The 121,896-nt window shown below is 32.1% G+C and overlaps 2 protein-coding genes across 11 annotated transcripts; one reads left to right on the top strand and one right to left on the bottom strand.

The window, feature by feature from the left end:
* Positions 1-1,163: 1,163 nt before the first annotated feature.
* On the top strand, positions 1,164-60,713 carry sigmar (Tumor necrosis factor alpha-induced protein 8-like protein sigmar). Of its 6 annotated transcripts, none has more exons than XM_040709746.2 (4): positions 1,179-1,417; positions 49,601-49,742; positions 59,698-59,890; positions 59,955-60,713. In XM_040709746.2, coding segments are annotated over exons 2-4 (618 nt in total). In that variant the 5' UTR covers positions 1,179-1,417; positions 49,601-49,740; the 3' UTR covers positions 60,378-60,713. The 6 variants fall into 6 exon arrangements, 5 of the variants coding, with proteins under 5 accessions (XP_040565682.1, XP_040565680.1, XP_040565681.1 ...); XM_040709747.2 differs by lacking the exon at positions 1,179-1,417 and adding an exon at positions 28,576-28,735; XM_040709748.2 differs by lacking the exon at positions 49,601-49,742 and having other exon boundaries at positions 1,164-1,417.
* A 15,147-nt stretch (positions 60,714-75,860) lies between these two features.
* Positions 75,861-109,618, bottom strand: LOC121115655 (uncharacterized). 5 transcript variants are annotated; one of them, XM_071887730.1, is made up of 14 exons: positions 109,359-109,556; positions 107,836-109,233; positions 104,047-104,127; positions 103,781-103,931; positions 77,819-78,096; positions 77,601-77,702; positions 77,500-77,531; positions 77,383-77,429; positions 77,257-77,327; positions 77,064-77,197; positions 76,532-77,010; positions 76,397-76,463; positions 76,164-76,333; positions 75,861-76,096 (listed from the first exon to the last, which is right to left on the bottom strand). In XM_071887730.1, exons 5-14 carry the CDS (start codon positions 77,829-77,831, stop codon positions 76,006-76,008), a joined length of 1,206 nt encoding a protein of 401 aa, XP_071743831.1. In that variant the 5' UTR covers positions 77,832-78,096; positions 103,781-103,931; positions 104,047-104,127; positions 107,836-109,233; positions 109,359-109,556; the 3' UTR covers positions 75,861-76,005. The 5 variants fall into 5 exon arrangements, with proteins under 5 accessions (XP_071743831.1, XP_071743830.1, XP_071743829.1 ...); XM_071887729.1 differs by lacking the exons at positions 103,781-103,931; positions 104,047-104,127 and adding exons at positions 81,121-81,245; positions 81,312-81,423; XM_071887728.1 differs by lacking the exons at positions 103,781-103,931; positions 104,047-104,127 and having other exon boundaries at positions 107,836-108,570; positions 108,631-109,233; positions 109,359-109,561.
* Positions 109,619-121,896: the final 12,278 nt, after the last annotated feature.

Raw genomic sequence — 121,896 nt, 5'->3', positions numbered from 1 at the left:
TCTCATCTCTTGGATTACGTATAAAATCTGGGGCAAATATTGCTTATAATCACCTAAACTGTCTGGTTTCCCTATTTTAACAATAATCAAATGGTTTTTATTTACAACATTGCGTCTTCAATGAATCCACTTGTCAGTTTTTCATGAAATAACTCAAAGTCTCGGTACTATAAATCTCTAATTAGACGATTTTATTGACAAATTTAAATGAAATGAATCAATTACCAGAGTATTCTCTTTAATAAATCTTCAAGGTTCCTCCTTGAAGCTTGGTTTCAAGCTGATAGTACAGGCCTTAAGATATGAATGAGTAATGATCAATGCATCATTGACTTATATCACCTGTGGAGCTAAGTGAGCGTGTAATAAAGAATATGCTTCTAGTGGGATTGTTCTTGAACTCCCTGACAGATTGTACAATCTGCAAATATTTATCAATCTATTTTAAGTAAGAAAAAACGAAAATCTCTATAAGTATCTGATCGATACTCAACTTGTGCCCTGTTGATGGGAATTATCAACGTGTCTAGCCACTAAGAGCTATTTGGTTATCATATTATAATCATAGTGCAGGGTAAGATAGACTCTTGGCATTTTTTGAAGGGACTTACACAAGGAAACCATCTCGTAGTTAAGGAATTCACTTTTTATCCCATTTGAAAACGTGCCCTCCAAACAATGCTACGCATAATACGAAGTTTCACTGTTGTTGAATAATAATAATAAGTTGATCGATTTTAAGATGAATGAAATCCTTAGTTGGTTTTTTTAACTAATAAATAAATCAATAAACACTGGTAAGTTCTATTCCGTAATGCCTGGTAGTTTTTAGACATAAATCCTTCTTCAAAGGGTCTTATTAGAAAGAGAATATACTGACACTTACTTATAATTGCATATTAATTTATAGGCAAATTAGTATATACCCATCCAGGAACCAAAGTGTCAATATACAGCTCTTGTGGACGCACAAACTCCTTCATATTTATTATTAGTAGTAGCCGTTCATATAGGACGTGAAAAAAAGAAAGAAATAGGAGGGTAAAGAGAGAGAGAGAGAGGAAGAAACCAATCAACCTAAGCTGCTTTGAAAGCGGCTGCGCTGGCCCAAGAGGAAGAATAATTTTTTCGCGCGTTCCATTCTTTTTTCTTTGCTTCTTGAGTTTTTTTTTTGTTAGATAGTAGAACGAACGACATACTCTCAGTTCAGTAGCTTCCTCTGTTTCGCCTCTACTGTTGTTGCCTCTCTGTTCATATCATATTTTCCATCTCCCTGTATTAGGTTCCTTGAACTACTAATCCATTATTTTACATGAAGCATAATTAATAAATAAGTCATTTGTGAGTTTGTGTTCTTTGTGTTTTATTCTTGTTTTTGGTAGTGATCAAAATACCCGGGATTTTACGTGTATTCGAGGTAAGAAGTATTTCTCTTTTTCAACGATTTCCCAATTACGCCTTTTATATTTAATTTGTTGTACTAGTTTGAGTGACATAAAAATATTCCTGATAAGAATAAGAGGAAGAAGTGATGCATTTATTTCCAAGAAAATATTAATTTTTTGTCACTTATTATCAGTCACTCACTAGATTCGGTAATCAAGAAATATAAACATAGTCGTGGTTAGTGGAAGGTAAAAACATTCATTATTCACATATTCCATGTTTTGCTTCCTCAATTTCTTACAAATAACCTAGAACGAATTGTGGCGCGGCAAAACAAAAGTAATGTTGTAAAAATAAAGTTAACATTCTCAATTTGGAATTTCTTAAAGGACTCTATTTTTGGTCAATTATGGACAAAGATTCAATATTGAGAAGGCCAAGAATGTTTATTAGTGTCTAGAGCAGCTGTTTCCAGCTGGGTATTCTCGGAGCCCTTGTGCTTCGGAATCCATCGTCAAAGGGTTCTATGAGAGATTATATAAATAATTAATAAAACCTTTGGTTAAGCTGTTTATAAAACAATAACTTACTTAAAAAATAATCTAGGGCTCGGCAGTGATGAAAAGGTTTAGAATCTCTGGTCTTTATTTGATTTATAAGACTTTACTTGGCTCTAATATAGACTTCTAAATATGATCCATAATTTTCAATTATTGTAACTGAGAATGATGTGATATTTAAGAGCAATTTGCGGCCCTTAATCCAAATTACATAAGGAATACTATTATATCATTTTTGACATTGTTATAACAAACGACAATCGTCCAAAGTGCTTATTTTTAGTAATATATCCCGGGGGTTAGCTTATTAAATTAATTTGACACACAACAAGTCCTGTATTCCTCAACATGAAAGTATCGACTAGAAACATAGATGTTCTGCCATTAAAGGATTAATTACTATATGCATTATCTTATAAATGCATATATGGGGAACATATCTTTTAAATACTGAAAATCCAGTAGCAAATATCATATTCAACACTGTCCTCTTCATTGAAGAATCTCTTTTTGTAAGTTATAATATATTTAATTCTTTGCTTAGTTCGTAAAATAGTCGTAACAACAATTTTAAATCGGGTAAGAAACTACATATTGTAAAGAAATATTTCTTTATTTAAGGGACATCTTTTGTTAACCTATGAGAGGAGGGAAGTCTTAACGACGATGACTCTATGCTCCTATAGTTGCTTATTGTGAAATATTCTTCCATGTTTGTTTCCCCAACACACACAAAAAAAAAAAATACAACTGGGTTAATTAAATTATAATTTTACTTACTTTCACGGTTTGAAACTATGGATTAAAATCTTTACTAGATGCCATGTAGCTAATGACATATCTCACGATAAAATATTGTATTAGGAAAAAGTAGAGAAATTTACATCATTTTACACGCGTGATACCTATGTTTAATTGGTACCCATGTTGGATTTTTTAAAGAAACTCCTTGAAAAGCACATTTCATTAAGTAGGACCTAATACATCTGAACTTTGTAGAAGTAATTAATTATTTAGATTGTTAAAAAGTATGAGACTATTATCTGCTTTTAGATATATTTATGAATTACTTGATTTTTTTAAAATTTTGATCAATTTATTAAACTTTATGGCCCGTCTTGAGGTCATAAAAGGCCTTAAATCAAATATTGACAGAAATCAACATGATTTGATGGTGTTTTTTTGTTTATGATATTTTGACGGTCTTTCTGGGGTTATTCTGATCTCCTATTTGCTATAAGGGATTTTTTATATTTTATTTAATAAATTATTTGATTCCTCAGAGAAAAAATGACGTCATAGATCAATCTTCTCCAATATTTATAACAATAAATACTCAATAGTTTAATTAAAGCCTAATTTAGGAATAAAAATAAACTATTCTTGTGCTTGAGATATAGTTGAACTAATTCAACTGGTAAAATGAGATACTTTACTATCCAAAATTTCTAAAAATTATACATTTTAGAGGGCGTTTCTTAATTTGGGGTGTATTTCAAGGACCAATAAAACCCTTTAAATTAATTAATTATGACATAATGCGTCTAATATCCATGGCATATATGATCCTTGCAAGCATTCTTCAAAAGGTTTCACAACTTGTTTTTTCACAAGACTTCGACCTAAAACATACATCCAAGCTCTTGAAAAACTTATGGAAAAGAAAGAAGCCTCCTCTCACAATCTCTTGCTCAATCTCCTGCCCCTTACAAGTAAGAATGAGTTGTGGAACATTTTGAAGAATGCTTGAAATGATTTCAAACCTGCCTATCTTGAAAAACCAACAGCAAGAATACCTAAAGTATGTAAATCAGTGGAAATGGTTATGGGAGGATTTTTTGATGAAGCTAAAATTTTTACAAATCAATGCTTATACCCATATTTAACATTCATTTTAATAGCTTAATTACTGTGTTACCTGATGATATAGTCATAGATAGTTAGAAAAATAAGTGAAATTCAATTTTTTCTAAAAAATTTCCTACCAGTGTATATTTTAAACAAATAAAGTCATCAATTGATAATATCAGAGGTTCAAGTCTTGATATTGATACTAATTAATTGTAATGTAGCTCTTCAAAAATAAATGATTAAGCTTTATAAATAATGAGAAAAGTATCAATAGAGCTTTTTCACAAGGATCTCACAAATTTGGTATCCCTTTTTGGGTTCTAGGCAACCAAGTTTTAAAACAATAAAAACCCCTTTTATCATGAATATTAAAGAAAATAGTGAAGTATTGAATGCAAAAATGGAACGAACAAATGAAAGAACTTAAATTGAACTGTTAATAAAAAAATTGAAGCTCATTTTCCTTGTTTTATTGTATACATACATGACCCTAAAATCTATTATAAAAAAGTAATTATATCGTTTAATAATCATATTTCCGTATTGTAGATAGAAATTACCTATTATAATGGAAATGATATTTTATTTTTCTTTATATATCCTATTGTTCTTGCCCTATATCGACCAACAAAATAAAATTGTACAAATCTTGATATTTTTGGAAATTTGCATTATATATTACTTTGAGTTAATTCAAATACCACTGTTTATACTGGGCATCAAGCAGGGTTCGCAAATTTTACCCATGACCCGGATTTAACCAATGCAGTATAAAATACATTTTTGCCCAAGATTTTACCATGTTTGGGTAAAATATATTTCCACTATTTAAATACAATACATTTGATATTGAACTATTTACAACCCAATTTATTTTTGATTATATATTTAAAGTTACAAAAGTTAATTATGAATGATGTATTTCTTGCGGTCCTCGATCATTCGATTGTAATATGCAAGTGTGCCTGCTTTAACATTACCTAATTGGTTGTGGTGTTTGAGATGTACCAGTCCGTAAGTACTGAATACTCTTTCAATGGAGCTGGAGGAAGTAACATCAGTGTGCAATTGTTCCATCAGTTCAATGAACCTGTTATGCAAGAAGCATCTTTTATTCAGAGCTTTCCACCAGCTTAGGGGAGGATTAGCACCAAAAAAGGTTGATGATAGGGGTGCAACTTGTACTTCAAATAGTTTACGGCCAATCATAGTCTATGACGTCACTATTTTCGATTTGATATATAGTACCGACTGCTGGGGAAGAAAACAGATTTTGACCAAACACGCTACCACTCATCTACTATGACGTCAATATTAAAAGAGTGGTGGAAGTCACACATAAGTCGTACACGCGTAATGGTATAACCTTGGTTTTACTTAGAGTTTTTGTGAACCCTGGATCAAGTAATATTCAAGTCTTTTTTTTATTCATATAGCCAGGTTTATTAGAAATTTGTCCATACTACGTGGTAACAATATCAACTTTGAGCCCCGAAGATGGCGTCTTCTTCAAGTATGATGCAATTTATGACGTCAGTGAAAAATTATAGTCTTCTTTTAAAAAAATATATAAATTTACATAAACAAAAAAAAAGTACATTTCCATTTTTTTAATGTTATATTTCCGTGCAAGTTAAAATAAATGCAATGTAAATTGATACCAAACTATAAATGTTCCTTTGTGCAACAGCTCTACTTAATCAAATAGGTATTTTATGCATTAAATTATTTGTACATAGTACATATTGTGTATGTCTAAAGTTTTTCGAGTGGGCTACTCTTATTATTGCCGCATTAGATTAGTCGTGCATTGTATATCCATATATTTTCTTTTCCTCCATCCATTTGATATCAAGCGGATGCAATCAACATTATATTATGAAACAATGCAGAAATATTTCTTAACAAGAAGTCTGTTAATATGTGCCTATTAGAGTTGAAACACGCTCCAAAATCTAATTGTTACTACAGGTTCGGTTTTAAGAGAATTTTTCTAGAGCAAGTTGTACCGATGATATTTTGGTTCAGACCGCGATGTCAGGCCGAAATTTAATAGTTTTCAAATCCTGGACCAATTTTGTGTTCAAATATAATTTATGCAACAAATTAACTTCATATAACGTTTTTTTGGTCCAATTTTTTTATAAGACCGGTTCATACCGAACTTCTTTAATGGGCCGAATTGGTTCGGTCCATTAAAAATCATAACTGTCTCAAATTGATCTAGGATTTTTATACCAAAGTCCAATACTAGTGTCTATAGTAACTGTTTCCTTACATTTCTGTACGATCATGTAGCCTAATTTAATCTATACTATTTATTTTATAAATAGTATATATCTCTATCTCTCCAAGATAAGAAAACTAGTTTTATTATTGTTCAAAGATTGAATGACAATACGTCGATTATATTGAATATTTGAACTGATGAATTCTTCTTGCATTCATTTGTATTTTTGTAAACCTTACAATCCATATAGAATTTTGTTTTTTGTCATACATACAAGATAAAAGGACTTTCCTTTAATTTATCTTGAATGTTTGTCCACCATGTAATATAATAATGACACTAGGTGTCTCATTGCTATTTATGTAGTTAGGTTATTTAATAGAAACCCCAACTTTCTATTAGAGGGGACCCACACAAACTTCATTACCTTTTTTTTAGTCCACCTTACGTCTGTATTATATCTATATCAGTTAAAAACTTGAATCCAGGGTGTATAAGAAATTATATGTATTTCGATTATATTCGATTTTTATATTGTTTAATTTATTTAAAACGGCCTTAGATCACCAACACCAAAAATCACTCTGTATTTGGTTGTCAGATTTCTATGTTTATCAAGTTGTTACGCTTAGTGCCGAGCGGAATATTTTCTTCAAAAAGAAACAGAAAAAAAGGTACAACTCCGGCAAATAAATCAATTATACCAAATACTATTTATCTCTTCAAGTACTCATAGACTGTAATTGTTATATTATTCCTCCACAATTTTTAAGATGAATGACATTTATGAGGTGTGTCAGAAAAGTTTCCGACCTCAACGTCAAAATTGTAGAACTCATAAATAAAAGGTAGTCATATCTATCCAGTACCTGTTGACAATTACTCACTAAAGTTTTAGCCATTTTGTAAGAGCAGTTAGTAAGTATCATTTGATTAATTTGATGTGAGTGTTTTTATGAAAACGGACAAAATTGAGAGTATTAAGCTGTCATTAAATATTTGTTTTTGAAAGTGCAACTTTCAAATAGATTCAAACAATAGCAGACATATAATTGCTCGTTATCCCATAATTTGACGCGTCCTGGTCAATCTAACTCAGAGTAATTGAGCCAAAAACAAAAAGTGTTACGTGAATAATTATTTTTGCATAGAAAAACGCCCAGTACTATTTGGACGGGATACAGAGATGGGAGCTTCGCTACGAGAAATGTGTAGAGTTCCAAGGAGACTATGTTGAAAAATAAAATAAAAAATTCAGAAAAAATGTCTTGTATCCTTGTTAGGCTGGAAACTTTTCAGACTACCTTCATATATTACATAGTTTTTTATTCGATACTGTATTATAAAATTGCTTAGTAATATTTTATTAAATATAACTATTATTAATAACTAATAAAATGGCCAATATATACAACGAGGGATCAACAAGAAATTGTATTCCTGTGTTTTTGGAAACGGAGCCTAAGTATGCAATGATTCATAATTTATTACTTAGTTTATTTAACACAAAAAAAATTAAATTATGAAGTAACCCTTACGTATCAAACAAGGCAAGGGAATCCACAGCCAAATACATGGGGTATTTTTTTTGTTTAATGTTCTGAAATTTAACATTAAGGAGCAATTATGTTCTTACTTCAAATGATACATTTAGTTATTTTTGATCGTTATTTAAACCATGCCTATCCAGCGTCTATTAAACCTGAAGGCACTCTGAAGAAAAATTATTAAAAAAAACTTGTCTGGTCGATTATATTATCAAATATATTTTAATTTTATTACTATTATATTTTATAACTACAGCCTTATCATAGTAAAAACCATAAAAATACTAATAAAGTAACACACCTGTCCATGTTGGAAGATAATATGAATTTCTGAGAGTGAAAGACACACTGAATGAGTGAAGGTATAATAAATTATGAGTAAACTACCTTTTAATTATAACATTCAAAAGAGGGACGTTAATTTTTTTTAGAGCATGCCCCCTTTCTTATAGCACTGAGTTCAAAACATTAAGTAAGTTGATATCTATTATTATGGAAAACTTACGGATTACCAACATCAAATAAGTGCAATCAACCTAGATCAATTCCCCTGACCAATTTAGAACATAATCAGTGGACCCGGATGTCAACATTAGGCCACCAATTGAGTCCCAAATAGTTACATGTATCAGAGTCGTTTGAAAGTCAGTGCAAAGTCCGAGAGGTGGCACTACTGGCACGGTTCGAGGTTATGTTTAGTTTATAGCAGACACCAACTTTTAGCCAAATCGGTCTATTTCTTTCTGTTTCGCATTCGTTGGACTCGAGGAAGTGGAGTGGGCTTCTAAAAAAAGACGAAAAATAATTTCGTGTCTTAATAAACATTACTTTATGAAAGGCAAAACGGCTCAGGAAACTAAAACAAAGCTTGATAAACATTATGGGGACTCTTCATCGTCAATTAGAACAGTTTATAAGTGGTTTCAAAATTTTTGTAGTTACCACATGTGTACAAGTGACGCTGAACGTTGAGGTTACAACTCCAGAAATCATTGATGAAATCCATGATATGGTGATGGATGAAGGAAGAGTGATGGTGCGTGTGATTACTAGTGCTGTGGTTCTCTAGAGTTGGAAACCTATTTTAATTAATTTTTTGATCACAACTGCTGAGGTGTGAGCTGGTGCATTGTCGTGATGGAAAAGGACTTTTTTGTGGGCCAATTATGTGCATTTTTCAAGCAGCTCGGTTTTCAAACGGTCCAATAACGATGAATAACATGCACTTGTAATAGTTTTACCATTTTCCAGATAGTCGATGAGGATTATTCCTTGCAAATCCAAGACAGTCGCCATAATTTTTCCGGCCGATTCCTCAATTTAAACGAATACCATACAGAAAGAAATAGACCGACCTGTCTTAAAGTTGGTTTGCATTCTTCCAAGAGATACTATTAACTAAACATAACCTCGATACACGCCAGTAGTGTAATCGCTCAGACTTTACATGGCTTTTCAAACTACCCTCGCATTTACTTGATTTCAACTAATAAGTTCAATTATTATATAGAATATTCAATTTTGCATTGTCTTCTCCACGTATTCTGTAAATTATTCATGTTATTTTTTTGTAGTAACTTGCAGAATTTTCTTATACTAGCTACAACTATAAAGTTCAAAGCTTGATATGACTTGTTTTGTTTGTATATATGATGGTGTGTACATGCTGTGATTTTATACAAGCAGTTGCTATAAATTACAGATTATGAAGAACTTAAAAAGATTAATAATTCATTTTTGATTTGAGGTATAATTGGTGATGATTGAATTTCCATTTGATTTTTGGTATATTAATTGGTTAATTAATTCATTTCTGTCAAAAATTATTAATGGATCATTATTCCGTCGTACATTGACTAATTCAAATTACGCTCTAAGAAATTTATACATACGACAGTGGACTGAAAAGTATTCGACCTAGCAAAGATACAAGACATTTTTCCTGTTTTATTTCAACATAGTCTCCATGTAACTTTACACACTTTTCCCGAGGGGTGCTCCCATCTCTGTAACCCCTCTAAATATTACTCGGCGTTTTTCTCATAAAAATGATTAATCATACAGGTGATTGATTGCTTATTCATTTGACAAAAATCTTTGCAGTCCCCTGTGTTATCATGGTGTATCCACGTTTCATCAACGGTGATACATCGGGGCCTAAACTGCGCCACTAGAGCGATACTCCATTTTCCCAAAAAGATTGGCATCAACTCACTCAAACTACTGTTACGTATTAACTTCGAGTCCAAAATGGCTGAAACTTTCCTAAGTAACTCTCAATAAATACTAGATGGATATGACTAGCTTTTATTTACGAGTGCTTCACACTTTCTCTTTGAGGCCAGAAACTTTTTATAGCAAACCTTGTACAATACATAAAACATATTAATTGTCAAAATGAAATGATAGTATCCATCAATAGCTTGTAAATTGAATGGAATTTGTTCTAACCGATTATGAGTGGGTCTGCATATGTAGTGGAGTAAATAGCAGCACGCTAAAATTAAGTACTTATTCGAGTCTTTGAAATTCACAATACTTTGAGTCAATTTCACTACAACTCTTCCCTATTTTTAATGTTTCCTATGTTTAAATGCAAAAATTATACTCTAACCACTCAGACGTTGCGTCTGTGACGTCACATGTATATACATGAGTAAATAATGTAATTAGTACATGAGTAAATGTTTCTTGAGGGGAAATGTTTTTTAACAATTTCTCACAAGTAAATGCACTTTTATGAATAATCACCCAGTCACTGTGTCTTGAAACATTCATGATAGCATACACGCTTAATGTTGTGATTACTATAAACAAACTTGATTTGGGATTTCCATCTGATAGATTTGTGCCTTGTTTGGAATGAAATTTGAAGAATGAGAGAGTAATTATGAAAAATAGTTATTTATATACTAAGCTATACTATACTATTTATAAACATATTCACAAGTTTAAAGTTATAGTTAAATTTGTAGAGATGTTAAGAAGGTAGAAATCCCGGTGAACGTATAATGTCAAAGGAGAATCTACATATCTGATGCAAACCTATAAAACAACGTTAGATTGAGGATATTTTCTGGACTACTTGAAAAAAATGTAACTTTTGAGATACTCCAGATGACCATATTTCTTTATCATTTTTCCTCGTGACGTTAGCATTTTTTTCTTCCCTTTGCAAAATTAACCTTATTAATTCAATTATAGTGGTTAGTTCGTGGAGGTTGAGGAGTGTAGTAATATTTAAGTAAACTCAATTCTCCTAGCCAATAAAAAAGTGCAAATATTGCTGATGTGGTCTTTCCTACGCAATTGAGCTTGTGATGCAGAGTCTGTTCGAGTAAATCCTGGACCACATTTATGTACAGGAACAGATAAGTGCAGATTGAGCAAGAATTAATTGTTGAAGATCAGCGAGAATTTATTAGACCAATATACATGGAATATAAAATATAAAGTTGTTAAGTTAGTTATAAAGTGATATTCAATATTTGTTATGAAAATCCAGTGTAGAATGGGCATGTTTAAAAAAATAAATTGATAACCAACTTGGTAACCCTGACAATTTCAAGAATGTTATGGAGTAGAGAAAGAATAATGCTAATGACGTTTCATTGGATCAGCTATAATCAGCTGTGACAAGGTAGGAAAGAGAAAATTACATAAACAAGGACATTTGCCAGAATTACTCCGATGTGCATCCTCGATTCTACTCTGAGTCCAACAAGGACTTTCAATTATAACTCGGCAAGAAATCTTCAGTGTTATGCTCTGTCTTTTATGAGAACACACGAATGTTCAATCAGTTTTCGAAAATAATTGAATTTCTCTAGGAAAGGATGTTCACTACTCGGGAATTACATAATAATGACAACTGCTAGGGGGAAAAAATCATTCTTCAGATTACGGATTAAAAAAAAAAACAGGTTGGCTAAAAAATTCACAGGATTTACATCACTGTTCATTATACCTTGAAGTGGAGTCCTGGACAGTGGGTGCAAAATGTTATTGGATAATTGTGTTAATGTTGTATTTATGTGGGGATCCAAAACTTGAAGTAAAATCTAATTACTATTGTATCCCGTTATTTTTAATTAAGATGCTTCATTGCGCAACCAAACGACAGATGAAACAAAATAAAACAAGATTTGTGCTTGTTTTATGTCTTTAAGCGGTGTCAGTGTCAAGAAGACTACAGAGACCATCGGAATCTCCATCCCTACAAAGTCAAAAATACTGCAGCAGCAATATGGCTAACTTCTGGGGAGCTCCACTTGGCCCTTCTCCAATCCTGACATCAGCCCTCTGGACTTTGCAGTTTAGAGCATCTTGGAGAATAAGGTCTGCCACACCTCTATTCCAATATTTGGATTCACTCCGAGCTGCCATCATGACGGCGCGATACGCCATGGACTCGGCCTTCATCGTCAAGAGCTCTCAATCTGTTCACCGGCAAGTTGAGACTGTTATTGTTTCTCAAGGCGGACATATTGAATTAATAATATAGCTAAATATGGTATTTAAACAATTTACATAATGGATTTAGTATTTTCTTTTCTCGAATCCATAAAAAAATCCTGTTTCTCGTAACTCAGTCATGCGATTGTAGTATGTTTTGGGTCCCAACTCTGTTAGTGGGATAAATCATCATCCATGGATTTAATAAATGTAAATATATTTAAGGGAAATCCTGGTGTTTACATTATGATACATATTTAGTTATTTACTGAGTAATCTCTCTGTCTTTTATCGATTCCATTGAAGATGAATGTATATAATATATATTTTAATATAGGATGTATAGCTAATCAATCAAAATTTTGTTTATTCGAAAGAAAAATTTCCAGAGAGGCAAATGTAAAGAAAAAAAAAAAAAAGAGGTAATATTATCATTTACTTAATCTTTTAAATCATAAGTGCTTCAGTGAGGGAGAATGTTGTATTTTTTTTTATTCTCATTGGAAATCAGTTATTTGTGAAATTCAATACAAATAACATCATATTACACATCTTAAATAAATAATAAGATATTGTTTACACACGTTTTCTTTATTCCTCTTCTTCTTCTCTTATGGGATTTGGCATTCCTATTATAAGGTAAGACGTGGACTACACGTTGAAGCTTTTGTTGTTCATCGCGGTACCTATTGAGTAGTTATTTAGCTAGTTATGGGTAATCAAACTATTGTAGGCATGCATATTAGGCCGTCTCGTTTTTGGGCTCATATTTTTCTCCCCTTGTACAAATAATTATTCTGTTAGGGACAATCTAAAGACGTACTCGCAAAGTTTGAAGCCTCTCAGACCTTTTTTGGGGGTTTATTTTTAACGGATTTTTTTCATGAATGTTTATCTACTTGGCAATCAAAATCGTGGTTTAATAACGGTTGGACTCGACGACGATTCTCTTCCCAAGCGGTGTGCATCTTTGGTATCAAAATGACTGAAACGGAATCGACGGAACAAGCCTCAAATGTTCCCATAATTATTTTTTTAATTTTCCCCAGAAGATAAAATCTATCTACAGGCGGACGAAAATATTAATCTGGATAATCAGGGTAAGGTACAATGTTTATACCAGCAGCTTCTTCATACGAGTGGAAGAAGATTTTTTCTTCTTTTTTATGTTGAAGATATACATACATATTATAGCAGTTCAATTTCTCTGTTGCTGTGTATACATATTTATGTGACCAAAAAGGTATGAACTTCATAAGCTGTATTAAGCGGTCCGGCAAGAAGAGCGTCAGCAGGAGGATTATATAGAGGGAGGGGGGCTTAATTTGGGTGGGGGGGATCAAATATTTTTTTAAAGAAAAAAACAAAACAATTCCTTAATTTGGAGGGGCTACATCCCCTTCAGTCCCCTCCCCCTATGGACCCCATGGAGTAAATCTCTTAAACCAAGTTTCCTATTTCGTAACATTTCTAAATTTGAAAATTGCCACTTAGTGGGCTGACACACTTAAAAAAGGTGACTGTTAGAACATGTTTAACTGTATATATGTGAAGTTACTTGACTCAACGTATATATTTACACTGTATTTTTTCCTAGCTGTTGATGTTTTTTCTTCATTCCCTTCTTATCGGGGCTCTAATTGTTGATAGGTTAATAATTTATTATGGCTCTCTTTAAGCTGTGAACAATTATTGAATTATAATTCAATAGTTGGGAAGAATTAGCTAATGACTAGTGTTGTGTCGGTCCTTATTTAGGACTCCGGTCCAGTCCCACTTGTCGGTCCGTAAAGAAGATACAATCTATCCCACGTTACATCAATGAGAATGTTTTTCCTCTTTTTAATTATACCGTTTTATTATAAAATAAATTATCTGACTAAGTAACAATATAATGTTTGTATTATACGGTATTCTCGTCAAAAGCATAATTTTTTTTTTTGCAAGATATGTGCAATAATCTTAATACATATTTCATATATCTTATTTGCCTTTAAAAAACGTTGATGTTTTTATGAAAAATTCCATGAACTGACAGATAAGGACCGGTCCGAAGACTGGACTGTACTGAATAAATAGTACCACTTTTTTTTTTTTTTTTTTTTTTTTTTTTGAAGTAGTAGTTTTTGAGGTATATAAATGTGACGTTGCGACTGATTTTTTTGTTTTTAATTTGGTTTTAAGTTGTTTTTTCTTTTTCTAGACCTGCCAAAAACCATAAAGCAGAAAGGAAAAAAATATATTTGAAATTCCTTTTATGTAATATTTTTTTAAATACCGTTTTTTTTTTTTGTGTGCCAAATTTCAACACAAATTCGATCTAGACCGAACCTATATCGAATTAATTTCCCTTGTTCATAAATTATAACGATCTCAAATCGGCCTCGGATTTTCAGACCGAATACCAACACTAATGACACATGGGGCGAAGAGTCCCGGACGGAAATTTTGAGAGCTGTCTTTTGAAGGGTGTTACTAACTGAAAATGAGATGAATAATAATATTTAAAAAGATAGCGCCATCCATGTATGACACCCAGTACTTTCCAGCCATTACATTGTGGTACTCAGATGAGGGTTGGATTCGATTCAACATTTTCGAATTCGGTCGAAGTTCAAGTAATACTAGAATCCAGCACTATTAATTTTTTATATTTATTTATATTATATAATATGCAAGACTCAAATTGATTTTTATAAATAATAAGTCCATCTTGTAATAATCTTATTTTAGAAACATTGGGTACTACATGATTATTGCTTAATTGAGACGTTTACATTTACTAGTTTATTCATATGTACATATATATTATTAGATTAAGCTTCAGTTAACTACTTATATTAATTGGTTTAATTAACTCCAACCATTATGTTGCAATATTTATGAAATATTGTAAAAGTCGAATATTATTCAAAATTTCCTAACATACTTCTGTCAAGTCTAATCATCGTTCCTTCTCCATAATAGTAAACTATCTTCACTAGACTTGAAATATTCAAATAACCCCAATGTAGAGTTAAAAATTGTCTATATAAAGGAATGTTTGAATGTAAAACAGACGTTTTTGATTTAAGAAATAATATGTAGTAGTATTTATGAAATCATTAAGTAATTATGGATGTGGTAGCATCGAGTGTGTATAGAAGGTGGACATTTTGCACTCTGATGTATATAATACAACAATGCCTTACACAATGCAGTTTAAATTTAATATTTGAAATGTTATTTACTAAAAAATTATATTTGAAATTTTTTGTCAAAAAATTAATTTTTTGAGAATAGCTATGGACTTTTCAAATTTATATCAAAAAAATTTAATTTTTGAAATTGTTTTTCCAAAAAAAATAATTTTTCGTGAATAGCTTTGGACTTTTGAAATTTTTTTCCAAATTTTTAATATTTGAACTTTTTTAACCTGCAACAACTAGGTTAACTCAGTTCGACTCGAAGTCAATCAACTCCAGTCTACACAGCACATGTCACATTGCAATTAAATTAAATTACCGTTAAACAAGCTGCAAATTCCATCATTATAATTAATTTAAAATCATGACTAAATACATTTCAATATGCTTCAATTTGTTAATCTTTATCGTAAAATGCAGAATGAATCTGCTTTTTTCGAATAAAAGCCTCTATTTTTTGTAGAATTATTGTGATATTCCTTTGATGTTTACAGCCACAATTGTCTATGATTTGTTGAAAGAGCAAACATGAGTAGTACATACATAAATAATCAGTAGATATCACTTCCGTATTAATCCTAAAGGCCTCTTTACCAGCATCTATGTATTACGCAATAATATTAGGCACTTTGAATAACTTATGATGAAACATTCATATTTTTACTAATAGTACGCATAATGTAATTTTTTGAAGGTGAAATGATCAAAAAATTAAATTAGACCCTTTAAAAATTTTGGGATGGTGAATCTAATCTTCTTTCATAAGTAAATTATATACAATTACATATATGGATTTTTTTGTTAAGGGAAGATGAGGTCAAAAATATTTCGAATCTGAAGCAACTTTGACCTTTTGCATTAACAACAAAATCCACATTCTATTTAGTAGAATATTCCGTGTTAGTGGTTCTCAAAATGTGATATGTGAGCTTCTTCATGGGGTACGTGAAGACAGGGCCCGCGTAAGGGTTTTTTTTTGGGGGGGGGCGAATTGAAAATAACCAATTTTATGAGTGATATTGCATATTTCTTTCCATTTTAAAAAGCTTTCCCATTTGGTTTTATTTCTTTCGAATCAAATATGAAATAACAGTTTTTTAAGTAGCAATTTTTTTTTCTTTCAAGTCATTACATAAATAATCTATTTGACTTGGCAGCACCCTGCGTAGAGGGCCACCAATAATGGTTTAAGTCTACCTTCTGAGATATTCAATTTGATTATATTGGTGATACTTGGGATATTCTACATATGGTACAATTTGTATAAAGTTTGAGTACCATTGTTTAGCATATTCAGGTATTTCATTTCAAGTGCTCGTAGTATATTTATTGTATATCTTTCAATAAATAATTATCCCAGTTATAAATCTTTATATAAAAGGATGTAAGATGTAATAATCATTAATCCATATTTAGACTCGTCTCCATATCCATAATAAGCATAGGGTCGTAAGTTTTTGGAACTATTCGAGAGATATAAATTTAATAATTCTTTATATTTTCATTTATAATTTCTTTCAAAGTATCAACTGATTCTATAGGATGTCCATTAGTCTTAAGACAGCAAATTCAACTGAATATTTCTTCCAGAGCTGTATATTTTTAAATTCTGTTTGTTGCAAATTCTTAACGCAGCCTCCATTTTTGTTTGTTGTTGTGCTTACAACAGCTGCAACAACCAAGGATATTCCCCTGAACGAGTGCAGTGTTTTCATAGGCCAAAAGTTGGCCTCAGAGACAGTATGGGTAGGCGTCACCTCCTGTGAGATGAAGACGCAATTGATCTTCTTTTCGTGGGGTGTAAAGGTAAAATTCAATGTGTCTATCTGAACATTTTAACAGTCCCAAGTGCTTCCTTAGATATAGGAACATCACTAGGAAGGGTCTCACTGCTTCCAGCAAGACGGAACACCTTCACATATTACATGGTCTGTGCAAGAGTGGTGCCAAACCATTTTGGAGCAAGGACATGTGGCCCCTTCTTCCCCATATCTTTTTAGTCATTCTGAAGAGGGAGGGACTAGAAGCCCGTTATAGTGTCTCCATGGGACAACTTGTCGGAGGAGACTATCCGCTCAGTGTATAAAACAGTGCCGAAGTGTCTGAGAGCTACAATTCGTGGCCATGTGGAATGAACCGGCACTCATTTTGAAGGAAATTTTAGGCTGATTGCTATGCTTTGAGAAATAAATATTTGTGTACTTTCTTGGCTGTTGGAGTTGACTTTAGACTTATGGGTATCCCTATGAAATGTATTTATTTATAATTATTGATGAAAGTTTGATATATACATATAATAAAGATCCAGTCATGTATTATGCAGAACTCATTTTCTATGATCAGTTAATTTTAAGCGAGGCTCTCACTTTATATGGGGTTGTAGGTAACTATTGTTACATTTTAATTACCAACTATTAATGGATGCTATCATTTCATTTTGATGGATTAAAATAAATAGCTATTCTCTATTTATGAGTTACATAACTGTAGTTATTTGCCCTTTATCTTGTGCCAAAGAATATTTTTTATTAATTTTGTAATTATCTTCAAAATAGTAAAACATTACACCATAAATATAGTATCCAACTTAAAAAGGTTCAATCATTGCAATATTTTCATCACATTCACAAGGACTGTTCATTTTTTATTACTTTTACAAAATTCCACCTTGTACTCAACATAACTGGATTTTAAAAAGTGTTTGACCACCTATATGACGACGATTTAAGATGTTTTGTAAAGTTCAATCAGATTTTTCCAATTATATCAGCTGAAGTAGGATTTATTAGCGAGAGAAAAAGTTGTGTAACATGGTTGAATATTAATTATTACTACAGCACCTCTGACATGGTTAAGAGATTGAAGGTTAACCATCATACAGTGTACAAGATCAGAACGCTTATGGAGGATGGATAGAGCCTAAATTTGCCTAGAAGTGTTTACCAATAATAATAAAAATGAATTTATGGCCCAAAGTCTTTCGGCCTCCCAAGTGCCCTGATTTAAATCCTTTAGAATTTTCAATATTGTGGCATATTGATTAATAATAATATTCATAATGTCTAAATAAGAAAGTATTTTTAAGATTTTCCTGTACAACCTCATTCTGATCTATTGTGCATCTATTTGTAGCACAATATATATGGTCAAATCCTTTCCGAACACCCGGTATTCAGGCTTTATCATTAACAAATATAATAAAACCGTATCTTTGCTGAATGGATATCCTTTGACTGTGAGTTCTTTTAATAGTGTATATAGGGATTGATGAGATTTTATCATAGACTTTGCAATGGCAAATTTTTTGCACTTTTCTCAGCTTTTCAGGCTTTCCTAGTCGAACTTTGTTTTCAAGGCTCCGTCTTTGTTTGTGGCTGTTCTATGATCGGGAAACGGAACGTCTAGATAACTCCAACTACGTTTTTGCTGTGATCAGACTAATTCCTGCTTGAAGATGGCAGCCAACAGCACGTTCCCGCCTACCTTGCCTAGGATTCATGACATGATTTAGCAGAATGCACATTACATAAATTGAGGTTGTGAGTAGATATGTTAATTTTCAAGTTTTCAAGTTTTTTGAACGATAACCGAATAATTTCGAATAACAAGGGTTTTTTTCTCAAATAAACTTTATTCTTAAGAAGCATAAAATTTTTTTTTTTGCAAGTAACTTAAATTTAGGAAACTTCATATTCGATGGCTTTTTTAAAGAGAATAATTTTTAGTTTTTAATAAATTACCTTTTTTTTGGGGGGGGGGGGAGGGAAATATTTGGTTGTACTTGTAAATAAACAAAATATTCGATGGCATTTTTTAGAAAATACTTTTTTTTTTACAAATGAACTTTTTTTTAGAAAACATAAGGTTTGATGACATTATTTGTATTTTTTTTTTTTTTTTAAATAATTTTTAGTTAGAAAACATAAAATTCGATGGCCTTTTTGTAGAAGATACTTTTTATTATTTAACGAATAATAGTTATTATTTTTAATCATTTCTTTAAGAGTTCTTTTTGGAAAAATTAATATTTGAGGACGTTCTTCAATGGGAATATTTGAAAAGAATACATTTAGAAAGACCACTATTTAAATATTCTGTATTTGATTATCATCTCTAGTTGTAAGTATCTAACAAAGTATCATTTGCACTGAACGTGCTTCAAGTGGTGTCAATAGGTGAATGATAAGAAAAGAATTTGTTTATATGTACATAGTGACCATCTGCTCCTTCCAACTGGTTTGTGTCTGGCATTTTTTTATTTCTTTGTTAGTCAGTTATTTTTTAACGGACATTCCATAAGATAAACTTCAAAAAATAGCACGTGATATTTAATTATTGCTATTTCTGATGATCTTCTTCAATGGATCAATGAATGAACGGATTCTATATCCAGTGTTTTTTTAAATATATACTTTAGAAAATAATTATTATTATAATCATTAAAACAGTATATTGGTATATTTTAAATATCATTAATTTATTCATGGTTGTAGTGGAGTTGTGATAAATATTGTATTATTATAAAGAAAACTCGTTTTGATGTGTTATTGTGGAATCATTGTAGTTTGTTCTTCCTGTTATATTATTACACAATCTTTTTTGGGAATATACTGATATCACGATGTGACCTTTCAAGGGCGTCCGCAGAATAGTATATATCACAATTTTTTAATATTTTTTTAAATAAAAATATCAATAATTCATACCTATAAAAAATTTCGAATTAAATTTTTTGGCAAAAAATTTGAACACATAAATTTATTGGGGAAAAAAATCAAAAATGAAATTTCAAATTTTTAAAAAGGCCATCGCTATTCACAATGATTTTTTTAGAAAAAATTTCAAATGTTTCATTTTTGGAAAAAGAAAGAAATTCAAAAATCCATAGCTATTCACAAAAAATTTCAAATACTATATTTTTTGCTTTGCTGCATAATTAATTTACGGGCAATTCGTCAGTTATGTGACCCTTTCAAGTTGTTGGTGAATTCTTTATTGTAAGGATATTCACGGTTATACAAGTTATAAATTAAGTTCAACATATTAACGATCCATACAATAATAAGAAACAAGCTAAAAATAGATCAACAGCTGTCCAAAAATATATATAAATGATAAATGTTGGAAGATTCCATTGTGACGAGTTACCCTCATCTATATTGAGTTTTTTTTTGTTTTTTTTAAATATATATATTGTGTCAACTACATTTCAAAATTACTCTACGGGCGAGTTCTTATTGAGTTCTTGATATATTAGGTCTAATAGATAAATCTGGACAAAGTTTGACTTCATCATGATGAATAAGGACGGCATTGCGGTTAAATTAAAGGCTATATATGAGAGGTTGTTAGTCTTGGAAACCATTTGGTTTCTATTTTGGCTCTAAAATATCAACAAACCCCATGGAAGCAACTCGGAAGCGTAACTATTGATGAACTAGCTCGAATACTAATAGTTGCTCTTTGCGTCGATTCCATGGTTGTTATTGATATTTTCACTGCATAATTGGAATTAAATGGTTGCTAAGTAGTGTTGTGTCGGTCCTTAGTTAGGACTGGGGTCCAGTCCAGTGTGCTCCATCCAGTACCACTTGTCGTTCCTTAAGCAAGGTAAAATCGATCCCTCATGACATTCTTGAGGGCGTTTTCCCCCCTAAGGACGAACAGTCCTAAGGGACTCCCCTAAGCACCGATTCTAAGACTGGACTGGGTCGAATAAATAAGGGCCTACACAACACTATTGCAAAGACTCTCAACCTCTCATATATAACACATGGGCTGAAAAGACACGGGCTTAACAAAAAGACACGGTTTTTTTATTTTTTTAAATTGGCTATTTTTAAATTATTATTATTGAATCCCTTTAGGGAGCGTAGTCCCCAGAACACCTTGCAAGCCATTTCTTAGCTTGAACGGCATTTTTTGTTAGACCCAGTCAGTTTTCTCCATTAAAAAAGAAATAAGAAATGATGACAATTGATTTGAGATACAAAAAAATTAGACTCATAATATCTTAAAGCGTGATATTGTACACCCATGTATGTATTAGTGATATTGCTTGATTTATTACATAAAAAAAGAATGTGTGTGTCTTTTTTTACGCCACTCCCATATTGAAAATGTTCTAAAACGTGACGACCTCTTATTGACTTTCATAATTATGTAGGACTTAAATCCTCATTTTTGACTCATGAACATGGACTGGCGTACATTATGTATACCAAGTGGGGGAGTTGCTCAAGTTGTAGTGATGTAAATCGTGTGTATATTTTAGCTGGCCCCCCTCTTTGGATTTTTCTAATCTGCGTAAATAATTTTGTTTTCCTCTGCTGTTGTCATTGTTATTTAATATTATTCAGTTATAATAGCACAGCTGATTGTAGCTGATATAATGAAACGTCATGAGCTTAATTAGTTCTCTCCTCCAAAACATTCTTCAAATTGTCAGGGGTTCTATGTTGATTTGTGGATTCTTTTTTTTAATATGCCCAAAATACACACGATTTTCATCACTATCAAATTGTGTGAATGCAGATGTAAAAAATGAGCTCTCAAGTCAGCTATCGGTTGTTGTGTAATATTTGTATACATATCCACACATTTTTTAATAGTTATAATTGAATTTAAATGCAAAATTAATCATAGTACTCCTCAAACCAAAATCAACATGGCCACCATGACAATTTAACACTTTTTTGATGTTGACTATTATTACGAGAAGATATAATTGGTAATTCTCAAAGTAAAATATTAAATTTTTATTTTACTCATCCATCCGACCAATTAAAGGAACACTTAAAAATGGTTTTAGTCCTAAAATGATTTTTTTTTTGAAAAATCGAGAGCGTTACACGGTGAGTTTCTTCCGCGGGTTAACCTCTAGCTGCTTATCAATGTCTGAGGTGAATCAAAGTGTAATCTCCAACCTTTGTGCCCAGAATTTGTTTGCAATATCTTGTTTGATAGATAGCAACAGTTTTTCATCAATATGCTCAACATTATGATTGAAACTTTTGGCATCTCTCACAAATATATATTCACTACCGGGAATGTTAAATATGTACCTCACCTTTGTAGTTGTACTAAGTTGGCTATAAATTGTTCCTCAAAGTGGATTTTTTGTGCATATATGACTTCATTACATTACTCTAGACATTTACAAACCATGATTAATGCTTCTAATAACAAATCAGTATATGCAGCTATGTAATATTTTAAATTATGTTCATGCATTTATACATATAAAATAGTCATGCAAAAAAGACTTCAGGCTCGAATCAGATTTGAACTTCGAAGGTTTAAATAAAACTCATAAAAATCACTTAATTCAAATTATTATCCTTGTATCGGTCCTTAATATGGGTCTAAAATGGATTCTGTTTTTGGTCCTTCATAAACGTATTACATTTTAAAATCCCTATACTAGAGGTTCTCAACCAGTATGCTATGGAGGCAGTGGTATTTAATTATTATTCGTGATGTCTCTGTCCTTATATAAGACTGAAGACTGCAGTCCTAATAACGTATAAAGTTAGGTCCTTGATGACGTCACTCATATTCTTTTTTTTTTAATCAGTTCTGGTGCTGTCTGTCCATGGATCGAGTATATAATAGGTTGGTGAAAAAGTAACTTCGTATTTCTACCCTTTTCTTAACTAAGTATATCTTGTTCATTATTGGCCTCATCTGATCATACGATGAGGTGTTATAATGGTGTGGAACGTATTGCACTTGCTTGTTCAGTCGTGAATTATCGTTTGTCGAGTATGAGTGTATCAAAGGAAGAAATTCACCCTATTTTACATTTTTACGACCTGAAAGAGAAAAATGCGTCCAAAACGACGAAGAAAATTTGCAATTTATACGGGGCCAATACTTTTTCGATTTGTGTTGCGCAACAGTGGTTCAAGCAATTTCGTTCTATTTTAGGGGAGATGAATAATGCGCGACACACTGGTACAATGATTTGGACACGTCCTTAAGATTGAGTAGTTCGACACTATTTTGGGTAGAATATGTACCTAAAAATTATTCAAGTCTCATATTTAAATGTTGGTGATGACATAATCAGAGCTTTGAAGGACTTGAACTCACGACTTGAGCTCGCGAATTGCACTCAAGTCTCATTAAATAGACACGACTCGTGACTCGACTTGTTATAAGACTCGATACATGCAAAAAAAACCATGAAGTACGCTTGAAAAAAATATGTTATCATATTGTGTTTTTAAGTGGCATTGACATTTTTTTATAGTGCAGAATTCATTTTTGTTATGGTTTTTTTAGATTGACATCATTATTTTCTTCTGACTGAAGAGTCTCGTTTCTTTTTGAATCAACCATAGAAACGTACTTATTTTAAAACATGTTCATCAAATGACGTAAACGTTATCTAATTATAGCTTGCATAATGTTGGCAAAATGGAATAATTTATTATTACATGATCAAGCTATGTTGATGTAGGTATATTATGAAGCCAAATAAAGGGTCGTATTGTGGTGTTATTTTGTACATTACATGAAAAAAATACAAATGGAATTGTTAGCTTTTTGTAATATCATACTCTGAATATAATGTCGTGTCGTACAAATATAGATGTTTTATTAAGTCAAATACGGTAAATCAATATAAGATCAATCTTGTTTCCAGAACTGGTCTAGAATTCATAAAAAAAATATAATGGACTGGTACATAATTCCGGATTTCAAACGGAAATTCATTGTATTACAGCAGAAGTTCAGAGCATCTTATGCAAATTCATATCCTAAAGAACGAAATTACCTAATAATTACCGGGAGGTCCATTGAAATCTGAACACTTACTAATTCAATAATAAATGAAGGCTGAATTCATTTCACATTTCGATTTAATAACACATAATCAATTAGTTACGGAACAAAACAAGCTCTCGGACATTTTTTTATTATAAGATTTTAATAGTAGATTGATATCTTAAAAAAACGTTCAAAATACAGTGATTTAAAGATTAAGTATGTACTGTTAAGGCCAAAACTTCAGAAACCTCTAAATCCTGAACCGGAGGACAGAAAAGGCTGAAGTTTTGGATTTATGAATTTTTAACTAATATTAAATTATGTAATAAATGTGATTGATTTTTTCTTGTAATGACCCTGTTAAAAGTTTGTTTTGAGTTGTCTTTTCTTGATTCCATGAAAATCCTTTTTTGTAATTTAGTCATGCTTCTGCAAGTTTTGTGTCCCCTTACTATGATACTCTTTCTTTGTTTATGATCACTAATATGTTTTTTTGATTTGGTTTCCCAGAAGCTGATTTTATTAAGGTTTTTCCCTCTGGCGAATTAACCTCTTTTTATGTTTATTTGAAATGTATGTTTAATCAAGTTTTAAGTGCAGAGAAATAATTAATCCAGATTTTAATGCTTAATATTACCACAAAAGCAGAGTGGTTAAAGGGTTCTTCTTGATTCAATAACTTTTAGATGAGTACTTCTTATATTTAACACTTTACTTTTGATGCGTTTTCCACTCATAGAAGGTCTACCTATTTCAGCCTTTTTTGGCTATCTTACCTTACTCTTATTTTCACGGGCTCTCTGAATCAAACATCTTTCAAACTGTTATATAAATGATAAATTGACAAAAAATAGGAGAACTAACTTTAATTAGACAATTATCTACTTACGTCAGTGGCTCTCAAACTTTTTACTTTGATTACCACTTGAGAAAATATCAAGATCTTGGAGACGCGCCATTATGAATAAACTGATTATGTGCTATAACGGAGGCTTAAGCTGTTTATGACGTTTCCTCCACACACCACTAGGAGAATTCGTGTACTACCAGTGGTACATGTGTACCACAGTTTAAAAACCACTGATTTACATCATTATCCAGTAGGGATTAAGTGTGCATTTGATTCATGTTAAATAAATAAGCGTTCAGAACATTGATAAGGAAAAAGAATAGAGAGATCCACAGTTATCCAAAACTCCATGGAAATAATTGATTTCTTGCTTTGGTATTGAGACTATGTTTCCAACCAATAATAGTTTTCTTTTTTATTAGAAATATCGAATTTCTAAGCTTCAAATTACCTCTATGAAAACTATGTTACCCCTGATGAAAAAGTTATATGTAATTTTGAACCCAGATTAATGGGAAAAATGAAACTAGAAATGCTTCATTCTTTATTCACTTGTTTTTGTTTTTTGCAAGATGTTTGACATCTCTGTCTACAATCAACAAACCGTAAAATGAGGGGGGAGGGAATCTTAAACAAAGACTCTTCATGCAAAAATGCACGGGAGTACTACATATTTAGTATTCTACAAATAAAGTTTTCCGCCAGAGATTACTGAGTGGGGACCCAAACCTTACAACACCATGACTCAATTACGAAAATCCTGACTTATGGAATCAGGTAAGGACAACTCAAACCGGTTTATGATATATTTAAATATTATCATTGGCTATATTTTTTATTGAATATGTCCTAGACTAGCCATAAATGCCTCGACATGCCAGCAAACAGATTAACAGCACTTGACGATGAAGGCTGTATCGATAACGAACAACACTGTGATGATGGCAGCTTGGAGGAATCCCAATTTGAATGAGAGATGCGAGAGACGCTCATTTTCCAATACACCCAAACTGCGAATTCTAGGGTGTTGAGGTAAATAGTGGAAGAGGACCACATCGATGCTGGCCAAAAGTCAGTTTTGGTTCTTCTTGGCTGTATGGGAGGGAGATCCCTCATCCTTCCTGATGTTGGACCCAATCCAATGGGAGATGCCGATGGTTTTTGTTTCAGCTGTCGGTTGGTTGTGTAATGAAACCTTGTAGTTAAAAATGACGGGGATCATCACTCTGTAAGTCTTTGCCTATATGATATATAAGGGATAATTTAAAACATGATAACAAATTAGCTCACGTAGAAATCGAGAAGATGCCACTTGAACGTAATTGACGAATTTCCATTCGCGCACTCTAAGCAATTGGGTGTCTCCAGGACCACCGTCTACGCCGTCAGCAAGTCCAAAATGTTGGACTTGATAGAAGGGATCTATCAAAAAGGGTAAACTGGACTCGGATGAGTTAAAGAAAAAAAAGCCCAGACCAAACCCCTCAAGTCCATGAGGGTCCATGTAAGAGATTTTGAGGTTTCACATCAGACTTTAAAGAGAGTTATCTAAAAGTGAGTGGTATGAACCTTGTGTGGGTGGAGAGACCACTTTTAACACCAGTAATTAAAGAAACCCATCTCCTTCGTTTGAAGACTCTATTGAACGAGTCTTTGCTGTTGAATTGAAATCTTTTCTGACACTTTTGGTCCCCCTACAGCCCTGAGGCCAACATCCTCTACTACACTTGCCTTGTTTGTCATCCAAACACTAACACCGAGGCTCTCAAAGCAATTGTCAGCCAGGACTGGGAATCCATGATAGAAGACTACATTTGCAGTGGGTGCCATGCTTTCTACCGCCGCCTGGAAGCCATCATTGCCGTTAAGGTCGGCTACATTTATGAATGAGAGATCTGCCACATATTTATAATATTATTTTGTTGAAATTCTGTTGTTATTTAATAAATTATATCTTGTGCAAGTTTAAAATTCAAAGTGTTAAGATTTTAATGGACCACTCGGTAAATGATAACATGCTATTGAGATTCAAATAATGGTCTTTAAAGTAAATATGAAAATGTTCCTTAAAGTATCAAATTACTAAAAAAAAAGTACTTAATTGTAATGATAGATTTAACTACAAATAGCGACGATTTTAAATGTATTTTTAGAAGGAATTTCAGAAATATTTTAGTTACTTAGTCTTCGTTATTTGCAACTCTAGCCCTTAGTATAAATTATTTATATCAAACTAACTTAACCTTGGTTCATAATGATAATTATTATTACTCAATCAATTCTTGTCGAGTTTTTTTTTTTAATAATATCATCCTTGACGTTTCTTACTAACATTTTTGTTGAATATTATTCTGTGTAACTACGTTTATTTATTTTGAAAATATGTTGACATGATTATCTTTGCATGATTTAATCCTATAGATATATATTTCGATGATATTTAACTTCCTATTAAAATTTTAGGTAGTTATCTAAATTCCTTTTAATAAGCAGCTTTTTATTTCTTCCATTTCGAATTAATAGCAACAACAGGCAGGACCTGGAGGTTGGCGAAGTGCCGTTCCTTACCCCCATGCACCACGTCATCATTCCTAGCACCGAGAGACTCCGCCAGATAAAATCCGGTATCGTTGGCTACCATCTCCCCTAGGCTGGAGGGCGTCTCATCACTGAACAAAACGACGACATCGGCTGGCTTTTTCTTAAACTTGTTGAGAAGAATCTTCGACCTTGCGAGGCGTTTTTCCTTGTCTACTGGCTTGAGGGCTTCACGAGGGGTTCTCTTGTAGACCTTAAGGCCAAGATCTTTCTCAACTAGCCGGTCCATGGTCCTTTTACTGACGTTGAACTGCCTAGAGAGGCCGCTGAGTGAGCTTGCCTCTCTTGTCATCGGCAGACTTTTTCAGGGTAGCAACCATTTCGTCCGACCGTCGGGGCCTTGACTTAGATCTTGTGGTCGCCTCAGGAGTCCCTTTGGCTACGACGCTGTAGCGGTGGATCGGCTGCAGTTATGAACCTTGGCAATTTCAGTGGGAGTTTTTCACCGCGTGGAAAGTTCCAAAATTGCTACTTTACGTCTCTCGATATTATCGGCTGTTGTTTCACTTTTGCTATTTAGATTTTGCTGGAGTTTTGTTTATAATTAGTCAAGACCCTTGCCTCCAAGTATAAACTGGTTTCTAAAAAACACTCCGGATTTACATGTATGACAATAAATAAATCACAAGGTCAAAAATTTGAAAAGTTTGCTTTACATTTACCAAAATCAGTGTTTTCACATTTTCAATTATGTGTCAGATTTGATTATATTTACAACAAATGAATAGACACAACAAAAAATGTTGTTTACAAGGACGTTTTACTGTAGAAGTTTACCCATTATATAATTAAGGTTTATAGTAAATCGTTTTAGTTTAGAGTTTTAACATAACCAAGCTAAATATAAATGAAATCATTTTAATTATGCATTGACTATCTTTAAGATAGTGTCTTAGCGCTAGTGTTTGCATAACAAACTTAATCCACTAAAAGAAAATTTAAAAAACCTTTTAAAAAAAAGTTAATTATCATAAACATGGGTTATATGTATATTATTGAACTGTTTTAAAGTCAATTATACTATATTTTTATACAGTTGGAAGTTTTATAAATAGACCGTTCCATAGCAGCAGTATAACTTTCTACTTCCAAAATTCCTTAAAAAATATTTATTACACTATTTTATTTTTCAGGTAAGAATTACTTGAGTAATTATAGAATGAATGTCTTGTATTTTTCCTTTTCCATATCACTTTGTTTCTCTTTGCCACGAGGACTCATTGCAACTCCTCTAGAACAAATCACCTAAAGCTATCATATAATTATTGTTGTGTATTAAAACGTCCGACCACCGTTAGGTAAGGTCATTCAAAAATGAAATACCTAGGTTATTTAATATTTTTTCTATATATGTGTATGTTAGACTGTATTAAAATGTAAAAAGTTTAGAATTTGGTATCCCAGAATATTTTTTATTTTGCACTTTATTCCTCTAAGCAAGAAAATAAGCATCAAACGTCCGAAAAAAAGGTCCTTCATGGACGTGTTTTGATTTGAAAATCTGTCAAATCAAATTTTGATGTTATTTCTTTTAAATTATGGATTTGAATCAAGTTACAGGATTTTTATCTCATTAATTATTATAGACGCAACATGTATTTTTCAACAATATTAAAACAACTTGTCTCTAAATTGCCCTATGGTATGAGTATTTTACTACCAAGCATGCATCCAATAAATAAACATTCCCTTTTTATACCGCGTATAACGCGCAATTATTTTGATATTTACCTTCATTTTTACTGATCAAATCTCGGTTTTTGATACCAAGTGTCTAATATATTATTATCAAATATCCTTTCATTGTTTATTTATGCAAAATAAGATCCCCTATTTTACTAATTTTTAATTTTAGACGACGGAAACTGTCTTATGAAACTCTTACTTTGATGGCATTGTACAGGTAATGGATTTCTTGAGGGCCTCCACAGAGGATGATACTTGGCAAAGGCCTCATGCTCGACCCTCCCCATGAGATATAAATTGCATGGGTTCAGGTCAGAGATTTTTGCAGGCCAAAAAAAAAAAACAAAAAAACGGGCTCCTAAAACGACGATATTTTGTGGCCAAGACATCCTACACTTTTTGGCCTTGCGGACAGGTGCACTGTCTTGTTGAAAGTTGTAATTTTTTCCTTGGGAATACTGTATCATCTAACGAATGTAAATTAAAAATGTAAAACCATTAAAATGGCAATGCTGGATACGCACCAAGTTGCCCGCGCTTGCCAAACCTTCCCGTGCCGTGTTCATGAGGTTATCAAGAAAAGTGAATTTCATTATTAAAGATTTTCCCAATTCATCTGTACATAACTAGTACAGGGGGGAACGATCAAATTGTCGCCATACAAAAGACGACATAATTCCTGTCTCGTTTGATGAAACCTGTTTTTTTTTTTTTTTTTTTGTATCAGACCAAGTACTAGTTGGCCAGTTGTGTAGGACTCCTAAGAGTGATAAGAGCCCGCTATCATTTCTGAAAGTGACATAATATTCAACGAGCGTGATCAGAGATATGCCATTGTTCAAATCATACTCTCAACCGATTCAAGTTATGGCAACAGGACCCTCCAAATGCAAATCCGTACGATTCAACACTTGAGTGCACAGCTCAGAGTGATGAAAATAAAGTATCTGGAAACGTTTAAGGTCTTTTGTGTGATTTCAAGTGAGGACCACATCATACCACCTCACATCTTCAAAATTGGATTGGGAATCAACACCAAAGTGTACCTGAACGTGCTGCGAAGTATGGTGATCTCCTGGAGCAATCAGTTGGTAGCTGGCAAAACTCTGCATCGGCCCTCAAGTCCAAAGAGTCCCAAGCCTCGCTTCAGAAGAAGTGCTACGAGTTTTTAACCTTCTCTCAGTTCCCCTCCCCCTCCTGAATCTGTTGGACTACTTCAGGGGGTATAAGCCCAAAACATCACCAACATTACCTCCACAACAACAAAGCCAGCATGATCGCTTCTATCAGCTGTGTATTCGCTGAGCTGTCACCCACCCTTTTGGATAGACATGATCCCTGTTTCCAACCTATATCCAAGGCGGTGATTGAGGCTGAAGTCAAAAAAATATTGAATAGATGTCAGCACTTCTACATAATCAATGAACATGAATTGATTTTTTCAATAAAAGTTTAAAAATAAAGCTGTATTGATGTGTTTTTTAGGTTGACAATTTTATCGTTTCACCCTGTAATAGGTATCCACGTAATTTGTTGTATTTAGAGCACATAGGCAGAATCAAATGAGATTCATTTTCCTTATAGGTATTTTTAGCTTTTATTTTGAGATAAATGAAAAAAAAAAAAAAACTTTCTCAACATCTTTCGGTTGATGAGGAGGTGATAAGATCAGTTACCGTTTCTTTTTCATTATAATTATCCAACTTTTTTATTTTAATTATTCCTTAAAGCTCATCAATTATACTCTTTTTTTTATTATTATTATTATATCATCTGTTTGACCATTTTATTAATTCGAGTTTTGTGTAACTTTCTAGGAGGTGAAATTTTCTATTAATTAGGGAAATCGGTATTTTTTTAAAAGTGCCCTTATTTAGGAAAGCTTTTAAAACGTTTACAAAATATTTAAAACAAATATGTTTGGACCCTTTTAGTGCATCAATATACATTTGTCAACTTGGATTTGGAGTTCCTTCAGTTAATTAGATTCATAATAGTAGGTTTAAATTATGGACATATAGGATACGAAATGATAATGAATTTCTGACTTCTCTATATTAATAATATCTATTATTTTAAATTATCGTTCTTTTGAATAATATTTGGAGCACCGAATATCTTAAAATATCCAGAAACTTAATAAATTATATAAAATTACGTTAACTTGAACAATAAAAAAAACAGAGGATATGAATATAAACAAATACTTTTATTTTTGCGTGCCCTCATGCGCCCTTGCCTTTAAGATAAATAAAATGCACCCAAAAAAAGATACAAACATATTTATGTAAATATGTTATTTTGGAACTCCCCATTTCGAGGCTACCCGTATTTGATTAGATCCTGTTTTTGATAGATCATACATGATTTTTTGCACATCTTTCAGCAAAAGTTTATATATATATATATATTTACCCGTATTGATTAAAAATCAACATATAGAACAAAAAAGTTGGTGGCCAGCTCACGATCTCTACCTATAACAAGTATAAAACCTCTTGGGAATTCTTTATTCTACTGAATTCCTATGAAGTTGATAGCCAAGAAAGGAAGCTGACTTTTTGCGAATTTTTTACTCCGTGTTTCATCTATGCGAAATGTATTTTATGATGTAAAAAAATCAGTATCATAGAGGACCTTGACTTTAAGAAATTTGTTTTGTTATACCTGGAGTTGACCGTATTTACTACAAAATTGTCTAAATATTTAGCGTATAGGCGAAACAATTTACATATGTCCTCCTCCCGAATGTCGTGCCTTTCTACCACTGATCAGATTGGATCGAAGGTAGATGGATTTTAGTATATGAAAAACGGTAAGGGGTCAGCCTTAACCATTGTTCTTATTATTTTGTCTTCTGATGATACTTAAAAAAGAATCTGTCATGTCAGATTGTAAATAATATATTCCCTAATATTGAGACTCTTTCTTTGATATAATAGTTTTTCCGGTTGTATCTTTAGTTAACTTTCTTAGGCCGAAATGTCCTTTAAAAAAAAAGAAGGGCCCCCTCAAAAGACGTGGGGCTTTTTCAATTCGAAGTTGGACCAAATTAGTTAAAGGTAGTACTAAAACAGTATTTGATTACCATCACTAATATCCACGTTGGCAAACTACATTTGAGAATGAAATTACTTCTTTCAATAGTACCTACACATATGGGAATGCATATCTTGCAGGTATCGCCAATATTTCTATATAATCTGTGAAAGTTAATGTTTTTATATGTAGTTTGTATTCCCATTCAAATAAGTCAATTCGGTAGAGAAAGTTGAGTAATTTTTTAATATTTACAATATTAATTTGTCTTCAAAGTTGTAGTTATTACAATACCTGATCTACTAAAAAGTTTTTGAAATCCATGTGGAATAATACGCTTGAAAACAATTAAAAACATATGTTGTTGCCATTTAATTAATTTTTATAGCTTCTTAGTAGTGCAAAATTCCCGTAGATATATATTATTACCATGAAGGATTTTAAACTCATTATTTATGGTACAAAATAAACTATTAATATTTATTTGAATTTAAAAATATATAAATATTCTCAATATTCCTTATTCCTATTCTTGGTTTAGCTAGGAGTTTTCAAAGTGTGCTAGAGCGTGTACATGTATATTAATAAAACAAAGTTTTTCTGTATAATAGGGGTTGCTATCTTCGATATTATTAAAGCAAGTTTGTCTGTTCGTCGGCGTGAGACGAATGGTACTACTGAGGTAGGAACATTGTTAATATCACCTGTCAGTTATATGATTTGGGTGGAAAAAATTGAATTATTGGTATAAATAGGAGAATCTTATACATTTAAAACAGCATTAGTTTAGAAGAAATGTCCCAATTATATATAGTAATTCATATATTTATTTAATTATGCATTTAAAAAATAATTTTAGGCAAGAATGCGCATACTTTAGAGAGAGAAGTTAACACAACAACAACCTGTTAAATAGTGTTCGTAAAAAAGAGCTCACGCAACATCTTTTTTCTGATTTCTAAACCTAGCTTTTTCATTACAAACATGTCGTCAACTCTGTATAGACGACGAAACAAGGGATCATTGTTTCCTCACTTTTTGAAATACAACAATTAAAAATTACGTGATTAATGGTTCATCAATCTATGACTTCATAACTATGAAATCCCGCTCCCCTATAACACAGACTTTTCAGTTGGTTTTGGTGCTTCTGTTCCATCTTTTCACATTTTTTGTACGACCCCTAATTTATATTATTAACTATTGTTTAAACTACCCACGACTTATAAATATATTTTTTTTTTTTTCACGTTTGGAACGAAATTTACTCGTCCAATAATCTTTAATTTATTCGTCTTCTACTATACAAATATGATGCTTAAGATGCAAATGTTAAATATTATAAATACACTTTTTTTAATAACTGTACATAAATTAATTATGCATTCTCGATATTTTAATAATTATATACCATCAATATTTTTTTTTTTTAAACGGTGTTTTTTTTTTCTCGATAACAGTTTGTTTCCATATTTAATTTTACCTTGATATCATATATGCCATTATCCGATATATCAACGAGTTTTGTGTGAATTAAAAATAAATAAAAGGTGGAAATTCAACGAGAATAATTAATTTGATTGGTTTCAGAACGAATCATACAGCCACTGTATAACTCAACTGAAGAATCATGTATAATTGAATTGAGAGCTACATTTAACTCTCATATTTTATACTTGGTACTCGACCATAATTTTGGTCAGGAATCGATTTGTTCAATGGCTAATAGTAATCCCTCTTTTTATTGGGTAGAATTTATTCTAACATAATTTGTTACAAATTCCTTAATGATGATTGACTTAGAAGAGAGATTGAACAAGAATTGAGTTTGTATTTTTTACACTAAATTCTGAATAGTTTGACATTGTAGTAACATTTATTGTGAAATAACGAGTGCCTATTGTAGTTATAAATGAAATTTGACTTATAAGTTTTTTTATATAAAGAAAACCCCACCGCAGACTGTCGGAAAAATACCTGTACGAAGTCATTTCCCGTCCCCTAACCTTTGACCTTTAATATTGGTCTGGATATTCGGTTGTGATGTAGCAGCAGTTCCGCTAATTCACAGTGGCATCAAGGGTGAAAAATTTTTACATCTTAATAGAGCAAAAATTTCCCCGAATTTAGAATCTTTTTTGATCCTAGCAACTGTCTGAGCTTGCTTTGTTCAGAAATAATGTCTTGTTGTCTTCCTCCTTAATTTTCCATCAACGTCATTCCGAACTGAAACTAATAAAATGTGTAGCACTAGATAAGATCCACCCTAAATATACATATACTCAAAACATTTTGTCAAAAATTGTCGAATTTTAAATGAATACTTAAAGATCTGAATAGTTTTTATTTTTTATTTTTCTCAAATATTATCTGGATTCCCAAATGTTATATTCTGTAACAACAAAGATATATTCATATATTAATCTGTTGAAATCCATTACTAGAATATGAACTTACCTTAAATCTGGTTTCCTCCTGTTAGATGCAAAAAAACAAAAAACAATCTTAATGATAGTATTTGTTTAGATCTTTTCAGTTTTTGACGTAGGTAAATGAAATATTATACCTTTGTACAATTTGCAATAAAATCTCTTCCGCCTCCATTCCTTTATTCAATATGTTATTGCAAAAAAAAAAAAAATTGCAGTCATTAATACTGAAGTCGTAGTTAAGGTCTCAAATAACAAGGGAAAATAATATATTAATTTATAAAAAATGTATGTTGGCACTTTAAGCTCAGCATGAGGCGTCTTTGATACGGTAGTTGAATAATTGCACACTAGTTTCATCTTCTTCTACTGAAATTTAGGCACTGTCAGGATTGACTGTAGGCGTCGAGTCAAATGTGAATTAGAGCAACTTTTTCCCTGAATTACGTCAATACCACCATACCGAGTGGTCCATTATAATCTGACCAATTATAATTTTGAGCTTCAATAAGATATAATTTATTAATTAGAAATAGAACTTCAACAAAAATTAATACTATAAATAGATGTCTGTCTGAACTCTCTTAATCATTAGTGTAACCGCCTATAGTGGTAATCAAGGCTTCCAGGCGCAGCAGAAGGCCTGCCACCCGCTGTGGATTGTCTCCCTCTGTTGGCTGACAGTGGCTTTGAATACATCTATATTTGGATGACAGCCACTACAGACCTTCCCCTCGGTGTGCACCCAATGATAGTTCAAAAGAGTCTTGCAATGGAGGAGAGATAGGTTTCTTTCATTATTGATGTCAAATGTAGCCTCAGAAGGTTCTCTCCAACCACTATTTTTGATATCCCTTAGATAGTCTGGTGTGAAACCAACTTGGACTTGAGATGATGAGCCGGATCTGTTTTCTTTAACTCCTCCGTCTCCAGTTTGGACTTTTTGATAGAACCTTTCTTCCTCTCGAACGTTTCGGGCTTACTGACGGCGTAGACGGTGGTCTTGGAGACACCCAACTGTTAGGAGTGCGAAAATAGAAATTCATCGATCACGTTCAAGTGTTACTTTCTCGACTTGCACGTAAGCTCCAGAGCTCAGGTTTGTTTTTGTTTTGTAACTAATTGTTACTTTCAATCACTCAACCTTCATGCTCACATTTCAATGAATAACCCGGTATACCGGGTAGTGCAAAAGTTTTGAAATATTTTTTAAAGCTTCATACCTCAACGTTGTATATACTACAACAATTGGATTATTTTACCCTTCTAAAGCGTGGCCAGAGTTTTTTTTTTTTTGTTTACGTTAAATTCAAAACATCACCTCCGGAATGCCTCGAAAAACAGTGATTGTGGCCAAATATCGCTCAAATACAACCGTCTACCTCGTCAAGAATAAAGATGGGACGTATCCACATTGTTCGGAAGCGGGTCAGTTCGGATCCTTTGCTGTAAATACCGTAAAATTTCGAGTATCCCAAGCTGTTTTGGGTCTCAAACATCGGATCTTTTCGGATAATACAATTTCACTTTAGTGTACCCGGGTACTTCAGGTGCCCGTCTTAGCTTTACTCAAGGAGTACCTGGATAAGTATGAGGATCTTGAAGAATCCGGCAGGAGTTGTTATCATAGAAAATTGATTACTGAAGCTTCAGTCAAAGCCTTTAAAGAGCAGCCGGATCTCTCCATTTAGGAGATGGAACTTGACGCTAATATTTCAAGGTGTATCAATATTAATAAAAGCTCCGGGTTTTTTTTTACGTGGATATAGAAAAATCCCTTAAGAAAATGAACCTTATGTGGCTTTTATTACCTTCTTTTTTTTTTTTTTTTTACTAAATTAATTTATTACATGATATTCATGCATTTAAGCCGAAATAATTTGTAATTTATGTGTTTAAATGTATTTATAGAATGGATATTTCCAATTTAATTCCCCTTCCTAGTCCGGCATTAATTGAGCCTTACATTCATGCAATGCTTCTTAAATAAATATGCTCTGCATATATAATTAGCCCTCAATTATTTTTATTTTTGAGGAATTTTTTTTAGATAAATAACCTTTAATAACCTTAATTATTACTCAAGGTCAAATATGGAGCAGATTTGACTTATGTTATAAACGTATTCGTATAAGTTCCTCTTCCTAGAAATTGAGTTTAAAGTAGTGATGAGACGGTTAATCATAATTTGACTATCTTATGTTGTTTCTGATATCAGCATCGGGAAAATAATGTTTAATTTGCGATTATGTATTATTACTTATTAGTGATTTTTAACTATTTATTTCTTTTTAAGTTATGGAGAGAAAGAAAAAATGAAGTATTTTCCATTTTTTTTTTTTTGTTAGAAATGCATTTTTTTTAAATCCCAAAAACTATTTTTTTGAGAACGCTTAGGGGTTTTTGATAAAAATACTTTTTTTTTTTTTTTTTTGAGAATGGCCATGTGTTCTTGAAATTTTTTTCAAATAATTTTTTGTGAATTTTTGGAAACAAATTAATATCAAATTGTATATTTGATTTTTTTTATTTCAAATTTAATTTTTGGATTTTTGTTGAATCACATCTGAATTGGCATTGGGATTTTATTTTTTTGAATTGTGCCATCACTAGTTTAAAAACGACTTTTAATGTAACTTGAAATAAATATACAGAAAATTATTCTAAGTCAATTTGTTGTACAGGGGGGAGTCGGGCCTTATTTATGTGCATATTATGTAGCTAGTACCTATGAACAAAGAGGCCAAGGTAACATCATTTATGTGTTTCTATTATCGTCTTGGTATCATATTCATATCTCTATATGTGTATACTATATATTTATATTGATACAATAATTTTCTTTTTTTCCATTCGAATAAATCATTCAGTTTCCACTTCCTCATGCAATTACTCCATTGGGGATTAATCTTTATGATATGTTACAGAGTGTTCCATTCAAATCAGAGCACTTTTAATTTTAAACTTCAACAAGAAAATAGTTTATTAATTAAGAAGAGAATTTGAAAAAGAAAAAATAATACTATAAATAGATGTGTTTCTGAGCTCCCTTAATGATTAATGTACCATAATGCATAATATCATTAATATAGGCAGCCTTAGTGGCAATAACGGCTTCCAGGTGGCGGCGGAAGACCTGGCGCCCGCTGTGGATGTGGTCCTCTGTCATGGTATCTCTGTGGTTCTGGCTATCAACAATTTTGCTTTTATTACAACCTTTTAATATACATCACACGTCCCATTAACAAATTATGTTATATTGATATTTAGAAACATTTCAACCTTTACTTAGAAGTTATGTTATCTTGATATTTAGAGACATTGTAACCTTTATCTGCTTGGAAATAGAGTAGTAGTCTCTTTACTATGTGATTATTACGTCAAAAGAAGGTATATTACATATACATACATTAGATTATGTCATTGAATTAAAGGAAATCAAATATCAAGAGGATATGAAGTGTTGAAAAAAGTATCGCATTGTGTTTCCTTGATATATGTATCTTCATAATCTTAAAATACTAAAATATACATATATTTTAATTATGTATATATATCTTATTTAGTATGTTCTATATTATTTTATATTTACACTTTGGAGGAGACTGGGAGAAGGTGGGGGCGGGCCTTTTACTGTAGTAAGTAGGAAGAAGGTACAATATTGAATATATATAATCTTCTTGCTTTGAAATATGTTATTAATAGGCAGTAGGCGGATATACTTGTATGAGAAAATATTTAACTTATGCTGCTATTTATGGCATCTATATGGTTTTTACAAATGGTTTATCAAATGATTCGTCATTCCTGAGTGATTGAATCATTCCCAAGTTCTTCATTTGGTTCCAGACTTTGTGCAAATGCAATATTTGCACAAATAGTAGCAATTTGACTTACTATATTTAAGGAAGATTTGAGACTTACCGAGTGGTTCATCAAAATCTGAACACTTTGAATTTTAAACTTCAAGCAAATACTGTTAATGTTTTTAACGATAGAACTTCAACAAAACTACATGCAACAGAAAGGTGAAGTCGAGTGGGTTAGTGTCAAGACTGTAAGGGGCCAATAGTGTCAAAAAAAAAAAGACTAAATTACTCATTTATTTCATTGATGGTGTCAAAAGTGGACTCTACACCCTCAAAAGGATCATTCCATCCGTATTTTAAATAACTCTCTGGGCAGTCCGGTGTAGTTATCTTGCATGGGCCCTCGTAGACTTGAGGGAATTGGGCTGAACTATTTCTGTAACTCCTCTGTCTCCATTTTGGCCTTTTTGACAGTTCCCTTCTTTCTCTCCAACGTCGGAGTAATGCTTGGCAATGCCCTTGCTGACTACCTTTTCCCCCTCCTCCCGTATTAAAGCTGCTTATAGACGATCTAATGTAACGTCATGTTGCTCTCATTCAAAACATTCTTCAAATTGTCTGCGTTCCCATGTTAATTCTTCTTTTTTAACATACCCAAATACACTCGATTTTCATCACTACATATCTTGCATATTATTAAAGCAGAGTGTGACTGTTAGTCGACGTCAATTAACTCCAGGGACTACCGCTAGTAAATAAATCTGAGTTTATTTTGAAATCTCGACATCATGGAAAAAACACTATAGCTGAACAAAATTAATGACGTAACTGACTGGATACCATATAAATAATTTCCAAACCTTTTTGAGAAGAAGTTACAAGATCACACATTCTATGAGTGAGCCTAAATTTATAAATTAGTAAAAAGTAAATTGGTCTCACCTATTTTACAATAAAAATACATAAATATTCGTGCAATTAAAACATAATGAAATATGATTCAAACTAATTATTTTGTAATTCATTTCCGTTGTTGACCAACTGTGTGTCTAAATAAATAGAAAATTTTGTTTCATTTAACTTCAATAATATTAAATAAAAACAAAAAACAATTAATTTTAATCTTTCTGACTACTGATGTAAAACTGTAAAAAAGAAACAATTTAATTTGTTGGTTTTTGTGTGTGGTATATGCGATCTGGAAAAGGAAGGAAAAAAAAAGTAATTAATATTGAAATAGAAATCACATAGTATTTATTTTATTTAGAGTCTCATTAAGAAATTCTTCTCCCTTGTGTTATGTTATTTTCACTTTGGAAAAACTTTTCACGTGTTGGTTTCTACTCATTTGATTCTTAATACATACTTAAGGATAATTAATTTTTGAATGATGTTACCACAAGGACGGGGAGTATTCATTAGCATAACAAAGGCAGGTCCGGTTTAACTAGGAGCGGTAACTATGGTTACTGGGCTGGGCCATTTCCTTTCTTTAAAAAAATAAATTGAATAAAATTTCTAATTTTGATTTTTTAGAAAACAAAAATTGAGTATTTTTTAAAGAAGATTACAGGGTGCGTTGTTGAAATGTGGACACTTATGAAAGAGAAAAATAAAAAAACACACGAAGATCATTAATAATTCCTACCATCATCTCACTAACTGTCACAAGCAATCAAAAAAGGTCTCACAAAGAGACAAAATAATTAAGCAAACAGGCAGAATAATTACAACGCCTAGAAGGGCAGTAATGACGTTATTGCCATTGAGACAGTTTTAACAAGAAGGTGCATTGTGTGCCACACAACAAGGGTTACACAGTTATTTATGGAGATCAACAATCGCTTCTACCCGACAAAAATATGGTCAATATACTCTGCAGATGTCAACCCTTTCAACTATTCCTTCTGGCCGTATGCCGAGGCCAGGGCCTGATACACAAATGCACTGAATCCATCAAAATCACAATTTTTTATGCCCTGGCCCCCCATACCCCCTCCGCATATGGTCATTGGAACTACAGGAGCTGCAATTACATTACGTCTTGGAGATTAATTTGGACCAAGTTTAAGGCCACCAAGATCCATAATGATGCGTTCTGGAGAATAACTATTATACAATATTTTTTAATCTATATTCCCTCCTCCTGCTTCAAGGATAGCCTCCACACGAGACCTAAAAGCTTAACTGACTTTGAGATCTCCGTAGTGTCTATGGAGCTGGTCATGGATCTGATGGAGGATTTCAGGGGCTCTACAGAGCTATGGTAGGTTGCACAGGCCTCCCCCTCCAACTTTCCCTTCTGATAATAATCACAAGGATTAAGATCAGGAGAGTTGGAGGCCAAGGTCTTGGAGTCCCAACAATGAGGTACATTGTCCTTCAGCCATTCTTGCACAATCTTGGCCTTATGGACGAGGGGGAAGTCCTGCTATAAGGTGTACCTTCTGCCTCCATCCACTCTGTCCATCCAGGGCTTAAGTACTTTTTCTTTACATATCCATCTGTATTTATGACTATTTATCTTCTTCTCAACTGAGAATAATCGCAAATGTACTCCATTGTTCCTCAAAGAAAAACAGGAGCTTCTTGTACCTAGCCTCTCTGTTGAGCTTCATTGAATCTTTTAACAGATGTCTCACACTTAGGACGTAGCTCTTATACCCTAAATTATCGTTGATGGCCCTGTAGATGGTACTGCGGTGCAGAGAACGGTTTTTGGAAAGAATAGACATGGATTTGCCTGTGTCAGCTTTAGAGGACCTCCTTATCCCAGCCAGGAACATGAGGGCCCTCTTTCTGTTACTCTCCTTCTGGACGTACCGGTGTGTTTGTAGCTCATGATTATGGCTTAGACGGTGCTTTTTGAGTACATCTGGTATCTGATCTAGTTAGGGACAGAGTGTCCTGCGCAATGGAGTTCGATCATAGCTGGCCTTTTTTGTTGTTCCATCCTCATGAAGTGGATTTTTTTTTTCTTGGAAAATTATAAATACACCCTAGAGTACCTCTCTAGATAAAAAAAAATCTTTTAGATTAAGCTGTTGTTGCTCTAGACAGCCATAAACTTGGTCCAAATTTATCTGTGCGGATCTGTAGACTGTTATGCAATGCGGACTTTTAGGAAATGAATGTTAGCTGTTTCAAAACTATTATTTTTCTATAATATTATTCGTTAAAATGCACCAGTGCTATTGAAAATATATTTGTTATGACAATAGTAATTAAATGATGTGTTAATTATATAAATGTGTATACTGTTGAGAAACGCTTATGACCTCGATTGAAATAAGTTAGGGTAGTTTTAAGTTGATCTGTTCAGCATAAATTACGGAAGGGGGGATTTTAATGACAGTTTTCCAATATTTTTTTTACAAGATTGATTATTTGACTGACGTGTTTGTTAGAGGAGCAAAATTCAGCTTGTGCCACATCACTAGATTTGTTTATATTAACTTTTATATTTACTCAACCAAGAAGTAATGCAATTAAACGTAATTGATCCACACTCATTGGCTGTTGCATTTTAAATTATCTAATTCAATGTTTTCTATTATTTTCCTTCATTCCTATGCACACAAGTTCATCTAGAGGGGGATTGGAGAAAGCTAAAACGCTTTTTTTAGGAGATATTATAAATCCCTACCAAATTTTTACAGAAATACATCAATACCCAATATAAGTTTGTACTCGAGTATGGAATATTATAGTTATCCTTTGAGACAGCTGAATGTGGATTACATTTGTACTCATCGACGAATAATGATTGTCAATTTCTATCAACAAATTATTCATATTCCTAATCTCTGAAAAGCCTCCTAACTTCCACTTAAATTAACAAAAAGTCATCATTACAAAAATGTAAATAAAAACTGATGGGTTTTATTTAAAAAGGTTATATTGGGGCAAATGAATTATCATCAAATCAAATAAACTATACTTCGGATACTTGGGTATTATTACTCGTCCCGAAAATTTGAATACACAGCCTACAGGATTGATATTATCTAGTGGTACAAATTTTATTATTTTTAATCTGGAATGACATTTGTGCAAAATTCCGTAGGAGGAAAAAAGACGTCATTTCTTTGAACAGAGCAAGCTGAGACGGTTGGTAAGAGCAAGGAAGATTCTAAATTTTCTGTAGGGCATCAAAAATTCGATTCAAGTTTTGCTCTTTTCTGAGGAAAAAATTTTCACGGTTGATGCCACTGTGGATTAGCAGAAGAGCCGCTACATCATAACTGAACATCGAAACAATGCCTCAGCTTCAGTATGACATGTTTTTAGAACTAAAATTCCAGCCAGTTTACCCTTCCATTTTTGTGGAGAGGAAGAAGCAGCTCAATGCTTACATCGAACTTCCGGAAAAGAAAGTTCTAATTTGGGCCAGAAAGAAGTTAGGGGACAATTCTGTTTTCCCTCAAGATTGAGCGCCGTGTCATTGCGCCGCTAAGACCCAGGAATTCCTTATAGACAACTTTTTGGGATCTCAACATTTGGCTTCTGTCCCTCTTTTACTACTCTATCTAGACGCACCTGTATGAAAAGGTGTGTGTTACTTCTCACAGGAATGTGCAGTCTCTAGAAGCTTCCATAAAGAAGGAGTGGACCAAGTTCGAGTCTGACTACATAGTCAAGGTTTGCAAGGGATTTAGGCCTCGTATTGAGGTAATTATTAGAGCTGTGGTCTCACATATTGAACAAAAGTTGTGCAAAGCAGTATTTTCAGATGATTATGTTAAATAAATATTCTCACAAAACCTCTCGTTTTAATTTTACTCTTGAAAAATTGAAAATTAAAAAAATGTGTGCCACTAGATCAGATCAACTCTGTAAAGTATAACAAAATCAATTTCAGTACTGAAAGTCCACAGGACTGGCCGTAAGACTAGACTATATCCCATGAATAAGGTCTGACACAATATTTCGATTGCAATATTATAAAACGCATTATTAGTTGTCGATTGTTAAGGAAAATATTGTCCTAGTCTCCACCATGAGCGCACAGTACGAGAAGAGGATTGAGATTGCAGCGCTCCTCTGCGTGGGATTGTCCTAAAAGGTCATCTGGTAGTAAACTGGGGTCTCAAGGCAGACGATTTACAATGTCTCCATATGGTTAAAGGTCGGAGAAGACCTCAGACACTCTCCAGGAGGAAGTAGGAAACCTTCTGTGTCCGTCAACAGGCTGAAGTAGGCCTTCAAGAAAAGCCGAAATCCTCATTTACTGAAATGGCCAGGATGATGAACAAGTCTCTATCGGCGGTGTCCAGGGCTCTAAAAATGGCAAAAGGAAAGTATCTGCGGCGTATTACAGGCATCTCTTGACATAACACCAGGGAAAAGTCTTATCTGATGAGAAGATCTTTACCGTTGACCCTGTCTTCAATAGGCAGAATGATTGATTACTGACATTTGGGGATGCAGAAGCACCGATAAGTCTCCACCACCAAACACCCTGCTTCAGTCATGATGTTATGTCTGGTTGCATCCAACGGGAAGGCCATGAATTATGTTTGGCTCCCTTTAGGATATAGGCTGAAGACTGATGAGTGCATCAAAATTCAGGGACACCAGTTGTCCCATGGATTAGTTCCATCATTGGCAAATTATCCCTGGGTGTTCCATCAAGATGGTGCACCTGTCCACGTCGCAATGAAAACACGAGTTGGTTCAGACCACAACATGCACTTCTAGCCAAATGACTTCTGGCGGGCGCAGAGCCCAAACCTCAACAACAACAACTCCTTGAAGATCTCTATCAACTAGGGCCGGCCTCCAGAGGGTCTTCAGGAGCTTCTGCCACGGCTTGAGGCTCACCATAAATTTTGAGGGCGGATACATTAACTAAAACATATTCTTAAGGTTTCAAATAATAATTAATAAACTTGTTTACTAATTCACCCCAGGATCCTACCATGAACTTCAATACTTTGTGTGCAAAAATCACTCAATAATAAAGGTTGGCCCCGTATATGATGTAAAAAAATTAATTAGACATATCCCATCTTCTTGATTTTTGTCCAAGACTGTCGTTTTTGTGTTCACACCCCACATTTATAAATCATATTGTAAATAATAAATTTCAATGTGAATATCATCATAATAGTAGTAAATAAATCAAGCATCTGTCTAACTTGATATTTAAAATTAAACTTTCCTACAAAATAACTTTTATAAAAGCTATAAATCTATATAACTTCATGACTGTTGTTAATTATGTGTTACAAAACTATAAGCCAAAATGATGAAACAAAGACTAATTTTTTGCCCGCTAGAAGCATTGAATATACTCAAATATTACTTATTATATGTCTCTATCAATTCACTTTTTTAAGTGAATTGACAAGGTGAATTCTGAGAAGAAGATAAAATTTCACTTGATGTTATTTTGGTAAAATAAAAAGTAGTGATGGGATTAATCCGGAAAAAAAAAATGATAATAAATTTTATTTTTTACTAAAAAATTTAATGTTAGAAATATTCAAAAAAAAATTACACTTTCAGTTTTTTTTTCTAAAAAATTTTATTTTCTCTAAATAAAATTGTATTTTTTTCATAAGTCATAAAGTGAGATTTTAATAAGACAAGGACTCTAGCAAGTAGGTTCTTTACTTTGTTTTATAGTTTTGGTCTGTTATATTGACATACAAATTGTCACGGGTACCTTTTTTACAAACACAATATACTTATGAAGCATGATTCCCTTGCGTCACATACTTTTTATGGACTTTTATTGTTCCGTGGGGAGCAAAGTTCAAAAGTTATTATTCTGAAGGTTCAAATTAACAATTCCTTTGGCTACAACTTTTTAAAAACTTCGTTAAAGCATACCCCTTTATTTGATAGTATAATTATCAGTTTCTATTTTGTAATGTAGGAGGCTACGCTTCCAATAAACGGTGGATATATCCTACCATATTTGGTCAAGTATGAATTTTCAAAATAAAAGATTAAAGAAGAGGGCGGAATGAGATACTTTAAGGACCATTTTCTCTGTGTTGTACATATCATACAGGGTCGTTCAGATAAATCCGGACCACCTTTAATGCATCCTGATCAAATAAGAAAGCAAGTAGAGGTTTGAAATTTTATTTTACAAGTTCTGATAATACAAAAAAATATAAAAATCATTAAATGTGTCTGCCATCTTCCCCAAGGGGCATGATGCTGCCAGGAAACTTGTTTTTAAAGACGTGAGAGACATTTGCTCTCTCTGTGACCAACCATTCTTCGTTCTGGATGTTGTGCTATCTGTCGACAGTCCATTGATTCTCATCTGAATATGATTCAGTTACTGTGGAACTTCAAATGGTTCAGTCATTTTCTTCTCTGAGCTGCCTGGGTAGCCTTCATTTTGTCTCTAAGGATATCTTTTGTAGAGGCTGTATGATTCCATCATCAGGTCAGTGTTTATGGCCTGGACACTGTTGCGCGGCTTATTTGGCGCTGTTTTGCAAGAGTGTTAACCCTTTACCGCCTAGATGTACTTCCATGTGTCACTTCAATGTCCATGTATTTTTTAAAAGTGGATTTCAAAATCCACTTGGGCTTCAAGCAGCGTGATCAACAGTGGACTTGGAAGTACATATGTGCGCTAACCCATGTGAGTGTAACCTCAATAATTATATATTAGCTTTTTTTAGAGAGCAACAGCAGTTAACATGCTAATACACTTAGGATTGTAATATTAATTATATTTCGTGAAATTTATATAGTTATAGTAGGCTAAAGTTAATCATTACTTGATTTTTTTTCAATTGTCGCATATTGTGATTTTGTCACCTAAGTAATCATATTCAGGTATTTCCAACGTGATTGCACCTCAAAGATTTTATTGATAGAGGAAACGACCAAGTAAAATTAAGCAGATGGTTTTTATGAGGATATTTTATCTGATGACAACTATGTATATTGAAGATCTTGACTATTGTCCTCTACTTATTAGATGATGAGGAAGAAAACATTTCAGAGAAGGGAAAACCCTTTTTATATGTTTTTGAATGATAATATATTTATATTTTTCTATTATAATATTTTTATTATTTTTTATGAATTTCTAGTGTTACTATTTCTAGTCATTCGCCCAAATGTACTTTCAAAGCTATGGTACATAAATATGCCATGTGGCTAAGGGGGTTTCTTCTTCTTAAAAAATATTTTTAATGTTTTTTCATCTATATTATATCCTTATGTCTATAAAAGTTTATAGAAAGGAAATTTTTCTTTTTAATTCATTAAATAAAATTCAGGCGGTAAAGGGTTAATCGGAGTGCCAGGAGATTACTTCAAGGAATGCTTCAGGCCTACGAGGAATCTAGGAGTGTGTTTTTCATCACTCCGGGACTTGTGGGCTTTTCTCTTATATGCCCTCTCCTTCCAGCGGTTGTAGACGTCGTAGACTGTACTATTTGATATCTGATCATCTTAGGGCTGTGTGCCACGCAAGCCATTTCGATGAGGGTCTTCCTCTGGGTCTCCTCCATCGTAAATACTTGTTTTCAATTAAAAGCTGTGCAATTAACTTTAAGTTAAGGTTCAACCTCTCACGTTAAAATAAAAATACTCGAGTTATATGCTTTCCCTATTGTTCAAGATGTAGTTAAAGATGGTCCGGATTTATCTGAATTACCCTGTAGAATTATTTATTCAATAACCATTATTGGTAATTACTTACAGCTTAATAATTAAACAAATTTGAATTCAACCAATCAACGTTCAAAACACTAATATGGGGATAAAACAGAAAAATCAACAGCTGAGAACCAAATACTTTTTAATTATTATATAGTTATGAGTAGTTGCGTTGCTAGCCTTTTCTTTGGGGAGGGGTCAACCCCCATAGAATTTTCTGAACTTCCAACCTTGGAAATAGATCTGTATTGGAAATTAACATTACTTGGTGTCCTAAAAAATATCTAAACCCAAGTGTTTTGCAATCTGAAATGAATTTACTAGGATACATATTATATTCTACATATTTTTAATAAATTTTTGAAACCGTGTCCACTCATTCGGGCGTTTTTTTTTATTTTTTGAATTACATCTTTTGAGCAAGCCTCTTTTCGGCGCGGATAATTTCAGCTGCTTCTATTTGGCGTAACATATACATGTATATTATATTAGAATTACATGCAATTAAATGTAAGGATCGTATCATCACTAAATATTCGAATAACAACAATAAATATAAACGTGTTGATGCTAAGCAGTAAGCACTTCTTAATTTATATTCTTGAAGGGATATGGGAAGTGTTCTGTTTACTTCGTGTAAGCAATATGTCTACCTTGAGCCTTGAAATTTACTCTCATGTTATCCCGGAGGAGTCTGACTCCTCAAGCAACACAACGGCCAATGTGGAATTATCTCTTAGTGGTTCGAAGTAAAATGTTGGGAACTACTCATCACTGGTCCTAATTAACGTGTTGGAAAAGAGGAAGAAGCTCTTGCTCTTCCAATGTGTCGAGACTGAAGTTTACATTCCCCTAACGACTTAAGAAGAGAAACGGATTGCGAGGTAAGATGATGAAAAGTTATGGGATCGAGGGGCAAATCCTTTTCTAGAGTTTGGAAACTGGTGAGGAAGAGTATTTCGATCATTATTTGGCAGGACTATGGATGCAAGCTGATGATTTCGAAGATCAGTCCCTACTTAATATGAAAATAAGGGGGAGGGGGAGGCAATGCTTTATTTGGTTCTGTATTACCCTCAGTCGAATGCCCTAGCGAATAACAAAGAATTCTAACTCATCAATTAAACAATGTTATATGTTTATGGTTTCTATATCGAGCTTCCACGTTTGAATGTGGTAAATCGCCTAGTGAGGTGTTAAAGGGATGAGAGATGTAGATAAGGGGTGATTGTTAACTCTGTGGATAAGAAGCTACTTAGAAAAAGATTCCCGACTCAATATGTTTGGGAATTGCTACGACATTCAGATATTCCAATTAAAGTATGTGTAAGTTGAGAGGTGACTTCTATCTAAAACACATAATCACTTAAAAGTTCCTAATAACAATTTATATGTAATAACATAACATAACAGCATATACTTTCTAAACAAAACGTTCGAGAAAAATATTATCTTTAAGAGTATATAATTATGTTTCACTTGTTTTCCAATGACAAAATAGACTCAAAAGTAATAAAGAAATCAAGGAATAGCTTGAATGGTGCAGGTTTATCCATGTAGATTGCATATCACAGACTCTATCCTATAAATGAAATTATATCAATGTGATTGATCAGGACACTGAAGGAATTCTTATCAATGATTTTTTTCTTAGAGTAGGAGACGAATCAGAGTTGACTTAAGGAGGAATTTACTCAATAATTTCATTGAATGAGCTGTGAATAGAGGATGATAAATCTGTGTCTATTCCTCACTAGGTCTTTCAGTCGATTATTCTGTCTTTTTATGAAACTCCTTAGTTCTTATAGAAGTATACGACGATTTTTTACAAGATCTGGAGGAATTGTTGTATTCTTGAGTATAGAGGTGATTATTCACAAGATCAGAAGTCACTGTTTATTATCCTTTAAAGAGAACATAAAGTTGAAGCAAGGATCAGAAGACATCTGACTTGGATATCCATAAAGAAAAGTATTCTTAGGAATGGAAACAGGGGGGATGGAGGTCCAGTATAAACGAATGCTTCGTAGGAAAGATCCATCTTGCTTCTAACTTCGTTTGTTTATATTTGTTTCGATGTTGGGAATACAACGGCAATTTTGATCAATTCAAATATATTGACATTTTCTAGTTACAATTGGAACAAAATGTAGAATATTTTGTTTGTATTAAGTAACGTGAAATAAATATAACTATAGTTTAGGTTATCAATGTATTCATTTATGCATGAAATATGGAAAATTTTGATGGCGTTCAAAATACCTTTGCGGAAAAGAAGCTGTGCTGTAAAATGTGCGCCCTAAAGAGCCCTGCTGAAAAAATCCACGCTGAAATGTATGATCACCGTTGCAACATTAGAAATCGTGGTTTAAGACTAGAATTATGTTTTTGTTAAAAAACTTTGATCAATAATAAATAAATATATAGGTCGAACTCATTTTATAATATTTATTTATTTACTCGGTATTGAGGCCTAATCACTTATCATAGTTTATAAATTGTAACAAGAGCCTAAATTCAATATATATATGTTAACCTAATTATTTTATTCCTATCCTTTCAGGTGTGTTATCTCTTCATCTCTGGGCGTTTAGGACGGATTCAAAGTATCACATTCTCTCAAACTAACCTCTTTTTCTCACTCTAATCTTAGCCTGCAAGGTTTTGTGCTTAGAAGACGCTTGTCCCAACAAATTAATTCAAATGTAATATAATATGGTTGTTAATCAATAATTTTAATTTCCTTTTCACATAGTTGTTATTATCGATCCTTAGGGTGGGAACAGTTGCAGCATGTATTTTTTCCCTTCTAACATAGAAAAAGCTACTGCCACACAATTTACATTGTATGCAACAATATATGCAATATACGTTGTATGCAATTGTACTTTCAAATATAACATTTTTTCAATTTTTTTTTTTTTTTTTTTTTCAAAAATAACTATTCACAAAAGATTTCAAACATTCATAGTTTAAAAAAAAAAAAAAAAAAGTTCATAGCCAAATCCACAACTGTTCAAAAAAAAATTAAATTTTTTGCAAAAAAAAAAAATCAATAAATAAATTTAATTTTTTGAAAACAAAAATCAAGAATTAATTTCAAGTATTCTATTTAAAAGCAAAATTCCTTAATTGGAAAGGGCGCTACAGTCCCTCTAGGCCACCACCTGGGATCACACCTCTTATTTAATAATAATTCTTTTATTGTGAGGATCAATTTGAAAAGAATTATTGATTTAGAGAAATTGACGATACTTCGTTGAAGAATAGAAATCTAATCAACACTTAATTTTGAGAAACAGCATTCCAGTTTGTTTTTGTGTCGATACATTGTCTTAAATTTTCGCGTCTCTAAGTAATTGAAACAACGAGTCAAATCAATAGGTGTTGTAACCCTGTCCGGTCTATCCTCCATATTTTTTTCATATATTCCATATTTCACTAATTCAATATATATTAATTTTAATCACGTGTGTGTGTTTGTCTTTAAAATACTAATGTATGTAAATTTATGGGGATGTGGTTTTTTGGTGGCTTGTGCATGATCAGGGGCGTACGCAGGGGGAGAGTTGGAGGGACTGTATCCCCCTCCTCCCAAATAAAGGAATTTTTCTTTTTAACAGAAAATTTAATTTTTGAATTTTTTTTTTGTTTATAGTTTAATATTTTAAATTTAATATATTTTTTTAAATTTATATTTCCGAAAAAAATTAATTTATGTGAATAAATATCAATATTTCAAATTTAATTTTTAAATTTTTTCCCGAAAAATTAAAGTGTCCGTGAATAGCTATGGATTTAAAAAAAAAAATAATTTTCAATTTTCCAAAAAAATTCCAAATATTTAATTTTCTTTGAATAGGATTTTTTTAAATACAAAAATCAAAGCCAACACCTCCGGATGCCCCAGATCATGGTTCTTCCTGAGTTCTTATTCTTATTGAGTTATTTATTATTTTTATTTCTTAAATATAAGAGGCGTTTCAAAAAATTGAGACTAGGGATGGGTGTGATTAATCTATAATTGATAGCTATGATTATTTTTTTGATTTAAAAAAATGTATTTAAGTATGTTGCAGGTTAGATTAGAACTTATAAAATAATGAATTTCTCTTTTTTGAAAATGTTTTCAACTGTTCATCATCAATAAATAAAATATGATATTGAATAGAGAGTTTTCACGTTACATTTGCATTGCTGATGTCGAACATTGTGGGGGCCTAAACAACAAAGTTATATCAGAATAAAACTCCTTTTTTTAAGGTTTGTGAAGGAAATTTTTTTCTGTATTTGACATGGTTGGGTTATTTTATCGACTGACTTTTCAAAGGCCATATAATACAATATTGATGAAATATTACACACTTGCTCATATCTTACTAGGATTGTAATTTGATTATGGTTTTTATAGGGCTTGATCTTTACCTTTCCTCTTTGGCCTTAATGAGCTGTTCCCTGGTAGGGGGTTATTTAAAAAGAAAAGTTACATACACTATGAGTAGGTGTACATAATATATCGTGACGTTGTCCTCGTCACTTTGAATTATTAAATGAGTTTGTATAAATATGTGGATGAAGACGCTATGAAGGAGATTTAGTATTCTTGAGAATTCTATGTTTTTCTATTCTTACGAACAATTTTTTTAAGGAGTGTAGTGTGCTTCAAGGATGAATAGGAAATTTAAGTGTTATGAAATGTATTTTTTCCTTTTGGTTTTTAAAAAATCCCTTAATTTACTCCGTCCAATGATGTGTTATTATATTGCAAATAAAGTGTTTTATTTATTGATGTGGAAATCCATTCTTTATTCTTGTATAAAACACCTTAAGCCGTACAATGTAGTAGTGTTGACATATAAAATGATAATTATATATTTAAGTACCTCATTCACACAAAAATATTTAGTGTATTGTCAGCTGTATATGTTTTTTCTTTTTCTTTCCCTAATCATTCTTCCTGTCGTTGATAGGTTGAACTAAACAACTCTAGGGAAAGAGTGGTCAAGGAAGAAATAAACAATTCAATCTAAAAACAAGGAAGACATATCCTAACGTAGGTGCCCTTATTCTTCTCTTTTCACTAGGGGGTGGACACTCTCTTCCCCCCCCCTGGCTGCGTGCCTAGCTGAAAGAACATGTAGCAGCGTCTAATTTTAAGACAATCAGAATTGAAAACTACTAACCCCTTCCTTCCTTGCCTTGAGTGGCCACTCTTTACCTAGAGTCCTTTAGGTTGAACTTGAATTAGCTCTTGTTAAGCTATGAACACTGCTCGCTTTTTTAAATAACACAGATGTACTGTATTTTCTTTTCAGCTGTTTTAATACATTTTCATAAATTGACTCTTCCATTATTTAAAACAGTTAACTCTACGTATTATGAACTCATAAGATGTTACAGAGGGTTTTGTCCGGTTCAGGTTTAGCGGTTCTATTTGTACCGGTCTCAGTTCTTTCAGTACAACGATTTCAGTCTCGGTTCTTTTTTATACAGGCTCAGTTTGGTAACAGGCACTTCAAGCAAGAGGTGTCTCTAGAATATCCGGCCCCAGGAAATGATATTAGATACAAATAGGGATGCAGCTACCTAATACGCAGAGTCCGTAGTACCCCAAGTTCCAGCAGATCCCCGAAAACTGAGATTACTTTACACAATGGTTCATGGTTTTCAATGTGGGGCCGTAAGGGAAGCCTTGGATGGGAGGCAGGAAGATGGAGAATTGAGGATTGCTTTCATTCTTCGTAGAATGAGGGGCTTTAGCTAAAAATGTATTGTTGTAGGGACTAAGGGGCCTTGGCTTAAGAAATATTATAGTTATAGGTCCCCACAAGCTTGGACCTGAATGCATAATCTACCCCACCCCTTTTTTTTATTATTGAACTTTCTTATCGTATGTTAGGACAACAATTGTAAACCAATTTGTCAAAGGTTTTCCTACAATCATGGAAAATGATCATACATTGACCACAAAGACTATACTGAAGCTTCAAATATTTACAAAAGTCTTAAAGGTTCAACGTAGAAGGTCATTTTTTTTTCTTTTTTTAAGACGCTTCAGGAAAGTATCTGAGGTCAATGCATGATCCCACGGCAAATTTATGTTGTTCAATGGACAACTCACTTGGGAGAAATATTATCAATATTTTGTTGTTCCTAGAGAAGGAAATATACTTAATGTATATGGACTTCAAAGATTATTCTTAGGTCAATGGAGTGCAATACTATAATTTTTTACTTAAACTTGGTCAGATAATCGAATCCAGTCGAACAACTTGCGTGTTTATTAATTTTTCTCCTTATCTTAATATATATTATTATATTGGGGATAGGTATTACATCAATTTAAAATAATTTTCCCTCTTTTTCTTTCCTGGTTTTTTCCTGATAACACTTTTTGTAGTTACAGCTTGAACATGTTTTTTATCTTCCAAAGTTGCTTTGATTTTCCTTTAATTCTTGAAGGTGAAACATTAAGTATAAAGTAATGACTAGTATGGACCTCATGAATAACTAAAAGAAAGGATTTGTTGGATAGTTATTATTGTAAGTCCCTGTTGGACTCAGAGTTAATTCCTGCCTATATCCTTGAAAAGTACGGAGTGGGATTTACAGGGTAACCCAAAAGTCTTAGGATAACTTCAACAGTCAAGAAAGTACTCAAATATCAATTTCTCCAAACTTCTTATGGCACTATTGAATTCAGTGTAAAATGTTCTTCAAAATGATTACTAGTATATTCCACATGGCTCTCAGAGGCTTCAGAACTGCTTTACACGCTTCAAGGATGGTCTCCTTCAACAAGTTGTCCCATGTGGACAGATAAAGAGTGTTTTCATCCCGAAGACGCCCCCCAGACCATCACTGAGGCTGGCTGTTGTCCCCTGAGCACACTGCGGTTTTTCAGGAGAATGTCATCGATGCTCCGAAGCAGTACTCGGTCGTTTTGGCTGTTATAAGCCAGCAGCTCCACACAGTAGATCTTCCCATCAGTAAAAATGATTGAAACGTGCGTACAAGAATGGAATAATTCCAGAAGCACTTTTGCCCGGCTCAGCCTCTTGGTCATTGTGGACGGTACCGCTTCATACTCAAGTCCTACCTGACCACCCTAGGCATGTTTTCTCGAGGCACGCCAGCCTCATGGAATACTTCTTTTTGCTGTTGATCTCCAGATCTCGTTGCCTCAATCAACATGGGTGTCCTCATTGGCCTCGGGAGACCACTCTTGGGCCTGTCATCGACACTTCCAGTCTCTTTGTGCAGCTTGATTGTGTAGTGGACTGACGACTTGGACACATTGAGGTCTTTCAGGGCCTTGCAAATTGCCCTTACAGCTTTTCTTTTCCGAATGAAGTAAAAAGATGGTGTGCTTGGGACTCATGATGTCGTCTTTAGAGGCTCAAGAACACGTTTTAGAAAAAGATTTGTTATGTAACACACAAAGATAGAGATTGCATGAATCATATGCAACAAACATATTTAAAAAATATTCAACTGTCTAGGAGAACTATTAAGTTAAAGTTGCTTGTCCTAAGGCTTTTGGGTCACCCTGCCTTCATCCTATTTTTGAAGTTTCATGACAACTAAGCGACTCTCCTCCCTATCATTCTTATAACTGTCAGAGTTAGGTAACGTTAATGTTTGGTTTCTTTTATTTTAACATATTTTAATTATCGCCGTCATTTTTTTTGCATCTATGAACATAATTCATTATTATTAATGCATGGTTGAATTCCTTTTCTTGGTATGTTTTGTATTGTGATATTGTAATAAGTAGTTAGAACCTCACAGGAAGTTTGTTAATTTTCTACCTCGTTCCTTTGAATAAAATAAATATTTATTTTGTGTTCCTCCTTTTTAATTAGTGATTTCCTTTTCAATACTAAGTAAGCAATTCATTGGTATTTCATGCTCCAAGATTCCTTTTTAAAGATTATCCATCAACAAACCACAATATTGTATAATTAACTGTTTTTTGTTGCAAGGAATCGTGCGTGCTAAATGCTAAATCATGGAATTTAATGTTTATTTTTCTTTAAAACTTTTGTCAGAGGGAGAAGGGAAAAGCCTTTTTACAAATTGTTTAAAGTTATTAGCGTACAACTCTTTATCGTGCATTATAATGCAATTATCCTCATTAGCTTCCATAGAGTACTTTATAACTAATAGATTTACATAATATGTTTATTACATTCAATGCATCTCAAAGCTTCTTGTATAAGAATTAATTAATATATTTGTTCCATAGTTTATTTTACATATGTGAATTGTCAAAATATAAACAATCTTGAACAAAAGTTAAAAAGGGAGAAGATCCCAATATATATTTTTATTTCCTATATACACCGTTCTTTAACAAAATACTTAGAACGCTTACGGAGGAAGGACGCTGTGTGTTTTTTTAGCAGCTTGTCGGAAGTCTTTGCCGATATTTCTAGAAAAAAAGCATTGATGAACAAAGTATTTATTCCACTATCGAGGAAAAGGGAGAGTGTCCTTGTTGCGAGCCGCGCCGGACGAGATAATGTCGAGATTACAAACTTTTTAAACCTGTGCAGGTCCTCTCTCCGAAGAATTAGTAAGGAACTGGAAAAGTGTGAGGGTGATTATGACTCACTTTCATGCTACAATCTAAAGAAAACTTTAACCTTTTTGTCAGAATTTTTTTTTTTTTTTGGACCCAGCCTCCAAGCTCGCCTGGTCTTAACTCAATAGACTTCTTTGTGTAGGGGGATGTTGAACGACACAACAACAAATCATCCTGCAACACAAAACCCTAGTTGAAGTTCAGGATCTGGTAGGAATTCTAGAATCTGCCACAGGTGACTTGCATCAAGACGTGCTCCCGTTTTCGTGGTAGATTCGAGGCCGTTATTTGACAACAAAGGCGAATATTTTAAATAATAAAAAATAATGTTTGATTCTCCTTTTCATTTGGCGTTGTTTTATTAAAATCTGATGATTAGTTTAAAAGAAAATCCATTCAAATTTTTTTTATCGGTTATTAAATAAAGGCTGAACATATTCACTGCATTATTTCATTGACATATTTGAGTCAATTTTAAGGATTGTGTTCAAATTTCTGTGATTATTAAAAATATCCGATAATTTAAACTATAGGTTAGAACCTTTATTTGATTTAAAAAAACTTATATTGGCCCCGATATGATATGGTATTTTCAATCAAATCTATCAATTTTTCATTTTTTTATTATAGGAAGCAATTTACAATACTTAGAATACAATTTGCGGGACACGCAATGAGTTAATAAGAATAATTTGATCATAGAAAGTGACAATAATTCGTACAAAAAAAGTATATATAATCCACAATATGACTAATTTACTTTAGGAAAACTTTTTTCGACTAGAAAAATTGCACATAACTTAAAGTTTGAATTGACAGGTTTTTGTTATTGTTCCTACTTTACAACAAAACGTATTTATGAAGGTATACTAAGCATTGTATACCTAAAGATTTAAATGTTATATATCCTTTATTCATGTACTAGTAAAAAAACATTTTTTCATCTTAGTCTTACTCATTTTGAGGACCAAAAAGTATTTTAATTGAGCTGAGCCATGTGCGTGAATAAAACGACAATTTTAAGTAAAATATTAGACCTCTCGATCAGAGTCTTAACACAAACTCATATTCTTTACTGAAAAGAGATGTTTGACTCTGTTGATCAAAAAGAATATGATTTTTTTATATATAGAGTAAGGAATATGGGGGGGGGGAATACCTTATAAATATATGTTTTCATGGTTTTCAAGCATGAACCTTAACACTCTTTTTTTTTTTTTTTCTAAAACTTAACATTATTAACCTTTCATGACTTTTTGGAAATGAAAAAAAAACTAAGGGAGTAGAATGAATATTTAAATCAGATTACTTTAATAGTTGTTGTTTTTTTCCTTGAGAAAACCCCCTCATTTTGTTACAGACCTTCTCAAGTATAAAAATTGTGGTACGTCATCACAGAAACAATCTTGAACAAAAATCAAAAAAATGGAAAATTATAAATTCAATAATATGTACGCCCTGCGATTTCATTGAGTGTTTTTATTCGATTTTATGGGATGATTTGAGATATCTTACCTATAGTCAGTGATGAAAATCCTGTGAATTTTTTAGTAGGCCGGTTTTTTTTTACTCAGAGTAGAATTGGGGAACAACATCGAAGTAATTTTAGCAAATGTACTTTCTCTCTTGTCACAGCTGATTGTAGCTGATCTAATGAAACGTCATGAGCTTAATTAGTTCTCTCCTCCTAAACATTCCACAAATTGTCAGGGTTACCATGTTGGTATTCAGTTTCTTTTTTAACATGCCCATTCTATACTGGATTTTCATCATCGCCTAAAGTCTTGAGCAGTGACAGGCTGACTGGGCCAAGGGACTGTGTTCCTTGATAGTAATATTTTTGGGGCGGCATTATATATTGGTTGGCAAATTGAAAAATTATATAATATAAAATTGTATACTTTTATCTGAAAAAATACAAAAAACAGACAAACAGAAGAAATTTGTTTTTGGTAGGTAATATTTACATCTCGAACATTTGATAAGACTTCATTTGGCTTCGCTATATTCTTTCAAATAGGATTTACTCTATTTATTTATCATTTTTTTTTAAATTATGACCTGTAATTTTTGGTACCTTTTAGTGTAATTAGTTGCCCTTTTGAAGGATTAATCAGAGTTATTGGTCAAATAATACAAACATTATTGAGAAAAATCATCTTGGGGGCTTTTGTGTTGACGAGCCACAAATTAAGTTTTCCCTCTAAATTGTCTTCAATTTTTTTTCAAATTTGCCACATATATTAATATTAGTTAAAAACTCAAAAATCCAAGATTTCAGCTTTTTTTGTCCCCTGGTACAGGATTTAAAGGTTTCTAAAGTTTTTGCCTCGACGCCACCAACCCTAGTTTTAAATCGTTTTATTTTGAATGTTTTTGAAGATATCGATCTACTTTAAAAACTATTTAATAGATAATTTTTTTGTATTTTATTGTATAAGTCAAAAAAAAAAAAGAAGATTTTTACTCATAATATCACGAGATCAATATTTCGACCTCAAAGGAATAAAACATACCCATTTTCAATTTCAATTAATTTTTTATATGTTAATTTGTAATATCTCTCAAACATATAAAATAAGTTTTTAGAAATGCATTCGATTCCACTTAAAAAAATACATGCTAAAAAACAAGTATACATCTTGCAAAAACTGGAGTATAATATTTAGTTTATATATTCAGAAATTTGCTCTACCTTCGCAAACATTTTCATTATCATTATGTGTGCCAATAAGGTAGTTGGCGTCGAGGCAGAAACTTAGAAGTCTCTAAATCCTGAACCGGAGGACGAAAAAAGCTGAACTTTTCAATTTATGAGTATTAAACTACTTTTAAAATATGGCAAAATTTGAAGGAAAAAAATAAAAAAAGTACTGTTTTTGAGTGATTTATTTGGCTTGGAATGACACATATACTAGTAGTGGGTTCAGTCTAAAAATCTTGGACCGTTCTAATTTGTGTAAGATCGAACTTATTTGGTCTAGATTAGTTTGATTGTATTTGTCGGTTATGCTCGGTCCTACTAAAATAAATGATTGAGTTTTATATAATTTTTTATAAGGAACTTTGTTATGCATTACTTCCTTTATGAAACTGCGGTCCAATTATTATTATTATTATTATTAGTGATATGTCAGGAGAAAAACTCGTAAATTGGTATTAGAGTTTTATGAAGTAAACTATAAAAAAAAAAGACACCAAAAAACTCGGTTTGTTTGCTTAAAATGCAAGTATTTACTCGTGACTCGTCAAAAAATATATTTCTCCCTTTCACTTTCTTTGAGAATATTAAAGCTTGTAAATTCTTGAACCGTATTTTTCTTTTTTTTATTCGGATTCTAATAGTTTCGAGTCCACAAGAGGAAGAAAGCAGCTTCATCCAAGTTGGTTAAGAATGTGAATCTTATTTTTACCAATTAGGGAAGGGAAAAACAATTTTTGAATCACTAATTTTCAATAATCCTATATAAAATATGATTTTTTTAACCAAAGAATTTTTTAGCGCGTAAAAAGTGTTAGGCAGTGTCAGAGGCGTCTGCAGTGATGGGGGGGGGATAGAGAGGCTGTAGTCTCTCTAAATCAATGTATTTATGTCTTTATAATCCTTAAATTATCAGTAAGGCAAAAATTGTAAGTTTAATTCCAGCGACTAACGAGTATAGCTCGAGTGGTTTTTTTATTAACTCGAAAATACGTTAGCAGCAATTTAGTTCCCGACACATCACTAATTATCATTATTACTTGTGAGGGAAGGAAGAAGATGATAGAGGTTCTTCGAAATTGATTTGAGTTAACTCATGATTTGTTGTAACACATTTTATGAATGCATGAGTCTATAACATTTTCTAAAAATAACCATTAAAATATCATTAAATTAATGACTTCATACCATGCAAAAATCCCTGTTGTAAATAGTTAAGTGCATTTTTATACACTTTAAGGTTGAAGGAAGCTCAAAGGTCACGCTTATCTACCTATGTATAATTTCTATGTCTCACGCAATCTCTATTTTTATTTATTTTGGCTCTAATGTTCCATACTTAAAAATTAAATATTTTAAATTCATATTCCAGGGTTCATTCATCGGAATCGAAGATTTTTTCTTTTGAGAGAATGACTGCGGATTTTCGAGCTTTGGATGTGAGCTACGAAGTTCAAAAAAGCTTCGCAAATAAGTTTTTTACAAACAAGAGTGTGGCAAAAGGCCTCATCGATAATAATTCTGCATCACTTCTTGATCATTTATATAAGCTTATTAAAATTTATGTAAGTTTTTGTACATTGGGGATAATTTCATGTAATTAATGTCTCTTATAATTACCATTTCCAGACAAAGAATAAAAAGGAAGCGGAAAAAGTTGTTCGCAACATCATTAAGATCTCAGTCAAAATAGGAATGCTGGAGAGATCAGAAAAATTTAACACAGATGAGCAAGCAAAATTAACACGTATTCGACTAAATCTACGTACCATTATGATGACAATAATAAGCTTTTACCAAGTGGATCACACTTATGATCGTAATTTTATCATCACTCACCTTTCTGAGCTTAAGAATCAACTTCAAAACCTCGTCAAACCCTACCTCACGGATAAATCTCTGGGAAGGATAGACAACATCATTGAATTCTTTAGTGAGCCCGACTTCCTGGATTCGTTATACTCACCCAACAAACGAAATAGTGAAACCGTGACACAAATGGGGGTAATTGTGGATAATCTAAACAAATGTATTGAGATCGGAGTGTTATAGGAATTATTCATCCAAATAATTATTATGGATTTTGGACTGTGATTGATTTTTTTTAAGGATTCCATTTGGGATTTTTTTAAAAAGATTATTATTTTTTGTATCATAACGTATGCATGTTGTCATATTATATCAGAGTAAAACCTCACCAGAATAGTTCTTTTTAACGTCTGGTTTGCCTCATAGGAAAAACGTTTTAATGAGATAAGTTTTAGTTAATCTACAAGGTTTGAGTCAAAAATAGAATTTTTGCCATAGGAAGTCGATATTAAATAAATATTATTAATACATACGTAAATTGTAACATATTTCTCCAAATATAATCAATTTTATAGTGAATACTTTAGTTTTATTGACATTATTTATGGAAAAGTATAATGTAGATTGTACTTACGGTACTAGGGATTCCCAGGAAAACAATTTTTGAATTTCATTGTAAGAGGGTAAATTGGAATGAGTCATTTTTTTTATGTTTGAGTTTTTGGAGTTTTGGGTCGAGCAGATTTTGTGTTAGTAAGTGTGTATCAGTACTTATTTAGGACTGCGGTCCAGTCCTACTTGTCGGTCCTTAAAGAACTTAAAATCGATGTCTCGTCACATAGGCAAGGGTGTTTTTTAAGGATGTACCGACACCAAATTTTCAGCTGATTTCGTCTCCGATACCATCTTTATGGACGATTCCGATTCCTTATTATTATGTATAAATGAATTTCATCAACAAATAACGAAATTGTGTACTTTTTTAGTTCTTAAATTTTTATTAATTACGGATTGGGAAAAATAAAAAGGGTGGGAAATACGAAATAACTTTTTCCCCAACCTAATATATAAGGAGGATATCTGCTTATATATGTAACTTTACCTCAGGAATTTTATACTTATAGTATGGAATAAGAACCTACGTGAGGTTTACTCAACATGTTAAGTAATTTATGAATTAGTCTATTTTTGATAATATTTTAATGGAACTAAACGTTATCATCACCAAGCTCAAACTGAAGATACGGCACATGATATTTGGTTGATATTTCTTTCCTTTTCAAATTGATTTTGATAATTAATTGTGACAGCATGTTCAATTTTCAAATCCCATCAAGTACTTGATACTTGCTTATTACATTATACTTAGATATTACTGCTATGAATCATCTCCAATTGGAATAAATCATTATCTAAAACATTGCTCGCTCGATGTAGAGTAATTCATTTATAATAAACGAATGAAGTAAACCTATTATTTCTTTTTCAATTCTATAAGAATTATTTTCATTAGAAAATCCTATGGTGGATTACTCATCATCAGTGATGATTTAATAATGACCATATTTATTATAAATATTAATATCTATATGTAAATCTGTTCATAGATTTTAACTTGATTGTTTTTTTCGGTGGGATGTTGAGTTTTTCTTCTGTATAGATTACACAGCCGTGTCTCATAATTTATTCCTTGTGTGCCATTTCAAAGTTTTTCACCATAATGCAGTGGCGTAACTAGCCAATGCACCGCCTGGGGGGGGGGGATGTCAATTTTGCCGCCCCCTAAAAATTTAATAAAATTTGAAAAATACAAAAACTGAATAATACAGGTATATAGGTATGCCAAGCAAGAACAAAAAACATAGGAACTCTTTATTTCACTCAAATTTAATTGTGATATTTATATACAAAAAACTATAATATAATGTTGAAGAAAAGAAGGTGAATTAATTAAAAACAAAAGTTTATAAATTGATTTTACGTGCCTTGCGATTCGCAAAATCGTGAATGGCCTCATAAAAATCAATTTTTTGTACAAGGTTTTTGTAAATTGTAAAGGACCTTCCATTTCTTCAGCAGCTGCAAAATAATTTTACTGTCTGGCCCTCTCAATGAGAAAGTATTTTCTCTTAATATTATCATCAAGAACATCTAAATTACAATTATACTGTTTATCTAACCTGTGAATGTGATTAAAATCCGTAAATATTGAAAGAAATTGGGTATGTACAATTAGAACACGCAAATATAACAAGGTGTAATCACATCTCGTAGGTGAGTGAGGCTCACCAAAAGTATATAGCACCAAAAATATCGAATGACTTTTTAGATAAAATTACATATATAAACGTTTAAAGAATAAATATTCTCGATGTACTGCATTGCAATTATTGACCATGAAATAATTTCAGAGTAGTTCGAATACCGAGATTTGAGAAATGCAAAAAATAATGAAATGTTAGAAAAATGAGAAAAAATGTATTATATAATAATACATTGGGTCCAAAAAACAACCACCCCAAAAATTGTGCCGCTGGTGGCGGACTGCTCCCCCCCCCTTGTTACGCTACTGCCATAATTTAAAAAAAAAAGTGAATGTTATGGACAAAAATATTTCAAAAATATGGCCTGATGGACAGGACATTGAAAAAAATTGACAAGGTGTAGGGAAAAACATAATAAAGGATATACAAAAAAGGGGTTGAAGACATGATTTAATAATATTTTGAATGCATAAGATTCATCCTCAAATATCACATTCCACTATATGTTGATAATTTCAGCAATGGAAATGATCATGAAATATTAAAGTGTCCTTGTTGGTTCATTTTGGTTGTAACTATAAATTTTACCATTCATATACACTATTCTTTGAGCAGAGTAGACTTCAGCCAATATAATTGAAACTATTTTATCCTTCTCAGTTAATTTTTTATAACTTGTTTTTAGATGTTTCTTCCGATATCCGATATTTCAAAACCTGCATAATGGTTGATAGTTGTTTTCAATATTACATTTGTTAGCAGACACGACATTTTCAAATTTCTTTATCAAAAGAAGGTGAAATTTTGTGCCATATAAAAGCTTTGGCCAAAGTTTTAAGGAAATATCGTTTCTGTATAGTGGGTTGAGATGCAGGCCTTAATTTCTCAAAAAAACAAAAAAAAATCAATTAAAATATAATATCAAATATAGTAAAAAAAAAATATTTCATCTTCTCAAAATAAGAGCTATCAGTTCATTAATTTTGTGTTGTGCAAAATACCTGGAGCAGAATTTTTTATATACAGATATTGATCCTCATTTTCCATCCAATCTACTCTTCTTTTTTTTAAAAGTTTTAATTATATTTGATCAATTTTATTTTTACGTTTCACCTCATCTATTAATATTATATTAGCCCTTGGTTTAACTGTCACTTCTGTTTTTAATCCTAGAGATAAGATGGTATATCATTCTTGCTTCATATATGTAACCACAAAACTTGATGGCATATTTCTCGTCTAAGAAGAAAAATCACTTAAGTAAAAAGAAAATACAATATATATTATAAAAAATAAATTTAATTTAATCAATAAGTGAATTTTTTGAGTGCAATTGCTACGTTTTCTAATGTTTTTCTACGTTGATAGGGCGATATAGTTGTATTTGTGTTCCAAATAGCTAAGGGCTTCTTATGTTAAGTGGTTCTAGGGACCATATGGTGTAAATAAAAGGGGGAATGAGTGAGTTAAATTATGGATCCAGGTCCGCTACTAAGCTTGTCAGGGCCCTATAATATTTCTGAAGCCAGGGTTTTTCAAACTTTATTATGCCAATGCCTGCCCATGCTAATAATTTTTTAGGTGAGACCTCTTTTATAAGAAACATGTTTTCTATGTATGTGTAGATTGAAAGTAGTCCTCAATTCTCCATCTTCCTGGCACTCCTAACCTTGCCTCACGGCCTCCACTTTGAAAAAAAATTGTCTTAAATTTATCTGGGCCCCTCTGGAGTTTAGGACACTAGAGACTCTGCTGTGGCCCTGTTCGTTTTCTAATATCATTTCCTCGGACCTAATTTTCTAGCGACGCCTCTTGTTTGAAGTGCCTGTTACCACCTGAGTCTCTATAAAAAAATAACCGAGACCGATTAAGCCGAACACTTTGAAACGAAAGGAACAAAAACCGATAGAACCCCTGAACCTGAACCGGATACAACCATCTAATGAAAATTCCATACCAATTTTATGATTTAATACCATTTTTGTTTGTTTAATTCGTGATATAAATCTTTGAATAACATACGAACAGAAAGAGTAAATAAGATAAACAAATTGTAGCCTATTATAATAATATTTAGATTATGGATCAAAAAAATTTTGATAGGACAATTAATAAGATAGGAACAAATAAAATTCAACCCAAATATCGGAAATTTTAATTTTTATGTATTTAAACCTTACAAGATGAAATTGATATATTTTCTATTTAAAAATAAGTAAGCATAGAAATCAGCAACATCCATCGGTTTATATTTTCTCCGCCCCAGAATTTGATTGAGTGACTTTTTAGAATGGTAATCCTTTAAAAAAAAATTATTCCTGTGTTCTAACTAAAACTTTTTTTTCCAAAACGATGACTACAGTCCCTCCAGCCCCTTCCCCTGCAAAAAATGTCGCAATATTCAGTCAACAATGAATTGGCTCATAGAAATTGTTTATGTCTAATTTAAACGTGTAAATAAAAAGGATTTTGGAAGAGACTTAAAAGTAATTTTTTTGATATATAGGGAAATATATTGCTTCAAATATTTAATAAAACACTTTAATTTGAATAGGTTTGTTGATGAGCGTATCAAAACAATTATTCAAATTTAAAATATTATTTTTTCCTTATTCACGTGTTTCAAAAATACCGGATTGCTTTCTTCATACATTTTCTGCAAAACAATGAGAAAGTGGATGGTTTAGTTTTAGACCTTCAATTTCTGAAGTCAAATGGATTAGTTATAATACTAAAATGTCTACTTAGACCTAATCAGCGCAACTGCATCTGGTCAAATAGGGGGGAATCTTTTATAAATTTTATTTTTTGTTTTGAAATGCTATAAATATTTTATTATAATTTAATGGTCGTAATTAACCTGGGATTTAATAAAGATTATTAAATCCCAAAATTAACTTCAAAAGTGGAACTGAAATATCACGTAAGAATTTAGTTGTATAAAACACACAACCTCCTTCGAGAAAAATAATTTTAAGTAGTGATGGAACTATCAATTGGAATCGGAATTGGTATTGGGAAAATAATTTTTAACTTTCAAGTCGAATTCTTATTTATGATTTTTATTACTGGTATTTAAATATTTCTTACTTTTATAAGTTATGAATAAAAAATTTCCTCCTCCCCCCATAAGTTTAGGACTTATTGTTTTTTACTAGAAAGTTAGATATTTGAATGTTAATTTAATTTTTTTAAATTTTCTTACAAATAATTTAATTTTCCAATTTTTTTATCCATAAAAATTAATTTCCTATGTATTACTATGAATTTTTCATTTTTTGATAAAAAATGTATTTTTTCAGAACAGCTGAGAATTTTGGAAATTTTTTTCCAAAAAAAAAATATGCAATTTTTTTACAAAATTTTTTATTTTTTGTAAGTAGCTGTGGATTTTAGAATTTTTCTCTACAAAATGTAACTTTTTGTAAACTACGGGTGATTTTTAAAATTTTTAGAGAAGAGTCGTTAGTTTTTGAAATTTTCTTTCAAAAAATTAAATTTTTTATGAATAGTTGTGGATTTTTGTAATTTATTAAAATATCAAATGTTAGCAAAAAAAATAACAATTGAAATTTAATTTTTGAATTTTTTTTTTAAATAACTCCAAAAACCAAGCCTGTATAATGCTGTGGACGCCCCTGATAGAAAAATAATATTTTTTAACTATTACTTCAAATATTACAGAATCGGAATTTGGGATTTTTAGTCTAATTGCATCTCCTTCTATTCAACTTTTTTTGTTGTTTCTGTCCATTTGATGTAAATATGATCATACTGATTTCGGTAAACATAAAGCAATTTTTAAAAAAGTTTAACCCTGTGATTTATTAATTTGTCATTGCCATTGCTAACTTGCCATGTTCCTTCTTCAATTACATACTAAGAATAACTCGCTAATCCTTTGCCTAATTCACTTTTTTAATTTGTATTTAATATACGTTTTATTAGTACAATAATTCAGTTTTTTTTGTTTTATTGTGTGGATTTTCGAAAAAAACCTTTTAGACGTGGAGAGTCGATTTTGCTTTATGAAAAAAATCAACTTATTAGCAACAAATCAAACTTGCCCCCTAGAGCCCAGGAATCTGGTCTGATCAGAATTCAACATAACTATAACTGGCAAAATTACTTCTTTAATCTCTCCAGTTTGGGGCTCCGCTCAGAGAATAAGTTGGATGCTCCCCTTGATTTAGAAATGACTCAACTATTTATATAATTCGACAAAATATAAATAAAAAATTATTTCTTAGAAATTTAAAGGACACCTCAATTTTAGATGAACACTCTATCAAACGAGATATTTTACAGTTCATAATTTGAATTCGAAAAAATTGCTCAACGATGCCAAAATAAGATTTCCACTTATTAATCTTTCAAAATATTATTTAATTCTATGCTTGTGGCACGTTAAGATGGTCCCCCTAAACTTTGATACAGCTATGAATGGACTCTAGGAGCTGCATAGTAAGTATTTGGGCATCCCTATGAGTTGGAAAAAAGGAATATTGTCTTCTCTGAGGGAATAAATGATAATAAAAAGCTTACCCTTCCAGTTACAAATCTCCACAGATTAATGCATGGACTGTGGAAATGTGTTTGCGGAATAATTTAGTCTCCATAAACCTAGAAGGGCTGACGAATGAGGAAGAAAAATATGTTTAAGGGCCCTGGACTTTGCAATTCTTCATTTTAAAGGCCTCATCGCCAGCCCACTATCACCCTGCTCGGGAAAATGAGTCATCTTAGCAGCTTCATCCCGCATTGTCTCTCCACAATCAAAATTCTTAAATCAGGATGTAACTTATGGAATTTTACACGAGAAGAAATTTAATACTTTCCATCGACTTCACGTAATCATAGAAATATTTCAAAAAAAGTGTTAACAAATTTTAACAAATATTTATCCTGATGGTTAATTTATATGTTGACAGTTTTTATTTTTTTGTTTTTTTAGAAGATTGATTTTAGAATATTAGTTAAAATTCTAGCCCGGAACATTAAGTATGACCTGTAATGTTTATTTACGTACTTGTAACGCAATTGCTTTGGTTTATTTATTTATATATGTTCTATATAAAATAAAATATATTATCCAATTAAAGAATGTTGAAAAAAAAATATATATATTCAAATACAATTTTTATTATAGATCGGCTAGTGCCTGGAATTCCATATGCTTTGATCAAGGAAGTAAGGCAGACCTCAAGATATTTCTATTTTATTTTTTATTTTTATATGACATATATTAATTATACATTTATTAATTACATTTTATTAATGTTTTTACACCATACGTTTTTAAAAAATCTTAATATTCTTACATTGCATGTATTACTATTGGTACTAATAATATTTTTATACATTACTTTTACGAACTATAAGTAGGCTATTTCTATAGCACCTTGTCGAAATAAATAAATACTTTTTTTGCAACTAGGAGGTACATTTTTGTCATTTAATTTTTGGAATCTATTACTTTCAATCTTAACCATAGTATTTGAAAAAAAAAAAAAAAAAAGATTGCAAACTAGTTTTAATAAAAAGTATATTTATACACTTCATATTTTCACTCATCAAGTAAAAAAAATCATGATTCCTGTATATGAGATTTATTTATGTAATAGTTGATTTCAGTATTTGGGAAGCTAATTAAAACTGATTTAGTTTTAACAAAATTTAATATGTGATTCAGATTAATCTTTATTCATATCAAACATGAAGCATTGAACCTTTACTTATGTATACCGGGTGGTTCATTGAAATTTGAGCCCTTACTTATTTAATAATTAATGAAGGTTGAATTAATTCATATTCAGATATATTAAAGTATAAACAATTAGTTACAAAATAACAAAAACATGAGCTCTCCAGTATAAGTAAAAGTTGAGAAAATGACACTTGAACGTGATCGACAAATTTCCATTCGTGCACTCCAAGCGTCTCCAAGACCACAGTATACGCCGTCAGCAAGTCCGAACCGTTGGAGAGGAAGAAGGGTTCAGTCAAAAAGCCAAACTGGATAAAGAGGAGTTAAAGAAAACAGCTCATGCCAATCCCATTAAGTCCATGTGAGTCCATGCAAGAGATCTCGGTGTTTCAAACTAGACTGACTATCCAGAGACAATCAAAAAAGAGCTTTGTAAGGGTGGAGAGTCCACTTTTGAGAAAATGCCAAGGAAAGAACCCATCTTGTTCCTTGCATGAAGATTTTAAATGAGTTTTGAATTAGTCTATTTGAACTCTTTTTTTACACTAGTGGGCCCCTACAGCCCTGATGCCAACACACTCGACAATACCTTTTGAGTGCATGTCGAGGCACTGCAGTGTCCGTCATTCAAACACTGAGTCCCTCTAAGGCAATATCAAACAGCACTGGGACGCCATGACAGAGAACGCGTGTGCCAGGCCTTCTCTGGCCTACTAGAAGCTATCATTACTACTAACATTACATTAATGATCTATTTATAGTATTAATTTTGGTCGAAATTCTATTGTTAATTAATATATTATATTCAGAGTGCCGGAAGCAATTTTGCATGAGAGGGGGGAAGAGTTTCACAATGTGTTTTGGTATAGGCTCAAACCCAAACGCACTCACCTCAGAACAATATCAAGGTAGACAACATGCATTCAAATACAAGGGCACATACACACGTGCGCGTGCAAAGTTTATAGAAAATAAATACCTGGTATAGTGAAAAAGTTATTAATGTTTATTACATTGAATATGTACCGAATAGAAATATTCTTATATTTATCATAAGTAAAATTGGTTTCTAAAACATCCCTTTCTGAAAAGATTGATTAAAAAAAAACACGGAACGTTTTAAAATATCGATCCAAACTAGACCACTGCAGATTATTTAAACTTTCTTCATATTTTTCTCCGTTTTGTGTCGTGACATTGTGAAAATAACTCATTGGCCAGATCTTCATTGTCAATCAAGTTTACCCTATCCTTGTATATATTGAAAATTAATAGTGAGTTCAACCTATTGTAGACTGTGAGATTGCCCCTCTCAAATAGGATTTGAGCGTCTGAGTGCACTGAAAGAGTGTTCATTCGTCGCTGTTGTAGTTGGATACACAATATAGAGTATGCCGAATTAATAATCCTTCATCATGGTTTCTAAGATCGAGTCACTGTTATTTTTTGGCCCGGAGTATGTCTACCGGTGATATCCCTAATATTCTGAAGAACCGGTCGCTGAGCTTCAAGCCGAGATTTATTCAGATCGTCTCCAAACTGGTTGACTACATTCTCGAATGACTTGGATGGGATCTCACTATTTGACCATGCGAATAATAAAATATCTCCTACTACACTCAATATTGATATTGCCTTTGCAGAGACTGGATCAAAAAGATCCAAAATCAAGTTTTCTATTGCATCATATCCTTGGGGGTTTTAAAAATGTGAGGTTCACGTTTCTTAAAGTGCTGTGGGGTCCTAGGTTTTCTTGGTTCTTCTTGGCCATGTTTTTATTAGTAGTCCAATGATAGTTGACAAACTTCATCATAAAATGCATCCCTACGCATACTCTACAGTCGTCCAAGAGCTATTTGGCTAAGTTTAACTCCTTGTCTTGCTGAGACATCTGGTGACTGAAGTGATTCGCTGAGCCTGTCGCTTACTTCGAAAACAGTAATACTCAAAGAGAAAAAAAATCCTTTACGCCTGCACCTTCCAACATGAACCCACCTTTCTGATCCATCATACTATTCAAAATTGCACGTTTGCACAAGTTCACAATCCAGTAACAATATTAAGTTAAAACAATTTTTAAGAAATAACTTCTTGCCCAGCTTAATAGGATCCCCTTAATGAATGTGTAGAGGGGTAGAAATTAACTTTTAAACAATAAAATAAGCAAAGCTTAAAGTTAATATCCTGCTAATTTTGTAAACCTCACAAAATTCCCAAGCACAAAGTTTTACAGTAAAAAAATAGGTTCAGGAAAATTATACTTTCATTACTGAGGCTCATCATTTGGCCGTGAATGAAAACAAAGGGGCCAAAAATATAATAAATTCTGTTGTTTTGCATTATCCTGCTGGAACACATAGTTTCTCTTTGGGTAGTTGGACTAGAAAAAAAATTTAAATTTTCCATTAAAATGCAAAAACCACTTGTGGCTGCTTCTGCAAACCTACCACGATTGAAAACTTATATGATCATTTGTTTTATTTATGGCCTAAATAACAATAGATGGTTTGAGCCAGCGGGCAAAATATTATCGAATATTGATATGATCACTAATATCTTGAAGTTTACCAATATATAACTCACGTAGATTTGTATAATTTACACATCTCTAATTATCCAATTATTTATTCATTCTGAGCTATTGTGAGGCGTATTTGTTTTTAAAATTGATATTTTTTTAATCATTCTAAATTTAATAATAAAGTTTTTTTATAGCCCTATAACCATGAAAATGCATTGATATATATATATGGTTTGAAGAAAGTGATAACTTGTAGATTTAGATATAATTGCACGTAAACAAGTAAATTAATAAAAAAGTTATCCACATTATTTTTTGAATTCTATAAATCTAAAAAGTAATAATAACGCTGTAAAGCTTTACATTTCTTATTCTCTACACTTTTTACAATAAAAAAAGAAACAAATTATATATAGATCTCATATATAATAAATAAATTATATATTTATTTTTCAAAAATACATTCTATTTTACGAGATTTATTTGCATTTTTGAGTTTTTTATTTGTATATTTAGCTACATTTTAGTGTATTATTTGGACATCATTAGTCATATGTATGATATATGTATATAAGTGCATGTATTCAGTATTTTTGTTTCTATTTTCTCATCTATTAGATATTATTTTAATTTTATAAATTATACTCTGTAAAAAAATAATTGAATAAAGGATTTTGTTGTTATAAAAAGAAGAAGAAAAAAATACACGTTCACGCTCAAAGCCCAAGCGAGTCAGGATCCAAAACTTGTAGTAGCATTATAGCCCAGTTATTTTTAGTTTTTTAGTAAGGGTTAAGATTGCAATGGAATACCATTGAATATTACAATATGACGTGAAAAATATGTATATTTGTTTGTTAGTCCCATATAAAGGAATGCTTAATATTTTCAATTTTGTTATATAAGTATTTTTCAAATAGTTAATATATTAAAAACTGGATTACATGTGGAAGGATAAGGTTGCCCCATCAACTCAGTCTTTCAAGCAACACTTACTTCCAGATTACTCTAACTATAGTATTTGAGACATGAGAGCTTATTATCATTTGGGATGTGACGTGTGCAATGTAATGTTTTACCTCTTGAAATATGCCGACCTGAGACAGGTAACTTAGATATTTACATTTTAACATTTTGAGATTTGAATATGACTTAAGTTTCAAAGGCTTCAAAATTGACTCAACTTTTAAACCCGTCACACCTTTTAAATAATTGTGATAATACCCTCGATTCTAATTTGTTAATAACACTCAATAAACACCGTTAACTTGAAAAATTATAACACCAACCATTTAATTTGTCGGATAAGTCCATTATTGGATTAGATTGCCATAATAATTTCAATAGTGATGATCTGACAATTAACAAGTAATTACTAAGTTATTTTAAATTGCTTCAGGGGACTCTATAATATATAATCCATCTATTATAGCATGAATTACTATACTATATGGATGATCACTATTTACGAAACTTGTGAAGCTCACCTTTTCAGTTAGTTATTAAAATGATATTGTTTATTACTGTTGAGATACTTAAGACTTTTAATAATGTCATTAATTACCTGTGTGTGGCTCGTAAAAAGTAAATGAATCAGTTCCTGAAAGGGAGCAAGTCTTTGAGAGTCCTTATTTCTTCCTCAAATCATGAGGCAGAAAGTATCTACCCCATTGTCGTCATATGGGATTCAAGATGTCAAATTTTACTCAAAGACAGCAAGTGTATTTCCTTAGTTATAGTGGTGGAGGATATCCCCCTCCTTAGGGAAGGACGACTTTAATAAGAGGAAGAGAAAAAAAACCTTCAGTAATTAGATGGCCCATTCTGACCTTAAAATTCATTAAGGAGGTATATAATAATCTATATAGCTGGATACATTTCAGTACCATTAGTTCACGAGTTTTCCTAATTTACTAACTACAATTTTAACATATACATATGATTATATCTACGATATCTTTATAAATGATCAAACACGTTGAGGTTTTTGAAGAAGAATTATCAGCATAAGCGTACAGAGATATATCATATTCTATGACTTATAAAGTTATAGGGATTTCCTGACGGGCAGTCGGAATAGTTTCCCTCGCCACAAATGAAATAAGCTTGTTGATGACTCCTCCTGAGTCATTTTCCTTATCCCATTCAGTCCAAACCTTACCTTCATCCTTTGGTGATGACTTCATAACCTTTTAAAACACAACCCCCATATGGCAACAGTTTTTGTCGTTTCCTTTACTGCATATCCCATTATTGACCCCACATAAGCCTCATATCAAAATATTTAATGAGTGGGAACGTCTTGATTGATAATCTCCTCATGATATAAATTCGATATTTCAACTATTTCAAATACTATAGAATGAAAGCTTAAGGAAAACGAAAAATCAAATGCTGAAGGTTGTCAGATTATAGTATCTGTGAGCTCCTTAATTTGAAGTATTGTATTAAGATCAATATTACATTTCATATTTATTATTACTATATTATTATTATAAAATAATGGACACTGGAACTGGTCAATTTAATTGCTTGCTCGAACTTAATATAGTTATTAAAAAAACTTTGCTTCATCAATATTTCAAGAAAGTTTGATTTGGATTCAGAATCCAACTAATGTGAAATCTGGATACCTATACTCAAGGATCAGAACAATGGGATAGAGTCCATTTAAACGAAGCGTATTGTCATTTTATCAACGTTAATATTATATTAATTTAACTATAAACCTACTATTTACATAGTCTGCTCTAAATAGTTTCTAATTAATTGATTTTAAACCGCCAAACCTAACTAAATAAGATTTTTTTTAATATTGTGATGATTATTTTTTAAACATTTATAATACATTTTTTTAAATATGAAATATATTGTTAAAATTTATTGTTAATTGTGTTTGATAGTTATTCTATAATAAAGATTTTTTATATAATTGAATTTCTAATATTATTGTATAAAACAATACATTAATTACTACCTTCAATATGTTTATTAAATTTTATTAGACATTCATCGTTTTTAGTTATGAATAAAAATTGAGCATTATTTTCCACCGAAATAACTTGAATTCTTTTGGAACGCAATTTTCCTTCAATTCAGATAAAGATGTACATTATCATCATCCAAAAACAATTCTGATATTTGATCAAGTTTATTCATTGTTTTCTTCCTTCGTACTTCAGCATAAGAAGATTTGGATATTATTTTAGTGTTCTGCTCAATTGTGGAAATTTTATGAAGATTAAATGACGGAATTTCATCTTCCTTCAGCGAATGGTGTTTCATAGGTTTGTCCGAGCATATATAGTATGTAATAAAATTTTCGTCTTTGAAATGAAGGGAACAACTAAGTTTCTTTCTACTATCAACTAATCTAAAAATATTACAAAAAATAGATGAAGCTTCTTTATGCTATTTAATAGGTATCTTTTCCAGCAACTTTTTCATATATTTTTTTAATACAAAATACTGTTATAAAATTTAGTATAAAGTGAATTTAGAAGATTTATACGGATACTTATATTGTTTATATATATAAACATTGATTTTCTACATCCAATTTAAGACTTGTAGCTCACTTCCTGTTTAAAAATTCAAATACAACTATTTATTTATATCATCATTCAATGTATTTATGAAGGACTAATAAAGTGTTAAGATATTTGTCTTTTGTTATTATTAATAGAAAAAGGTGTGCGCTTCTGAGGTTTTGTTTACTTTTAAAACTTCCAGTCATTCCTATATCTAGTAATTCATGATTATAGTAGTATGTATTTATTTTCTCCTTAGATGATCATAAAACATCTACAAATAATTAAATATCTTATTTGTCAACAACAAACCAAGCTGGATTACATCTTTACTGTTCGACAATTTATTCTCAATATCTACGAACAAATGATTATTATTAACATGATAAAGGGGCTGCAAATTGAAATTACATGTATTAAAATATGCCTATAAAATTGTGGTTGGATGTACGAGGAACTACAAACAATGAGTTTTCAAAGAATATTAACAAGGGATTGAACAATTAATCGGCATCAGGAAAATAATTATACCTTTACGATTCCGATTCTTATTTATTACTGTATAGTATTTAACTATTTATTACTTATCTAAGTTATGAAAAAATAAAATTCCTTAATTTTACAAATTTAATTTTTTTTTTCCAAAAAATTCATTTTTTTCTAGAACAGCTATGAATTTTTGAAATTTTTTTTTTGTGAACAGTCATGAATTTTGGATATTTCCTCCCAAAAATTTAGTTTTATGTGAACAACCTTGGATTTTGAATTGACAATAAATATAGATTTTTGAAATTTTTTGGGGAATATATGTGAACTTTTGGTAATGTTTTCAATATCAAATTCTACATTTGAAAATTTTTTCAAAAAAATTCAAACCCCTCCCCCCTCCCACACATAAAAAATATACATAAATAATATTGTGAACGTCCCTGATAACAAAATGGTATTTTTCAACTATTATTCAAAAATTAAAGAATTTGCATCTGAAATTTTTACTAGAATCGCATCGGAATCGGTATCGGGATTTTTTTTAATCGAACCATCACTAATATTAAATATATCTATATCACAGATCAATGACTGAAACTCACAACCACAATGAATTTAACCATGACTACTTTCATGTGGTCCTCCACAATCCCTGACCTCAACTCCATAGACCTTGTAGCTTGGGGTGTCTTAGAGAAGAATTTCTGATGCAGCTGATGATTTCTGAAAACAATAAAAATACCCAGTACATGCCAAAAATAGCCTTGGAAGCATCAAAATATGCCAAAGTATGTTATTTTATTGTCCTTAGTAGAAAAGGTGCATGGGAAAAAATATCTACCCGAAAAAAGGACGATTTTAAGCCATTTTTTATATTGTGCAATAATTTTTCATAGTATTTCAACCACATATATCATTTTTTATAAAAAATATGAGTTAAATCTCTTAGTCTACAAAGTATTTTAACGTAAAAAAAATCGGTCTTTTCTCAATGGAGTTATGGTTTACTCAAGCTTGAAGGCCTTTCAAAGAACGCAAAAATTTGAGGGACCCCCAAACGAACCCTCGTGACTCCACAACTCTAAAATTTTATACATGTTGTTTCTTTGTGAACATGGACTGAAAATTATCAAAATCGGTGATGAGCACGTAAAAAATTTCCAAAAATTGTTTACTTTCCTAATTCCTTGTCAAGTAAAAAACTCCAATAAATAATAAAGCTAAATAAATATTTATTCATTCATGTAAAGTGTAAACATTTTAATATTAAATTAGCATAAAAATGATGCTATATATCAAATAAGAAAAAAAATGATAAGTCAACGTATTCAATATGAACAAAACATCTTAGTATCTTAATTTAACAATCCCTTTGGAAATAGGACAAACTAAATCCAACAGTTCCAGAGGGAGTTCCTTTGACTTCATTAGTACTTTGAGTCTTTCCCAAACTAGAGAAACAGAAAAATACAAAGTAATGATTAATGTCCGCGCTTGAATATAAGTAGTATGACTTACGTATTTTCATCGTCATCTGTCTTGAAGGAGATGCGGAAGGGAGTATCTTCAGTACAAATGGTTGTAGAGACCTTTTTCTTACGAAGAGTATGGAGAATACTGCCACAAAGACGGTTAGAGTTTTCAATAGCACTCAAATGTGATTCGTCTGGTTGACGAGCTCCGTTAATCTTTGAATTAAAAAATATATATTGTATAGTTTATAATTCTATGAGGTATCCTTTAATACTCACGACAATGTAATCTCCTGTGCAATCACTTCCAGATCCGGATCCAGGACCATTTTTGATAGTACTTTCACTTAATTAGAATAAAGGAGTAAATTGTGTCATTTCCACAAATTATATATATATAAAAAGAGAATTTACCTCACACCAAATGATTCAATGGCACCTCCTGTATAGGTTGGAGTGAAACAAATAGAACACTTATTCGTGTTTCGTCTGAAACAGCTTGTGTACATTTGATTGCTGAGATGTGTTGGAGTTCCAAAAGTATTTGCATTTTTTTCATTTGATGGAAAGTTAAAACTAGAGATAACTCCAGTGGGCTCAGTAAAGTACTGAAGGCATCCAGGTGGTCCTCCAGGAGAGCTTTCATCGTTACAACTGTATTGAGTTACACGAACATTCCAACTACGTCCTGAAAAAGGTTGGGGCCCAACCACGAAAGTAGCTACATTGCAATCCTGGCTCGCATCCACGATTATATGTTGTCCGGTATTAGTTCCACAAATTACTGGAGAGCCCCCATTCGCACTAGTTACTGAGAATTGATCCGTCGTACAATCCCCAATAGAAGAACCTTCGCCTGCTCTGGTAAGGACGGGTTGAGCCATGGTGAAATCCTATAAATGGATCAATATATATATTTATATATTTGAATTGGAGTGAATCTTACGATGAAATCAAACCGGAGACGGCAGACCCAGTCGTTATTTTTACAGATACGATATGAGCAGGGTCCTGCTGAAGGATTATTGTTTGTCAGATACGTTAGATTCTCCGATGACTGGCTACCACATTCCGGAGTAACTGAAAAGAGTCAAATGATTTATATTCATAACACATCTACATCACTCCTATGATCTTACATGTGCAACATATCCCGTATCCTCCAGCACAAGGACCACCATTGGATCCACCTCTTGAGTTACATTCTTTACTTTAAAAATAAATTTATATTATTTTATGACGGATTAAAAATATATTGAACTTACTCTGTGTAGCATGTTCCACTTAAGGGCCCCGCTCCACATGGTTTATTCTAGATGAGATATAAAAAGAATTAAAATTAAGTATCCACTGTTAAAGCATTAAAAATTCAATGATCTTACTTGAAATCGAACAATGTTGAAGAGTGGAAGCACTAGTTTGTAGCAAAGGAATAAAAAGTTAAATCAGCACCTATGTAGCAAAAAAAAAAAAATGAACTTACATTTCCCTCCTCTGGATTGAGCTTCTTCATATTCTTGATCATCCACCAAATCACTACCAACGACGGCAATAAAGACGAAAACTTGACAGCAAAATATAATTCCTTAAAAATAACAGAAATTGAATTTTCAAAATTTTGTGACAACAAAGAAGAAGCATGAATTGCAAAAATAAATAAATATATATATATATATCCATAAGAAGGCTACTCAAATTTACCAAGTATATTCATGATGCTGCCGCCAATGATTGACCTCTCCTGAGTTTTTTAAAGAATGATTGTTTTTTTAAAGAAAACTTTTCATTTATACTTTTTTGATTCCTTCTTTAAAAAAGTATTTTGATATATAATATTTTGCACAAATTAATTTGCTCAGGTTTGTATATACATTAGTATTGGTATAGAGGTGAAATTCAAGGAGGAACTCGTTATTAATTCATATCATTATCCTGCTGAGTACATCAATTTTTGTCTTCTAATTTTGACGATAAACGAACTGAAAAAAAAAAAGATTCAAAGGTAAGTTGTTTAGGTTGAACTAAAAATATAAAACGTGGTTTTATAAGTGGATTTTTATTTTTTTGTAGGTCATATTTTCATTTTCAATAAGGTCAAAAACTTTTTATCTCATTATATTTTTTAATTGTGTTACTACGTAAAAATTTATTTCCATGGCCTCAACGTTTTAATACAAAATTTTCATCTGTGCAATTTTTCATAGATTTTGAAATAAAAACTATTCAATTCTTTTCACAAAAATATCATGAAATCCTGAATACCTACAAAGAAATCTATCAAAAATTACACTTTCCATTGTGTAGTGATTAAAATTATCTCATTTTTTTATAGAACTTCAGTTCTTAGAAGTCCCATAACAAAGTAAGGAGAAGTATTCGATACCACTTAAATACTACAAAAGGAAGTGTGTGCAAAGATAAATCCAATTTCGGAATATATACTCGTATACTAAATATTATACTCGACTTTTTACAATATATATGGCTGGTTTTTAGCATTTATCAATTAAGTGGAATCGAAAGGATCTCTAAAAACTTATTGTAAATGTTTATGAAATTTAAGTGAAATTGAATGTGAACCCGTTTGATTTTTTTGACGTCAAAATAATGACATGGTGGGGAGCTTATGGATAAAAGCTCATTTTGTTGGCTTATAAAATAGAATACAGCAAAATATTTAAAAACAAGGTAAGTGGTGTCACAACCGAAACTTTTGAAGCCTCTAAATCCTTAACCGGAGGCGAATAAGGCTGAAATTTTGGATTTTTGAGTTTCTAAATAATAGTAAAATTTGTGCCAAATTAAAAAGTAATCAAAGTTTGTCCCGAAAAAATGTCCTTTTTTATTTTGATTTTACTTGGAATGACGCCTAAGGAACTAAAAAAGGCACTTGGTATAGGGGAAAATCTTCACTTAAAATCAATTTGAGTAATGTATCTCAATTTGTTCCAGATTGATGGTCAATTACAATGCCGTCCACAGGATTATACAGGGTAGTTCAGACCCGCATTTACAAAATCTATTACCTATTGTTCAAAATTAGACCTTTTTTGTAGAAAAGCTTAGTAATATTTATTTTTTTGTACTTGAAAAGGTACATAAATATTAAAATTTATTCAATAAAACTACTTCCCTTGTCGATTGCTACTAGGAGACTTTTTGGAAATGATTGATATGATTTACAAATTAAGGATTCAGGTAATGCGTCTCATTCCTACCTCAATACTAGATTTAAAAGATAAAATATTTAGATGTCGTATTGTTCCTATCTTCGACTCTACATAACTCTAAACGAAATGATCGAAGGATTAATATCTGAGCTCGACGGAAGATAAAAGTTCCTGGGCTAAAATTCCATACTTGACTTCAGCCACTCTAGAGTTTGTCTTTCGGTACGTGCAGGGCACCGTCCCGCTGAAAAATAAGTTTCTTTTTTGTTTACTTCTGGGGTTTATACCAAGGAATGATAACAAGCTCCAAAATTTCGGATATGTAGCGTTCTTAGTTTATCCGAAAAACATTTTGAAGAAAAACTCCCGGAAGCTTTAAAACTTGACTTGAAATTCCACCCTCTACAATCAGCAAGCTGCAAGTTTAGACTTGAGGACTGCTCTTAGATGTATTAGAACCTCATTACCTGCACCAGCTATGATTTGATCATTTGACGGTTAAACTTGGCATACAGGTCAAACTGTTTCTCGTCCGAGAAGATAATTTCTGTGCGTTGTGTAGAACTTTGAAGATAAATTCGACTTCTTTCCACACAGAGTCCTGCAGTTGCCTTAGTTATGAACAGCCAGAGCTGAAGCTTTAGCAAATGCATTTTGAGATCATCATGGACTATCCGGAGTAAAGAGCTACATTAAATATTATGTTCAGCTGCCTATTTAAGAGCTGATCTTCTTTTTTTTTCTTGTTTGAGTAATACTTGAATCCAATTAAGATTTTAGAATCTGAGACGGGTGGAAAGAGCAATAAGATTTCTAAATTTTCTGAAGGTCAACAAAAATTCGATCAAAGTTTTGCTCTTGTATGATGAAAATTTGTTCACCGTTGATGTCACTGTGAATAAGCAGAACAGCCGCTGCATTACAACTGAACATCCAGACAATGTCTCAGCGTCAGTGAGACATGTTTTCAGAACAAAATTTCCAGCCAATCTCCCTTTCCATTTTTGTGGAGAGGAAGAAGCGGCTCAATACAAATGCTTACATCGAACTTCTAGAAAAGAAAATGCTATTTTTGGCCAGAAAAAGTTTGGGGACTATTCTGTTTCCCCTCAAGACGGACTTCCTCAGAGACAACTTTTTGGGGCCTCAACATGTGACTGCCGTCCTTTCCGGAGACAAACCCCTTGGAGTTATAAATTTAGACGCTTAGAGGAAATGTTGTATGTTACTTCTCACATGAGGGTCCAGTCTCTAGAGGCTTCCATCAAGAAGGAGTGGACCAAGTTCGAGTCTGACTACATAGTCAAGGTTTGCAAGGGATTTAGGCCTCGTATTGAGGTAGTTATTAGAGCTGTGGTCTCACATATTGAATAAAAGTGGTGACGAGCAGTATTTTTACATGATTTTGCTATATGTATATAAATGTCATCACACAACCATTTTTTTAAATTTTACTCGTGAAAAAATAAAATGTTTACCACTACATAAGATCAATTGTATTATTTATATATTTTCGCACCTCGGTCTGTCTTTAATTCCCCACTAGAATATACTTATATTTAAAGTTAAGTCGATCTTGTAATGTTTGGCCTGGGGATTTTTAGTTCAAAATTCAATTTAAAATTATATCATTCATTAGTGTGCGACAAAGCTTCGTAGGCTAATGAGAAATTTTTGTTTATTTGGGATCACGTGTTTGCAGAGGGTTTCCTCTAAAAGATTTGGGTTTAAATATTGAAATATTTAGCAAGTGTAAAAAATCAACACAATTTTAGCTAACCCATATTTCTCTATATCCATATAAAAAAAACACTTGATAAATCTTTTAATTACATAAATACTCCACTTGATCTGACCTCAATCAATCTGGGTTTGACTTTGGGTACCATTTTTACAACTAAAGTCATTAACACAGTAATGTATAGGCATAGTTGTTTAATTGCTTCATCTATGGTTTGCTAAAAGCAAAAATATGACGTTAAATAAATTTCTATCGATACGACAGATTATTCTTGAATTTTTACTTTGTAAAAATTAGAACTGGTTGTCGTTTAGAAGCCGTTTTTTTCTAGTTTTACAAGAAAGGGAAAGTGCTTTGACCTTGGCTCTCATTCAGACTTGCAACCCGTGACATCACTAGATTATACAAATAATCATTTTGTTATTAAGATGAATTACTTCCTTTTTATTTTTTTCCAAAGCTGTCAAATGAACCACAATATACAAAAGCAGTTCTGGTCTAAACAGAAACAGTTTATAAATTACAATAGTACAGATTCTCCAATTTCTTATCGCAGTAAACTTTTAACTCCCTTGATGAGTTCATTTGCTCATTTTTATTTGGTGCTCAATATATTTTAACAAAAAAGGTTTTTCTTTATAACCAAAATGAAGATTCAAAAATGGATCTCGTTAGCCATTTTAGGTATTATACTAAAAAAAAAAGAAAACCCATTTTTTTTCTTGATACTATAAATAAAGATTTTGCACATTTGTAAAAAAAAAAAAGTTTTATTATTGTTAGTAGCATGAAGGCTTTGTGTATTTGAAATACCATTTAATAGAAAATATTTATTCTGTTTTTGCAAAATGTACATATATATATATCTATAATATAGTTTGTATGGCAAGGTGAGACTCATAGGCTTAGATAATATTATCTTATTGACCCTAAAATACCTGGGAAAAAAGACTTAAATTATTTCTGGATGTGAATGCTATGGTCCTTTTTCATTTATTTAAAATTTATGAACTTTAACAAAATAACTATTATAATCTATTAGAATATTTACATCTTTATTTTTACACTTTCAAAAGATTTTAAGTGAAGGATAAACTGTTTGGGTACATTTCACTATAAAAAATATTTTTTGTAAGATGAACATTTTTCCTTCCACATTGTTTTGAATAAAAATTGTCAAAATACATTAAGCCAAACGAATCAATTGAAATCGTGTGATATTTGTACAGCCTTTTTGCTATGATTATGAAGTTGTAAAAATGCATTATTTTTTAAGATAAAAAAGTATAAAAAGAGTTTTTAGACTAACGTGGAAAAATTAAACAAATAAGATAATTGTGCAAATTAGGGTCTGTCTTAAACATAAAAAACCTATAATTTTTGTTTATAAACAAAAATTAAAATCTAATTTTTGTACCTCTCCCCTAGTTTTTTAACTTGTTTAATTTCTTTTTAAATTTTCTACTGAAAAATACATATGACTTGCCACCCAGACACCTTTGTACGACATTCCACAAATGTGCTAGTTTTTAAACTATTGGGCATACACATACTAACAGTTTTTTTTTCTTTTTTGTGAAAAGTAATTATAGTAGAGTTTGGAATATTTAACTTGGAAATAGCGTATGAAAAATGTATAATTCATTGTGAAACACCTTGAATAACTACCTAAAAGTTACAACGAGTGTAATGTTAAAATTATACCTCTCTTAGTTAGCGCGCGCATATCCTACTCCAAAGTTATCACCACTGACGCTAATAGTTTTAGCACTTTGTAGCTCGTGAGTATTTTAGGGAGTTGGAAAACTAAAGAGTGAATTTTCCTTTCCTTGCTGTTTTCATTATTATTTAATTTCTTGTTAAAACATTCGAGAATATACACATTTAACGTTATAATACTTAAATAAACATAAAAAATGGTCCTAAATCTTCAGGTAGTTAGGCAATTATACCAACTGCTATTTACCTCTTAATTGCTCCCTATTATTGCCATATTATTTATCCACAATTTTTACAATGAATTTGATATATATCATATTAAAATCCGACATAGTATTTTATTTCATACCGTATTGTAATATTGTTAGTAGCATTTAATTAAAGGCATAGATACACATGTACACATATTTGTATTTGATAGCCAAAATTTCTTCACATAAATAATAATGGGCAATATATATACCGGGGCGTGCAAAATTATTTACCGATGATGTAAATAAACTTTTTTAAGAGGTTTTGTGGCAACCAATCTGATTATTTCGTATTTTTACTGTTAAAATAAACAAAAATCCTTCCTGTGAGGGCGTAACAACTTCCACACGTGAGACCATGTCCAATCAGGAAACAAAGAGGATCAAAATTGCAACCCTCCTCCGAGCGGGAGTGCCTCATTACAACATTAAGGAACAGGTTGGGACCTCGTTGAAGACAATTTACAACGTTTCCAAGCGCTTGAAGGCTGGGGGTGATCTCAAGCATTTCCCTGGGGCTGGCAGGAAGCCCACTGTCTTAACAAGGCAAGTAAAGGCAGTGTTCAAGAGGACTCCCAACAGGTCCATTGCCGATATGGCCAGAAAAGATGGGAACATCGACATCAACTGTTTCAAGGACATTGAAAAGGGCTAGAGGAAAGTCCCTGAGGCGTACTGAACGCCCTCTGCTAACTGAACGTCAGCGAGAAGTCAGACTTGAGCGTGCCAAGAAAATCTTGAATGATATCAAGAGCTCATCTAGACGCATCATCCTTTTTTTCAGATGAGAAAACTTTTACGGTAGATCCTCTTTTCAAATGGCAAAATGGCCGTGTTGTGAGCTTTGGAGATCCAACGGGAAGGCCATGAAGCCGGTATGGTTCTCCACTGGCTCAGATTAACAGCGGAGGATTATGTGAAGATTCTGGCGTCCAAGGTCCTTCTGTGGATCAAATCCATAGTCGGCAAATCTCCATGGGGTTTTCAACAGGATGGAGCACCCGCCCACGCTTCCAAGAAAGCTCAGGAGTGGCTCAAGGACAACATGAACTTTTGGCCAAGGACTACTGGCCCCTCAGAGCCCAGATCTGAACCCACTAGACTTCCCTATCTAGGCGCACGTGGAGACCAAGTCCTGCAATAAACGACACAAAAACATAAATGCCTTAAAGGCTGCTGTCAACAAGGTCTGGGCCTCCATGGACACTGATTACATCCAGCAAGTCTGTGGCAGCTTCAGACGTCGCCTGACCAGAGTCATTGAGTCAAATGGTGGCTACATTGATTAAATTTGATCACAAACTATTTTATTATTCTAAAAATGTATGAATAAATTGTTTCTCAAGTCATTCGAAATGTCATTATTGTCCGTGATATGTTCTGAACAAAAATCGGTAAATAATTCTGCACACCCTGGTATAGGTCTATCAATCAGATAAATCATATGTACAATTCAAGCCTATTTACAAAGTAAATAGGCTTGAAAAATGACGCCTCAGTGACAATTAAAGATTTTTGAGAAGTCAACCCCAACCCAAAAGGTGCATGTCAATGGGGTTGGCATAAATGCTGTAACGGAGCCAAAAGAATCTTGGAACGAAGAAGATGGGCTTGTTTCATTACTGGTGTCTAAAGGGGCCTTTCCACCTTCCCAACGGTCTTTCCACCCACTTTTGGACAGTCTGGTGTATAAACTCGAGATCTCTTGCATGGAACCTCATGGACTCGAGGGATTGGCCTGTGCTGTTTTCTTTAACTCTCCCTTGTCTAGTTTGCCCTTATTGACAGAGTCTTTATTCTTCTCTAATATTGAAGACTTCCTGAAACTATAAAGAGTACTGCAAGTTAGATAAAATTGTCGTCAAATAAGTATACCGAGTGATCCATTAAAATCGGAACACTTTGAACTTTAAACTTCAACAGGATTTAATTTATTAAATAACAATAGAATTTCAACAAAATTAATACTATAAATAGATGTGTATCTGAGCTTTCCTAATCATAAGCTGGCTGACAGTGGTTTTGAGGGAGTCGGTGTTTTGATGAAGGGCACAGCAGGTCATCCCTCTACATGCACTCAAAATTTATAGGGATCTGGGTTGTAGGGGGGCCGAAAGTGTCAAAAAAAGAGTTTTTCTTAAACCCATCCGGATCTAGTTCGACCTTTTTGACAGAGCCCTTCCTCTTCTCCAAAGTTTCAAATGCTCAAACTTGGCCTCATAATGAAAGACAGTACTGCTATCCTATATATATATATATATTTAATCCCTTCAGTATGGGTAATTTAAAATAACAATTCCCAGTACTTTTTGACAGAATGCAGAAATTACTTTATACAAATTTAGGGAATAAAATTAGAACGCATCAGTTTTTAATGAGGAAACGTATAAAATTTTGTTGCTATCGTTGTACACCTTAGTTTTTACATTGAAAAGAATTCATGGAATCAAATGGAAATACAAGGAAACGATATTTACACGAAACAGTTAATTAAATTCACTGAACATTGATTAAAAATAGAAAAATAACAAATAAATCGTATTAAAGTTACTTTCAAGATAAATAAAGAATGGAATAAAATCATGTTTCATGTTTAAGGAGCATACTGAAAGTTTTTGACATTAAAATGCAAAATGAAAGGATTATTAATTATTTTCTTTCATTTTTGGTGTATATAATACCCCAATTTATTAACAGGGTGGTTAAAAAAGTAGAAATTGAAACAACTAAACAATAATGCTCCACAAAATAAGAGATTCAATTAATCATTATTTACCAATGCCACATATAATTATAATTAATCACTATCTTTTAAGGTTATTGGAATCGACAAGAACCTGCATTTTTTGAAGTATTATAATCGGTCATCAATTATTATTATGGTTTATAAAATGAATGGACAAATAAAGCCATAGATATACGGAAAAGCTATCATGTGTTTTAACGAATAACTTTGCTTTTTAATGGACACAACAATTATACAAAGCTTTTTAACTTGCCAGTAACAACTACTATAAAAAAGTTGAAAAAAAGAAGATTATACCAGTAAGGAATTGCGAACGCCTGTATGAATATTGCCGTTATTTTTTTTTATTTTTTTTTTTCGAGTGAAGTTACATTGAGATAAAATATCCATTTTAAAAAAATGTACTCTTTCAGAAGTAAACACAGTTTGACTCGCCAGTGAACAGATTGGCAGCTCTTGACCATGAAGGCGTAGCAGGCTGTCAAGATGGCAGCTTGGAGCGAATCCAAATTTGGATGAGAGGGGCGGTAGACATTATATCCAAGTCACTTCAAACTGGGGGGTACAAGACGTTGATATCAGGGCTGGAGGCAGGCCATATTGTTGCTGAAAAAGTTGTGGTGGTTCATTTTGGATGTATGGGCTGTAATGGACTTCTTGATGTTCTAGGCCAGAGGTCTTCAACCTTTTAATACAATGTCCTCTTGAAATATTCAAATGGGTACAAAACCTATTAAATTAAATTGAATTTCCTAAAAAATGCATAGATAAAACCAAACTATTAAATACAAATTTATTCCAACATTTGTCCAAATATAAAAGGCAAAATCAAATTTTTCAAAGCCAGACTGCTTTAATAGGGGCCTATCTGGATATCCTGTTAGTGTCTCAAATAATACGAGATGACTTCAAATATTTTTCAATGTTTGTACGTATTATGCACGCACTACGCGTTTTGAGGATATTGCGATAATTTTGCTACTTGAAGTGAGAATGAGTAGCTGCAATGCAGACCCTGGACACGGATTGGATATCCCTGTTCTAGTCCGTCCGGATGGAGATACCAAAGTCCTCTGCAGCCTTCTCCTCACTGACTCCAGTGGGTAGGAGATCGGACATACGTTACCTTTTTTTTTTGTTGCTCCGACATTTTTACAAATGGAGGCATTAAGGCACTTACAAAATCTGTTAATTTTGCGTTTCAGCTATCGTCTGAATGCGTAATGAAACATCGTTATTAAAAATAACGCAAATATAATCGTAATTAAAGCTACTGCTAGGCACATTCTGCTCATAAATGTGTATGTAGTAATTTTCGCCTAGAATATTTTAACTGTTCCAGGGGTTCCCCTCATAAAAAATGGGATTCAATTTATTTTTTGTGAAAGATTGTACACAGACATAAATTATATATAATAAAACTAGTTAAAATGTATTCAGTCCAAGACGATGTTTTTGAAAGAAACCTCTCATAATTATCTACACGAAATGTATGCATCAAATATTTATGACACGAAATTGTCAATTAGCCATCTTTAAAGTCTTTAAAAGTGAAACTTTGATCTATTTTTGTCTCTCAATTAAATTAAAATAAAGAAACCGGTTTGAGTATTGTTTTAATTCTTTTATATATTTTTTTGAGATCAAAAGTATTTTTTTATTTTACAAATAAAACTTTTACTTTTGAGAAAACTAACTGTCTTTCTTTCTTGAAAAATCCATCATTTATTTAATTTCAAAACGAGTAATTCGATAATACATATTTTATTGATCTTAAATCATGCATTTCGAATGTTTGCAAATCTTCAATTTACAAATTCAATTTATGAGTTTTTTTGTTGATGGGGATTTTCTTTTTTATGCAATCATAGGATTTAGACCTTGAAAAATATATATATTAATTTTAAATGTCAGTAATAATTGCTTTAATCCAAATGTCTACCATATTAAACAAAATGCACTGGTTTTTACTAGGTATTTAGATGTTATAAGTTATAAAAAAAAACACATTAAAATTGAGTTTATATTGTTTTGTAACATACAAATACAAGTCAGAGCGCGTAAAATGCAACACTTGATATCTTAATTATAAACTCTTTTTTCCTCCAGAGTTAATTAACATATTTATATGTTTTTTTTATACATGTAATTATATCTCTACACTTCTTAATTACTAAATATGGCCTCCATTTGCTTCAATTACCAACTCAACTTGGCACATAAATTACAACACCGGTTTTGGAGGAAGTTCAGATACAAGTATTATATCTGACAACAGATAACGTGTCCTTCATATGCCCATAAATGGCGCCTTCGAGTGGGGGGAGGTCAGGGCTGTGGGAAGGGACCAAGTTCTGAAGATAAAATACTGTTTTTCCTTCCTTAAAAAGTTTTGCGTATCATTAGCGATGTGACAAGTCTTGTTGCCAAAAACATTGGTTTCCAAAGGTCTCCTGGGCTCTTACTTCAGGAACATCAAATTGACTCAAAAGCTTCTTTGAACCGTGTAGCCCTTTTTTATTAGAAGGTCTTAAACCTTGTTTTTCGGTCCCTTTGAAGCTTTCAAAGGGCAGATATTCCTTTATTAATTGGTCCATTGTCCTCCCGCGAATGTCAAATTCTCAGACAAGACCTCGCATGGTGGGATCGCCTCTTTTTGCTTCATGAAGTTTTCTCTCGAACCTGGTTGAATACATTTGAGGTCCCCCAATTGATCATTTGGAATACAGTAGAACGATTAAATCCTAATATTATATTTGAAAAATTTGTGGGAGCTTAGCCCGGGGCGTGAAGAGACAGACGTCCAGCTCTTCTCTACTCCGACAACAAAAAAAGTGTATTCCTGTACTTTTTGGAAACAGTGCATAAGTATAGAATAAATTTCTTATTTTTGATAAATAAAAAAAAAGTAATAATTATGAAATAACCACGAAGTATTAATTCAGACGAGGGAATCGACAGCTAACGACAAAATACATAGGGTATTTTGGTGTTGGCGAGGTAACACCGTAAGAGACGTGAAGATGTAAGCATGATTGAGCAAATGTATCAGCTGACAGAAGGTGTATGGTATGAAGCCATATTGGCTAGTCTTTATTACAAACCTAATCGGTCATTCAAAATTTATAAATGATATTATTCTCTTATTGATTATGATGGTGCAATAAAAAGTTAAACATTCAATTTATTTCCTTTAGCTGACGTTAAAATTATAATACACCCATATCATGGCGTTACCTCGCTAACACAAGAATGTCCTATGCATTTTGTTGTCACCTGTCTCACTTGGCACATCATGGTTATTTCATAATTTTTCTTTTGACAAACAAGCGATGTACTAAGAAGACTATACATATGCTCCGTTTCGAAAAGAACAAGAATACACTTTTTTGTTGACCTCTCATCTTATAAGTAGTTATCTTATTATTTTCAGACTTGTTGATCGGAGTTTCTTCTGAAAGGTGATCAATTGTTTCTAGTATCGCAATGGGTCCTGATATTTATATCGCTATATCACAACAAAAATAGCAAAAAAAAATAAAAATCGATCCCATCAATTTGTATCATGTAATAGTACTGTGGTTCTCGAGACCGGTTTATGTCTTGAGAATGCTCTCGAAACTGTTTTTATATGGTTTTAGTCTCTACTCGGTCTCGACTCATCGAAGTTTTTCTCTTGAGTCTAATACACTCGGTCTTGATTTTCGTCTCGAACTTTATAACCTCGGGGTTGGCTTGGTCTCGATCCTTATATAGGTCGTGGGAACTGATTTCTGCCGAAATTTATAAATAGGAATTTTTGACATTGCAAATACTGAAAAGTAATTTTTTCACCAAATGTTCCAAAAAGATGGATACGGCCAAGATGAAAGTGGAAAGATGCCTAACTGATGACTTTGAAGGTCTGGAAATGATATTGGCCTACCGGAGGGCCAAAAAGGTACTTCAAAGATACAATGTCGTGCTTCTCAGTAGTGCCAGGTTCGAGCGTTTGTTGTCCAAGGCCAACAGATCCGGAGGAGTTCTTCGCAGAGAGACAGGATCTTTTTATTGCAGCTCCTGTTGATGTCAAAGAAATAGTTATAAGAGAAATAATTTATCTGGATATTTTATTATTCACCGGCATTTTTTTACATATTTTTTTTTGTTCGCTTATATTTTTGTTTTTTCTACATACATCACGTTTTATACATTTGAAAAAAGTGTATAAATCGATATTTTAAGTAAAAAAATATAAATAGGTTTAGTTAGAAGTTTAAAGAAATTGTACATTTGAATTTGGTCGCAATTAAATCGATCGGATCGCTGATCACAAATGGCCCTGATCGTTATATAGCAGTAAATTTCTTATCGCAATTTTTGATCCTGATCCCTCACAAGTCTGACTATTTCTATGAAGAAGTTTTGGCTAATATATACAAAATATAGAAATGTATAGTTAACCTCTTAATAAAATATTACTAAGCAATATTATAATGCAGTGTTGAATAAAATACTATGTAAGCTTGTTTTTCGGAATTAAAAAATAAAAATAAATACATTTTTTGAAAAAGAAACCATAACTATTCACAAAAAAAAAAAAAATGAAATTTTTTTATAAAATCTATAACTATTGACAGAAAATTAATTTTTAGGAAAAATGAAAATGACAAATTAAGAAAATCCAAAAATTTAAATTTAAAAAAATGAAAGTTAAAACATTAATTTTTTTGGAAAAAAAATTTCATATTCAAGTATTATTTTTTTGGAAAAAAAAAATACAAAAATCCACAGCTATAAACAATTTTTTTTTTTTTTTTTTAATTAAAAAATAACATATCTGATATTAAATTATCAGCAAAAAAATTCATAGCTATTTACAAAAAAATTTAATTCTTTGAAAAAAAATCAAATATTAAATTTTTTGCTCTGCCGTATAATTTGCCTGAATGATGAAAAGTTTTATAGTAAAGATCAAAATTCCTTGGGGTCTTGAGTTTTTTGAGTCCATATATATGTATTGAATATTAGTGCTCCGTTTTTCATGAGCACACTCACACGTAACTACTCCCTACTTATTTTATTTTGTTTTTTTTTCTTCTCAAGAGTCAAAAATATATTTTAATAGAGGACTTGAACACTAAAAACGAGCGTCTGCATTTTACAAAAACCTCAAGCTATTCATTTTCTTATTAGTAGTTACAATTATTTTAGCAAAGGATTACCCAGCATTGCTCAGTCCAAGATAATATTAAGAGCCCTTCATTGCGGGCGAGCATAATAATATATGTATTATTAGGAATTTCAAAAAACATGCTAACATATCAGCATATAAAAATTGTTTTGATGAGATGTCTTCTTCTTTTTTTTTTTTTTTTTGCCGGGGTTTATTATGGAATATTAAAAGGGGTCCTTGTTACAAGCTGTCCACTTTCGTAACCCGCAGTCTCTAATGTATTATAATATATTAGAAGGGGTCCTTGATACTCAGGATAAGGGAATGGGTTATCATTTTTCTTTTCGGAATATTTGTTCATCTGCACAACCTGTTCGCAAAGGTATATTTTGCCAAATAAAATGGAGTCTCTCGCGACAATTTCTTATCATATAATAGTTTGGTTGTCTGAATACAATATAAATTTAAATGAAAATACCTTAGATTATCAAATTGCTTACAATAAAATTGTTTCATAATCAAATTGCTTGTAATGAAATTGTATCATAATCAAATTGCTTGAAATTGTATCCTAATCAAACCCCAGGCTTGTACCCGTTCACTATTTTCCCGTTAATTCGTTCAATCGTTCATTTTGTAAAAAAATTCCGATCACAGTTCAGTCGTTCATTTTTGAACTTTTATTTATTCATTTAATATTTATTTTACCTCCAATTTATTTTTAACAGCCTTTAAAAAATAGCGGAACCAACATATTTTTTCTGAGTTACCTTATTTATTGGAAAGGTTGATCTGCGGCATAGACATTATAAGCAAATGAGAAGGAAAAAAAAAGTGACTCCTAACCGAACCCGACTTTCGGGCTGGCTCAGTTTTTTCAACATTATAGTTGGGCCCAGTTGCACCCATAAATAAGGGTCTGGAGTTTCCTTAATTGCCAGGCCTTCTCAAATTTATTTTTCTTATTTTCTGATGGAATTTTTTTGTAGAGGCCTCTGATGGGTTTTTAATAGCATTGCTGATTTTTTCCTTCTGTGAATTCATCTCTGATAGACCCACAGTGGTTTTAGTTTGTCTATAGTGTTAACCTCTCTCTCCAGACAGGTGGATTCTGTTTTTATTATTATTATTTAATGTTAAAGACATTAATGCAAGACTTTGAGGTGCACGGAGGGGGGGGGGAGGTACTTGCCGTGTGAGAGGTCCCGAATCACTTGTCTATATCTTTGGCTACAACCCGATCTGAATGCACTGCTCCGACCAGTTAATAACTGCATATCAACACTAAACACTACGGGGTATCACGGTAGCCCAAAATTGAGCTATCACGCTTTCTGACCCCTCAAAAGTTGCAAATTGTAAATAAAAATCCGTTTTACTAAATAAAAAATCCCGGGAAAAAAATGTTTTTTTTTGTCAAGAAAAGTGTCTGTATGAAGTAAAAAAACAATTTTATGAAGTTAACTTTTTTTTTCTTCCTTTTAAAAAAGTTTTAAGCGCCTAAAAAATGATATTGCACGATATGTAATTTTTTGCTAAAGTTAAACCCCTTACTTATAAGTTAAAATATGTGGATAATTATCCCAAACCTTTGCTGAATGCTATTTTTAAACATATATTATGTAAATATATCAAACTGGGTACTGACACTTAGTTTTAAATTTCCTTAGTGTATCTCTTGATTTTAAAGTTGAAAAAATGTATCTGTGTCTTTGCCCTTTTTACAGATTGGAAATGGCATGGATATTTCTCCAATTTCAAAGGCTTATTCGCTGGTTTCATAAGTTCTTTATCTGACCAATATTGTAAGATTGGAGGAACTGAAATTACTATCTTACACCAATCAATCATATTCATGAAATGATTTGATTCATAGTTTATTTTATTAGGAGTTATGAATTGCCTAGGGGAGGGGGGGGGGTCCTATGAAATTTTTGCATTCAAGACTTTCAATGTAAATTTAAGAACTTCTGAATCTTCATCTACCATTACTGTTAATAATATATATTAATGATGACCGATGAAAGAATTTCGGATAATTTTTTTTTGTACAATAGGAGCCATATCTTTATTAATACCCCTTGATAGTAAATTTGCAAGCTGAAAATGCTTTGAATCATCAGAGCAATTCGGTTTACATTTAATTGCATACCACATTGGAGCGTAATAGTTTTACATAAATCCTACAATTTTAAGAGATTTTTGCTAAGCTTTTTATTCGATATATAATATTGCAGAATGCGATTAGTTTCGGTATGCCATCTAGCCTCGTGTAAGGTTCCTGGTGATTTAAGAGATAAGTGGGAACCAGGAGTAATTTTTCCAGACTGAATTGCCAAAACAATGTCGTAAAGGTCTGCTAAAATATCTTCATTAATTTTTTATTTTTTTCCCCTACAACAGGCCTGAAATTGACTACTGGCATTTTTTGTAAGTCTTCATTTATTGATTTTCCAATTGAACCCCTATAAATACTTGGTCCTTGCTGACCAACATCAATTTTTTTGAATGCCACCTTCAATGTCAGTTCATTCATGTGCAGTTTACACACCAGCCATTGAAGGGGTCTTTGGAGGGAAAGTTCAAGCCTCCTTACAATGCCAGACCAAATTCCTACATTTGTCTTGCAACCATCATATATGATAGCAAGATTTCATGATCTTCTAGAACTGATAGTATTTCTCTAGCTTGATCCTCCACTTTCCCACTTATTGGTGAAACGTGGTCAATATATTCATGTTGGGGGTTGTTAAATGGGGAAAGCCCAACATTAATTTGTTTGTTTAATTTCAAAAAAAGAAAAAGAAAGTTTATTTTGTTAATTTAAATTTTTAGTTTCGAATCATGAAAAAACTACATACACCCGTACATATTTTATACGAATAAAAATGAAAACAATTTCATGTTAGAGTACTGTAATTGCTTCTCTCTTGATGTTCAACACTTTTAAACATTTTGGGAAGGTCGATTTTGCCATCAAAACCAATGCATTTGATTTTCATTGATTCTTCTTTTGAAGATTCTTCATGAATTTTACTCTACTTCTGTCTTTCCCTTTTAATTTTTTGCCTATCGAGTATATTCGAAGGCACAATTAATTTCATATCTTCTAAAACAGAATTACATATAGCAGCTATTGCTGTATCTGACAACCGAAATCTGTCCGCCATTATTGCAAGATTAGGGTAACTCCCCTTATTATGGTCAGATTTTTTGAATTGCCTCACAGATTCTTCTTCAAAGTCCAAGTTCTCATCAGCATTTTCAAGTATAGGGAAATCTTTCACATCTGAAAAATTTGTTAAGGACTGATTAAAATAATTTTGGTCCATTAGCCGTTTTCCTTTGTTATTTTCATGCTCAATTTGACATTCTCTCTTGATGGCAGTTTCCAAAATCCTTCTGGTAGTAACACAATCAATAGGTCCTAACATCCCCACCCTATTTTTTTTTTTGTCAATATATGCCTGCCACTCTTGAAATGGGATCTTTCTTTGACATTTGCATTTATCTCTTGGAATTTTATTATCATAGCATTGACATGAAGCGATATCAAACCTTTTCTTACATTCATTAACGAGGTTTTTGACCAAAGGATTATCTGTTTTCAACCCATTTCTAGAAATCTTGTCAATACTTTTTCGTCTATTTTTTTAACTGTACCAGCAACGAAGTATTTGTTTATTACTGGAATGCTGAATTGCTCCCATATTGACAAAATTAAATCAGCAATTGTTAAATAAGCCTCTCTTTTAAACCATTTACCAGGACGAAATTGATTTAAGTCTTACTTTACAATTAAAAGGGATTAATAGACATGCTTAATAGATGGGAGAATTGCAGGATTTAGATCACTGGGATGACCAAAAAAGGAAATGCATAGTGTTCTACGAACACCACCTACAGACGGAAGCAACGGACCGGAGTAAAGTCAATAAGAGCACCTTTGGATTGGGGGTACAATCATACACTAAAACATATATTCTGTAAGGGATTACATTTAAAAGGATGTACATACTATGACTATTAAAATATACAAACTCGTAAAACACAAGGTACCTACCTATCTATTTAAAACAAATCCCTACGTCATGATTTAAAAGTAAATAAAAGACAATACATAACACATAGTTAAACTTCTTGTAGCCATTGTTGTTTCTGTTTGAAAACTACTTTGTGAAAAATCCCTTGCATTGCATTTATAATTAAGTACTCTTGAACTTTGGTTTGATGTGAAATTGTTGTATAAAAGAAGCATGTTTATAAGTCTATTTTTCAAAATACAATACTATATTTCTTTGTTCCAATTTACTTTACGAACATTCAGCATTGATGCTATCCCCATTATTATATACTAACTTATATAGAATAAAAACGACAAAAAAGATATTGGCAGAATTTTCTCTTTTTCATAAGTAATTTTTATCTTTTTCGTCTATTTTCCCACTAAATCTGGGGGTGTGCAAAGTTTATCTCGCTGTAGAAGTAAGGGATTTAACTTTAATAAAAAACATTTTTAGCTTCAGGATTTTATATATATATATATATTTTTTTTTTTTTTTTTTTTTTTTTTGGGGGGGGGGGACTTGGTTTTTGGATTTTTTTAAAAAGAAATCATGTTATCACTAGTAGTCCAATAACAATACAATATATTATCTAAATGTTGAAACTAAGCACGATAGGAGTCTTCAGATAAGGAGTAGCATTCCATTTACTTAGTATATGGCATGAAGTATGCCTGCCTGCATTGAGCCTTGAAATAGACTCTCCTATTATGTCGGAGGAGTCTTGCCTAACGCAATGACACAAAGAGGGGGTTGGACCAACGTGTTGGAAAAGCATAAAAGCTTTTGCTCTTATAATGTGTTGAGACTGCTCGAAGTTAAATCTCGCCAAGATCTTAATAGGAGAAATTGAGTGCAAAGTGAGGACGAGGAACAGTCTTTCGATCACTATTTGGCAGGTTGAAAAGTGCTGTATTTCCTAATCTATCACCCTCAGTAGAATAGCTTAGCAAATATTGTATATCCTCATAACCAAGACCCCTAATTCATCAATTGAATAATATTTATTGTTTCTATATCTATTGTCCTCGCTTGTTTGTGGCAAGTCTCCTTGTGAGGTGTTGAAGGAATAAAAGAAGTGAACAAGGCACCATGGTCAACTCCGTGGAATTAGAATAAACTCCTATATCATTTTATATACTTTTGTGCTCCGCCTCTAAGGGAGCGAGAGAATTGGCAAAACATAGTGATATCATTTATCCTTCTCACTCTGAAATTCAGTTTATATCAGTTGACCTATTTTCTCAAGTGGCATAGAACATGATTTATCCTCTCTAACGAGGAATACAAATAGAGTGACAGAAGCATGGATTAGAAACCGTCGATTATGAAGAATGCACACTTGCATAAACTTTTCTTAAAATAGTAATCAAAATTCAAGGTATTTTCCACCTATAGTATGAAATAAGGGCTCCCTGTTATGGAAATTGCATGAAAATTGAGTGTTTATTGATCTGTTCCATGATATTTTTCGTCATTCAAAATTTATTATTTTTAAAAGTACTCACTGTTGTTGAGCTACAGAGTCATTTCTATTTGTTTATCTTCCTTATAGATCGAATTTCTTGATTATCCTTATTACAGATTTAAGATGTGAACCTCGTACTTCATTCTTTAACTCATGTCTTAAATTATTTCCTCCTTTACTAAACTTATTTAACTTTCTCTGCAATCAACTATATCATTCAGTTTTTACTATCTCTATCATTGAGTGGCATCGCTAGCCCCAAAAGTTTCTTCGGCACCCCCAAAATTTTATCATATATAAAATAAAACAATTTATATAAGTATTGTATTAAGGTGTTGATAAATTTTGGGGTGAAGTCCCCCAAAGGATGAAAGCTAGGAACGCTCCTAAACTTAGGTAAATCATACTTAAACTCTACAATAATCTTTTACTGATTCTGACTCTTCTAGGATTTTGTGTTTGATACAATGCATTAGAGAAAATGGATACTTAAGACTCTTCTTGAATTTGCTTATGACTCGAGAGTAATTATAACCAGATTTGGCAAAAGTTATTCCAAACACAGAGTGTTCTTTTCTTAAGCTTGTTCTTTAAAAAAAAGTTTAGTATGGTATTGAAGGGATGGAAGAAGCAAACAAGACTCGAGGGTCAACTCCGTGGACTAAGAAGATTCCTGAGGCCTTCAACTCTTACCTTAATTTAGTTGATCCATGATGTATTACAATAAACTCATATATTATTTTATATACTTCGTGTGCACCGCCTCTAAGGGATGTTACATTCAAAGATGAGACCCCGCACTTCATTCTTTAACACTTGCCTTATACTATCTCCTCCAAGACTAAACTCCTTTAACTTTCTCTTCCGTCAACTGTATCATTCAGTTTTTTCATCTCGATTATTGACTTTGTTATATCATACTTAAACTCTACAAAAAAACAAATTAAATTCTGGCTATTTTAGGATTTGGTGCTTGATACAATATGGTAGGAAAATTAATGCTTTGGACTCTTGTTGAATTTGTTTATAACTCAAGAATACTTATACACAGACTCGTCAAAAGCATATTCTAATACAGAACAAACTTCTTAAACTTGTTCTCTGAAAAAAAGTGCTCAAAAGCCTTGTGCTCTTAGTGGAAATTTAGCCTAAATGCCCCAATATACTTATTAATCTTCCTTAGTATAAAAATGAACGACTCCGAAAATTATCAATGAAATAAATGGGATTAAATTTTTTCTGTGGAATCGTATAGATTTAGAATTACATTTCTAAATTAGAAAAGAAGATCATTTAATAAATGAAATTATAGTAACACAAAAATTAATTATATAATGTCAAAAGTCTTATTTTTTTAAATTAAAACATATAAATTATATTTATTATAAATTCATTTCAAAATTAAATGCATATCCGCGCAAGAAATCTAGTACGTGTAGTATATTCTTCAATTCAATTTATCTTTCGGGTGCGAGTGTCATTCGTCTATATAGATTTTTCTTTCGTAAAGGATTAGCGCCTGATAATAATTGTTGCAGAACTACGTCATGGAGTCCATTTTCTCGCGTGATTACATTTATTAATTTCCAGATTGAGGGATGCTGGCACTGTAGAGAGGACTGGAAAACAATATGCAATGACTCAACATAATTATTTGTCCTCGTTAATCCTTGTGCCACTTTATCGTACATATTCCAGTCTGCAACGACTCGCAGTTCGTCCAAAAAAGTTTCTGTCAGCTCTCGGAAGGCTCCTGGAACCTGGTCCAGAATAAAAAAACCAAAGAAAGTAGGATTTTTGCCTTTAATCGAAAATCTTCAATAGTTATGTATATTTGACTTAGTCCAGAAGTTTGGATATGTCTCCAAAGGGATTGCCCCAAATGAAAGTAGTAACCAATTAATTTTGTTTGTGAAAACACATCCTTCTGGAATTTCAAATCAATTTCTTGCTCCCGGTGATGGTGGAGCCATGTGATTGTGCCGTATCCTCCTAATAGTTCGGACAAAATTTATAATAGTTCCTAAGGAAGCAGATGCTTCTTCGCTTAAATTTTGGACAATGTTTGCAATAATTGCTCCTATGGACTCGGAAGATGATTTTGCAGAATTTTTTCTAGAAGTGTACAATTTCTTGATTTCTATTTTTGATGGGACTGGGGCATGACAATGGATCAATAAACCAGAAATGGGCACATCCCCATTCTGTGGACTCAATTGTGTCTTCACTCGACCTTTGCAATTTGCTTCGATACACCGCCAAGTCCAGGTTTCCGTAGATTTACTGTCGATTCTATATATGAATCCCTCAAAGGGCGAGTGCCTTGATCCTCTTTTGCTTTCAATAATATATTAACCTCTTCACTTATCTATATTCCATACTAATCGAGCTTAAGACATCATTACATGTATTCTTGCTATCTATTCCTTCTTTAACGAGTAGGTGCATTGTAACTGGCCATATAAATACAACTACAAGCATTTGGTTTTTTATTCATAATATATTTCATAAGATTATCTATTATGAGTTTGACTAAAATTTTTAATTGATGTAACAACAATATCTTTAAATCTATAGACACATTAATGGGATTAATATTCATTATCTTCATTCAGAAGGGATAGATCTCATCTAGACTAGGTAAATACCTTGGGCATTCCAAATTGTGTATAACGCGATTATTCTACAAAAACTTTTATCAATATAGTAGTTTACTTTTAGCTACAATGTAACTTTGATCGATGGCATCCCCGTCATTTATGAATATTTTCAATATATTTTCTTCAGTTAGGAATAAACATTATTTTTTTAGTACTAAGTATAGTTTTATCATAAAAAAGTCATCAAAATAGTGGAGAAATAAGTAGTATATTAAGAATAATTGGATGTTATGTAATAAACATGAAATGATCATCTCAAAAACAGATTAATAATAAGATCTTAATTTGTCATTTATGCTGAATATAATAAATATAATGAGCTTGCTAACATAACTGAATATGATGTCTTAAGTAAGCCTTGTGATTTTGACTATTATTTCTTTAGAGATATACATTTTTGCAAATATTTAAATGATACTCAGGAAATAAAATTTTCTAAAGAATCCCTATATTCATATTGCTTGAACAGTTTGTAACACAGACCAATATAATATTTCTACAACTAATAACAGTAATAATTTTGATAACTCGCATGTCTACAATTACAATAATTAAATAGCATTTTCTTATCAAAATAAAATTGAAGAAATCAATAAGATACAAAAATAAAATAACGGATAACTCATAAATAGGGAATTAAACTTTGAGGAATATTTTTTATGTTTTAATTTATTTGTCCAACCAAATCGTATTTTTATTTTGTTACATTTTAACTATTGTCTTCAATAAAACACATTATAATTAGTTCTTATGGAAAACATTTAGTTATTATCTATAATAAATTTATTAGTGTGGAGATCCTAGATCTTTGCAAGAGTAATATTCCAATATGGTGAGAAGCTGTTTAGAAAAGGATTCCCTACTTAATAAGTTTGGGAATTGCAACGACATTCAGATATTCCAATTGAAGTATGCGTAAGTCACTAATATTTTTTTTAAACACATATTCCCTTAAAAGTTCCCAATAACAATTTATATGTAATAATATAACAGAATAGAATTATCTTTCACATGTTTTCCAATGACAAAATAGACTCAAAAGCAATAAAGAAATCAAGGGTGAGCTTCAAGTGTTCAGGTTATATAATCAGCCATGTAGACCGCACATCCCAAACTCCATATTATAAATGGAATTATATCAATGTGATAGATATGAATGACTTCAGCATTTCAGGACACTGAAGGACTCTTATCAATGAATGTTTTCTCAGAGTAGGAGACGAATCAGAGTTGACTTAAGGAGGAATGGACTCAATAATTTCATTGAATGAGCTGTGGATGGAGGATGATTATTCTGTGTGTATTCCTCACTGGGTCTTTCAGCCGGTTATTCTGTCTTTTAATTAAACTCCTTAGTTCCTAAAGAAGTATACGATGATTCCTTACAAGATATAAAGGAATTGATGTGTTCTTGAGCGAAAAATAGCTATCCAGAAAAGAAGCAAGCTGAAAAGAAGCTATGCTGTAAAAAGTGCCCCTGCTGAAAAAAATCACGCTGAAATGTATGACCGCCGTATAAATGAAATTTAAATACAAGAAGCAAGAGCACGGAAAAGTGTCAAACGTCATCCATTCGTCTTTTTTTATTTTTCAACTGTCTTTGCCTGAGGCCTACAAATGAATAACTAAATCTAACTAACTAGAAAAGCAATAACATTGACTAGAATTATGTACTCATAGGGTCGTAACTGCGAATTATAGTTTAAGACCGTATTATTTGAATGTAATATTACAATTATAAATCATCCACGGCATGCTAGGCCTATTCATCAAGCTGTTTATGCTACCGGCCTTAAAAACACATGTCTCTCTTTAAGCTAATAAAATAATTATTGCTGGGCAACTTCCCAAATATATAACGGTTTTATTTCATAGTATTTTGGAGCTTCAGTAAATTAATTACCTTTGATTTGAGTTCACAATGAAAATCTATATGTAAGTGTAAATACTAAATTATTAATAATACCTTCCCCGAAAATAGAGCAAATACAGTAGGTATGTTACAAAATGCAGGAGAGAAAAAACTTGCAGGAGGCGTGCACGGAAATATAGAAAATTTTTGGAGATTCACATTCATTACTTAAATGGGGAAAATCAAATTTATGACATTTATATTTAATGTAGATCAATTTTTAATATTTCACCCTGTTTAAAAAAAAATCAATCTATTGCTTCGTTTAATTGCACCATTTGCTGGAAAAAAGTCATCTTAAGTAGACTTAAAATTAAAAAATGTGGTGTAATTTATCAAATAAATATTGTAATGTATTTTAAAAATATATTTATCTACATAGTATCTTGTGAAGTTTTCGTTTAATCTGTTGATGAGACCTAGGTACATCAATTTCAACCCGACATTAGCACCTTTAAGCCTCTCTTTTTTTTAATAATTTGTCATTCATTGTCTGGAGAACGTGGGAAGATATTCGAATAATCGAATTTCCTACACCAAAATCTGTGATTTAATAAAATAGGATATTTCAATACAACAACACAACTTTTCAGAAAATACGGTATTGTGCCAAAGTTGATATTTTTAAATACCTGCTATTGAATTGTATATTAGGAAATACGAGTATCTTCCAAACATAGACTAAAAATTCACAAGAATTATGATATGGAAACGAGACCCATAACAAAAACAAACAGAAACACTGTTCTCTGTATACAGACATGCACGACGCACTTGCAAGCTCACATTGATCCATTCCTATTTTCTAAATTAACAATATGACATTCTTTATCACTTTGAATGATGAATAGGATATAAGGGTTTAAAGTGTTGTTTTTCAACATTTTTCCGCCGAAAATGGGAATATGTTGAGTTCAAACCAAGATTCAGAATCAATACAAACATTTTCATAATTATAAAAAAACTTTTACACCAGTTTTATTCATTGTACTTCAATTTGGTGATTGCCTTAATGATGAAAAATGATCAGAACGATAATAGTCCCGAATTATTCGCGGGATTATATTTTAGGGAGGGCTTTTTTTTTTTTTTTTTTTTTTTTTTTGGAACAACAGTGAGTTCCACTTCGATATGATATATGATGCGTCATATTAACAGCCACCGTGGCTGTCATGAGGTAGATACATTGATATATTTTTTTTCGGCAAAAAATGTGTTAGTTCTATAGTCCTAAAATCCATTTAAAAAATTCTTTTGGATTCACTCTTACATGGTATTTATTTCATTTTAATACTAGCAATCACAATACATATACTTAAATCAAGGAAAAAAAAATAACACCTCAAGCCTCATATTTTCAAACTGTTACCTAGCGTATTTTGCAGAACAGATACTAAATATAGATATTTATATTTACCAAAAGATGACTAAGCAGTTTTTGTGTGTCACAAAACCGTCTACATTTCAATTTCATTTTATACCTGCTTAATAAGTAGAAGGGTGATAATGACGTACCTTGAGGTACTTTTTTATTTAAAATTATTTTTCTAACAATATCATGTTTGTAACGGAAGGGAAAATAAAGCTTTTGTTTGAAATGTCCTCTTGTGTGATGATCTGCAATAAATATCTCCCTAAAACCAGGATTGTCACTGCTTGTTGGCAAAACAACTATACAAATAACTACGTTTTCTAAATTTATTAAGAGTTAAAAAATGTATGCTCAAGAAAAGAAATACCTAGGTGATAAATGTACTTTCGTTTTTTTAGGTGCGAAAAAAATAGATTTCCAATAGAATATTAGATTCGTAGATAAAATTATGTTTGTAGAAATTTTTTTGGAAATTAGTTTGCATATAAATATGACACATAAAAATGTGAATTTAATTTCGAATAGGGTTTTTTATCAGAAAATAGGTCATAGTATCATAGATACAAAATAGTATCATGTAGGTTCTTAAGGCTCCAGAAACGGTTCTAATAACTTTTTTTTTTGCCCTTTGGAGCCATGGCGGCCTTCAAATAGCACTTTTTTTAGCATTTCACCTGTACAATCTGAGAGATGGGGTGTTTTATAAATATTATAAGGGTTCTTTGATTCTGAGGGAAGCGGCAGTGGACAAATTAGGTACCAGCAACCCATAACCCGTAGTTGGGCGTATATTCTAGTATAATTGGAAGGGATCCTTGGTGACTAGAAACACGGCAGTGGTATAGTTCAAACCTTATTTTGGCCCAACACTTCACATGTACAACCTGATGGCCGGATATTAGGAGGGTTTCTTTATACTCAGGGAAGCGGCGGCAGAGAAATTTAATTTAACTCGGGTCCAGCAGTTCGCCTGCACAACCCAAGGTTGTATTTTAGCATATTTGAAGGGGTTTCTTGGTGGTTAGTAATGGGGAGGCAGTACAGTTTAAGCTGCCTTGAGGCCTGGTACTTCACTTGTACCACCAGAAGGCTGGAGTGTATTTTGGATATTAGGGTGTTTCCTTGATGCTCAGGGAAGCGACTGTGAGACTGCGAGTTCGGCGTCTAACTCAGACTAAAGCAACTACTTCCTCATCGAGTGAAAGAAGATTGTCTATGTATATATTAGTATACTAAATCTCATAAAATCAGAATGACAATCCTTCTTCAAATTTTACGGTCTTAATTTTTTGTTTTATATCCAGCAGAGGAGTTCTTACTTAATTTTAATTTCTTAATGTCCCGAGCAACGCCGGTCAAACCTACTCTAGTATATTTTTAAAATTAAAATCTAAGATTTACGAACCTTTTTTTCATTTAAGGACGGGACCCGGGGAAGGACCCATAAAACTCCTACTGGTACTTATCAGTTGTTTTTCTACGAATTGAATTGAAATACAATTCTTTAAATGTCGTAACTGCACCAATATCCAAGGACAAGGGGTTTTTATTTATAACTTAAATTGACCAAAATATCGTAATTAAAGAAGTATTGATATTTATTTTGAAAGGTTTGTATTTCTGATAAAAAAGATCATTTTATAGATGGTTAAGCTCTTTAGATAAACTTACTTTATTTTAGTGCGAGTGTTTGTAATAGTCAGTAACACTATTCAGATCCAGTCGTTTACTAACTTGTGTATTCCAATAGATCTATGTTAAAAAATAAAAGCTTGTAGGATATTTGGCTGTTTTGTCGACACTTCATATTTGAGTTTCTGTGTTTAATCGAACGATTTAATATGACCTCAGCTTTGGTGATATAGGCCAACTTGGAGACCAAACAACCAAGTTTTTAACAATATAACCCTACTTTCATTAATATTAAGGAAAATTGTTTTCTATTGGATATCAAAATGGACCATCGAATAAAAGAAAAGCATTACTGTCTATGATAAAATATATCCCTCGTATGCCTAGGTTTATTACATATGTGATATTTCAATAGATGGGAAATGATTAACTAATTATTTCTTGATATACTTGATTAGGAAAAACGTTGATTTGGCCATTTTCAAATCACTAACGACATAGACCTCAGGTCTATTTTTTGAAGTAGCCTCCATCGGTGCCAATCTTGACCTCAATACATTAGACGTGTTTTGACAAAGTCCTCAGACATATGGGCTCTTATCTTCTCAACAGAAGCATGCAAGTTTTCAACACTTGAGTACAAAGTCGGACATGCCTTCTTCTTGACTGCGTCTAGGATGTCGTAGTTCAAGGGGTTAGGTCTTATTATTATTTTGTCATATTATTTCTCCACAATTTTTAAAAAGAATTAGATAAAATAAAAAAACTATGTTGTATTATATTTTAAACTGTATTCTAATTTATGATATTGCGTTGTAATATTTTATTGAAAGTGTAGCTATACATCTGTATTTCCAAGGGTGTCCACAGGAGGTGAACTGGAGGAGCTATGGCCCTCCCCATTTAATTTTTTGTGAAAAACTTTGAATTTTGGAAAAAATTTCCCCAAAAATTTAATTTTTTCTGAATATCTTTAGATTTTTGAAATTTTTTTGTTCCAAAAAAATTAATTTCTAAAATTTTTATCCAAGAAATTTTCACTTTTTATTTTTTTAAAAAATCCTAAAACCAAGCCTCCCCTATAAATAATCCTGCGACCCCCACTAATTTTTATATGATAGCCCCAATTTATTCACAGACATAATAAAATTGTCAATATATGAAGTGATCAACTAGAAATGACACAAGAAGAATTTTTCTTAAAAAAGAGTGGAGTGGATTTGTATTCTTCAACTAATTATCTTTGATTTATTTTTATAAGTTATTTTGATTAGCCCAACAGAGGCCCTGTTATTCCTACTTAAAGATGATAAAAATTTACGCCCCCCCCCCCAAAAAAAAAAAAAAATGGTGTCACTGATACATAAATCAAGATAAGGAAAAAAATCCCAAATTTATTTTATTACTTCAATTTACAATAATTTTTGATAACTTAATCATACTATTTTCGAGGTTCGATGCTAGGATTTAATAATGAACAAAGTATTTAAACCACTAATTTTCCTTGTAACACCTTATTTGGAAATCTTTATACAATGAATTCATCCTTTTATTATTTGAGGTTCGTAGTCGATATTAAAGGGTTAATAACTCACAACTTTCTAATACAAATAATAATACGAAAGTATAAACTATTTTCGTCCTTTAGAGAAACGACTCTCGCTGATTTGGCATAAAGCTTAACGACGGACCAGGGAGTTCTGTAGAGGTTGGAAATGTATCAAAGTTACTATTGTATTAAATAAATGAACAGGATGCCCCCGTTGTAACGTCAACGTTGATATAACGAATATACTATAATGGGTATTAGGGCTCTTACCCTGACCAACTACCCTCGTCCTTAAACTCCCGATCAATTACCTCCTTTTACCACCAGGCCATCTACTCATAGCATTTCACCTCCTATTACAATAAATAGCAACTATACGACCAAACATTCAATCTTTTAACAACCATACAAAACATAATTATTAATTTAATTCATTGATAAAACTTAATGACGTAAGTGTTAGTGATATTTCGGACTTCTCTTGACCTGATCACCAGTCACTTCTTGAAAATTAAAGAGGAGTTTTCAATTAACTATGTATACATTTATTTATGATGATTTATTAAATCATTATTATAATAATATATGTATAATTTAAGATCCAATGGTCAATTATTGCCAGAGTGGGAACTTGGACTCAAGGCTTGCGACTCGACTTGGAGTTGAGTCTATATTTCGAAGACGATATCACCATCAAAGACTTCACTTAGACTCCATAACTAGGGTCTTGCAACTAGACTGGACCCCAAGGCTAGTATATTTTGCTCTCAAGAAAAACCTTAATAGTATGGACCCCGTATTATAGTTATGGACTCGAAATGAGCTTGAATGAAATCTGTGGAACTTGGACATGACTTGATACTTTACGTGGAACTGCAGTATAAGGACTTTGCTCCAACTCTGATTAATGTCGTGGCTTAAGCTGTTGAAGTGGAAACGACATTCAGAAATCTTTGCAAGCTATGGGTTAAAGATATATGTAGAAATGATTAGAAACCAACTAGAATTTAAGTGTCGACTCATAAGATTTTTGAATAAGGACTTTGAAGAACAACCTATTTAAAAACAACTCATATCGTTGTAAATGTCATGACCTAATAAAAGAAGCAAATTAAAAGAAATAAATGTAGTTCCATCAATATTTGTACCCGAAATACACGCCTTGATCTTGCTAAAGGTGAAATACGAATTGAGTATCTTCAGAAGCAAGACACAGGAAATTATTGGTATTATTAAATGAACAAATAGACGCGTTTCACTCATTCAATTAAGATTCTTTTATGATCAAGAGCTGACTTTTTATCCTAATCAAAATCATAAGAAGGTTCCAGTTTCAAAGCTTGTGTATATTGTGAGGTCAAATAAAGTTAAAATTGTTGATGGAATTCATAACGTCATAGCTGATTTGAAAGCTAGAACGACTATGTGAAACCAAAAAAGATGATTACGAAAATTGAGGAATTGATTTTTATTAATGTCTTGTATACCAATAAGTTATAATTTGAAAATGTTGCTCTTCACCATCAATAAGGCTGGAGGAAGACTAATATATATAATGGACCTTGTTTTCAAGTTCTATGTGCGTAGTAAAATTATACGATGATTTTTAAATTGATTGAATAAATAGCTTAGAAAAAGTCTAATATCATAGTTAAAAAGTCCCTCTGTTAATGTATAAGAAAATAGGAAACGCAAGAGACATAGTCATCCTGGAGCAAATAGAAGAGTGAATAAACTTTCAAATGTATCTTGAATAAATTGTATCTGTCTAAATCCAAAAACTATTGTTTTTAATATTATAATTGTATCTATAATACTGTAGCAAGTAAATGTACATTTCATTTCTATATTCATGGTGAAATATTATTTCTACTGAACTAAATTATTGAATCATATTGGGTACTACTTTTAGTTAATCATCCCTTTGATGTTATGCGTTCTTTACTATAAACTCAATTAAATATATATTACTTGTGAGCCATCGATCTTTGCTTAATCAAAAAAGAAAATTAATATGGATTATAGTTTATGATTACTGACCATTCAGATTTCCCTATGTATTTAAATTGTTCAAAGTGATTCGTACAATAGGATAAATTATTCTGGGATTTCAGTTTTGTGTTCATAACTTTTATTTCAATGTGTTATACACAAGTTTTCAAAAAAATTCAAACTAGTATGACTTTTGATAAACAAAAAAAAAAAACCTTAGTTAGCATTACAAATACGGTGATATAAATAGAAAATGTTTCATAGTCATTCACGAATTTAATGCTTACCTTTTGGTACTACCAGCGAAGAATGTGTATAGAGACTCTAACATTGTAGAGAGTGAAGTTATTAGTTTACTCGCATTACACCCATGTTCAATTAAAGTGTTGCTCCGGTGACTCTGACACGGAAAGTATGACACATTTCGTCCCATCAATTCTTCCAGTTTCTGTTGTACTGACCAGCCATTGTAATAGAAAAATCGTATAACTGTAAACTATCTTGTTTGTATTCACTTGGTTGTTGGATATTACTGAAATAATAGCCTTGGCTGTATCTTCCCCAGTTTTACTCTTTATATGTTTAAGAGCCAACAAGCGTTCATATCTTTCACACATCACCCAAAAATAGTCATTTGATCATAACGAGATAGATCCAGTGTTGTGTCAGCAGAACATTACTGCAGCATTAATTTTGTTTATCATCATCCTTCGTACTGCAGTACCCAAGATGTATATCATCTCCTTCTGGAATTGACTTGACACATAGGAAACAAGATGCGCTCACCCGTTTCTGTTTTCTGCCCCGTGCTCCATCGTCAGACAGTGTCGAGATAAAAGATTTAAAATTTGGTTGAAATTTCCCATAGATTCATTAGGGAGATCTCTACAAAAGGGGAAGTTCAGTCTAGCTAACGTTTTTACAACATCCATCAAAATGTAAACAACTATAGTATTCTCAAGTAGATCTACTTCTTCTTGAATCTGTAGGTTACGACGAGACTTATCAACAAGCACATCAATCTGAAAACTGTGCGAGATTAGCTATGGCTTCTCTATGATCGTTGCATAAAAATTTCGCACCTAATTTGCCCTTCTTTTACTTCCCGACACTCTTCATCTTACTCCAAGATGGGAATCCCTTTCTCACCCATACATTTTTGCTATTATGCAGCTGGAAAAGTAAATCAATATGCAGCATCTTTATCGATGCTATATTCTATCATTGGACACTCGTTGTGCCATAGAACAGAATAATGTTTTGTGTGTGTCAAAATTGTTTTCTTTCTAGAGGAATATCTTAATTTTTTGCTGAAATGGCCCATTAGCTATCAAATATCGGCGCTGGGAATCACTTAACTTTTGTGGGCATTAACCTGAATCCAAAGACAGTAATTCTGATAGCTGCAAAGATGTTTTTAGTTCTTCTTTATAAGTATCTTGCGAGTCGTAAAGGTCTGTGATTTATCTCGTAAGACTTGAAAAAAGCTTTGAACTGGAACAAATACGTTTGCTGATATTTGTCATTTGACAAAGTACCTCTCGAGTGTTAAGTAATGCTGATGATTTAATTTTGGCCCATATGTATGATGCTTTATCCATTTCTTGCAAAAGAGCAACAATATATGTCACGACACTACCACCTACATCGTCACCGTCATATGATTTGGACTCCAGAATCAATACCTGAGATATAAGGAAAAATGATGAGTTGAATACTTGGTTGAAAATATAAGAAATATTTGCATTCCTTGGAATAAAAAATAACTAATAGCATCCCATTTCACTAGTTGCACAAAAGAATTACATACCTCTTCGACATCAGGGTTGGAGCCAAGAGTTGTTCATGGACTCATATAACAATGTCGATTATCAGTAACGGCAACAATAATCAATTTAACCGATTCCAAAATTACTTCTTACGAGTTCTCAATCAATAATCATACGAAGTAGTTAATAATGATGCAACTTTTTTTTTACTCTTCTTTCTCGATTCTTCTGGCTGTACCAGTTCATCTCTATTCTTATTATTTAATATAAAGTGAACTGGAACTGTTCACATCAAGGATGTGACGTTTTTCTAAATCCTCGTTAGTGGCAATACAAAAGAAAAGTATTCTCGTATGTTGGCAAGTTTGATAGACGAGATGTGTATATCACTATAAAAAATATTATAATTCTAAATACTCTCTAATCCGTTTGGATTTTCAAAATAATTAATAATACTCTACATTGTCTTCAATAATAAGGGTGTGTGTAGATGTCCTTTATACGTTCTCTTACCATTGAATCTAGGAACCTGAAATTTTGTATGGGTCCCTCTTTTCGTACAGGCAGAACTGGGAGTATCGATTTTTGGGGAGGTCATATGAGGCTCATGCTACACCCAAAAACCATTTTTTGCAGCTCAATGAGACTAAAATAGGGGTTGAGTTATTTATCAATAAGTGATTGGCGTTTCAAAAAACAACCATACGAATAAATACGTTTTCTAAGTTTATTCCAAATCAAAAAAGTTATGGGATAAAAAAAATTGGTGAAAATTGCAATTTCGTTTATATCAGGTGCAAATAAGGAACTTCTAATGTAATTTTTATATGGAATAAAGTTTGTAAAAATTTGTCTGGATATTCATTTGCATATAAATTTGCCATATAAAATTTGATTTTTAGCAAAAACATTGGTCATTTTTTTTTCGTTTTTTCTTTTCTTTTTTTTTCCATTATTTCATCAAACGTCAATGTAGGAAGACAAGAAGAGAAGAAAAGGCTAGGAAAAAGAGTAGGGGGATCTCAAACATTTTATTGCATAAGTTGAAATAATTAATTAAATGTGCGCCTTCGTCACAGGGGGAATACACGATTTGTCAGATTAAACAATTGTCTTCAATTCAGATGAATTTTCCCAATTTGCCATTGGGATCAGATCAGGAATCTGAACTACTGATCCTCCAAAATCATCATTTATATCATATGATTGGAGACTCTCAACCAGAAATAATTTTCTCCCATGAGTCCTATCACCTCGTTTTACGAGTTCTCGCTTGAGTTTCATTATTATCCAACCTGAATAATTCTGACCCAAAGTATATTAAATTATGGATAACTTCTGTTTTATGTCTAATAGTAATACTTAGCAAGGGATGAACAAGAAATTGTATTACTGTTCTTTTGAAACCGGTGCATAAGTATGATAACTTGTTTAACAAAAAGAATAAATTATGAAATAGCCATGTAGTATCAAGTGAGACGAGGTAATCGACAGCCTACAATAATATATATATATATATAATTTATTGGAATTGTAAACAAAAAAGTTATGGATAATTATTTTGTCTAAAAATAAGCCCCTGATTCATGTTTGCCAATATTTCAAAAATTATGCAATAAAATGTTCCGTAAACTAATGGTAAAAAGTGAAAAAAAGGAAAAAAAAATATTCAGAAAACTACACTTAAACATCAATTTTTATGTAATAAATTTATATTCAAACAATTTTAGAGAAAAAAATCTACAAACTGTATTTTGTCTACAAATACAATACGAAGTTCTTTTTTTTTTTTTAGGTATAGAATAAACCTTTTTTGTTTTTTTGCGTCTGAAACAAACGATCTTCTTTTTAGTTTGTTCAATACTTTTTTGCTTTTGAATAAATTTAGATTACGTCCTTAATTCGTATAGTTGTTTTTTGAGACGCCAATCACTATTCGATTTATAACTTAATCCCTATATAGCCTCCTTGACCTCCAAAAAACAGTTTTTGTGTTTTAGGTATAGAATAAAACCCCTTAAAAATACATATGAAATTTGAAGATTGCACTCTTTTTGTAATTGCTAGCTGAAAATAATTTTTTATTCACAAAAGCTGTCATCATTATTTTTTTAATAGACAGTAGTAACTATAATAATACTGCTTGCAGGTAATTGAATAAAATGTCGTGCAGCTAAGTAACTGTCCATACAAACAGTCTTCAATTTGTCAAGGTGAGCACGTTCATTTACTGATTCTTTTTTTTAAGATACCGGTGTTTCATATTATTATTTAATATATGTGTTTTACCGAGTGGTCCATTAAAATCTGCAGGGGTTTGCATTAGGGCTGTAGGGGGGTAAAAAGTGTCAAGGAGTCTTGCAACAAAATACTTGGTTTTCTTTTATTGGTAGTCTCAAAAGTGCCTCTTCACTTTCACAAGCCTCTTTCTACCTACTTTTTTTATAGCACTCTGGATAGTCTATTGGGAAAACTTAAGATCTCTTGTATGGACCCTCTTGGACTTGAAGGGATTGGCCTGGGCTGTTTTCTTTAATTTCTCCGTGTCTAGTTTGGCCTTATTGACAGATCCCTTATTCCTCTTCAGCTGTTCGTACTTGTTGACTTCGGAGAAGGGGGTCCTGGAGACGTCCAACTGCTTGGAGTGCATGAATGAAAATTTGTACATCACGGTTCAGTTTGATTTTCTCGACTTGTAGGTAAGCTAGTGAGTTCAGGTTTGTTAATTGTGGATACCTTAATATATCCAAGTATGAATCAATTTCGATCTCTTAACCCTCATTAATTATTGAATTAGTAAGTGTTCAAATTTCAAAGGACCACACACTATTTAATTTTGACAACACATACATTCCATGTCAATATTCGCAAGATCATTATTATCTAAATAGGTTGATTGATAAAGAAGAAGAGGATGTTCCGAACAGTATATTAATAACAAGACTGATATTTAATTTCATTCCCAGAAAAGGGTGTACTTCTTACTCTGCCCACTCCTTTATAAAAATTTGAAGACATCATGTCGTTAATAAAAAAGGACTATTTACCAATTAGTCACTTTAATAATTTAAAAAAAAACTAGAATCTATGCTACCTATGCATTTATGCTTTTTTTCTATAAAAAATAATGCATTTTTTGCAAGGGGTGTCATTCAGATTTTTATAATATCCCTAGATTCCTCTCTAAAAATCGCAAGAGTCTACTATGAAATCCCAAGAAAATAATAATAGTGTACAGAATATTAATAACATTTGACACTCACATTGAATCAGTTATATTTCATATTCTTCTTTACCTTCAATAATATCTGCAAATAACGGGGTGTTACCTTGCTAACACAAAAATACTCTATGTATTCCCCTTACCTTGTATGTCCTCGTCCAAAACTTGATACTCCCATCCCATTAGACAAACCCTCATTTTTAGATCCACCTTTAATGTATTTGTAAAAATGTTTTGTTGATCAATGAAATTGTGATTATTGAAACGGTGATCAGTTATCAATGTAGTGGACTCCGACATACTAAAAAATTGGTCCAAATCGGTCTAGAAAAAATCACTTCAGACCGAATTGAATAAAAAATCATTGCTGGACCGAGTCTCAAAACTAATAATTCAACAACATGAGCTGCCCTCTTTTAAAACAATAATGTAATTGTCATTATTACCATGTCAGCTTTTCACAAATTTCGAAAATACTTTTTTTAATAAAATAAAATTCAAATATTAAATTTTCTAGCAAAAAACAAATATTCCTATTAAGCTGGGAGTATATATCATGAGTTGTATAAAATATAAAAAGCTTCCCTCAAAAAATTAATGAAATATCGCAGGTGTTTAGTTCAACTCTTATTATAAAAGAAAAAAACTTTAGATATAATTCTTTTTTTAATATGTGCCCTTAGATGAAGATCAGCAACAACATAAAATTCTCCCTGACTCATCAAATCATATTTCTAAAAAAACACCTCTGTTGTCTGTTATTGTTAATTTTATTTTTGAGCAGAGAGAACGTCCAGGTTTTGAATAAAAATGTCTGAATTTCTCATGAAAAATGGAAAATAACAGTAAGAATTGGTTGGGGAGTTATCTTCTATATTACTAAAGAATATTTTGTATGTTCGTCGACGCTTAATAACTCCTCCCAATACTTCTAATTTTATAAAAAATACAGTCGACAGAACTTAATATAATATACTCCTACTATTATTTCGGACTATGTGCTCTATTTGATCACTGAGACATATCAAAGGTAGGGCAGCAAAACATGGACTCGAGAAGTGGATTTAGAAACACATGAATAATTTTATATTTTCAATAATAGGAAAAAAGTATGTTTACAAAACATGTAGACAACGTTTTTTCTAAACTTTCTCCCCTCAATATGGCCACATTCATTATCAATCACAGCCTTTACATGTCGCCTGAAGGCTATAGAGGAGTTGATAACAAACTCATCTAACAAGTTGTCCCATGGAGGACTTCAGTGAGTCCACATTTGGATGTGAAGTCCTCTTGGTTTTCCTTTCCAAAGAGTCCCATCTTTGTACCAGAATCAAGGCATGTTATCTACAAAGAACTTTTGGAATTTGGCAGAAGCGAGTCCACACGTAGTTAACTCTGGGTAGTTGATCTTCAGCCAGGGTAAGGTGGTGTACCTAAGCACCTTTTAGTAAGCCTCCTGGCCGATTTTGTGTCCAGCCTTGTTAAAGAACAGAGGCATCTTCTTTCCAGCAGAAGTTATAACGCCGAGGATAATTGTTTGGACCGGATATTTGTTGTAATAAACCCCTTGGACCTCTTCTTTTGTTTCTGCAAGCTAGCGGTCGTTCCAAAGGTTGATTAATTGGTCAACTGTAAAAATCTTCTTATCCGAGAAAATTTTCACAATTGACCCATTTGCTTTGATCCATGCCAGGATTTTCATACACTTCTCGAGTCTCCTAGCTTTCGTGCCCTCTACCAGAAGGTGGCGTGGCATCCTTGTGAAAGAAGGTAATTCTAAGTTGTGCTTTATATAGGTCCTGATGGTCCTTGGAGCCACAGATAATTCGTTGGCGAGGCAATTCATCGACTTAGTGGGATCTTCCTTTATATTATTCTCCAAACTTAACAAGAACTTCATATCCCTCTTTAAATGATGCCTCCACTTTTTGACATCCTTTTCCATTTTTTTCATCTTGGCCAACTTAAAAACCAGGCTCCTAGAACACTTAGCAATGTCGGTAATCTTCATCAAATTAGCTCTATCATCTATTAGATACATTTTTGCTCGCCCATGATGATGAAGTGATTAAATGATTAGTACAATTTGTTTATGTAAAAAGGACGGCAGAAATAAAAAAATAAAAAATGATCACTAAACCTTTTCATAGTAATGAGAAAATAACATTAATTAACAGTCCACGTTTTGCTACCCTACCCTGTAGTATGAAATTTAACTATAAGAAACAACACTTTTATATTGCAAAATGTTGGGATAGATAACTTCTTAAGTACTTGAATTATGATGAGGATCAAAATAACGGTAGTTTAAGACAAGCAAATAGTTGTTACACAGTGAACATATTGCTTAATTTGTCTAGTCATATCATTTATAATGTTTCTATAAAAGTTCCTATTTCTTTCTTTATGGTAGGTAATTATTAATACATTCATAAAATAACTCATGTGCCCTTTAATTCTCCTCGTACAAAGTTATTCGTTCACCAAATTGTTATAAATGACCATTATTGATAAATATAGCCAATTAACCTTTTCAAGAAGGAAAAAATATCATCAATAAATGTACAGTAATTGTGACTTTTAATAATTTTATAAAAAGTCCATCACCTTTCATATATGTCGTAATAATAACAGGTAACTCCATTATCTTCAAGCAACTGCACTTGTTACACTTTGCATATATTCATGTCTCCTGAATTTATACTCATCCTAGAAAAGAAAATGGTCATCTGTGAAAAAATTAAATTTGATTTTTTTCCTAAGTACATACAATACTCAAAAATGAAATTTGTAAAAATATCACCTTAATGTACATAACTATAAAGAAAATCAAAATCCTTAATTTGGGGGGGAGGGGTCCACATCCCCTCCGCTATTTGAAAAAAAAAACTTTTTCTCTTTAGGAAAATAAATTGTTCGAAAAAAAATTCCCTCTCATTTCTCATTGAAATTTTTTCCTCCAGAGCAATAATTTTTCAAAAATTACAAAACATATTCTAAGCGTTTTGCTCTACATTGTGACAATTTTGCTGACAAATACTACTCGAAGTAAAATGAGTAGTGGGCTACACTTAAACATTGCCTGTGGGCCAAGGGTTGGACAGCCCTGATCTAAATATTTTTTTTTTTTTAAACTGCTGTGATATTCAATTTGAATATAAATATTTCCAATCGCTCACAAAAGTTTGTAAAGGAAGTATTATTAAAGGAATAATAATTTGGTTCTATTACGATTGTTAACCATACATTAATGCAGGGGTCGGCAATCTATGGCACGAGGAGGCATGTTCACTTGCAAGCACAAATTAAAACATATATTCCCGTAGTTTGTTTGTGAGTGTTTTTTTTACCATTATTGTTGATAATGGCAGACTCATTGAATAAAAATGTTGAAGGTGGCACTCCGTGTCTCAAAGTTTACCTGCCTCTGCATTAATGCAACGAATCATTTATCATCGTTAATTAAATTAATTGGAAAGTCAAATTCATGTTCTAATTTAAGTCTTACATATCTTTGCTTTAGAATTCAATTTTTGATGCGCTATTTTATATTGACTCAAGAATGGATAAAAAGATATTTAAAATATAAAGAAAAATAATATAATTATATAATAAAATAAAATTAGGTATGTTAACAACAAAGAATATGACCCAGAAAATATAAAGAAATCTCAATGCCTCCACAAACTTCCATACTTCAAAACAAAAATTCATCTCATTACAATAAATTTTTAACGTCTGACATGATTGACAATTACACAATAATCAGGGGAATCTGTAGCATTATATTTTGGGGAGGGGGCTTAGTTTTTGGATTATTTTTGAAAAAAATCCATAAATTACAAAAATTTGAAGAATTTAATTTTTCCATAACAAAAAAAAAAGATGAACAATTTAACTTTTTTGGCAAAAAAATCTAAATATTTAACTTTTTTGGTTAAAAATTTCAAATATTAAACTTTAGGAAAAAATTACATTTTTTGGAAAAAAAAAAAAAATTAAATTAAATATCAAATATGGTTTTACGTAGTTATCCTCCAGATAGTTTGGCTTCAGGCAGGGCAAGATGGTGAACCTAACCGCCTTACAGTAAGCCCCCTGGCCGATTTTCCGTCAAGTCTTGTGAAAGAACCTAGGCATCTTCTTTCCATCAGAGGCCATAACCCCGAGGGCAATTGTTTCGGCCGGATATTTGATGTGGTAAAACCCATCGATCTCTTCTTTTATTTCCGTGAGCCAGTTGTTGTTCAAGTGGTTGTGGGATCGATCAACTATGAAAATCTTCTTGTGTGAGAATATTTTCACAATTGACCCATTTGCCTTGATCCGTTTGAGGATTTTCTTATACCTCTCCATCCTCCTACCTTCCATGCCCTCTGTCAAAAGGTGGCGTGGAGTCCTTATGAAAGAAAATAATCCCAAGTTGTACTTCATAGCCCTCCTGATAGTCTCGGGTCTTGTGTACCCTGTACATATATAGGGTGCGTAAGCTATATATGCCGTACACCCTGTACATATACCTCTGTATTTATATTAATATCTACTTTAATTGGAATAATGTTGAGAAAATGAGGCAAAAAAAGGAAATTCTCTTTTAATATTTACTTATAATTACCTAAAATGATATCCAAAATATAATGATAACAGGTGTAAAGTTTCTACGAAACTTTAGTTCGCTAACTTAAAAAAAATATAATCTATCAGAGGATTTCAGGTCTTCAATATTACTTTGCCGTATTTGGTAGCCTCTTGACTATTTTTACCAACATAATACATGGACTGAAAAGTTCCAGGCTTCCAACATGAACGGAGTTTTTTTTTGGTTTTTTTTAATTCACCTCATTCTCAGATATTGTCAACCTTCAAAAGACTGCTGTTAAAAGTTCATGTCAATATGTTATTTAGTTTGTGAGTTATTGTACTAAGTCTGACGTTCAATGTTGATGTTCAAAAATACCATTCAAGCTAAGTAATAGCTAGAATAGTGTTATGGGGACTCCGCTCCCTATTATTTATTATAATAAAATAATTATTAAAAAAAAAAAAACCATTTTGAACGAAAAAAGTGTTTTGAAGAAAAGCCTATGACTTTTCAGCCCACGTGTTATTAAGTAGTCCAATGGGTTGAGTTCAAGTCTCCTGAATCAAATATTTATATTTTGAAAATCCCTCTTAAACAACCTTAACAGTATGACAATACCCGAATAAACTTTCAAGACTGCTCACTGATTTTGTCAAATCTATTGGCAGGGGTGGTATTATTATATATATATATGTATTTATTTGGAGTATCCTTTATGACCAGATCAATATGAAATGTCTTCGATATTTCAAAAAAATGTTGTGTTCTAAACATAGAAAATACAATAGCTCTTTTTTTATTTGAGGAACAATGCTAATGAAGATATTCTTCAAACCCTTCAAAAATGCCATTGAATAGTTGTTAAAAGTCTTTTTAAACACCCCATAGTTTACATAACTATTTCGAGGGCTATTTTGATATGTAGGTGTATCGACTTTAAAAATAGATTAAAAAAACTTGTATTATTAATGAATTTCAACATAAAACTATTCATGCGAAGAGTTTTAAAAATGTATATTTTTTTCGATGAAGTAGATAAAATAAGGGGGGAACAGAAGTATCTGCATAATATTTTCAAGGTATTTTAAATACTAGTAGATGGCATTTAAAAACAAAAGTTAGTATGTATGAAATCTAAATTGAACAATTAGCTGTTGTGTCATTCTATATGATCAGTGATCATCCTCGTATTGATCACCACCTACAAATAGGACATAAAGGCTGAGTAGGCCTTTATCACATCTTTCTTGTTGAAGTGGGACGTGTTCCCCTTCACAGAGAGCTTCAGAGATGAGTAGGAGCTATGTGGATGTTCGTTTACCTTCTTTCTCAGCTCTGACCATAACTAGAAAATGATGTGTATTTACCTATTTAAGAATGATGATAAACCACTAATTAGTTATCTTCCTCGTCGCTGAAAGGGTAGGCCCAAAAAGGCACCAGGCACGCTAGTGACACGATAAGGAGGATGAGGGATTCCTAAAGGGGAACCACGGGAATACCGAATCAAGGATTTATGATCAATAAATGAATGCCTTAATACTTCAGATTCCCATCTAGAACTGATTAGAGATACTACTTTATTCCTACTTAATATTCACAATGCACATACTGGGAACAAGTAAAGAAGTAAAGATTAGAACGACTACTTAAGTAATAAAATATATAGCAGAAAACCCACAGGTTGAGGTCAGGCTTTTTGAAAGGCCATTCATCAGTTTTGATAACGACTTAGAACTGGCTTTTGAGGTAATGCATGTCAGTTTTGGTAACATGACAAGGAGCTAATTCTTGAATCCTCATAAACCTGATATCTTTAGGGTATGGGGTTTCCAGTCGTGACATCCCAATAATCTTAAGAAGATTCAAGTTCACTTAATAATTTTGGACCTTTCCTTCACAACGCTATATTTGGTTGACAATTCGTAATGTTTGTACCAATGTTTTTTTGTTAAAATTTATCTATATTCTCACTGGAACTATTTATCAGCTCGTTATAAGCCTAGAACACTTTCCAAGGTAGGTACTTTGGACAGAACAGATAAAATACTGGCCCTTAAGTACATATATTTTAAAGCATAGGCAGGGGGTTATTAACTATTACAATTAATAGTTTATCATTTAATAATTAAATAAATAACTGGAGGAATTGCATTTTAAAAATATAAAGAAGCATTTTCGTTTAAAATTACAACTCAAGAGTTATTGCAGTTCTTCAGTCATTTTTTTTATGGCTCAATTTTAGAAAATTTCAAAAAGTGTTTAGTTTTCACTTAGCAGTATTGAAGAAAATAATAATAATAATGAAAAGGATCCATAATATTCATAAAAATACACTCTTATAAATGTTTAGAAGATAGATACAAATAAACTGAAAATGTAAATGGTCATAATAAAAATACAGAAATAAAATCCTCACAACGTTAAATCTATTAAAATACGTTGATGTTTTCTAAAAATGCTTAGAATATGTTTTACATTTTTCAAATGACTTTCTCATTTAATGGGTATGACCTCGCTATGTCAAAGGTAAAATCCCATATCTGTCCATAGACTCTCAGTATTTTGAAAATAAAATTAACATATCTATTAACATGACTCTAAAATGTTCTACTCCGATCGGTTCTCTCAAAGCGAGTTTTTGTACAACTTAGAGTTTAGGAGTCCAAAGTAAAGTGCCTTGGTTTTCGGAGGCGAATTCCTTCTCGCATATTATCCAACTTTGTGTTTTCAAGACCCTTCAGGTTTAGAGATACAAATAGTCTAAGTATTTCTAGGCAAGGGCACGCAGCGAATTATACTTTGATGACCAAATTATACTTTTTCTCACAGTCTTGACACGGTTTTTTTAAAATTCACAATTCCTCCCAGATCTACCAAAACTATAACTTCACATATATATTTTGTGTTCTGTTAATTTGTTTAAGTCAATCCATAATAAATAATTAATTTACCTTCCCGTTAAATCCAAGGGTGTTCACTTGATATATTCGAGTATAATATATATAAACCACAAATGTAACTTCAAAATCTGTATTTTTTTGTCAGCTGTCTATTTTCTTCTTCTCTTGCTACTTATTGCTGTTTTGAATATTGATTGGTTGGACGCAAATTAGGCTATATCATTACCTACTATTAAATGTATAACAACCCTTCAGCTGGGAAGAATTTGCTAAATGCCTTAAGTTTTAAACTTAAATTCCTCTATTTAGAGAAGAGATGTATAAACCTAAACAAGACTAAATTCTATATTCTAATAATGAATTTCTACTTCCTAATCATGGGTATTTTAATTTGAGGAAAAGCCCCTCAAGATCTTGTAAATTTGTCTACACTGTTATTTATAAATCAATCAATTAATGTTGTTTATCATGTGATTATCTAAATACACACCATTGCTGAGCCTTTTTGAAAAATCCCTACTCTTTATCTTTTTTTTATGGGACACGATGAGAAATCCTCTTCTTAAAAAAAAAAAAAACAAGATTCAAAATATTATTTTTAACAAAGTTAAGTTCCTTTTTTTTTTAAAGTGGCTCTAAACATTTATCTTTGCAAAAAAGAAGATGTTAATTCATTTTTACATATACAAATATATTGTTGAGGCATATAAATTATGATATACATAAGAGAGCAATAACAAAAACTAAAATAAAAATATTACATATTCGATGCTACAGGCACACGCACTCAATATTTCATTAATAAGACTACATCGTTATTTCTTAGATCACAATATGTGTGTATCAATATTAATGAATTTTTGTCATTTTTAAATTCTGCAACGAGTAAAGAAGAATTAAAATAAACAAAACAAAGCTGAATCAATTGACTAATGAAAAGTGTCTATTATTGTCATATACATACTGTAATTTCAAAAAAATTACTGAAAAAAAATAAATTCGATTTTGATTGATTTTGTCAGTTTAACTATAAAATATCTCACATGTTATATTTAATAAATATAACATGCGTGAAAAATTTCGAAATTAAATATAATTATGTCGATTGGATGACTTAATCTATAATGAATATACATATTGGATATGAGACATATTTCCGTTTGTGTTAATCTTCTTGCCCTAAAATATTAATTACTTATTACAATTAGTCAAATAATCGATGGAATGTTTTTATCCATTGTTATTACCTTTTTCATCTTTCTAGTTATTTATCTTCGAAATATGGCTGTGAATCGTAAATAGTGTAATATTATTAATGGTTATTAATTGATGCACTATCAAATGTAGTGCCATTTTTTTATGTAAGAAGAAATTTAGACAGAACTGTCTCGTGATGAAACGTTGAAGTTTGACTTCAAAAACGAATCAATGTTGAAGTTTTGAATACAGCAACACAGAAATACTCAGGGCATGTCAATAAGGCCTTCCACTTTATCCTTCCTTTTGCAACGATATATCTGTGCAATAAGGGCTTCTTTTTACCTGTCGTCTTACGTGTCAAAAGGATCCATTTTCAACTTTAACCTGTGAACACATTAATATTTTTTCAGACTTAAAAGTAAGATTAGAGTTTTTTCATTAATGGTAATTGTACCATTAAGATAACAAGTGTTTATAGAAAGTAAAAAGACACATCGTGGGTCAAGACAAAATACAGGAGCAAGATGTAAGCTGAACCATAGCTACAATTCAAGGTGATCACGATGGATCCATACATCACAGGCCTATCTTTCTGTGTAGAGACAGGAGCATCCCTCTCAGGAGGCGCATGCAAATCAATAAAACTTACATTCATGCTGTTTTGCTGT

This window comes from Lepeophtheirus salmonis, chromosome 4 (genome assembly GCF_016086655.4).
Source record: "Lepeophtheirus salmonis chromosome 4, UVic_Lsal_1.4, whole genome shotgun sequence".
In the NCBI taxonomy this organism is placed as follows: Eukaryota; Metazoa; Arthropoda; class Copepoda; order Siphonostomatoida; family Caligidae; genus Lepeophtheirus; species Lepeophtheirus salmonis.
Note: the sequence above shows the minus strand (reverse complement) of the source record. Positions and strands in the feature narration are given on the sequence as shown.

Coding starts and splice junctions, on each gene's coding strand:
- sigmar (XM_040709746.2), top strand. Junction 59,891..59,954: donor ATAAGCTTATTAAAATTTAT/GTAAGTTTTTGT, acceptor TACCATTTCCAG/ACAAAGAATAAAAAGGAAGC.
- LOC121115655 (XM_040709751.2), bottom strand. Junction 77,328..77,382: donor AGTGGAACATGCTACACAGA/GTAAGTTCAATA, acceptor TTATTTTTAAAG/TAAAGAATGTAACTCAAGAG. Junction 77,198..77,256: donor ATACGGGATATGTTGCACAT/GTAAGATCATAG, acceptor GACTCTTTTCAG/TTACTCCGGAATGTGGTAGC.